Source organism: Oncorhynchus mykiss, chromosome 1 (genome assembly GCF_013265735.2).
Source record: "Oncorhynchus mykiss isolate Arlee chromosome 1, USDA_OmykA_1.1, whole genome shotgun sequence".
NCBI classification, from domain to species: Eukaryota; Metazoa; Chordata; class Actinopteri; order Salmoniformes; family Salmonidae; genus Oncorhynchus; species Oncorhynchus mykiss.
This window is the reverse complement of record NC_048565.1, coordinates 20891405-21035583: the sequence shown is the minus strand read 5'-3', so window position 1 is coordinate 21035583 and position 144179 is coordinate 20891405. Positions and strand designations below refer to the sequence as shown.

Genomic DNA, 144179 nt, shown 5'->3' with positions numbered 1-144179 from the left:
CATCTCCCGACCAGAGAGTGCATGGGACTGGACTGGATAGCGCATCAGTGAGATAGATGGACACTTGTCCATCCAAAACAGGTTGGCATAAATAGGCCCTGCAATCGGGTCATCTCTCACCACCCAGCCAACCATGCAGGCCTTATCTCGCCCTCACAATCGCCTTGGATTCACTCAGCGGTCCACGTTTCGAGTCCGGAGAGCACCCACAGCCTGCCTGTCAATGATATAGTCCTCAGTGTATTTACTGCCGTGCAGGCCTCTCTGTCATTATGATCTTTAATCAGATAAACAGCTGTCAGTGACAGTTACCAGCCTGTTAAGGTATATGGCTAAAGCAAATCACACACAACTCAAAGTACAGTACCCAATGATAAAGGAAGCTTTAGCTTTATACGGCCATATTAACACACATTTATGTGCCGCTCTTTCTCTCCACACCTCCTAGAACATTCTGATTGGACTGCCCTGTGTATGGTGGTTTGAGTAGATCTACTTATGAGTCATCATCATCATCATTGTGTATTATGTATCTGTCTGTAGGCTTTCTTTAGGGCTAGATGCTATGCCTGGGAGCAAGGCACACAGTACACTGACATTTTCTTTTCACCTCTAAAGTCTCTGGCTTGTTCTAATGACAGCGTTATACACAAGACCAAGTTATGATGATACAAATAACTACAATGTCCCATTTGACATAGGCCAACTAACTTGAACAAACCTGCTATATGCACAAAAATATGCTGGTGATGATGGTACTGCTTGGCAATATGTTAGCCTCCCCCAACAGCAGTTCCATCAGCAGTACCACTGCCTCAATAACCTCATTCCTGTTGGTTGAAATTAAAATAAACTATTTTATATGGCTAGACATTCCACTGTGGCCCCCTACTATCAACTTTTAGAGACAAAATAAAAAGCGCATGCAAACACATTTCTCTCTGATCTGGGCGAGGCACAGCAGCTTGCCAACATACTGTAGCTACAGGCCTGCCATATGGGTCTTATGTCTGATTGTTATATTCCATATAGCTTGATAGCAGCCCGCAGTGCACGTGACTCACTAGAACGGACCAATCAGTTGAAACAGTTATGTCGATAAACGTTTCTTCTCACCTCCGGGTCATACATCGAACCCCAATGAGGCCTACATAATTAATGAAATAGCCTAAACATCATGCAAAATGTATATGCCACTGCAAGTCCTTTCAATTAATCCTCATTAGGCAACATTATCCGCATCTATAGATTCCGGGTACCACTGTCACGACCACCCCACATCACTGTGTTTTTGAATGGAGGCTATCTCCATTCTCCGGCTGAAACGATGTTGCGATTCTGACCACTGTCTCCCCATACATTTCCTCGTAATGCCATTTGAGGTTATAAATCCGATTTGAGCCTACATTTATTCCATCTATAGCCCACTGGTTCACCGGAACGTCCACCGCTGCGTTTTACGGTGCTTTCGGCGGGCACAACCTAATCTCAGTTCCAGGGCTCGCTGTCTTTCTCCGACAGACCCTGGTCCAGATTTGCCGCGCTCCATTGGCGGTTCCTGAAGTCTGAAGAATTAGTTTATACATTCGGTTCTCTAGCTTTATGATATCACATAAACTCATTCAGCTAGATAACCAAAGAGAGAAACTAACCCACGTCTCTTAAAGGGACCGCCGCGTGCCGGGTGCTGCTTTAGTGCTTCTGTTGTGGTCACATGGTGCCATTACATTCGCTTGTATGCAGGCTCGAGCTCTTGCTATCAAACACACACAGACACACACACACGCACTTACGCACTTGCAAGCGTGCGTGCGTAATAAGCTATGGGGCACGATTTCAAGAGCGTGCTTATATATACCAGGATGTATTATGTATTTATGACACATTTGAATACATATTGATTATACTTATGATACGACCCTGCAATGCATGCATGTTATACGTCTGATTGTAATGTTAAAATAAAAAGCTTCCCTATATGCACATGCTTTCAAAACTACCACCTCAAGTTCAATCACTTGTTCTTAGTTATATAGGCCCAGTACTGTAGCCTAGCAGCCTACAAGTCCTTCACAAACGAAACTTTTTCCTCACCAATGCCAAGCCATATCAACACCATATCAACAGTGCCAAGTCTGCAACAACAATGTCAGGGATGGGTAACAAAAGTAACACTGCTTCCACAAAATCCCTTTAATATCGTAATGCACCCCAAACAACCACAGTATACTTTTGTTTTAAATGGCAGCTCCCATCGACCCATTCAAACCAGACTAGCTTCAATATTTAGTAAATTAAGAAATAAATGGGTTTAAAGCATGACAAACTATAACAACATGAGCTACAGCCTGCTATAACGACTTTACAAGTAAATGTCAACAACATCGTTGATAGAGAGAACAGATCATCTTGCACTGAACTTCAGTAAAAGCACATAGTGTTAACAATTTGCTCTGGAATGGATACGGAGTAGAATGGAATAAAAGGCCATGCATTATAGGCTATAATCTGGCATTGGCCCTGGATTCAATCAAATTCAATAAAATAGATGGAAAGCTATTGATAATATCTGAAAATATTCAACAACAACTGATACAAATAAACAAAAACTCATATAAATACTTTGTTATATATGCGGAAGGAGCAAACGACTATTGATGATGTTTTAATCAAAAACATAACTCTTGATTTCTACACATAGTCTACAGACTCTATTCAGACTGTTCTTCATTTACAACATTGTCTTGTTGATGATTTGATGAAGAACACAAAGCCACTTCTGACACCCAAAACAACACAGACCAATAGACAAGGCATATAAATGATTCCCCAAAATATGTAATACTCACATTTAAATCATGATAACACAGTCCTTCCGTTGTAGGGATTCAGCTTTTGTAATCAAATGGTACACTAAAGGCTTACATTAAAAAAATCATAACGGCTCAAATAGGCAAACAAGCAAGTCATGAATTCATATTAAACTCCTGATAGAAAGCTATTTGGTCAGTAGAGTGAGAGCCACGGATCCACACAAGCGTCAAAATATGTTCCATACGTTGCCGGTACATTCATCAAACAAAGCCTTTTACTCACACTGTCTCCGGGAGCACTATGCATACCGGTCATAACACATTATCGAGAAATGCACCGAGTGATACCACAAAACGAGGAGAAGAGAAAACGACGCAACTGTCATGGTCAGAGGCACCGGGAGCTTGGCTGGAGCAGGGAGAAACTCGCACAGGCCACGGGGGTCACACGGCCTATAGAAATGTGATGTCACCAGCATTAGGCATGCATTGACACACATGGCTGAGAAACCCTGGGACACTGTGGTGGACACGGCCGTGACCAAGCGCTCTGCAATAGCCTCAGAGTCCATAATAGCATATAACTTCCCTCTCCGGTTCACGGTGCACAGGCATCAGTGAAAAAATAACGATTGTATCTTTGATGCATTGCAGCTCACTGAATAAGCCTAAAGGCTAAATAAAGCTGGCTAAAAATCAATACTATAACAAAAATAATAATTCCCCTCAAATAAATTACTTTTTAAAATAATATCTTAACAAACTAGGCCAGTATGTAGCTCCTGTTGCCATGTAAAAACCTAAATGACTAACGCCAATGCTGAAATATTACTATGTTATTATTGTACAAGGCAGAGAGAATACTTACGCCTATTTGCGAATGAGGTCAACCCACAAGTGTACTTTCATCTGATTATTCGAGGTAGGAACAGCTTTGCAAACAGATACACATGATCATGAATATCCATTGACAACGAGTTGCCATTCAATAACATCATAAGGCCTATGCCACTTTCCGCTATGGAGGTGACCATACTGCTTTGCCACACCCATTCTTGTTGAATATGGATAAGAAAGCCTATATGTCGCTCGAGTTTATAGGCAACGCTCACCAGTATAACGACATAATAGACCTATAGACAGACCTATTGCATCTTGTTACAGAGTTGAAGACATAGGCCGTGCATTTTTTTTGTATACATGTGTAATAAAGACTGAACATGTTATTAATCGTTTCTTAATCATATATAATTTTTCATAATGTACAACATAATTTTACCAACTTTGGAGTATTTGGAGCCAAATAAACATAATTTCTGTTTTTGAATAATAATCTAATACCACGAAATGACTGCCCTTTTAGCCTACTGGTTGCATGCTTTACATAAATCATCACACACAATGTGCACTTAAATCAGTTAAGCTGATAGCTGTCATTGTAGTTAAAATGGTAAGCTATATGAAATAGGGCCTTTATGTCCATTCCTCAATTCATGAATTTAATATTAAGATTGAAATTAATTAGACCTAAAAAATATATATATTGAGCGGTGTGTATTTGCGTTTATGAGAGATGATTACATAGTTGGCCTGCAGAGAGTAGGCCTACTTTATAGGTTTAGTAATCCGTTATGAATTACAACTACGCGAGCACAAACAGCCACATTCACTCTCTCTCTCTCTCTCTCTCTCTCTCTCTCTCTAACACACACACACACACACACACACACACACACGCGCGCACATACACACACACACATACTGCACCCTCCCTCCTCCACACACACACACACACACACACACACACACACACACACACACACACACACACACACAATAATTACATTTATAAAATAAATATAGGTCTATCAATAAAGTGAAAGTGTAATAGTGCAATTGTTACTACTATTATTACTAAGCATTACTCATAAAATAGTATGCTAATAGGCCACCAATGGACGATGTTTGACTCTTCTGCCGAGACATCCCCTATTCATGAGAAAATGGAATTTCCCATATGCGAGATGTAAAACTGAGACCAGACAATGGAATGAACCATTTCACTGGATCAAAATTACAAAACATTATAACGAGTACATGGAACAAGGCTGAAGTTACTGTACAACCTTGTTTCATTCAGATGAATAATAGTGTGTAGGCTATTTAAATAGTAAATATCTATCGATTTTAATATTTTGAGGCGACACCTTAGCCTAAAGACAACCAATTTCCCACTATTGATATTACACATGAAACGTTACTTTAAACCTCGAAGCTCTCTCATGTCTGACGGTAAGGGAAACCAATACCTTATCTAATGACATGACAATGTAAATGTCATGTGAAATTTCATAACGCATGGGCTACAAAGCTTTATGCATTATTAGGCCTACTGTTACCGAAATTAGATTTTTATTCACGCATTCGAAAACCCAAAGTTTTCTGTCAGAGGATACTACCCCTGTCATCAATCTATCCTGAAACATTTCTCTTCGTTTTATAATTGGAAAGTTAAAATATCATTAGAGTAAACTTATCATGTAGCCATTTTTAGGGAACAATTCCTGGATTTTCACAATGATGTGTTGTTAGCCTAAATATTTTCGCATATATATATATATATATATATATATATATATATATATATAATATTAGGCTATATATATATATATATATATATATAGCCTAAAGTCACTTCATATTTCTTAGTCACATGCTATTAATAAATGTGAGCATAGACATTGTTATAGTTAGCAATCTACTATGCAGAAGTTCATGAAAACATTTAATGATTTAAATATTCACAAAAACCTCAGTAAATATATAAAAGACCTTTACGTGTAATGAATGGTGTGAAATGAACTAGTTACTACATTATTACCTATAGTAAACTGAGAAAATACATTAACAGGCTACAACATGAATCTCTCACGGTAGGTAGGAATGTTATCTAACCGACTCGCCTATCTAAATAGATCTGTTGCAGATAATTATCTTTAGTGAATAATTGGCTTAAGTATAAATTATATTAACTCCTATAACTCCTACACCACACACGCACGCACGCACGCACGCACGCACGCACACACACACACACACACACACACACACACACACACACACACACACACACACAAAGAGAGAGAGAGGGGGGGGGGGGGGGGGGGGGGGGACACAGACAGAAACACGGTTCCTAATTCACAGTAGAAATTGGTGCCTATCCGATTGGTGCCTATGCCTATCCTAAAATGTCTATTTGGCTCCATAACCTATAAGCTCATATGCATCAGATGACCTTCCTCGCTAACGTAAATTAGGCCTATACCGGGACAGACCTTACCGCCTCTCCTCATAAAAAGCTAATATTCATGACACCCATTGCATACTCCTCACCTCATGACACAGATGAATATGATGGACAGGCGCTGACTTTAGCCAATAATAGCTCGCGCGCTCGGTTTTTTATTATTTGGGATATTCTGATTAAATCTGTTTTTTGCATGAGTTGTAGTTTCTCAGATATTTTTGTAAATATGTTTAAAAGTCATAGGCCTATTAACCATTGAAACAAAGCAACCCCACTAGATGAGATCGTAGTTTCAGTGGATTTTTTTAAAGACATGAGCAAATAGATCGAAGCCTGTTCACCAGTGAAGATAGGCTTATGAATCGCCTTTCTTAAACAAGACGAGTAATGTGACTAACATGATACCTAAAACTATAGGGGAATTAAGGACAATGGTAAATAGATGACAAATGGTCAAATTTGTTTTCTCGAGTGTGTGTATTATAATTGTCATGTAATCAAACAATGGAATTGTATTCGTCACATGCTTCGTAAACAACAGGTGTAGACTAACAGTTAAATGATTACTGACGGCCCGGCCCCTCCCAGCAAAGAAGAGAGAAAGAAAATGTTGAAATAATAAGGTATAGCACGTAATAATACAAGTAATAATAGATACAGAATAAGTAATGATAACTTGGCTATACACGGGTAAGAGTACTGAGTCGATGTGCAGGGGTACGAGGTAATTGAGGTAGATATGTACATATAACTATGAATAAAGTGACTAGGCAACAAGATAGATACTAAAAAGTGAAAAAAAGGTTGGTGCAAAAGAGGTCAATGCAGATAGTCCCTCCCGGTAGCTATTTGGTTAACAATTTAACTAACTATTTAGCAGTCTTATGGCTTGGTGGCCTTATTTAGGCATTCTAAACATTTAGAAGCAATATTTGCATCTGTAAATGTCAGATAAACCGTTAATGAGCGTTGTGACAATAGTTTCATATCCCATCTTTGTTTTTGTGTTTTGTCTTACCTTCCTAATTCTGTACAGGTGACGAGTAGTATACATATACAGTAGACATATAAGTAAACAGTGTCAAGTGAATTCATTTGGACTATCACAGTACCAGACACGCCCCCTCCCTGCGTCATGTCCTGTTTTATAAGGTTCCATCATAGGCCACTGTCCACATGGCATACCCTACACCCCTCAAACTCAACTCTGGATCTTTTCATTTCCCCCTCTAATCAGAGACTGATTTAGACCTGGGACACAAGGTGTGAGCAATTAATTATCAGGTAGAACAGAAAACCAGCAAGCTCCGGAACTCGTAGGTTAAGAGTTCAGTAACCTAGGCCTATACTGTAGCCTATGACTATGAAGTTCTGGTAGCATATATACCTTTATAAATGAAACTATTTTCTACAGTGCCTTACACGTTCCCTATTATTTTAATAATGTGCATGCCATCCCCATTCAGTAGCCTAACATTAATAGGAGTAAGTCGATTAAGGTTGCATTCATTTTACAACGATTGAAAGTATTTTGCGCCATATTTTCAATCAATAATGTTACGGTAATATCTAGGCTTTAACTTTCAAATGATAATAGTTATAATATTGTGTTCTAGTCTATTGCTCATTCATTGGTCATGATGAAGTAGGAGTTTTTCTAGAGTTTAGCCTATTTCGTCCTATCAGCGAATAACCTGCTGCTCTCACCTATAATTAAATCTATAGTTATAAATATTAATATGGAGAGAAACAGTGCTAAATACCATTTCCCCAGAGGAAATCAGATAAATAGCTAGAATATAAAGTATAAAAAGAGCTGTTAGAATGAACGCGGCTATAGAGGCCCTGTCCTTGGAGCTGAAACGAATCCGCCTCCTTTACTTTGATGCTGCTTTTGCTGATAGCACTTTCAACTTGAAAGTACGAATAGTGCACTATCGTAAACACACCCCATACATCTTTGTCATTGATACAATGATAACATAGGTCTAGGGATAGATTGGGAGTTTTGAGAAGTCAGTATCTCGCTTCACAAGAATGTGTAGCCTAGCATGAAGAGTAGGCTATTATAAATATAGGCGAGTCAATAGGCTATTAAATCGCATAGCCTACAACTCTCTTTATCGCATATAGAGAATAAAATAGCTATTTATTTAACATTGTCCACACCTTTTGACCTTCACACCCTTTAACTTTTCGGTGGAAATATCACATCAATACAATAAGTGCATGGTAGTTGGCTAATGTCATGTTCCCATAGGTGGACAAAATACAAAATGACAGATTTCTTTCCCGACTTCCTTATGAAATGTATAAACCCTAAATATCACAGCTAAAGCAATGTTACTAGTGTAAAGCTGACACACTCATAGCAAAAAAGAGCATGGAAATGATTTACCTTAAGGCAATTGCTTATGGATGAAAGTCTCTCTCTGATTTCAGCACCTGTTGCCTGTTGAAGATATCCATCAAATTCAATGTCAACTATAGAAAACAACAAGTTGGTGTTATACATAAACATATGTAATTATGCAAGGACAAAATATTATTATCAGAAAAGGTGCTCTATTTCAGATGGTGCACAGCACAAAATTCACCGAAGCTGACAAAAGCCTATTTTAGCAGCAAATTTTAAACAAAAATAGCTATTTTTGAAGACGAACTGGCAGCATAACAAGCTTAGTCTACTTAGAAATAGTCTCTGGTTTTTAATATGAAAATTACAGTATCAAGATATAGCCTACTGTACATCACCCAGTGGGTAAAGGGAAAGAGAAGAGCTCGCGCACACACACGCGCGCACACACACACACACACACACACACACACACACACACACACACACACACACACACACACACACACACCTGCTACTACTCAATTGCAAAACTTCTGCCCATTTAGAACGTATTTACTTTTGATCCACCAATAAGGTTCATAATAAAACAAGTCCAGGCCTATAATCACATAACATAAGAAGAATCTGTATTTCAACTGGTCACAAATGTCCTCAAAAAATCTAAACGGAGAGTGTGCAGTTAGTATTTTCCTCAGTGATCTTAAGGCTTGGTAAAATAACGTTTATCTAAAATAATACAAGCATGTTGTGTGTTGCCAAGATTCTCTGGGGTCTATTGTTGTCCTTTGCAAAGGCCTGATTAATTAATTTCACACTGTAGCTCCAGAGAAGATTTTCCCACAAACAACTGACCGAGAAAAATGTAGCCGCAAAGAAAGAAGTCAAAATCAAGTTCAACAACGTGCAGGCGCTCATTAGCATGACAATGATGTCTGGGCGCACAGAGGTCTTCTTAACAAGAGGGTCTGGCGTCAGGACACTCCACCTCCCAGACCCCTGAACATTTTCCCAGGCTCTCCTAACAATCGCACAACTGTTTGCTTTAAACGCCAGCGCTGGGGCCACTCGGTTCACCCCATCATTACTCCACGGACTGCACAATGGACGATTCCGTTAAGACATGACATTACATAGGGTATTAAAGCCGACATACTACTAACGTTTTCTTACTTTTAAGTGGAAGTAAAAATGTATCTATCATTTCAAACTTAGTCTACTTTAATAAGCAACAAAAACAAACAATGTATGATGATGTATATGATTTATAATGCTGTTATTATTAGTAGTAGTATTCTTGTTATTTTTATTATTATTATACTTTTGTAAGAAGTACAAAAAAATGGGTAATACCTACGCAATACCAAAGTTTACAGTTTATTGATCTTATATCCAACTGAAATAAGATTGACAACCCGTTGGAATAAATCTAATGCATACTTACATACCGTGAACTTGGGGTAATCCATTAAAATAGGCCTTACTGATGTCCAAACTGAATTTCAGTTATAGAAAAACTCTAGCTCTGCAGCAGCAGTGTAGAGTTTGCTGCAGCTATACGATATTGAACCAATCCCATAGAGAGAAAAAACCCGGAGCTATCTGGATGCACTTTAGCTATACAATGAGTCAATCCACCCCGGAGCAGTTTATGCCAAACACTGACTTTACTTTTGCTTGAGTGGCCTGAGACAAGCCAACTAGCAGAGACGACTCTCTGATATGTGCAAGTAATCAGTCTGCAAGTCAGTCCCGCACCACATTTTCTCACCGCTTCGGAGGGAAGCTGCACATATCTGTCATTGGTTCCCCTCACAGGCCCGCCTGGTGTGGACGTGTCCAGAAACCCAAACAGTTCTGCTCCTCTATGCATTGTCCATTGTGAGTTGCTGTCTATTGTTCCAACTCAGCGTGAATGGTCCTTTTCCCTTTTTAGTTACGCCCATTATCTTTTTCTGAATCATTCGCTAGACATAAGCAAGAGACAGATAGATGGGTAGGCTATAGTGTGGTTGAGATGGGAGAGACATGGGAGGGATGAAGTAGAGAGACCTATAGAAGGGACCCAACACGACTTGGATGCATGAGCAGAGAAATAGAATGCTTGAAAGCTTTTGCCCATCACTTGGTGTCATATCAAATCAAATTTTATTGGTCACATACACGTGATTAGCAGATGTTATTGCGAGTATAGCGAAATGCTTGTGCAAGACGCAATACACCAGAACACTGTCTGACAGCTACTTCTCATTGAAACCAAACCTTTACCCTTTAGATACGTTTTACATATTTTCACAAAACATAAAAGTACAACTCCATCTTCCAGCTCCAATTTCTTTGAAGTCGACTCTCATTCAATCCTCGTAGAAAGGCGGGATTGCACAGTTCTAATGAGGTGATTAAAATAAATGCCGGCACCCATTTCAGCACCATAGCACCAGCGGAGAGGGAGTGAGTGACCTGTCACTGCAACTACTGGTGCTGCGCCTGTTGCTTGAAGTAGCCTAAACTTGCGTCAACTGCTTGCCTAGTCACGGAGTCACAGCGCGAGAGACAGAGAATACGCACCAAGCCTTCAGTCCCTTCCAGAAAAAAGCACGGAACATGCAAGCGCAATGACAAGAGGTGGATAAGACACCGTTCCTATTCTAACAGCCGAGCACAAGAACGAAGCTCTGCAGCCTCCTCTACCACTAAGAGAAAAGGCTCGGTGACTACGTCTCCATCCTCTGACCGGGCGTAACCGTGCTCTGATCAAGAGTATTTTCACATGCAATAACCGACTTAACGCCTGTAATAAATTAGCAGATACCACATTTCAAAAAACGATGGATGATCTGGTTGCGGATGGATTCAGCGTTGGGTTGAAAGATACGTGCTAAGTCCAAGCTTCTTATATTTTACTACGTGAGTGAATACGTGCTTACGTCAGGCTCAGGGATAGGTTACCCTGCTGAGTCACAATTTAATGCTATTGTGAAAGGGTTTTGGTATGTAAGCTTGATACTGGCAAATAACAATCTATATTTCAAAATAATAATTTATCTCTGTTGAATATCTGAATATAATGGGCATCAAATGTATCAATTAGGCTACCCCCCCAAAAATGACAACCTTTGCAAGGTTTGAAGGCTCCTGACAAAAAATACTCCTGGTGAGATGAATTACTGTGTGTAGACACCTGCATGGCCTATATTTAGCATAATGTAGCATAATGTATTTACTCATTGGAAAGGCATAGGCTACTAGTCAATTAACAGAGATAATATTAATACCCACCAGCGTTTCGTTCGATGTACTATCTTTACAGTCTTTCTCGCAGCTCATCTGACCAGAGACAAAACCATGGAAATAAAAGTGTAAAAAGTAACCCAACAATAATAATAACAGTAATGTAATTTATCTTTCGATGCATCTTAATTAAAAACTTCAATGTCAATTTGAGAAACATGTTTATTTTGATATAACAACCTCAATCTTTAACGTCAAGGGCAGCAGAGCTTTTTTGAATTAGCTGGCCTCTAACTCGGGCCTCTACGTTATAACAGGGCTTTATTCCCAGTGTAAACCTATATCGTATAAGCAGTAAATTGGGCCAAGGGAATAGTTGATTTTATTTTTAAGAATATAGGCAACTTTTATGAACACATGTACATCCACACATTATGTATTTAATTATCAGTAGGCTATAAAATGGAACTCCTGAATCTAACCTATACTTTATCCATTAAGGATATTAAAGACCTTGGTTGTTGTTGTTCTTGCTCAGGGATGCCTACACTTCACATAACCACAACGTCTGGAATATTCTTAATATTACATATAAAACATATTAGGATCTATTATGATTATCATTATTATATTCGCAACTTATTTATATTGCATAATAGGTGCAATATTTCGTATAAATGACATCAACAGCATTTCACCTAGCCTCAATGGCTTCGCGTGGTAGCTAGCCTACTGCAATGGAGTATCTCACTGTAAGGTCTGTAACATACCTGTAACTGCATTGCAGTAGGCTAGCTGATACCATTTAAGCTAGGTGAAATGCTGGAATTTAATTTTCATAAATTAACAGTTCATGTCAGATTTATACAAAATATTGCACCTATTATGCAATATAAATAAGTTGCGAATATAATAATAATCATAACAGATCCTAATATGTTTGATATGTAGTATTAAGATTATTCCAGGCGTTGTGATTATGTGAAATGTAGGCTATGTCTAAGTGGCATACATGAGCGAAACAACTATTTGGTACATAATTTGGCTTTAATAGCTCTTACCAAATAAAATAAAATGTTATTGGTCACATACACATATTTAGCAGATATTTTTGCGGGTGTAGCGAAATGTTTGTGTTTCTAGCTTAAACAGTGCAGTAATATCTAACAATTCACAACAATACACATAAATCTAAAATGAAAATAGAGAGTACTTTTAGACATTGCAAAATTCGTGTGAATATAAGCTGATAAAATGAACCTACATTATAGTTTTGAGATTCACAAATGTCAGCATGTATCTCGAATCTGTGGCAATTTTGTTCAAATCATAAACCACGTCAAGAGAAAGGACTGAAGCCACTGCAGAAAGAGCGACCCCCATTGGACGGAAGTAGCAGTAGTCATAGAATGCACGGCATTTTATGACAAACATTGATGAACAACCTGTTGTACAAAATTAAAAAGCTATTGTTCACACTTTTATTATATTGTAAGGAAATTATAATCATTAGTCGTGGCAATTAAGTAACATGGTTGTAGCAGTTTATAAACCGTTTGAGCCACATCATATTGCATATATTTTAGGTGCTACAGGCCTATCACATTTGGTAATTTTTAAAAATTGCAGTCAATAAACATTTTTCATTAATAATGTGGATGACATAAAAATGGAAATAAGAAAAATCCAAAATTAAAGATAAAAAAGTATGCTCGTAAAAGACTCCATGTGATAGATTAGAGGTTAGGTACTATAAAACTCAGATACTCATCACTCATTAAACGTAGATCCATAATTTGATTGTCCTTGGTATTTTAAATATAAAGAAAACAATTATTGGAGTTATCATGTTGTATTAAATATAAAGAAATCCCCATAACAACACATTCAGTTTAAGTGTCAAATAGCAATTCCAAGAAAATAAAAATAAGAAAATAAAGCCATCACTATCGTGAATTAACACTAGACGCCTAAAACACGTAAATGTATATAGTCTCCCCACTCAACACATGATTCCATGTATTCCACACAATGCATAGATTATGTTAAATCATTAATGGTGTGTCGTTATATATTCATAGGTGTGGATGGGAGAGATGGCTGGAATGACCCATGTGTTGCATACAGTAAGATTAATGAAAACGGTTGAAAAACCTGTACTGATACCGAACACAATGAAATTCTATCGAGATATTTGGTGAGGAAATCTATACATTTACCGAAAGTGAATCAAATGAAGCCAACAACACTGAATTGAATGTCATGCTGATATTTTTTGACGTTAATAAAAAAAAGTATAGCCCAATGTACATTTTGATAAGCTACCTAAAATAACGTAATATGATTCTGGGTTGACTTTTATTTAATATGTTGAAGAATAATTTTTAGTACATTGTATCAATTTCGTGCTAAATTAGATTATTTTTTAAAAATCTGAGATTAACATTCATACAGTATTGTGCAGTGCAATGCTTATACACTGAACGCACATTCTTGTTGTATTCTATTGAATTTTAGTTTCTCATATTTTTTATGTTTCAACCTGGTCTTAAGCCATATTACTTATCGCTGAAAAAGGAGGTGGTAAAACCTATGACAGCCACATAGACACTTGCTGCCCAGCTACAGTAAAAATCGGCTACTGTATCCTAGAAATGTGTTGTATATGTCATCTCTGTGTGGAACACCTGATCATTTTAATTCTATTGGTCAAAGAACACAATCATGTATCCATTTTTCCAATGAAGTGAAACATACAGTATGCTCAATCTAATATAAAATACTGGTTGTTATCATTCTCTGAACAGTCAATATGATGGGACATATAAACTCACAGCAAAAGATCCTTCAAGGGTAGAATCCACTTAAATACTTTGGTGTGAGGATACAATTATTAGGATTGATTTGGATAGAAGAGCAGGAATCGCATGGATCATTTAGAAAAGGATGGAAATAAAACACCCAAATGTCTGAATATAACATGTAACATATTGAAGTGTGTATATATTTGTGACCCAGATAGAATCTAACTGATAGTTTCAGTGTCTTCTTAATGCACAATATCTATTCGTTTTATAAATAAATATGTATTTTGACAAAGTCATATTATCTTTGATACCAAAGAGGTTTTGTAAAACAAGGTAATCACAGTGTTGAAAAGAAAATCATTGGCAACTCTTATGCCATCTTCTTACTGCATCTGGCTGTTGCCATCCTTATCCTTACTGCCTCCATGCACAGCTATTCAATAACCATTGCATGACAGTTTGGAGCTTTGATATATATTAAACTCGTATATATCTGTAATATAACTGTAAATGCAATAATTACCTTGCCATAACTGGATTTCTGCCTGAAGAGGACACTGGTGAAATACCTCTGATACATCTTACCGACTGTAGATAAATGGGATTCATACTAGATGCTATATTGTCCCAAATGTACACTCTGTATATTTCACCATATTCTAATAGAGACGGCTCTCTGAGTCTTCTAATTGGTGATTCATTTCAGAAAACATTCTTTCATCTTTTTCCCTCTGATGTGAGTGTGGGGGGTGAGGAGATAGAGAACAACATACAGCATCAGTCTACTGCCAGACCGCTGCATTAGACTGTAAATTACTATAATCATATTCATTTATTTCCATCATATATGCACATTTTAATTCTCCTGTAATTTACATAGATAAGCAGCATAATGTAAATATTGTAATCTAATGCATAATAGCAGAATCAATGCAATATTGCCCAACCTAACCAAGTGAGTGAGAAGAATCTGAGCCAAATCTAACGTTATAGAGAATCATGCACAAAGATTAGTACATTTGTGTCTGTCACTCACAACAAGCCTGTGATCTGATCAGCCATTGATAGACAAAAATAAAATTCCAAATCAATAGCTTCAGAATTAATCATATTAAATAACAATATATATAGCCCATAAATAATTGATTTGAATATGCATCAGAATTACTACACATACACCCACACAAAATCACAGAATTACCAGCATCAAGTTCAATGGTTTACAAGTGACCAAATAAAGGGTCCCACTTTAGGGAATTGTAATAGCCATACTTCAAAGGGCTTGACCCCACATAAGGGCATGGGGGTCATGCATCAAGCCAAAGAGAGAGCAAATATTTGGGGTAGTGGGATACCTCCCTCAAGCACGCAAGCCCTACACCAATTAGTACTGACCTAACATGCCCATGACCTATTGTGAGCTATGTCATGATAGGACTAATTTAAAATCCAAGTTAGCTTAATTGGAAATGAAGACAATCACGTTTTTATTGGATCTAGATTATCAAAAGATGAACTCAACTGTTTGGTAAAATGAGAATAAAATGGGAAACAGTAGAACCTGTCTAATAGCTAAGTAATGCTCACAAATACTTAGCCCTATCATCAACTCAACTTGTCCCTGCATGCTATTTAGGGTGGAGACATTTTGAAGGTGTCCCCACAGAAAGGCCAAAGTTTAGGGGTGTAGGCTGACATCAGTCAAAAAATCTACAGAGCAGAGGGAATAGCAAGTGCCCCTTCCAGCCACTGGAGATTCATAAGATATAGTTTGATTTACACTGAGTTCATTGAATTTGGTCATCAGTGCTCTCTCAAAACATTAAGTGCATAACCACTCTGATGTTTTGCAATGTCATATAAACCAGAAGAAATACATGCATAGACAGCACCCATCAATACTAATCCTGCCAGGGCCTATGTCTAGTAACCTTTACTATGCAGCCTTCTCTACCATGCAGCTACTACACCAACCTCCACATAAGCTGGTGAGTAAGGAGAACCAGAGGCAAATCTAACACCAACAGTCATTGTCCAAGCAACACAAGTGAGTCAGGAGAGCAGTGTTTGCACTGATGCCATGCCTTATGACCTGAAATGTACAGTATACTGTATATGTGGAAAGTGTCAGCGGAAATGTCCACTGACTCAATGCAGAGGCTCTCATAGGGATAACATCTATCTGTATCATCAATACATATATCTTCTATATCATCGGTGAAGGGAAGATTAGGAGGAAATATGATACTGGAATAAGCACATTCTGGATTCTGTCTACACACATGTTAAAGAAATTCTGACAAGAAATCATGTGTGAATGTGAATACATCAATAACACATCAATAAGGATGTTAAGTGTGAGGTAAAAACAACCTCAACTTGCACTGATCTGAGCTTGAGTAGACCTATCATGTCACAAGAATTCCATGTGATAGATAACATCTATCAAGTTAAGATTATTAGCTAATAATCGTAACTTGATAGGTAAGGTTATTAGCTCTGTCTCTCCACAGCAAAGACACATATAATGAATCCCATATTTTATGCCTAACAACATAAAATGTGAGAAGGAAATATACATTCCAAATAATTACATTCTCTATTATCGTGATGCACGACTCAACTTTATACCCATAGAATTGTATTAACTTAGTGTAATTGTTGAAAAAACAGAAATGATAACCGATAGCCTAATGCACATGCATAACGCATTTTTTTTCTTCCAAATGAAGGGATGCAAAGTAGCCAGCTTTGAGGCCTATATGTGCAACAAGAATAACTAATCAAATAACTATATGAAAGTTTATAAACTTACAGTGTGTTTCCTGGAGAGTTCCTGCAGAGAAAGATGCTTATTCGTTCCCTACCATGAGAAAAAAGACTCGATTCTATCTGCCACCCCTCTTTAATTACAAAACAAGCTGGATTTTATGTTAATGAGCAGTGACATCAGTCTCAACCATTTGCGCAGCAGAAAGGAAGGGGGCAAGGGTCAAATTCTCCTCTCCTTTCCCATGCAATTTCGACGGTCAAGTTCAAGCACAAAGATTTTTGGGACAATTGTCATTCAAAACACGTATGTGTATAGGGACATATGCAAAATTCGTTGAGGGACAGAGACCTCAAATATTTTTACCATTTAGGCATTTTGGTAGGGCCAGCCATTTTGCTATAACTAGGCTACTTGTGGAATGTGGAGATGAAATTAAGGTACCTCGAAAATAATCATTAGTCAAATTTGAATCAATGATGTGAAATTTGGCTCAATTTAATTTTCTAATCATCGGTGAATATTTGAATTCAGAGGGAGGTCTACATTTGGATACAATTTAGATACAATTCTCATCAAATAAAACTGGAATGATATGTAAATGTAGAGTAGGAAATACAATGAAACCTTTCTCAATGTATTATTTCTTCTCCAAACATTCCTCCTTAAAAAACAACCATCATGTTGTAACAAAAATTAGCATTCAGTTTCACTGTCTCAAAATACAGTAGGCCTATTATTATATGGTCAGTAAAGTTAATGGTGGGGTAACAGAAGAGAAATAACAAAGACAAACATGAGAAGATTTAAGATGCAAAGGGTGTATACAGTACCAGTCAAAAGTTTGGACACACCTACTCATTCAAGGGATTTTATTTATTTTTACTATTTTCTACATTGTAGAATATTAATTTAATGAAGACATCACAACTATGAAATAACACATATGGAATCATGTAGTAACCAAAAGAATGTTAAACAAATCAAAATATATTTTATATTTTAGATACTTCAAAGTAGCCACCCTTTGCCTTGATGACAGCTCTGAACACTCTTGGTATTCTCTCAACCAGCTTCATGAGGAATGCTTTTCCAATAGTCTTAAAGGAGTTCCCACATATGCTGAGCACTTGTTGGCTGCTTTTCATTCACTCTGCAGTCCAACTCATCCCAAACCATCTCAATTGGGTTGATGTCGGGTGATTGTGGAGGCCAGGTCATCTGATGTAGCACTCCATCGCTCTCCTTCTTGGTCAAATAGTCCTTACACAGCCTGGAGGTGTGTTTTGGGTCATTGTCCTGTTGAAAAACAAATTATAGCACCACTAAGCGCAAACCAGAAGGGATGGCATATCGCTGCAGAATGCTGTGGTAGCCATGCTGGTTGTTTGCCTTGAATTCTAAATAAATCACTGACAGTGTCACCAGCAAAGCACCCCCACACCAGCTCACCTCCTCCTCCTGCTTCATGGTGGGTACTGTATATATGTATTGACTGGTACTGTATATATTGCAGATGTGCTAGAAAATGGCTTGGAAATGACATTTAAAAAATAAATTATAAATTGTAATTTTGATTTGTTAAGAAAAGCTTGAGAGATGTACAGCTAATCTTTTAAGTCAGATAATTATTTGTACAGCAATTCCAATTACTCCATCACAGAACACAGATGTTTATGCACGCACGCACGCACACACACACACAAACACACACACACACACACACACACACACACACACACACACACACACACACACACACACACACACACACACACACACACACACACACACACGCACACACACACACACACACACACACACACACACATATATACACACACATATACACACACACACTTGTCCATGCTGGCCAAAAGAATACTACGGGATTCTATGAAGACCAAGAGCCACGTAGTGTAATATAATTACCTCTGTACATTTCAGTAATTATGCAAGTACACACGTGCACACATTCATGAAGTCAGAATCCTGAATCAGTATGATGACAAACTGTAGCAAATGTGCTACACACAGAGTCATGCTAATCCAGTTTGGCTTGGTTCAGCTGACTTATCTGCATTTATGTAGCCTAAACCCCTAATCAGGGATACTAAGGGATGATCTAAACAAGTGAATATGATGGTTTCATTGAATTTCATCCTGTTGCAGGTGTGGCATTGGCCCTTTGGACTTCCTTTTTGTCTCATAAAGTAAGGAGAAAGAATGGAGAACTACTCTAGGCCTAGTGCACGCAATGCAGATGTTTGTTCTTGCTTAGAACCAGTCTAAATCAAATGAGGTGGATGGATGGATGGTCATCCAGGATAACCAAAGGTACTGTATATACCTCCATTAGACTATGCATACATGCCTGAACATGCAGAAATGTTATTACTTAACAATTCCAATGTTATTAGGCCTATTTAGACTGAGGGTGGACCACACAAATGATATACAAAATGCTACAGCTATCATAACTGAGACTGTAGCTGGATTTTCTTTCTTCAATCCCATGTTATGCACAATGATCACTTGGTATTTTGTTATTGTCTAAATTACTTAAGACACCAGTCTGCATGAGCAATGACGACACCAACAAGAAAGAGAGAATCCATTATCTGTTAAAGTGTGGTAATACAGGACAGGCTTGACACTTTCATGTGCTGCTTGACACATGTCACTCTAGCAGTGTTAGTCACATGCCAACTGGTTAATCAATCGTCTTTGAAAAGCCTTATATCTTGCCACCACCACATCTGGCATTCGGATAATTTTAATTTGTTCAATTCAGTACAGTACAAACGGTGAATGGCGGTGTTATAGGGAGGGGCTGTGCACTGTGCGCAGTGTCTCCACAGGGGCTCTTTCTCTGCATTGTGTTTCCAGTCCATCCCTGTCCGAGGCTCCCCCATGAGATATGGCGGTGTCTGAAATGTCATAGTCATGAATCTCACTCCTCTTTTACATCCCTCTGACAAATCAGTCCCAATCTCCTTGGTTACCTTACCAATATCCATGCATCAAACAGAGAGGAGGATGCAGCCTGTGAGTGGAGGGAGAGGTGCAGGAGGTGGGAGGGTCCACAGACAGGGCCACCGCTGCCACATTTGCATGTATTCAAATAAGGCATGAATAACATCCACGCTGCAAACAAAGACGGACCAATAGGATGGCCTCTATTCTACCAGCCCACAAGCCCACAGTATTCACAGCAGCACACTGGGACAGAGACAGAGAAGTGGTGTGGGAACAGAGAGGCCCCTCAGCAGTGCAGGGGGGAGACACTTGTGGCCCCCAGAATATTAGCATTTCATTTGTGCCCACTTCCCAGTAATTTCTGGACACAGATGGTTAATGTGGCTGAGGAATTACCATTTGTATCAAAGATGGTAGTGATGGAAGTGTTTTTAAGGTGCTATTTTTCTTTTATACTTGACTGTGTCTTCAATGTGCTATCAGAAAGTTGTTATGGATCCAACCATATGTATCCAGAGATATTTTACATTCTAGTCATTTAGCAGACGCTCTTATCTAGAGCGACTTACAGTCAATGCATTCACCTTAAGATAGCTAGGTGAGACAACCACATATCAGTTGTACTGATACAGCAAAGTCAGTGGCAGTAGGAAAAGACCAGTGCAGGTAATATTATGTGTATTGTGTCACACAAAATCTTTTAAACACACATAGACCTACAGTAGATTTAGATTTGATCTATACAGCACCCAGTGGAGGCTGCTGAAGGGACAGCCGCTTCTAATAATGGCTGGAATGGAGTCAACCACATAGAAATCACATCTGATCTGTTTGATACCATTCCATTGATTCCATTCAATACATTATGAGCCGTCCTCCCCTCAGCAGCCACCGCTGACAGCAGCACACTGTGCCTACCATTATATCTAGGTCTACAGACCAGATAGTCTACCCGCTTTCTCCACCGATTCTACAACACTAGTCAATCAAACACAATTTCGCACTGAATTCTCCAAAGGAAATAGTTTTCATATACAAACAAACTGGACAGCCCTTTCAGGATTTACAGGTGAAGAAGTAGGCTTGGTGGTGCATACTTGCATAAGTGCGATGTTACCATCGTTCACAATGCTTCGTTTAATTTCACTCACCATTCTGATTGAAATCACACGCTCTGTGCACAAATTCTGTGGGCACAACATCTAACACAAATCCAGCTAGAGGGGTGCTGCCAATCAGAAGAATGTGTAAATTGTAGACCCCCACCAAGTGAACGTACATGCTAAATTCAGATTTGAATGCCATTATTGGCTTTTTGGCAAAAGATCTTGGAGGTTTTGCTCTGTGTGCTCCAGTGGCAGAATGGAGGCGACTTCTTTATAGAGGATTATCTGTCATTTCTATGCATGGCCTGGACCTGTGTATGTGTGTATCACGTGCGATCAAGCACACCACACTGGATGTTTAAGAGGCACGTACAAAGGTCCTTGTTGCCAAAATATTACCTCAGCACTGTCTTACACAAGCTCAGACAATATCTTTAAAACCCTACAACTAACATCTAATCAAATCACAGATTCTAAACCGAATGTCTTTGTCTTTTCTACTGCAATTCATATTTACTGTTTATGTTTAAATGGAGTTGCTAACTATCACGTTTGACACTTTTTTTGGTTGTTTATGTGAACTTGGTTAATTAAGTTAAGTCTGCAAGCACTGTATCACTGTATCACTGTAGCACTGTAGTACTGTATCACTGTAGCACTGTAGTACTGTAGCACTGTAGCACTGTATCACTGTAGCATTGTATCACTGTATCACTGTATCACTGTATCACTGGAGCATTGTAGCACTGTAGCACTGTAGCACTGTATCACTGTATCACTGTAGCACTGTAGCACTGTAGCACTGTATACTGTAGCACTGTATCACTGTATCACTGAATCACTGTAGCATTGTATCAGTGTAGCACTGTATCACTGTATCACTGTAACACTAGAGCCATCCTGTGCAAATAGTGTCAGTGTGTTCTACTGCAGCCAGTTTCAAACAAGCAAACCTACATTTTTCTGTTTGTTGTTGATCTGTCTACTGTCTGTTCCCTTTGAGGTTGAATTCAACACACAAAATACATTACTGCAGTGGCATAACTTAACAAAAACATTTTAAATATTGTCAAACTTGAACACTGATACAAATAATCTAAATGTCCTAAGATGGAAAAATGTGACAGGTTCTTTGGATCTGGGTTGAGCAGGCAGAGTGACGTAGAGGCAGACAACAACAAGAACAGTGGACAAACATTTAATGAATTAAGGCATGGTTTCGCAATTTCACCGTGGCCCATCTCTGGCCCTGGAACACATTCACAAACAATCAATTTATAACATACCAAGGAAACAAAAAGCACAGGAGGTGGTGCAGCTCAGGAGGCAGGCATCCATTTTCCTTCACGTACAAGACTCCATTACCATTGTTTCTATTCACCATTTATTTCAATACATCGAGAAATGTTTAACTTAAAAGTAAAACTTCTCCTAAAAGTTACACTGCATTAGTGTGACTCACAGCCAAGAGCAGAGAGTGAGACATGCATATTTAAAGTTTTAATCCTCATGATCTGCAAAATATTTATCTTCGGGCAATCAGATGTAAGACCCGCCGTGTCCAAAGCATGCAACAAGGAGATTATCATTAGGCAGAGCCTATAAGTGAGGCATTCAGGGTCTTCAGAAGGCATGGGGCGGAACTAAGACAGGGATGAAACTAAGCACAGACAAAGAATGTGAAAATTAGCCAAGGACAGACAGATCTAAAGACAATTAGAAGACATGGGCAGAAAGATACTGACAGAACTCAAGAATCAGCCAGTTGCATTATTATGCAACATGATTGACCACCTACAACCAAATGTAAAAATCAAACTACATGTTCTAGGCACATTTTTAGGGAAACAGTCAGGAAGCTAAATAATAATAATAATAGTTAATGAAAATACTATAGCTAAGGTTTCCTTGTAAAGAATCAGTAAACTTGTCACGACTTCCGCCGAAGTCGGCTCCTCTCCTTGTTCGGGCGACGTTCGGCAATCGACGTCGCCGGCTTTCTAGTCATCGCCGCTCCATTTTTCATATATCCATTTGTTTTGTCTTGTTTCATACACACCTGGTTTTCATTCCATAATCACACTGCATGTATTTAGTCCTCTGTTCCCTTCCATGTCTTTGTGTGTAATTGTTTATTATTAATGGTGTATGTTCACGCGCTATACTTAAGATTTCATGTTCCGTGTTTTTTGGGCACTTAGATTTCATGTTGTGCCTAGTTTTTGACCGGAATAAAAGTGCGCCTGTTTACTCTACTCTGCTCTCCTGCACATGCGCCTTAACAGAATTACACACCAACGATGGAGTCAGCAGGAGCAGGTACCCCGGTTAGAGAAGTCGAGGAGCGCGTCCAGGAACATTCAGCTATGTTACAACATCTTGGTGCCATGATGGATCGCGTTGTCCAGACTATGGACCGCTGGGAGAGACAGGAAGTCTCTCCAGTGCCTCGACCAGCGCAACCGGGGTTGCCTCTACCCGTCCTATCTGGAGCCAGTCCCAGTGGGATGCGTCTCTCCCTTCCCAGGGAGTATGATGGGACGGCCACACAGTGCCAGGGATTCCTATTACAACTGGACCTTTACCTGGCCATTGTGCACCCAGCTCCCTCGGGAAGGGAGAGAGTGTCTGCCCTCGTCTCATGCCTCTCAGGGAGAGCTCTGGAGTGGGCAAACGCCGTGTGGGGAGAAGATGACGCGGCGTTGGACCACTTCGAGGAGTTCACCCGTTGCTTCCGGGCCGTCTTCGACCATCCGCCCAAAGAGAGAGTGGCGGGAGAACGGCTCTTCCATTTGAGGCAGGGGACGAGGAGCGCCCAGGAATTCACCCTGTAATTCCGGACCTTGGCCGCCTGGAGCAGGCTGGAACGATAGGACCCTCATCGACCACTATCGGTGCAGCCTGCATGAGGACGTTCGACGTGAGCTGGCCTGCAGGGAGGCCAACATCTCCTTCGACCAACTGGTGGATTTGTCCATCCGGTTGGATAACCTGCTGGTCACCCGCGGACGCCTAGAGGGGGCTCTGTCGGTGCCATCTTCCAGCAGGGAAGTTTGGTTTATTTTCAGCGTGTGTAGTTTATAAAGTATTTAACTCAATCATCAGTGTGACAGTTCTAGGTCGTGGTTGTTATCGTTTGGGACCGCGCAGGTTATGGATCGCATGGATTAGTAGCAACATTGTTGCGAAGCTTTGACATACAAACCAACAAACCATTGGACGGTCAGGCAGTACACCGGCAAGCCTGAAGACCACAGCTAAGATCTCTCTTGTTCTCTTTCTCTTCCCGCTATTGTTCCAGTGCTTTACCCTGCAGCCAGACTTTCTATTTCTCAAATGCACTTCCCATTGAAGTTCATTAGAGCTGGACTATTATTGCCCTGCCAGAAGTATTTGGGTGGGCATTTTAGTTAAAAGTGAGGTTGTTTGTAAGTTGTGTATTGTTATTTGAACTGTATTGAGGTGGGGTGTAATAAAGACATGTGGCCGAGAAGATTGTGGACATTTTTAAGGCCTTTTGTGTCTATGAACACCCCCCACATTCATACCCTCTGCACTCCTCCACTGGAAGATAATACAGGTTATTGCAAATCCTCTGTTGATGACTGGGTTCTTTCTTGTATGAAGTTGCTATTCAATTGCTCTGCCATTATTATTAGTAGTAGTATTATTATTATTGTATGAGGTATTTTTGGTGGTGTTACCCCTGTGCTGTGATGTGGGTTTTATAGGGTGTGTATTCTCTTCTATCTGGTAAACAGGCTACACTCTAGGCCGACGCCCAAACAAAATCTTTCTTAACCCCTCTCTAATAAATACCGCTACAGAATTGCCGCCCAAACAGGGACTTGGAACAGAAGAAGTTCTTGCCTATTGTCACACCCTGGTCGAAGTATTTTGTGTTTATCTTTATTTATTTGGTCAGGCCAGGGTGTGGCATGGGTTTTTGTAGGTGGTGTGTATGTATGGGGATTGTAGCTAGTGGGGTGTTCTAGCTAAGTCTATGGCTGTCTGAAGTGGTTCTCAATCAGAGGCAGGTGTTTATCGTTGTCTCTGATTGGGAACCATATTTAGGCAGCCATATTCTTTGAGTTGGTCGTGGGTGATTGTCCTTAGTGTCCTGATGTCATTGTTCTGTGTTAGGCTACACAAGTATAGGCTGTTTCGGTTTTCGTTAAGTTTATTGTTTTGATAGTGTTTGTGTTTAGTGTGTTACTTCATTAAACATGGATTGCAATAGACACGCCGCATTTTGGTCCGACTCTCCTTCTCATCAAGAAAACCGTTACACCTATGCAAGTCGCACCCTTAATTCAGCCGAGTGGAATAATTCAACGACTGAAAGGAAGTGCCTCGCTGTGGTCTGGGCTTTGGAGAAATGGAGCTACTACTTGGAGGCGAAGATCTTCACCGTTGTCACAGACCACGCTGCTCTGCAGTGGGTTCTGGCATCAGGCAAGACCAACAGCCGTCTTATTCGCTGGTCTATCAGACTGCAGAAGTTTGACTTCATTGAGTATCGCAAAGGAAAACTGAATGTTGTACCAGATGCCCTTTCTCGGATTACAGAGACTGCCAATGTTTGTCCTCCCTTGTGCAGCACTTACACTACCGCTAAGTGTCTGGATGATTCCTTTCCTCTGGATGATGAGAGTGTATGGAGAGCACAGCAGAAGGATGCTGCCATCATGGCGATCCACAAGAGTCTGTCTGAAGAAGACTCGAAGAGTCGCTTCAATGATAAGTATAGCATAATTTAGGATAAAGTGTATCGAAAAACTCCAAGAGGAGATGGAATACACAGCACCCATTATCGCGTCTTCATTCCTTCTACATTGAGTGACCAGATAATCCAAGTTTATCATGCTAATCCCATGAATGGCCATCTTGGAGTTTTTAAGACTTACCGAAGACTGCAAGAGGTGGTTTACTGGCCAGGCATGCGGGTTGATACCCGGAAGTTTGTACAGCAGTGTAAAGTCTGCCAGAAATACAAACCAGACATTGGCAGACCTGCCGGGAAAATGCAGCAGACCGTGGTGAACCATCCAAATGAAATGTTGGGAATTGACCTCATGGATTTTTATTGGTGGTATTGGACTACTACACACAGTGGGTGGAGTTGTTTCCCCTCTGCAAAGCCACTGCATCAGCCATTGCTCTAATTCTGCGACGGGAGGTCTTTACCAGATTCGGAATTCCAGACCAAATCCTCTCTGACCGAGGTCCGCAGTTCATATCAGGAATATACAAAGAGCTCTGTACCTACTGGGGTGTAATTGCCAAGCTGACCACAGCTTACCATCCTCAGACCAACCTGACCGAGAGGGTAAACCGAACCCTGAAGGGGATGATTGCTTCATTAGAGAGGGATCAGCACACAAGGTGGGATCAGCATCTTCCTGAATTTCGCTTTGCACTGAACTCTGCCTTGCAGGAGACTTTTGGGGTCACTCCCGCCAAACTACAACTTCTGGAAAATACAGGGTGTACTCAGTTCTACAGCTTCTGGAGAATATAGGGTGTACTCAGTTCTACAGCTTCTGGAGAATACACAGTGTACTCAGTTCTACAGCTTCTGGAGAAAATAGGGTGTACTCAGTTCTACAGCTTCTGGAGAATACAGGGTGTTCTCATTTCTACAGCTTCTGGAGAATATAGGGTGTTCTCAGTTCTATAGCTTCTGGAGAATACAGGGTGTTCTCATTTCTACAGCTTCTGGAGAATACAGGGTGTTCTCATTTCTACAGCTTCTGGAGAATACAGGGTGTTCTCAGTTCTATAGCTTCTGGACAATACAGGGTGTTCTCAGTTCTATAGGTTCTGGATGGTTCATCACTGCCAATACAACAGTGCCTTCATAGACTTTAGACCAAATCTGACCAAGTCCATACATTCTACAATTGTAAGTCGGAAGGTTACATTCACTTAGGTTGGAGTCATTAAAACCCGTTTTTCAACCACTCCACAAATTTCTTGTTAACAAACTATAGTTTTGGCAAGTCGGTTAGGACATCTACTTTGTGCATTACACAAGTCATTTTTACAACAATTGTTTACAGACAGATCTTTTCACTTATAATTCACTGTATCACAATTCCAGTGGGTCAGAAGTTTACATACACTAAGTTGACTGTGCCTTTAAACAGCTTGGAACATTCCAGAAAATTATGTATGGCTTCACAAGCTTCTGTGAAGGCTAATTGACATAATTTGAGTCAATTGGAGGTGTACCTGTGGATGCATTTCAAGGTCTACCTTCAAACTCAGTGCCTCTTTGCTTGACATCATGGGAAAATTAAAAGAAATCAGCCAAGACCACAGAAACAAAATGTAGACCTCCACAAGTCTGGTTCATCCTTGGGAGCAATTTCCAAATGCCGAGTCCTATATCGACATAACCCGAAAGGCCGCTCAGCAAGGAAGAAGCCACTGCTCCAAAACCGCCATAAAAAAGCCAGACTACGGTTTGCAACTGCACATGGGGACAAAGATTGTACTTCTTGCAGAAATGTCCTCTGTTCTGATGAAACAAAAATAGAACTGTTTGGCCATAATAACCATCATTATGTTTGGAGGAAAAAGGGGGATGCTTGCAAGCCGAGAACACCTTTCCAACCGTGAAGCACAGGGTTGACAGCATCATGTTGTGGGGGTGCTTTGCTGCAGGACGGACTGGTGCATTTCACAAAATAGATGGCATCATGAGGGAAGGAAATTATGTGGATATATTGAAGCAACATCTCAAGACATCAGTCAGGAAGTTAAAGCTTGGTCGCAAATGGGGTCTTCCAAATGGACAATGAATCCAAGCATTTATTTTTTTATTTTACTTTTATTTAATCAGGTAGGCTGTTCCAAATGGACAATGACCCCAAGCATACTTCCAAAGTTGTGGCAAAATCGTTTAAGGACAACAAAGTCAAGGTCTTGGAGTGGCTATCACAAAGCCCTGACCTCAATCCTATAGACAATTTGTGGGCAGAACTGAAAAAGCGTGTGCGAGCAAGGTGACCTACGAACCCGACTCAGTTACACCCAACTTCACCCAACTTATTGTGGGAAGCTTGTGGAAGGCTACCTTAATTAAACATTTTACCCAAGTTAAACAATTTAAAGGCAATGCTACCAAATACTAATTGAGTGTATGTAAACTTCTTACCCACTGGGAATGTGATGAAAGAAATTAAAGCTGAAATAAATCATTCTCTCTGCTATTATTCTGACATTTCACATTCTTAAATAAAGTGGTGATCCTAACTGACCTAAGACAGGGAATACTTACCAGGATTAAATGTCAGGAATTGTGAAAAACCTGATTTTAAATGTATTTGGCTGAGGTGTATGTAAACTTCTGACTTCAACTGTATGTGTAGGACCAAAAACAGTGACAAAACCTCTGAAGAAAAAAAGAGTTTGAGTCAAAACACTCCCTTCTGACACTCTCCAAACTCATGAGATAAACTTTCAATAAAATACATCATTACTGTGGAATAACTTAACACTTTAAATGTCACACTTGAATAAACAAACACATACCTTTGAGTACAATTGACCACACCCCAAACATTGGTGGTCCTCAAATGGCTTTCAAACAAATTACTAGCACAGCAACAACACATCCCTAAACACACAAATAACCCTTAAGTATATTGAACAAAAATATAAACGTAACATGCAAAGATTACAGTTCATACAAGGAAATCAGTCTATTGAAATGAATTAATTTGGCCCTAATCTATTGATTTTACATGACTGGGAATACAGATATGCATCTGTTGGTCACGGATACCTTACAAAAAAGGTAGGGGCGTGGATCGGAAAACCAGTCAGTTTCTGGTATGACCACCATTTGCCTCATGCAGCGTGACACATCACCTTCGCATAGAGTTGATCAGGCTGATGTTGTCCCACTTCTTTTCAATGGCTGTGCGAAGTTGCTGGATTTTGGCGGGAACTGGAACATGCTGTCGTACACGTCAGTCCAGAGCATCCCAAACATGCTCAACGGGTGACATGTCTATTGAGTATTTGTATTTGTATTTCTTATGGATACCCATTAGCTGCTGCCAAAGCAGCTGCTACTCTTCCTGTTGTTCAGCAAAGTTAAGGCAGTTAGCAAAACTAAGGCAGTTAAAAAATTAAGGCAGTATGCAGGCCATGGAAGAACTTGGGACATTTTCAGCTTCCAGGAATTGTGTACAGATCCTTGTGATACGGGGCCATGCATTATCATTCTGAAACATGAGTTGATGGTGGTGGATGAATGGCACTACAATGGGCCTCAGGATCTCATCACAGTATCTCTGTGCATTCAAATGGCCATCGATAATGCAAGTGTTCCTTGTCTGTAGGTTATGCCTGCCTATACCATAACTCCACCGCCACCATGGGGCACTCTGTTCACAACATTGATATCAGCAAACCGCTCACCCACACAACACCATACACGTGGTCTGCGGTTGTGAGGCCGATTAGACGTACGGCCAAATTCTCTAAAACGAATTTGGAGGTGGCTTATGGTAGAAATTAAAAACAGCTCTGGTGGACATTCCTGCAGTCAGCATGCCAACTGCACACTCCCTCAGAAATTGAGACATCTGTGGCATTGTGTTGTGTGACAAAACAGCACATTTTAGAGTGGCCTTTTATTGTCCCCAGCACAAGGTGAAACTGTGTAATGAGCATGCTGTTTAATCAGCTTCTTAATATGCCACACCTACCAGGTGGCTGGATTATTTTAACAAAGGATAAAACCTCACTAACAGGGATGTAAACAAATTTGTGCATACAATTTGAGAGAAATACACTTTTGGTGCTTATGGAAAATTTCTGTGATCGTTTATTTCAGCTCATAAAACATGGGACGCAATTTACATGTTGCATTTATATATTTTTCTGCAGTACTAGCAAATATGGTTTGGTATGGGTACTAGCTGGTCATGTCTAGAAGCGATACAGCTTCGGTCAAATTGATGTCAAAAGTAGATTTTTTTTCTTCTTGCATTTTAGCTAACCCTTTTCTTTTTTTTATTGCTAAGCAGGTTCAACTATTTATTTTCTACATTAGAAAATACATTATTATTGTGATTGAGGTATATTTTTACTAGGCGTCTTCCACCACTTTTGGCATAGTTTGTAACGGGATCCAAAGAAATCGTGAACAGACATCTATTCGAGCCAATGAAACCGCTTGTTTTCTGCGGTTTGTGGAACCCAAATCCAGGCCTGCCTACCTACAGTAGCATAATGTCATCAGCTCAGAGACGGAAAAGGAAGCGTCCCCCCCTAGTTAAATGAAAGTCAATGAACTAAGAAGACCAGACCCATCTGCTATTGCATTGGTGTCAGTTAAGTAGACCTGAACTTACAATTTATGTTCAATGGTAAACAATCTTAATTTATCTGCCATCTTTGATCAGTTGTCAAGACACTTAAACTACACATGTGTGTCGCTAACACTACGAACATATACTTCAGTTCGTTGAAGAGAGATGGTGAGTAGCTAGATGTTTCATCTGTGTCCATTTGCAACCAGCATGTAATGCTTCGCTAGCTAATTCAAATGCTTGTAGCTATAGCGTTTAGCCTCTGCGGCAGGTACTTTTTGGCTACAAAATAGCTAGGTAGCTAGCTTAGAAATGTCAGCTACCGGTAAAATGTCGCTACTGGTCACAGTTACTGCTTCAGGTTATCTTCAAATTGAGAGCTGGCTATATGTCAGTTTGAAGTTAGCATAAATTGCTATTGCATTATATTAGCCATGGACACGTTGCACACCGTTAGCTAGCTTACTTGGGCTGCTAGCATGGATGGTAAACCTTCAAAGCTAGCACTTCCCCATGTCATGGCTATCTTGGGTCATTTCTTTCATTGGCTTATGAGGACTTGGTTCCTTCCTGGAAAAGCTGAATGACTGACAGTTGTAGGAGGGCACCCCCCACTCTCGACACGTGTAGTAGCGACACCTTTGAGACACGCAGCAGTTGTGTCGGTTGAAAAAATTCTCAGGAAACTCCATGTTGGTTGTCTACAAACGTTGGGTTGACCCCTTTTTGTACTGTAGCTACTTTGATTAACAAGGTGTGTGTCTGTCTGTCTGAACAGGCGCTAATTGGAGTGCAGCTGGTGGTCAGCTTGCTGGCTGCTAGCATCATGCAGAGAATGACTCCACACTGTTCTTTTGCCCGCTGGCTTCTATGCAATGGCAGGTAAAGTAATGTACACAAATGTCATGCAGAAGTGGATTTGGAGGTTGGTTGTAGAGACATCCTGATAGTGCTTTGGAGTTATTCCTTATTAGATCATGAGGGTAGGATAAATTGCCTAATCATAGTGAATAGATTTGAGTAAAACAACAGTCGTACTACTAGCCAACTACTTGCAATGTATATATGTTTAAAACAAATATAACTTGATCCTTTCAGTCTATTCCGGTTCAAACACCCCTCTGAAGGAGAGCTGTGCGCCCTGGCAGGCAAACAGATGCCCAGCAAGCCCAGCAGGAGAGACAGGTGTGAGCTGAGGTACTGCATGATGGTACAGTATAACTGGTGTCTTTTCTTTTGTATCACTGTTATGATAGTAGACTGTGCTGTTACAGGGAAGGTTTGCTGACTTCTTCTTTGTAGGAGACAGAATGGGGACAGCAAGCCTCTCACAGTGCCGAAGGACATCGACCTTAACTTAGAAAAAGCTCCAATTGGTGTCCTTGATGCCCTTGGTAAATAAAACAAAAGCATGACCACTACTGCTGACTGAAATGCCCTCCAAGCCCTTGCATTTAGGCCTTATCTTTTCCTTACAATATTTTTGCTTTGTCTCTCCTTTCCCATTCTCAGTACTGCGATTCTTCCTGGAGTACCAGTGGTTGATTGACTTTGCAGTGTATGCGATGGGCATCTACCTTTTCACTGAGGGCTACTTCTATGTAGTTGACCCTGCCATGGAGGTCCACATTGGGGCCTTCTGGTGTGTGCTGACTGTTCTCTGCTGCCTGTATCCTTCAGTTCACCTTCTCTGAGATCCCATAGTTGTATTACAATTTTAACTTGAAAATGGAATTTAACTAATTCTTAAGACTTAAGTTGTACTCACTGTACTTGTCAATGTTATCACCATGTAAAAACTGTTGGTGTCAATTTCTACAAAGTGGGCTCCTTGTATACATCAATAACCCTATGAAAGTCCCGCCTACTTCCTGTTGCAAGTCCCGTACTGTTTTTGAATGGGCTTCAAGCTTATAATCAAATTCATAAACATGGTCATTTTAAGATACAGTATGTGAAATTATATTTGTTTTTTTGAATTAATTAGCTTTTTGATTATGGAAAAATAAAAATTCAGTCAAACCTTCATGAAAGGCATCAGGTAGAAGTAAATTAATCCACAAATATAATTTGACATGTATCTTAAGTGAGCAAGTTTTCATGAATTTGATGATATAAGCTTGACGCCCATTCAAAAACAGTATGAAACTTGCAACAGGAAGTATAGCTTGTCACCCAAACATGCACGGTTGCCAAAAAAACACTCAAATGCACCTGTTGTGCTCCTCCTTGATTGGAGTTGTTTGTTGAGGGACTGCCCGATTGTCCCTGTGTTGCCCTTAACCCTCTCCACAGGAAAACCCTCCACTCCCTGATGGGCCACTATTTCCGGTCTGACGAGGGGGGTGAGCGTTCAGTGTGCTTGGCCTTTGGTTTCCTATCTCTGCTGGTGGCCATGTTGGTGCTAGTGGTCAGAGAAGACTACCTGGAGTTTGGCCTGGAGCCTGGTATGTCCACGACACTAACCCCTACTACAGCAGTCCCATGGGGATATACACTGTGTGTCAAAACATTTAACACTTTAATAACATTGAGTTACACCCCCCTTTCCCCCTCAAAACAGCCTCAATTCGTCAGGGCATGAACTCTACAAGGTGTCGAAAGCGTTCCACAGGGATGCTAGCCCATGTTGACTCCAATGCTTCCCACAGTTGTGAAGTTGGCTGGATGTCCTTTGGGTGGTGGACCATTCTTGATACACAGGAAACTGTTGCGTGTGAAAAACCCATCATCATTGCTGTTCTGGACACACTCAAACTGGTGCACCTACTACCATACCCGGTTCAAAGGCACTTAAATCTTGTCTTTCCCATTCACCCTTTGAATGGCACATGTACAGTTGAAGTTGGAAGTTTACATACACTTAGGTTGGAGTCATTAAAACTCGTTTTTCAACCACTCCACAGATTTCTTGTTAACAAACTATATAGTTTTGGCAAGTCGGTTAGGACATCTACTTTGTGCATGACACAAGTCATTTTTACAACAACTGTTTACAGAAAGATTATTTACTGTATCACAATTCCAGTGGGTCAGAAGTTTAAATGCATACACTAAGTTGACTGCCTTTAAACAGCTTAGAATTTTTCCAGAAATTATGTCATGGCTTTAGAAGCTTCTGATAGGCTAATTGACATCATTTGAGTACCTGTGGATGTATTTCAAGACCTACCTTCAAACTCAGTGCCTCTTTGCTTGACATCATGGGAAAATCAAAAGAAATCAGCCAAGACCTCAGAATTTATTTTAGACCTCCAAGTCTGGTTCATCCTTGGGCGCAATTTCGAAACGCCTGAAAGTACCACGTTCATCTGTACAAACAATAGTACGCAAGTATAAACACCATGGGACCACGCAGCCGTCATACCGCTCAGGAAGGAGACGCGTTCTGTCTCCTAGAGATGAACGTACTTTGGTGTGAAAAGTGCAAATCAATCCCAGAACAACAGCAAAGGACTTCTTGGATATGCTGGAGGAAACGGGTACAAAAGTATCTATCCACAGTAAAATTAGTCCTATATCAACATAACCTGAAAGGCCGCTCAGCAAGGAAGAAGCCATTGCCCCAAAACCGCCATAAAAAAGCCAGACTACAGTTTGCAACTGGGGACTTTTTGGAGAAATGTCCTCTGGTCTGATGAAACAAATAGAACTGTTTTGTCATAATGACCATCGTTATGTTTGGAGGAAAAAGGGGGAAGCTTGCAAGCCGAAGAACACCATCCCAACCGTGATGCACGGGGGTGGCTGCAGCATGTTGTGGGGGTGCTTTGCTGCAGGAGGGACTGGTGCACTTCACAAAATAGATGGCATCATGAGGCAGAAAAATGATGTGGATAAATTGAAGCAACATCTCAATACCTCAGTCAAGAAGTTAAAGCTTGGTCGCAAATGGGTCTTCCAAATGGACAATGACCCCAAGCATACTTCCAAAGTTGTGGCAAAATGGCTTAAGGACAACAAAGTCAAGGTATTGGAGTGGCCATCACAAAGCCCTGACCTCAATCCTATAGGAAATGTGTGGGCAGAACTGAAAAAGCGTGTGTGCAAGGAAGCCTACAAACCTGACTCGGTTACACCAGCTCTTTTAGGAAGAATGGGCAAAAATTCTCCCAACTTATTGTGGGAAACTTGTGGAAGGCTACCTGAAATGTTTGACCAAAGTTAAATAATTTAAAGGCAATGCTACCAAATACTAATTGAGTGAATGTAGACTTCTGACCCACTGGGAATGTGATGAAAGAAGTTAAAGCTGAACTAAATCATTCTCTCTAAAATAAAGTGGTGATCTTAACTGACCGAAGACAAATTTTTACTAGGATTAAATGTCAGGAATTGTGAAAAACCTGAGTTTAAATGCATTTGGCTGAGGTGTATGTAAACTTCTGACTTCAACTGTATACAATCCATGTCTCAAGGCTTAAAATGTATTCTTTAACCTGTCTCCTCCCCTTCGTCTACTCTGATTTTGAAGTGGAATTGTGGCATCAATAAGGGATCATTGACTGACCAGGTGACTCTGTCATGGAAAGAGCAGGTGTATGGGATCATGCCAAATGTATTGTGTATACCGTTCATCGCCCAAATATGGCATTGACTACTTTTGCGGTGAGCTTTACAAACGGGTGTACACTGCAATAGTGTTGCAAATATAGAGTAATCTAGGGTTTCGATTCTTTACATTGTACACATATGGTTAACATTATGGTTACCATACTATAATTTCTGCAGCCTTGAAAGGCAGGCATCAACATGGCCAAACGAGAGGCTGCCAGCAATTTATAGAAATCTCTTTCTACGGGTACAAACCCTTCCCCCCCCCCCCCCCCCCCCCCCCCCCCCATACGACTACAAATCGCTTTTTAAGCTTGATAACTTCTTGTATTTTTCTTGTCAAATCCCTGACAAAATTCAGGTGACCTAAGCTCTTCCAAATATGGAGTTGCAGGTTTGCCGTATCTGTCATGTTTGCGCATATCTCTATGTGCAAATCTTTATGGCAGTCATTTTCCTTAAGGTCCTTGGAAATGACCTGCATATCTGCTGTTCTAAAAAAATTATAATGCAATATATCAATTTACAAATACCAAATCAAAAGGTGTTTGTTTGTGGATAGTGATTTACATTTGTGGGTTGGTACAGATCATGATACACGAATACAAAATGCATGCTGTGTGTTCACAATACATTTGGCATGATATTGATCCCATGCAGGTGTTCCTAATGTTCTGTACAGTGTGTGTTTGTAATAAAAAAACAAATATAACACACAACAGTGATTTGTTTAGTTAATTTTATAATTTTTATGCTTTTGTATTGCAGGTTTTAACAGTCTTTTTGACAACCTTGAAGTTTTCGCAAAACAGCAAGGCTTTGCTGAGTGGTCGTAAGTATCTTTTCATTGAACAGCTTAAATGTATTTAAAATAAATATGTAAATCACAAATTGGGTCCATAGAATAGTCATTCATGGACTGATGATATGCTTTTAGTGATCTGTGTGTTGGCAAATGTTCTCTCTAATGTTTATTATATTTGGACTCCCATCAGAGTCCCGGTGACCAAGCTGACTGTGAAGTTGGGTCTGGCTGCCATCTGTGCTTTTATTGGTGCTTTGCTGGCCTTCCCTGGCCTCCGCCTAGCCCAGACCCACCTGGACGCAGTTCAGATGAACTCAGACCGCCCATTCATCCAGTAAGAACACTAACACAGATTTAGCTGTGAAACCAAATAACCACCTGGCTCCACTAGTGATGTCTTCCTGTTCGGTGTTTTCTGCTTCCTGTAGGATTCTGTTGCACATTAGTTTTCTGGCTCCAGTGGTGGTGATCGTGTTGTGGATCAAACCCATCGCTAGGGACTTCCTGGGGAACGCTCCCATGGGGAAGACCTCGGTCACGCTGTAAGTGTGTGTCTTGGTACTCTATATGTACAAAAGTATGTGGACACCCCTTCAAATTAGTTGATTCGGCTATTTCAGTCGCACTCGTTGCTGACGTGTATAAAATCGAGCACACAGCATGCAATATTCATAGCTAAACAATGGCAGTAGAATGGCCTTACTGAAGAGCTCAGTGACTTAACGTGGCACCGCTAAAGAATGCCACTCTTCCAACAAGTCAGTTCGGTCAACTGTACGTGCTTTTATTGTGAAGTGGAAACGTCTAGGAGCAACAACAGCTCAGCCGCGAAGTGGTAGGCCACACAAGCTCACGGAACAGGACCACCGAGTGCTGAAGCGCTGAATCGTCTGTCCTTGGTTGCAACACTCGCTACCAAGCTCTAAATTGCCTCTGGAAGCAACGTCAGCACGAAAACTTTGTCTGGAGCTTCATGAAATGGGTTTCCATGGCCGAGCAGCTGCACACAAACCTAAGATCACCATGCGTAATGGCAAGCATCAGCAGGAGTAGTGTAAAGCTTGCTGCCATTGGACTCTGGAGCAGTGGAAATGTGTTCTCTGGAGTGATGAGTCACGCTTCACCATCTGACAGTCTGACTGATGAATCTGGGTTTGGTGGATGCCAGGAGAACACTACCTGCCTCAATGCATAGTGCCAACTGTATTGTCTGGGGCTGTTTTTCATAGTTCGGGCTACGCGCCTTAGTTCCAGTGAACGGAAATCATATCGCTGCAGCATACAATGACATTCTAGATGATTCTGTGCTTTTAACTTTGTGGCAACAGTTTGGGAAGGCCCTTTCCTGTTTCAGCATTACAATGTCCCCATGCATAAAGCAATGTCCATAGAGAAATGGTTTGTCGATCGGTGTGGAAGAACTTGACTGGTCTGCACAAAGCCCTGACCTCAACCCCATCGAACACCTTTGGAATTAATTGGAATGCTGACTACAAGCCAGGCCTAATCGCCCAACATCAGTGCCCGACCTCACTAATGGTCTTGTGGCTGAATGGAAGCAAGTCCCCGAAGCAATGTTCTAACATCTAATGGAACGTTCCCAGAAGAGTGGAGGCTGTTTTTGCAGCAAAGGGGGACCAACTCCATGTTCATGCCCATGATTTTGGAATGAGATGTTTGATGAGAAGGTGTCCACATATTTTTGGTCATGTAGTGTATGTATATACTTGCTGTATTCCACTCTTGTGCATCCCCTGATTTCCTATACTTCAATGATGAAATATTACAATTATGACTGTTTGGCACCCTTGTGCTCATTCCTTCTTAGGGCTGTGGCGGTCATGAAACTTAGTCAGCTGGTTATTGTCATGCAATTGACTGCCGGTCTCACGGTAATTGACCGTTAATTAACATCAGCACGTTTAGCGTCTCCACACATACAAGCCGCTGATGCTAGCCTTTGGAACATTACAGTACATTTTTAAAGAAGTTTAACAAATCCATTTAATATACACCATCTCAATAAATCCATGATTTACTTTGGGTAGGTCTAAAGAAACGTATGAAGAGAATGTACAGTATTTCAGAAGAACCGATTTTATGAGTGGGCCTACTGTATGTTATCTGGCCATGCGTAGGTTCTAGGATAGTTAATTTAACAGACAAGATATGCTTTTTAGTCCTGTGCCATTTTATATTATATGATTTAATAGTCAAAATAATAGAAAGGATATTTTTCCCATTCTGGAGCTGAGTGTACAAGTGATCATTTGAAAGGTCCTATATGCTTGATTTAGAGTTAATCTAGTTGTGAATGATACGAATCTTAGAATGTCAAACAATACTAACATTTATGAGCTGCATGATGCGACCTATAGACTTGATGATAGTCTCAATTAACTAGTATGTCAAATTTGTTTAGATTTGGAATGGCCCATTATCAAATGGGCAGAGGAAAAAAGACATCTCCGTATGCACTCGAATAACGAATGAAGGCCACTTTCCCGCGGTCTGTTTTGTAACCAGACCAGCTAGCTACTCTGGTTTAATAGCAGCGCATGTGCTTAATATAAGCAGCTGAGAAATAAATATAGTAGCAGCTTGGATCGTCTTTTTAGTGGCAACCATCTCAACTCTGCTTTCACACAAGATTGCATATAGAGATGTCTGGGCTTATAACACTTATTTCACTCCAAGCAACAGCCACTATTTGAGGAGCATGCAGCCTCTTGCTGCGTGACAGGTGATATTGCGCCAACACTTTGTATGCCATGGGCTCTCCAACCATGTTCTTGCAGCTCTCTAGTGCTTAATTTGATAAGGCAAGTTAAATCTGTTAAGGAATATAGGTAGTAAAATGTTTTTACAATGAAACATATTTAATTAAACTGACAGTCCCGATCTCTGCGCTCTCGAAAGGAATTAAGGAGAGAGCGAGGAGATGGAAACGCACAGTGGTGAGATTGTGTAGCTAAAGGAAGTGTCAGCCTATTCATTATGAAAATATAACAGCCTACAATTTGTGAATTTGTATTTAACTGTAAGCCGCCTTGCACAATCAATGAACCAACAGTTTTGCCTATGTGTACTTTCCCAGACTCGTGGATAGCATAAGGTAACCAGTCCATCCAGTATCCATAAGTGTATATAGTCCACTCTCAAAGGTGACTAGTATGTGTTTAATTTTAGAGTATTGGCTAGACCAATTACCACCTTTTGCCACATTTCAGGCTTCAAACATAAAGATATAAAACTGTATTTTTTTGTGAAGAATCAACAACAAGTGGGACACAATCATGAAGTGGAACGACATTTATTGGATATTTCAAACTTTTTTAACAAATCAAAAACTGAAAAATTGGGCGTGCAAAATTATTCAGCCCCCTTAAGTTAATACTTTGTAGCGCCACCTTTTGCTGCGATTACAGCTGTAAGTCACTTGGGGTATGTCTCTTTCAGTTTTGCACATCGAGAGACTGAAATTTTTTCCCATTCCTCCTTGCAAAACAGCTCAAGCTCAGTGAGGTTGGATGGAGAGCATTTGTGAACAGCAGTTTTCAGTTCTTTCCACAGATTCTCGATTGGATTCAGGTCTGGACTTTGACTTGGCCATTCTAACACCTGGATATGTTTATTTTTGAACCATTCCATTGTAGATTTTGCTTTATGTTTTGGATCATTGTCTTGTTGGAAGACAAATCTCCGTCCCAGTCTCAGGTCTTTTGCAGACTCCATCAGGTTTTCTTCCAGAATGGTCCTGTATTTGGCTCCATCCATCTTCCCATCAATTTTAACCATCTTCTCTGTCCCTGCTGAAGAAAAGCAGGCCCAAACCATGATGCTACCACCACCATGTTTGACAGTGGGGATGGTGTGTTGCTTTTACGCCAAACATAACGTTTTGCATTGTTGCCAAAAAGTTCAATTTTGGTTTCATCTGACCAGAGCACCTTCTTCCACATGTTTGGTGTGTCTCCCATGTGGCTTGTGGCAAACTTTAAACAACACTTTTTATGGATATCTTTAAGAAATGGCTTTCTTCTTGCCACTCTTCCATAAAGGCCAGATTTGTGCAATACACGACTGATTGTTGTCCTATGGACAGAGTCTCCCACCTCAGCTGTAGATTTCTGCAGTTCATCCAGAGTGATCATGGGCCTCTTGGCTGCATCTCTGATCAGTCTTCTCCTTGTATGAGCTGAAAGTTTAGAGGGACGGCCAGGTCTTGGTAGATTTGCAGTGGTCTGATACTCCTTCCATTTCAATATTATCGCTTGCACAGTGCTCCTTGGGATGTTTAAAGCTTGGTAAATCTTTTTGTATCCAAATCCGGCTTTAAACTTCTTCACAACAGTATCTCGGACCTGCCTGGTGTGTTCCTTGTTCTTCATGATGCTCTCTGCGCTTTTAACGGACCTCTGAGACTATCACAGTGCAGGTGCATTTATACGGAGACTTGATTACACACAGGTGGATTGTATTTATCATCATTAGTCATTTAGGTCAACATTGGATCATTCAGAGATCCTCACTGAACTTCTGGAGAGAGTTTGCTGCACTGAAAGTAAAGGGGCTGAATAATTTTGCACGCCCAATTTTTCAGTTTTTGATTTGTTAAAGTTTGAAATATCCAATAAATGTCGTTCCACTTCATGATTGTGTCCCACTTGTTGTTGATTCTTCACAAAAAAATAGTTTTATATCTTTATGTTTGAAGCCTGAAATGTGGTAAAAGGTCGCAAAGTTCAAGGGGGCCGAATACTTTCGCAAGGCACTGTGTATATATATATATATATATATATATATATATATATATATATATATATATATATATATATATATATATATATATATATATATATATATATATATATATATATATATATATATATATATATATATATAAAGAAATCTGCCGTGTGTCGTAAGCGGTAGGCTATTAGCTATGTATTGTATAAGGAAAAATCATTTTCATTCAGGGTTTTTTCGGGCTTGGGCTCAAGCCTATATGTATCCATAAGGTCTAATATGTGTATGGGTGTTTTGAATTGATCATCACCTTAGAAAGCACTGTCCACTTCATTGTTTGGCTTTGAAACAACATCCACAATGACCATGTTTTCCACTCCGTTTCAACCTGTTATTGAATTTTTCTTTAAATTGATGGATCAGTGAGGTGGGTTTTAAAAACTGTTCTGATAAGTGTTTGCTATGATTTGAGATCCAATTTGCATTGATGTCAGTGGTTAGAGGGACTATAGAGATCAGAGTACACTGCCATTAGCAGTTGGGTACTAACAACACATGTCCAGAATGCATAAGAGGAGATTAACGTGACTCAATGGTCATGTGGAATTTGACTGTGGTCATGACTGCCAGTGTGGCGGTATTGCAGTCACCGCAACAGCTCTACTCCTAGTGTTGACGTCTCTGTGTGTCATCCCAGTATGTCAAGCGCGATGTTTGACAGTGTTCGTCTGTGGACGGTGGTGGTGCTGTGCTGCCTGAGGCTGGCCCTGACCCGCTACCACATGCAGGCCTACCTCAACCTGTCCCAGAAGTGGGTGGACCAGATGAAGAAGGAGGCAGGATGCATCGCTGCCATCGACATCCAGAGGAAGGTAAGATGCCTAAACCTCTAAACCAGCCATTTTGTTTTTCGAATTACCGACAATATGATTTTCAATACTGTTTTTAAAAAAAAGTTATACATGCATACATACACTTTTTTGGGGGGCAGAGGGGTTGGGCTGGGGCGTGCTACGTCACTGCTTAAACTATAAGGTAAGCATAACTATAATTCGACACCTTAGATTTCTTATCTCCAGCTCAGGGCTCCAGCTATGCATTTGCTTTGCTAACTTTCTAGCTAATTGGCTAGATTTCTAGCTAAGTGGCAAGATCAAGCTTCTTGCTTACAGCAGAGACATACAATCTCTGTTGGCTCAAGATCCCTGTTGCCTAAATTGTTTTAGAAATAGCACCCCTTGTGTGCACTTCCGGTAATACCGTACACCCTGGTATGGTACAGAAATGGTTTGAAAATATAGGTACTGCCCAACCTTAATTGACAGAGGAAACCTGTATCCATGAGTCTTTGTTGTCCTTCCAGGTGACCCGAGTGTTCTGCTACCTGACCATAGTCACCCTGCAGTACGTGATCCCTGTTCTACTCCTCCTCTTCTCTACCCTGGCTCTGAAGGTCCTGGGTAAGACATGTACAGCACCTAACAACATAAGCAACAACTCTAATCTCAGTGAGGCCTTCAGTGACTGCTGAGAATCTGCATTCTTCAATTAAAAAATGGGGAGTCATGATAATTTACCAACCGCTTCACCATAATGCCTGATGTTACAGGTAACTGCCAAAATAAAGGAAATACGTGTGTAAATGAGGGATGCAAAGTATATTGAAAGCAGGTGCTTCCACACAGGTGTGATTCCTGAGTTAATTAAGCAATTAACATCCTATCATGCTTAGGGTCATGTATAGAGATGGCTAGTTGCCCATTATTTGGGATACCATGGCTAGAAGAAGAGATCTCAGTGACTGAAAGAGGCATCTCAAAGGAGCATAGGTGTTGTTTTTTATAGAATGTGACATTTTGAGGAAGAGAATTATCTTTCCAGACTCACGCTTGTTTATAAAGAGAAAAAGGGACCCGCTGTACCCAAATGAACAAATGGCGGGAATCAACGCAATTGTGCGTTAGATGATACATTCTCAGGATTGGTGAGCCTATTTTGTTGATATTTCTTGGTTACTGTGTTCATTTTGACTAAACAGTATGTTCTGAAGAGGTGTGTGTGTAGTACGATTAGTACACAGTATACGCTACTGGTCAAAAGTTTTAGAACACCTAATTCAAGGGATTTTATTTTTACTATTTTCTACATTGTAGAATAGTAGTGAAGACATCAAAACTATGATATAACACATGGAATCAAGTTGTAACCAAAAAAAGTGTTAAACAAATCAATGTATTTGAGATTCTTCAAATAGCCACCCTTTGCCTTGATGACATCTTTGCACACGCATTCTCTCAACAAGCTTCATGATGTAGTCACCTGGAATGCATTTCATTTAACAGGTGTGCCTTGTTAAAAGGTTAATTTGCGAAACTTCTTTCCTTCTTAGTGTGTTTGAGACAATCGTGTTCTGACAAGGTAGGGGTGGTGTACAGAAGATGGCCTTTTACCAAATAGGGCTAAGTCTATATTATGGCAAGAACAGCTCAAATAAGCAAGGAGAAACTACAGTCCATCGCTACTTTAAGACATGAAGATCTGTCAATACAGAACATTTCAAGAACTTTGAAAGTTTCTTCAAGTGCAGTCGTAACAACCATCAAGCGCTATGGAACTGGCTCTCATGAGGACCGCCACAGGAATGGAAGACGGCGAGTTACCTCTGCTGCAGATATGCGAGTTACTTACCAGCCTCAGAAATTGCAGCCCAAATAAATGTTTGAGTTCAAGTAAGACACATTACAAGATCAACTGTTCAGGAGACTGTGTGAATCAGGCCTTCATGGTCAAATTGCGGCAAAGAAACCATTACTAAAGGACTTAATAATAATAATAATAAGAGACTTGCTTTGGCCAAGAAACAAGAGAAATGGACGTTAGACCTGTGGAAATTTGTCCTTTGGTCTGAACTTCAAATGGGAGATTTTTGGTTCTAACCGCTGGGTCTTTGTGAGATGCGGTGTGGGTGAACGGATGATTTCTGCATGTGTATTTCCCACCGTGAAGCATGGAGTTGGGGGTGCTTTTCTGTTGACACTCTTTGGTTTATTTAGAATTCAAGGCGCACTTAACCAGCATGGCTACCACAGCATTCAGCAGCGATATGCCATCCCATCTGGTTTGTGCTTAGTGCGACAATCATTTGTTTTTCAACAGGACAATGACCCAACACACCTCCAGGCTGTGTAAGGACTATTTGACCAAGAAGGTGAGTGATGGAGTGCTGCATCAGTTGACCTGGCCCCCCACAATCACCTGGCCTCAACACAATTCAGATGGTTTGGGATTAGTTAGACCGCAGAGTGAAGGAAAAGCAGCCAACAAGTGCTCAGCATATGTGGGAACTCCTTCAAGACTGTCGGAAAATCATTCCAGGTGAAGCTGGTTGAGAGAATGCCAAGAGTGTGCAAAGCTGTCATCAAGGCAAAGGGTGGCTATTTGAAGAAATATTTTGTTTAACACTTTTCTTGGCTACTACATGAGTCCATATGTTATTTCATAGTTTTGATGTCTTCACAGTTATTATACAATGTCAAAAATAAAGAAAAACCCTTGAATGAGTAGGTGTTCTAAAACTTTTGACCGTAAGTATATACAGAACAAAAATATAAACACCATGCAAAGTGTTGGTCCCATGTTTCGTGAGCTGAATTAAAAGATCCCCAGCATGATCATTACACAGTTGCATCTTGTGCTAGAAACGATTAAAGGCCACTCTAAAATGTGCAGTTTTGTTACAACACAATGCCACAGATGTCTTGAGGGAGCGTGCATTTGGAAAGCTGTTGCTAGAGAATTGAGTGTTTTAATTTCTCAACCGCAAGCCGCCTCAACATTTGTTTTAGAGAATTTGGCAGTACGTCCAACTGGCTTAACAGCCGCTGACCACGTAAAAATGCCAGCTCAGGACCTCCACGTCCGGCTTCTTCACCAGCAGGATTGTCTGAGACCAGCTTCCCGGACAGCTGATGAAGCTGGGTTTGCACAACCAAATAATTTCTGCTCAAACTGTCTCAGTGAAGTTCTTCTGCGTGCTGATGGTCTTGACCAGGGTCTTGACCTGACTTCAGTGGGCAAATGCTCACCTTCGATGGTCACTGGCACACTGGAGAAGTGTACTCTTCATGGATGAATCACGATTTCAACTGTACCGGGCAAATGCATGGCGTTGTGTAGGCAAGCAGTTTGCTGACGTCAACGTGGTGAATAGAGTGCCCCATGGGGGGGTCATGGTATAAGCAGGCATAAGCTATGGACAACGAACACAATTGCAGTTTATTGATGGCAATTTGAATGCACAGAGATACCGTGAACAAATCCTGGGGAACATCGTCTTGCCATTCATCCACCGCCATCACCTCATGTTTCAGCATGATAATGCATGGCCCCATGTCGCAAGTATCTGTATACATTTCCTGGAAGCTGAAAATTTCCCTGTTGTATATTCACCAGACATGTTACCCATTGATCATGTTTGGGATGCTCTGGATTGACATGTAGGACCGCGTGTTCCAGTTCCTGCCAATATCCAGCAACTTCGCACAGCCATTGAAGAGATATGTTGCGCTGCATGTGGCAATGGTGGTCACACCAGATACTGACTGGTTTTCTTATCCACACCCTTTTCTTTTGAAGGCATCTGACCAACAGATGCAGTCTGTATTACCAGTCTTGAAATCCATAGATTAGGGCCTAACTTATTTCAGTTGATTGATTTCCTTATTTGAGTTGTAACTTTTTTATTTTTTTTTTTTATTTTTTTTATTGTTGTGTGTTTTTTTTAAAATGTTTTTGTTGTGGGCAAATGCTGTTAGAAGTAGGCAAGACATTTCAGACATGGTGTGTGTCAGTAAGCAGGAACTCTACCCAATTGAACACTTTTGTGAGATTCTAGAGCGGTGCCTGACACGTAGTTTTCCACCACTATCAACAAAACACCAAATGGTGGTATTTCTCATGAAAGAATTGTCGCATCCCTCCAAGAGTTCCAGACCCTTGTAGAATCTATGACAAGGTGCATTGAAGCTGTTCTGCCTCATGGTGGCCCAACACCTTATTAAGACACTTTATGTTGGTGTTTCCTATATTTTGTCAGTTCCCTGTATTTGTAGCCTGTAAGGTGTTCATTTAGAATGTCTCATGTGGTAACGGCCTTCGTTCCTGCTGTGTTTTTGTTCTGTATGTCAGGTGACTTCTCATGGAGTGGTGCGGAGCAGGCTCCGGGGGTGACTCCTGCCCTGGTAATGCCAACGGTCACTCCCGTCCTGCCAGGGCTGGAGGAGGACGAGGATGGGGTGGAGTACATGGAGGAGGACATCCAGGCCACGGTGGCTCGTCTGACAGAGGGCTTCTCAGCCCTGCGCTCCGTCCTCACCCCACTCTTCTTCAGAGGCCTCTTTGCCTTCCTTACCTGGTGGGTGGCCGCCTGCCAGGTCATCAGCAGCCTGTTTGGCATCTACTTCCACCAGTACCTCATGCAGAACTGAGGAAGAATACACAGAACTACACTATCCACAATATCTAGCTAACACAAGCCCAGTGTGATGTAGGCAGGTAAAACTCTTTTAACACAACAGAAGGACAGGATGGGTGCTCTTGTCTTACTGTAACTAAGGTGTCACGGATGTAAAAAGAATGAAAAAAATACAAGGCTTTCTTCTGACACACTACTACTTTGTTGTCCTGGGACACAGATCATGTTGCCTGTGACTGCCTGGGGACTATGATGGAGATGCAGTATAATGGGTCAACTCTGTCCCTTGCTACTTAACACATTTATCTTATGCCAGTGTTAACCTTATTCATTTTTCATCACATAATATTGTTAAATGCTGCAAATGAGACTTTACTATTAGGAAAAAGGTACCACTACACTACAGCCTAGTTTGCTATTAGACAGATTCAGAAGCTCTTGATGGTTTTTAAAATTGTCGTCCTATAGTTCTGCTAATACCGTACCGATTGTCATGAACCCATGGAGTTCAGTCTATGTAGCAGTCATCACCACTTGTGTATGGATTGATCAAACTCGGGCCTCGCCTGTTCATTCTCCTTAATCATTTATATCCACTTTTAAAACGAAGCACAGAGGATCAGTTACTGTGTTTATTTAATGAAGGGATTCAAAGAGGAATTCCAAGTGCCTGGAAACTCAGGGATTTTAAGTCAATGATATGATCTTTTTTCATGAAATGTTTTATTCTCTGTAAAATGGTAGACTGGTGATAGACATTTATCTGTATCATTTGATAACACTCCGGCCCAGACTGGATTTGGCCAAATGTACCTGTTATCAACCATCTTTCAGTCTCAGCAAAGTTTGTTAGTTGTTTGAACAAGGTACTTTGTCTTTTATTGCTGCCAAACTATAATTTACAGATGTAGGCTTATAACAAATCTCACTTAACTTAAACCTAGGTCTGAAATGCGTTGCTGATTGTAGTGTCAACGTTTTGTTTTTTAATGTATTTATTTCTACTCTATTGCCCCTGGTCATATTGTGTTGGAAAGGTACAGGTGTCGTGCTGCTGTACGTTTGGGTCATGGTTTATGGCACGTGATTTATTTGATTGAATGTTCGCTAATCATTTCACGGTGTGTGTGGTTTGTATGAAGATGCTGTTTTTACAATTAAGAGACTTCTGAATGCATGGCGGTAACTTTAGTTGTGTACAAGTGTTTTTATTTGGTTGTGTGGCTTAATAAAACAATAATTTAATATTGTTATGATTCTTTTCAATCTTTAGTTTTTAGTATGCCAAAATCACATGTTTTGATTATCCCAGCAAATTGTAAATTTCAGATTTTATTTTCTCCCAATGACACCTTCTCTGTTCTTATAAAGCATAGGAGATAAGGGTGATAAAAGATGGGGGTCCTTCAAAGTTAATCATTTGACAAAAGACCATGCATGACAACGGTGAGTATAGCTGCTGAATTGGGCATTCACCTCTGACCTTAATTATTGATAATTGCCTTGCACTTATTCTGTCTCAACAATCTGATATAGACAAATATTTTTTGTAAGTATATTTAGATTTTTCGATCGTAGTATGTTCAATATCATATAGCTTTGTAGCAATGTGATGCTAACTTATGTCAAATTTCTCAAATGGTATATTTTTGTGGATATCACTTACTGTGAAATAATATTGGTAAAACCAGCTTGTACAGTGCTAAGGAACAGGACCTTCCCTCAGACACAGCCAGAAAGGCCCTTTTTTTAAAAAACATTTTTTTTTTAGCTTTATTCAACTAGGCAAGTCAGTTGAGAACAAATTCTTATTTTCAATGACGGCTTAACTGCCTGTTCAGGGGCAGAACGACAGATTTGTACTTTGTCAGCTTGGGGGTTTGAACTTGCAACCTTCCGGTTACTAGTCCAACGCTCTAACCACTAGGCTACCCTGCCACCCCAATGATTTATTGAAGATTTCGGGAGGGACTGACTTATCTGAGCCTTCACGTGCTGGTGAGGTGGGAATGTTTCATTGGAGGATATCGATAGTGCTCGAGCACAGAACTAGATGGGACCAGATAACACATTGGAACTTTGTTATGGATGGCTGAGATTCTGATCTTGAATGTCTGTTTCACTAACAATCTTTTTCTGTTTGACAACATTTTTTTAATAATTTGAGTGACATTTCTGGAAAAAAATGCTTTTCAGATCACGGAGCATTTTACAATGATGTCAAAACCGCTATTATGAGTACTTTGACATCCTTCTGAGAATTTTCTACCTAACCCTCTATTGCTCCTCCTGGTATAAGGCCTATATAAAATGTATGTGGCGGGGCTTGCTCTGCTCTTAAGGCCAGGCAGATTCAGGCCTTTACTAGCCTCTGACAGGTCTGGGAGAGTGTCTGGCTTAATGAACTGGAAGGTGACAGGGTTGACATATCTATATAATCACATTAATTATGTGCATGTGTTTGGAGGCCCCCAGTCTGCAGCCTGCAGTCACCATGGCTGTTGCTATAGGGACCAGGCAGCGACCAGACAACGGAGGCTTCAGTCATGCCCTGCAGACTGGCCCTATCCTCAGGGGAGCTGCCCAGACACCACCCCTGTGACTCTTTTCATTTGGGGAGTAGAGGCCATGCTGACGGGTGGGAGAGGGATAATTCTAGCCAATTTCATTCTGGTTATTCTAAATTGTAGGGAAATGCTCTAGGGAAGAAGAAGAGGGAAGAACATATTCACTGTATGTGATGTCCAGCTGTTATTGTAAGGCATTTTGTATTGTATGCACACTATATAAAGCTTGTCTGGTTTTAGTGTTCCTTCATTCTTGTTCCCCCCTCAGTTGGAACCTAGTGGTTTGACATGATAGTGAGTGACAAGATGTATTCAGTGGAACAATCTAGATAAATGGACACATGAAAGATACACGTAGTAGATAGCATTTTATCAGTCTTCAGATAAATATACATCAAAGGAAATGCTGTGACTTCTGAATCAACGTTTTTTAAATTAGTCAATTAGATGTACAGCCTTCGGGTCAAAATAACTTACAAATCAAATATTGCTAATTGAAAGGCAGCCACATCATTAAAATAAGTATAAAGCCATGGGTTGTTTTGATAAATACTGCCAGCGCTGACACTACCCACTGGGCACATATGTCATTCCAAAGTATAGTTTTGATATACATTTGGTTGTGTTGTCAACTAATGTAAATTCAACATGAAATCAATAAAAAAATGTCACAATGTCATTGTATTTAGGTTAAAGATGAGATTTCCTCACGTTGATGACTTTCTGCAAATCCAATCAGTTTTCCACGTTAATTCAACGTCATCACATTGTTTTTTGTTGTTGTTGAAATGACATGGAAACAACATTGATTCAACCAGTTTTTGCCCAGTGGTATTGATGTGCTGGAATAACCTGTGTGGTTTTTACTGACAAGTGCTTTAATTCAAAAATATGTCGAAATAACTTGAATGTGTCTGTGAGAATACTGTTTGTAACTGAAGTTACTGTTTTTACCTTTCTACATTTATCCACAGTTGAAATAGTTTGTTAGACACATAAACATTTCTCCTGGCAATAATTCCATGTTGTCAATCAGAACCTGCCCATATACCCTCTATGTATGTCTTCAATACACTAATTATGCAGTTTTATCTGAATAGCATCACATTGCACTGCATTAACTTGTCACTTTTGCCATGGAAAATCAGATAATTAATTGCCAGTAGAAGCACTAATGGCTGATTCTTTCTGCATTGTCTTGCCTTCAGAGTGATAGTGTGAAATATGTTGACCTCTTGTGGACTAAGGAGTTCACTTCAATCTACACACAAACCCACAAGAAACTAAACGGATACAAGATAATTTTACATGAACTATTTTCATGTGACTTTTTAAACATTAAATTGATAAATGAAACAATAACACGCCACAAATGATCTGCATAAAACACAAAAATCATTAAAAAATATATATATAAAAACTCACACGAGCAATAAAATGTGTCTTAATGTTTTTTTTCCATAGACAAAAGTTCATTTATGCAGTTTATTTGATAGGTGTCTGATTGTCAACATACCCTATTCCCATTGACCCACTGAAAATGTGTTTCCTTTTCAGGAATTAATAAATAACTGGAATTTATTTAAACAAAATACAACAGTGCTGAAAGTAGTAAAGCTCAACTTTATAAAATGGTTATAGTGAATATGGACCTTGAGCATCACAAGCAGGAATAGATTGAAGATGTATGATGATGACTAGTAATGATTCTTATACACCATTATATGCTAAATGTTGGCTTGTTTTGGATATTGCTTCACAAATAATTAAATTGAACACAATATCCATTTATAAGAAATAAAGCACATGTTACATTCCCTTTAGTCTTAAATTTGTCATAATTTTGCATTACTAAGGCCAGTGTCCAAAAATAAAGACTTTAACTATGTAGTATATAGTGCAAAAACAAACAGCTTTGCTCAGTAATTTTCTAGCCTTAAAAAGCAACACTAACCCTGTATAATGGAACCAATGATCCAAATCCCTGAGAGACTTATTGATGCACAGATTTTAAATCCCAAATCCATAATTGCAGATTGCATCTTTGTTTTTCTTTAATCAATTCCTATCCAGACTAACTTCCCACTCACTATCACAGAGGGCGTGCCACTATGATAGATGAGTAGAACCTTGGTGCTCCCTAATCGGTCTCCTGTGAGCTGACCACTTCATTGATTTTAGGCTAAAGGCTAAAGCATTAAAGTTATATACAGTGCCTCCGAAAAGTATTCAGACCCCTTGACTTCCACATTTTTGTTACATTACAACCTTATTCTAAAATGTATTAAATAGAAAAAATCCTCAGCAATCTACACACAATACCTCATCATGACAAAACATATATACCTTATTTACAAACCAAGCCATGAGGTCAAAGGAATTGTCGGTAGATCTCCGAGACAGGATTGTGTCGAGGCACAGATCTGGGGAAGGGTACCAAAAAATGTTTGCAGCGTTAAAGGTCCCCAAGAACACATTGGCCTCCATCATTCTTCAGTGGAAGAAGTTTGGAACCACCAAGACTCTTCCTTGAGCTGGCCGCCTGGCCAAACTGAGCAATTGGGGGAGAAGGGCCTTGGTCAGGGAGGTGACCAAGAACCCGATAATCACTCTGATAGAGCTAGAGAGTTCCTTTGGAGATGGGAGAACCTTCAAGGAGGACAACCATCTCTGCAGCACTCCACCATCAGGCCTTTATGGTAGAGTGGCCAGATGGAAGCCACTCCCCAGTAAAATGCACATGACAGTCTGCTTGGAGTTTGCCAAAAGGCACCTAAAGACTCTCAGACCATGAGAAACAAGATTCTCTGGTCTGATGAAAACAAGATTGAACACTTTGGCCTGAACGCCAACAGTCACGTCTGGAGGAAACCTAGCACCATTCCTATGGTGAAGCATAGTGGTGGCAGAATCATGCAGTGGGGATGTTTCTCAGCGGCATTGACTGAGAGACGAGTCAGGATCGAGGCAAAGATGAACGGAGCAAAGTACAGCGATATCCTTGATGAAAACCTGCTCCAGAGCACTCAGGACCTCAGACTGGGGTGAAGATTCACTTTCCAACAGGATAACGATCCAGAGCAGACAGCCAACACAATGCAGGAGTGTTTTTGGACAAGTCTCTGAATGTCCTTGAGTGGCCGAGCCAGAGCCCAAACTTGAACCTGATCTAACATCTTTGGAGAGACCTGAAAATAGCTGTGCAGCAACGCTTCCCATCCAACCTGACAGATATTGAGAGGATCTGTAGAGAAGAATGGGAGAATCTCCCCAAATACAGGTGTGTCAAGCTTGTTGCGTCATACCCAAAAAGACTTGAGGCTGTAATCACTGCCAAAGGTGATTCAACAAAGTACTGAGTAAAGGGTCTGAATTCATGTTAAAAATGGCTAAAAACCTATTTTTGCTTTGTCATTATGGGGTATTGTGTGTAGATTGATGAAAAAAAAACAATTTATTCAATTTTAGAATAAGACTGTAATCTAACAAAATGTGGAAAAAGTCAAGGGGTCTGAATACTTTCCAAAGGCACTGTAACTGGGGACCTGAATGTAAAGTACTACTCTGAAACACAGTGCTCTAAGAACATGGCTAAATGACTGAATCTCCCTTACCCTCTGCTCTGTAGCTCAAACAGGATGAGAGAACCACACTGATATGTGGTTTGACATACCCTCTGACCCCAACACACAGACAAACCAACAAAACCCAACAACACACCCAGCAATATATCAGGATCAGAGAGGCAGTGACACATGTTCATCACCCACAAGGGAGAGTCCAGCCCAGCTCTAAGGGGGGTCTTTCTTTCCTCTGGGATGATGTGAATTAATGAACCTCATCTCCCCATCCTCCTCTCTCTGTGAGTGGGCAACCATGTGGCAAGCTTGCTTTGGCTTGAAGGAGGGTGGGTGATGTGTGGTAGTCACTGCCAACTATCTCTGCCACCCATCGCTAATTTCTAATTGCCTCAGGGGCAGCCCCCCTTTCTCCTCTGCCCCTTGCTGAGCCGGGTAGGGAAAACCTCCTTTGGGGAATTCCTCTCTCTCATTGGCTGGGTAAGGTTCCTGGGGGGTGTGGCGAGCAGAATCGGGGGTGCTCATTGGAGAGTGCTGCCTCAGATGTTGCAGCGGCGGAGAGGTCGCAGAGCAGATGCGCTCCGGGGAGGCTCGCTCTGATTTGATGCTGAGGTTGAGGGAGGGGTGAGGAGGAGTGGTGGGGGTGGAGGCCTGAGAGGGAAAAGAGCACCCTCTGCTGGACATCCTGGTACACAGCAAGCAGACAGAGAAAAGGGAAGAGAATATGCATCACATAGAGCGGGGGTATTCAACTCATACCCTACGAAGTCCGAGGCCTGCTGGTTTTCTGTTCTACCTGATAATGAATTGCACCCAGGTCTAAATTAGTCCCTGATTAGAGGGGAACACTGAAAAAACGCAGTGGAACTGGCTTTGAGGTCAAAAGTTGAGTTTGAGGGACATAGAGCATGAAATAAATCCCCACATGCTATTTTTCCTATAAAGGGCACTAGAAGACTCATCACAACAGTATCATGGTCCATCCTTGTTCAATGTTTAACACTTAGTAATTGAGTAAGGTTTCATATCAGTGGTCTTACGCTGGGCTGAGGTGGGGTACATGTTGCTCCTGCTGTTGTGCCGTCTGCCACGGGTTCACTGTACCACGCTGTAGACTCACAGCATGGGAGAAACCTGGGTGGCTGTAGTCTGGGACAGAGGAGAATGATTATTTTATATCACTAACTAAGAAGCACATACAGATGTCAGAAGAGCAGAGATGCAGTCTTACCAGATGGTCCAGCAGAGAGGCCGTAGCCCCCAAGACTCTGGCCCAGCAGACCTGCCTTCCCCATGGTCAGCATGTGGTTCCCTGGGTGCATGCCCTGGTACAGTATGCCTCTCTTAACATTACATGGAGAGAGAAGCAGTTACTCAGTTCAAAACATTATAAACTGGGTGGTTCCAGCCCTGAATGCTGATTGGCTAAAAGCCGTGGTATATCAGACCGTATATCATGGGTATGACAAAACATTTATTTCTACTTCTCTTATTATGTTGGTAATCAGTTTATAATAGCAATAAGGCACCTCAGGGGTTTGTGATATATGGCCAATATACAGTGCCTTGCGAAAGTATTCGGCCCCCTTGAACTTTGCGACCTTTTGCCACATTTCAGGCTTCAAACATAAAGATATAAAACTGTATTTTTTTGTGAAGAATCAACAACAAGTGGGACACAATCATGAAGTGGAACGACATTTATTGGATATTTCAAACTTTTTTAACAAATCAAAAACTGAAAAATTGGGCGTGCAAAATTATTCAGCCCCTTTACTTTCAGTGCAGCAAACTCTCTCCAGAAGTTCAGTGAGGATCTCTGAATGATCCAATGTTGACCTAAATGACTAATGATGATAAATACAATCCACCTGTGTGTAATCAAGTCTCCGTATAAATGCACCTGCACTGTGATAGTCTCAGAGGTCCGTTAAAAGCGCAGAGAGCATCATGAAGAACAAGGAACACACCAGGCAGGTCCGAGATACTGTTGTGAAGAAGTTTAAAGCCCGGATTTGGATGCAAAAAGATTTCCCAAGCTTTAAACATCCCAAGGAGCACTGTGCAAGCGATAATATTGAAATGGAAGGAGTATCAGACCACTGCAAATCTACCAAGACCTGGCCGTCCCTCTAAACTTTCAGCTCATATAAGGAGAAGACTGATCAGAGTTGCAGCCAAGAGGCCCATGATCACTCTGGATGAACTGCAGAGATCTACAGCTGAGGTGGGAGACTCTGTCCATAGGACAACAATCAGTCGTATATTGCACAAATCTGGCCTTTATGGAAGAGTGGCAAGAAAGCCATTTCTTAAAGATATCCATAAAAAGTGTTGTTTAAAGTTTGCCACAAGCCACCTGGGAGACACACCAAACATGTGGAAGAAGGTGCTCTGGTCAGATTAAACCAAAATTGAACTTTTTGGCAACAATGCAAAACGTTATGTTTGGCGTAAAAGCAACACAGCTAAACACACCATCCCCACTGTCAAACATGGTGGTGGCAGCATCATGGTTGGGCCTGCTTTTCTTCAGCAGGGACAGGGAAGATGGTTAAAATTGATGGGAAGATGGATGGAGCCAAATACAGGACCATTCTGGAAGAAAACCTGATGGAGTCTGTAAAAGACCTGAGACTGGGACGGAGATTTGTCTTCCAACAAGACAATGATCCAAAACATAAAGCAAAATCTACAATGGAATGGTTCAAAAGTAAACATATCCAGGTGTTAGAATGGCCAAGTCAAAGTCCAGACCTGAATCCAATCGAGAATCTGTGGAAAGAACTGAAAACTGCTGTTCACAAATGCTCTCCATCCAACAACTGACAACTGTGAGCGTTCTTCTTATCGAATTCCAAGGCGCATATTTAAGATGTTAGAAGAACTCTACACATTTACTTTTCGTCAGCCAACAAGATGAGTAGGCCTAACGAACAGCAAAAGCATTAGCCTATGTCAATCTACTATCCACCATAGTACAACGGTTGACGTATTCTATTGGTCAACTTGTCCTTCTGTGCGAGAAATAAATATTCCAAACATTTTCTGGGACAGTTGTGGGTGTAAGGACAGACGCTGGAGACAAGAAGCAAGTGCAGGGAGTGAACATTTAATGAAACACGGACAGGAACAGAATATGGACAGCGTCTGGACAGGGAAACAAAAAGAATGCGACACAGGGAAAAAACTGAGGAGCAGACAGATATAGAGGGGCAATCAACAAAGTAAGGAAGTCCAGGTGAGTCCAATGAGTCTTGATGTGCGTAATGATGGTGACAGGTCTGCGTAATGAAGGGCTGCCTGGCGCAAAGCGGGAGCAGGTGTGACAGTACCCTCCTTTTAGGGGTGCCACCCTGCATCCCACCTGGGCGAGCCTGATGGGCTGGCCGAGGCATGGCGCTGGACTAGCCGGCTGAGGCGTAGAAGCCCGACGATCCGGCTGAGGCATGAAAGCCTGACGATCCCGCTGGGGCGTGGGAGCCTGATGGGCCGGCTGAGGCATGATGTGGGACAGGAGCCCGATGAGCCGGCTGACGCGTAGGAGCCCGACGAGCCGGCTGAGGCATGACGTGGGATGTGTGCCTGCCGTTCCAACCGAGGAAAGGAAACCTCTCGAGCTAGCTACGGCATGGAAGCCTGACGAACCAGCTGAGGCACCCCCTGTTTCATCGGTCACCACCAAAAACTAAAAACAAGAACTCCCTGATGCTTCAAATAGTGGTGTCAGCATTCTGTAAGGACAGACGCTGGAGACAAGAATCAAGTACAGGGAGTGAACATTTAATGAAACATGGACAGGAACAGAATACGGACAGCATCTGGACAGGGGAAAACAAAATGACAATAATGCTGATGCGGGTAACAAACTGAGGAGCAGAAAGATGTAGTGGGGCAATCAACAAAGTAAAGGAGTTCAGGTAAGTCCAATGAGTGCTGATGTGCGTAATGATGGTGACAGGTGTACGTAATGAAGGGCAGCCTGGCGCCAGAGAGGGGAAGTGGAGGCAGGCGTGACAGTGGGATGCGATAGATCCCAAATTAATGCAACCACTCACATCAAAAACCTTTTAAAAGAGGCTGATGCAACAGATTAGAACATGTATCTTACAATGCTGATAAAATATTAGGCTATTTCTTCACATTATAAGCGCAGCAACACCAGTTGTGAGCGGATGAATGTGCTTAATTTTAAGAAGTTATATGGCCACTTTAGTTGTGATACAAACCATATCAAAACATATAGGCTCATGGGCTAGGCTACATGTGGTGTGGGACTATGATGTATTGCCTTACTGCACACAAGCTGGGCATTATTCACAAATGATAATATATCATCAACAAGTGATAGGCTAACACTGTCACCCATCAGACTATTCTTGATTTAATCTTGTCTTCACATATACAAAATAATATTTGTGTGGAATTAGTTTTGATTTAGAATGGACCATTATCATGCACCTGTCTCGGAACAGGGGCAGGGGAAAAAGACATGTCACCTATGACCTTACAGTGCATTCGGTATTCAGACCTCTTGACTTTTTCCACATTTTGTTAAGTTTCAGCCTTATTCTAAAATCTAAACACAATACCCCATAATGACAAACCAAAAACAGGTCTTTAGAAATTTTAGCAAATGTATAAAAAAATTAATAATGAAATATAGCATTAACATGAGTATTCAGAACCATGTCCAATCAATTGAATTTACCACAGGTGGACTCCAATCAAGTTGTAGAAACATGCCCCTGGGCTCAATTTCAAGTCTCAGAGCAAAGGGTCTGAATACTTATGTTAATAAGGTATTTCCATTTTTTATTTTTTATTCATTTGCAAAAATGTCTAAAAACCGGTTTTCACTTTGTCATTATGGGGTATTGTTTGCAAATGGAAAAAATGTATTCTATCCATTTTAGAATAAGGCTGTAACGTAACAAAACGTGGAAAAGGAGAAGGGGTCTGAATACTTTCCAAATACACTGTAAATAGCAAATGTAGGACGCTTATTCCATGGTTCCTTTTCATGCCAGCCAGATAAGCTATTCTCCTGCTGTAAAGCAAAGCAATGTGCTTAATATTAGGAGTTGAGAAAGTTGAGAAATAAACTGATGGGATCCTCCTTAAGAGGCCATCAAAACTCTGTTTTCTTACGCAATTGCATAGCCTACAGAAATGTTGCGCAACATGAGCTCATGGGCTCTCATTAAGTGTTTGATTTGATTTTCGAATACATTTGCATTGATGTCAGAGTGACTAGAGGGACAATAGAGTGCTGAGTACCAGGCAGTTATCAAGTTTGGTAGACTACTATTGACCATCAGCAGCATCAGAGCTTGGAGAAGCCTAGTTATCGTGACTAAGTGGTTACATGGAATTTGACTGCTGTCATGCCTCGTGACTGCCGGTGTGGTGGTAATATGGTCACCGTAACATAACCCTGATCTCTGATTGGTCCCTTCATAATGACATCGTCATAACCCTGCTCTCTGATTGGTCCTTCATAATGACAGCAACATAATGATACTGTCATTACCCTGCTCTCTGATTGGTCAATCATAATGACATCGTCATAACCCTACTCTCTGATTGTTCCATCATAATGAAATCACCATAACCCTGCTCTTTAATTGGTCCCGTTGTAATGATATTGTGATAACCCCCAGTAAGACTAGCTGTCGCCATTGGCGTCGGCTAATGGGGATCCTAATAATACAAATAAAAATGTATTTGTTATTGGTCCCTTCATAATAACATCCTCATAACCCTGCTCTCTGATTGGTCCCTTTGTAATGACATTGTCATAACCCTGCTCTCTGATTGGTCCTTGATAAGGACCATGAGGGATAGTGAAACTATATTCTATAGCCTGCAGTACTGCAAAACCTCCTGCTAACCTCTTGTTATGACTGACAAGTAGGATTTAAGAGATCCTTACAGCACTGTTGAGGTTGGCGCGAATGCCACCCATACCAGGGTGGCTCTCTGCCCGCCGGTTGTCATTGCCCAGGTTCAAAGGGGGAGGAGTCTTCATCTCCAAGGCCCGGCTCAGGTTGCCATGGGAGAACATGGAGTAGCCAATACCTTTACAGAGAGAAAAGAAATAGGAAGTGAGAAACAAGATGTGGGTAGAATAATGTTTCACTCACAGACAGTACACTCATTCACTCTCTCTCAATCTCTCTCACTCACTCCACCTGTAAAACAGAAGTTCTTTTTTAGGATTAAACTTTATCTCTTGTAGACATGTGGCACTTCAGATTACCAAAACGTACATTGTTAATGTTAACCTCATGATGAAAAATGTATTCACACCTTGATAATAACTACATTAAGTCAGTAAGCATAAGCATTTTTTTTTTTACATATGTTTTGGTCATATGTATTGATAAAAAGGGAAAATTACAAACATCATAATGTACAGTGTAAAGCATTTCAAAATGCAGCGTTAATTGACTACATAGTTCAGCTGCGATGGCAAACCATTGAGTGGCATCCCTACTACTAACTATAGAGTATGAAAAATGGAGTTGAGCTCAACTGAGATGACCAGCAGGTGCAACACACTCACTGCTCAGAAACCAAAGATCAGCCTCCAGACGCTGTTTCACTCGTGGGGGGGGACTGTTTCACACAGCACGTAAGCATGCACACACACGCACACGCACACACACACACACACACACACACACACACACACACACACACACACACACACACACACACACACACACACACTTCCTGTTTGAACAGCCAGCTGCACAGCACTGAGGTGGCCCCACATTCTGTAGGCAATCAATGACAAGAATGGTACCTCTAACCCTCTAGGAATGTTTGCAAAGAAGAACCCAGGGGGCCAGGTCTTACCTGAGTGTGGAGACATGAAGGCAGCGTGGCTGTGGGGCCCTGCAGGGCTGACTGAGCCTGGTCTGGGGCCCAGTGGCTTGAAGGCAGGGGGTCTGTGGGAGCTCAGGCTGGGGTTGGACGAGTTGGGGTATCCATTCTCACAGCCAGCAGTCACCAGGAACTGGGCCTCGGGTGAGAGCAGGGAGGGGGCCTGAGGAGAAATATGGGAGAGTGTCTGTTTCAGTTGAGATCAGAAAGTTAGGTCTTTTGCAGCTGCATTGTACTGCTAAAGTATCTCTTTAAGTACAAAATGTGCTCACTGAGTCAAATTAATGGTTTGACCGTTCAATAGAATCATTTTCTCAAACTGGCATTCTTCACTGAATACAACAAATCAATGAAACAGCTTTAGTCCATTTACAGCCTTTGGTTCAGACAGCATGTGTCTCATAAGACAAGTGTGAGTAGTTACATAGTAGCGCTGGCGGGCCACGGAGAGGTCCATGCCCTCGCTTAGTGGACCGAACTTCTCTGCTGCAACCTGCATGGGCTCCTCAGTGTCCAGCAGCTCTGTCCCGTCCAGACCCAGGCCTTTTCTCCGCAGAGTCTACAGCAACAGGACAGAGAAAAGAGCAGCACACAGACATTACCTCAAGGATATCACAGCCTGTTTATACTATTGCCTCTTTGGGATGACCTAATGATACAGAAGTGGGCTGTACCAACATTGTTTTTTCAATGCGTTATAGGGTTGCCCAAGTAAGCATTTCATAAGCTTAAGCATTTAAACATCAAAGCTAAGGAATTAATGTAATTGGAACCTTGGACATAACAAATGACTAAACATACATACTGTATAGGAGAACATGTTGAGTAATGTCTGGACCTAGTAATGTCATAGGCTTACCTCCATTATGTCTGCGTTGGTCCTACTCTCGTGAGGCTCGCTGTACTCTGTGTACTTGAGTAGGACCTTGTCCATGTCAGTGCTGGCGTACTGGAACAGACGGTTGGTGCTGTTGAAGATGATGAGGGCAATCTCACAGTCACACAACACACTCAGCTCATACGCCTTCTTCATCAGGCCAAACTTACGCTTGGTGAAAGTAACCTGGGGACAGAAACATATTGGTTCAATGTATTATTTATCATGTGGGACTGTTTAACTAAACCATGGCAAATACAATAATGATGGAAAGTGATAGAAATAATCAAAGAGTTGTACCTGTCTATTTCGCTGGTCCAGGATACGAGAGATTTGTATTTTTTTCCTTCCCATTGTGATCGCAGTCTGACAGGTGGCTTTACACTGTGAAAAAATATCACATTTTCATCAAGACTCAATCATTTTAACTCATCACCTTTTCATCACATAATAGAGAGAACATTTCACCAGGATATCCCATTGCGATAAATAATCTCTTGTAGATCTCATGGCAACATCAACAAACAATTACACAATCAAACCTGACAAACTTTCAAAAAGCAAACCATATGGTTGAGACCACTGCACTTTGGTATTTTATTAGGATCCCCATTAGCTGTTCAAAAACGGCAGCTACTCCTCCTGGGGTCCACACAAAACATGAAACATGACATAATAAAGAACATTAATAGACAAGAACAGCTCAAGGACAGAACTACCTACACATAAAAAAGGCACACGTAGCCTACATTTCAATACATACACACAAACTATCTAGGTCAAATAGGGGAGAGGCGTTGTGCCGTAATTCTTTAAACCAGGTTTGCTGTTTATTTGAGCAATATGAGATGGAACGGAGTTCCATGCAATAATGGCTCTATGTAATACTCTACGCTTTCTTGAATTTGTTCTGGATTTGGGGACTGTGTAAATAGCCCCTCTTGTGGGGTAAGTGTGTGTGTCAGAGCTGTAAATTGACTATGCAAACAATTTGGGATTTTCAACACATTAATGTTTCTTACAAAAAGAAGAAGTGATGCAGTCAGTCTCTCCTCAACTCTTAGCCAAGGGAGACTGGCAGCATAGTATTTATATCAGCCCTCTGATTACAATGAAGAGCAAGACGTGCCGCTCTGTTCTGGGCCAGCTGCAGCTTAACTAGGTCTTTCCTTGCAGCACTCAACCCCAAGACTGGACAATAATCAAGATAAGACAAAACAAGAGCCTGCAGGACTTGCTTTTTGGAGTGTGGTGTCAAATAAGCAGAGCATCTCTTTATTATGGACAGACCTCTCAGGAATACCTGACATGATGACTCCTTGCTGTCCCCAGTCCACCTGACTGTGCTGCTGCTCCAGTTTCAACTATTCTGCCTTATTATTATTCGACCATGCTGGTCATTTATGAACATTTGAACATCTTGACCATGTTTTGTTATAATCTCCACCCGGCACAGCCAGAAGAGGACTGGCCACCCCACATAGCCTGGTTCCTCTCTAGGTTTCTTCCTAGGTTTTGGCCTTTCTAGGGAGTTTTTCCTAGCCACCGTGCTTCTACACCTACATTGCTTGCTGTTTGGGGTTTTAGGCTGGGTTTCTGTACAGCACTTTGAGATATCAGCTGATGTACGAAGGGCTATATAAATAAATCTGATTTGATTTGATTTGACCTCTCCCAATCTTTTCACCCATTTAATCTATATGTTTTGACAATGACCGTTTACAATCTAAGGTAACACCAAGTAATTTAGTCTCCTCAACTTGTTCAACAGCCACATCATTCATTACCAGATTCAACTGAGGTCTAGAACTTAGGGAATGATTTGTACCAAATACAATGCTTAGTTTTAGAAATGTTCAGGAGCAGTTTATTACTGGCCACCCATTTGAAAACAGACTGCATCTCTTTGTTAACTTCTTATGGCTGGGGGGCAGTATTGAGTAGCTTGGATGAATAAGGTGCCCAGAGTAAACGGCATGCTACTCAGGCCCAGAAGCTAAGATATGCATAGTATTAGTAGATTTGAATAGAAAACACTCTGAAGTTTCTAAAACTGTTTGAATGATGTCTGTGAGTATAACAGAACTCATTTGTCAGGCAAAAACCTGAGAAATCTGAGGTTTGTAGGTTTTCAAGTCTTTGCCTATCCAAGATACAGTGTACATTTGATCCGATTGCACTTCCTAAGGCTTCCACTAGATGCCAATAGTCTTTAGAACCTTGTTTCAGGCTTCTACTATGAAGGGGGAGCGAATAAGAGCTGTTTGAACCAGGGTTCTGGCAGAATGCCATGAGCTAAGTCTCGAGTGGTCGTGAGAGCTAGCTCTGTTCCTTTTCATTTCTAAAGACAAAGGAATTGTCCGGTTGAAACATTATTGAAGATTTATGATAAAAACATCCTAAAGATTGATTCTATACATCGTTTGACATGTTTCTACGAACTGTAATAGAACTTTTTAGATTTTTCGTCTGGACTTTGTGCTCGCGTTGTGCATTTGGAGTACTGAACTAAATGCGCGGACGAAAAGGAGGTATTTGGACATAAATTATGGACTTTATCGAACAAAACAAACATTTATTGTGGAACTGAGATTCATGGGAGTGCATTCCGATGAAGATAATCAAAGGTAAGTGAATATTTATAATGCTATTTCTGACTTTTGTTGACTCCACAACATGACGGGTATCTGTATGGTGGCTGAGCGCTGTACTCAGATTATCGCATGGTGTGCTTTTGCCAATAAGCTTTTTTGAAATCTGACACAGCGGTTGCATTAAAGAGAAGTATATCTATAATTCTATGCATAACACTTGTATATTTTACCAACGTTTATGATGAGTATTCCTGTAAATTGATGTGGCTCTCTGCAAAATCATCAGATGTTTTAGAGGCAAAACATTACTGAACATAACGTGCCAATGTAAACTGAGATTTTTGGATATAAATATGAACTTTATCGAACAAAACATACATGTATTGTGTAACATGAAATCCTATGAGTGCCATCTGATGAAGATCATCAAAGGTTAGTGATAAATGTTTTCTCTATTTCTGCTTTTTGTGACTCCTGTCTTTGGCTGGAAAATGATTTTCTGTGACTAGAATGTTTTTTTGTGACTAGGCGCTAACCTAGCATAATCAGATGGTGTGCTTTCGCCTTTTTGAAATCGGACACTGTGGTGGGATTAACAACACGTTTATCTTTAAAATGGTGTATAATACTTGTATGTTTGAGGAATTTTAAATATGAGATTTCTGTTGTTTGAATTTGGCGCCTTGCACTTTCACTGGCTGTTGTCAAATCAATCCAGTTTACGGGATTTCAGCCGTAAGAAGTTAAGGGTTTCAGTGACTTCATTAGCTGTGGTTGCTGATGTGTATATGGTTGAATCATCAGGGTACATGGACACACATGCCAGTGGCAGGTCATTGTTAAAATTGAAAATAGTAGAGGGCCTAGAGAGCTGCCCTGTGGTACAACACACATTACATTTGACATTAGAGAAGCTTTCATTAAAGAAAACCCTTTGAGTTCTATTAGATAGATAGCTCTGCATCCAAGATATGGCATAGGTTGAAAAGCCATAACACAAGGTTTTCAACAACAGGTTATGGTCAATAATATCAAAGACTACACTTAAATCTAACATTACAGCTCCCACAATCTTCTTATTATCAATTTCTTTCAACCAATCCTCAGTAATTTGCGTCAGTGCAGTACATGTTGAGTGCCCTTTTCTATAAGCATGCTGAAAGTCTGTTGTTAATTTGTTTACAGAGAAATAGCATTGTATTTGGTCAAACACCATTTTTTCCAACAGTTTGCTAAGAGCTGGCAGCAAGAACCTGCAAAGGCCGCTTTACCACTCTTGGGCAGTGGAATTAATTTTGCCTCCCTCCAGGCCTGAGGACAAAGACATTCCTCTAGGATCAGATTAAAGATATGACAGAGATGAGTGGCTATAGAGTCAGCTACTATCCTCACTAGATTTCCATCTAAGTTGTCAATGCCAGGAGGTTTGTCATTATTGATTGATAACAATCCTTTTTCCACCTCTCCCACACTAACTTTACAAAATTCAAACTTGTAATGCTTTTCTTTCATTATTAGTTTCTTTATGTATGAATACCATGGCTCACTGTTCGTTGATTGCATTTCCTGCCGAAGTTTGCCCACTTTGCCAATAAAATAATAATTAAATGGTTTTGTGATGAATAAGCCATCTGATTTTATTTATTATTTATTTAACTTTGTTTTACCTTTATTTAACCAGGTAGGCAAGTTGAGAACAAGTTCTCATTTACAATTGCGACCTGGCCAAGATAAAGCAAAGCAGTTCGACAGATACAACGACACAGAGTTACACATGGAGTAAAACAAACATACAGTCAATAATACAGTATAAACAAGTCTATATACAATGTGAGCAAATGAGGTGAGAAGGGAGGTAAAGGCAAAAAAGGCCATGGTGGCAAGGTAAATACAATATAGCAAGTAAAACACTGGAATGGTAGTTTTGCAATGGAAGAATGTGCAAAGTAGAAATAAAAATAATGGGGTGCAAAGGAGCAAAATAAATAAATAAATTAAATACAGTTGGGAAAGAGGTAGTTGTTTGGGCTAAATTATAGGTGGGCTATGTACAGGTGCAGTAATCTGTGAGCTGCTCTGACAGTTGGTGCTTAAAGCTAGTGAGGGAGATAAGTGTTTCCAGTTTCAGAGATTTTTGTAGTTCGTTCCAGTCATTGGCAGCAGAGAACTGGAAAGAGAGGCGGCCAAAGAAAGAATTGGTTTTGGGGGTGACTAGAGAGATATACCTGCTGGAGCGTGTGCTACAGGTGGGAGATGCTATGGTGACCAGCGAGCTGAGATAAGGGGGGACTTTACCTAGCAGGGTCTTGTAGATGACATGGAGCCAGTGGGTTTGGCGACGAGTATGAAGCGAGGGCCAGCCAACGAGAGCGTACAGGTCGCAATGGTGGGTAGTATATGGGGCTTTGGTGACAAAACGGATTGCACTGTGATAGACTGCATCCAATTTGTTGAGTAGGGTATTGGAGGCTATTTTGTAAATGACATCGCCAAAGTCGAGGATTGGTAGGATGGTCAGTTTTACAAGGGTATGTTTGGCAGCATGAGTGAAGGATGCTTTGTTGCGAAATAGGAAGCCAATTCTAGATTTAACTTTGGATTGGAGATGTTTGATATGGGTCTGGAAGGAGAGTTTACAGTCTAACCAGACACCTAAGTATTTGTAGTTGTCCACGTATTCTAAGTCAGAGCCGTCCAGAGTAGTGATGTTGGACAGGCGGGTAGGTGCAGGTAGCGATCGGTTGAAGAGCATGCATTTAGTTTTACTTGTATTTAAGAGCAATTGGAGGCCACGGAAGGAGAGTTGTATGGCATTGAAGCTTGCCTGGAGGGTTGTTAACACAGTGTCCAAAGAAGGGCCGGAAGTATACAGAATGGTGTCGTCTGCGTAGAGGTGGATCAGAGACTCACCAGCAGCAAGAGCGACCTCATTGATGTATACAGAGAAGAGAGTCGGTCCAAGAATTGAACCCTGTGGCACCCCCATAGAGACTGCCAGAGGTCCGGACAACAGACCCTCCGATTTGACACACTGAACTCTATCAGAGAAGTAGTTGGTGAACCAGGCGAGGCAATCATTTGAGAAACCAAGGCTGTTGAGTCTGCCGATGAGGATGTGGTGATTGACAGAGTCGAAAGCCTTGGCCAGATCAATGAATACGGCTGCACAGTAATGTTTCTTATCGATGGCGGTTAAGATATCGTTTAGGACCTTGAGCATGGCTGAGGTGCACCCATGACCAGTTCTGAAACCAGATTGCATAGCAGAGAAGGTATGGTGAGATTCGAAATGGTCGGTAATCTGTTTGTTGACTTGGCTTTCGAAGACCTTAGAAAGGCATGGTAGGATAGATATAGGTCTGTAGCAGTTTGGGTCAAGAGTGTCCCCCCCCCTTTGAAGAGGGGGATGACCGCAGCTGCTTTCCAATCTTTGGGAATCTCAGACGACACGAAAGAGAGGTTGAACAGGCTAGTAATAGGGGTGGCAACAATTTCGGCAGATCATTTTAGAAAGAAAGGGTCCAGATTGTCTAGCCCGGCTGATTTGTAGGGGTCCAGATTTTGCAGCTCTTTCAGAACATCAGCTGAATGGATTTGGGAGAAGGAGAAATGGGGAAGGCTTGGGCGAGTTGCTGTTGGGGGTAGGAGTTGTGTAGTTGTGTAGGTGCTGTTGTCAGGGGTAGGAGTAGCCAGGTGGAAAGCATGGCCAGCAGTAGAAAAATGCTTATTGAAATTCTCAATTATGGTGGATTTATCAGTGGTGACAGTGTTTCCTATCTTCAGTGCAGTGGGCAGCTGGGAGGAGGTGTTCTTATTCTCCATGGACTTTACAGTGTCCCAGAACTTTTTTGAGTTAGTGTTGCAAGAAGCAAATTTTTGCTTGAAAAAGCTAGCCTTGGCTTTTCTAACTGCCTGTGTATAATGGTTTCTAGCTTCCCTGAACAGCTGCATATCACGGGGGCTGTTCGATGCTAATGCAGAACGCCATAGGATGTTTTTGTGTTGGTTAAGGGCAGTCAGGTCTGGGGAGAACCAAGGGCTATATCTGTTCCTGGTTCTAAATTTATTGAATGGGGCATGTTTATTTAAGATGGTTAGGAAGGCATTTTTAAAAAATATCCAGGCATCCTCTACTGACGGGATGAGGTCAATATCCTTCCAGGATACCCCGGCCAGGTCGATTAGAAAGGCCTGCTCGCTGAAGTGTTTCAGGGAGCGTTTTACAGTGATGAGAGGAGGTCGTTTGACCGCTGACCCATTACGGATGCAGGCAATGAGGCAGTGATCGCTGAGATCTTGGTTGAAGACAGCAGAGGTGTATTTAGAGGGGAAGTTGGTTAGGATGATATCTATGAGGGTGCCCGTGTTTAAGGCTTTGGGGAGGTACCTGGTAGGTTCATTGATAATTTGTGTGAGATTGAGGGCATCAAGTTTAGATTGTAGGATGGCTGGGGTGTGAAGCATGTTCCAGTTTAGGTTGCCTAGCAGCACGAGCTCTGAAGATAGATGTGGGGCAATCAGTTCACATATGGTGTACAGAGCACAGCTGGGGGCAGAGGGTGGTCTATAGCAGGCGGCAACGGTGAGAGACTTGTTTTTAGAGAGGTGGATTTTTAAAAGTAGAGGTTCAAATTGTTTGGGTACAGACCTGGATAGTAGGACAGAACTCTGCAGGCTATCTTTGCAGTAGATTGCAACACCGCCCCCTTTGGCAGTTCTATCTTGTCTGAAAATGTTGTAGTTTGGAATTAAAATGTCTGAATTTTTGGTGGTCTTCCTAAGCCAGGATTCAGACATAGCTAGAACATCCGGGTTGGCAGAGTGTGCTAAAGCAGTGAATAGAACAAACTTAGGGAGGAGGCTTCTAATGTTAACATGCATGAAACCAAGGCTATTACGGTTACAGAAGTCGTCAAAAGAGAGCGCCTGGGGAATAGGAGTGGAGCTAGGCACTGCAGGGCCTGGATTCACCTCTACATCGCCAGAGGAACATAGGAGGAGTAGAATAAGGGTGCGGCTAAAAGCAATAAGAATTGGTCGTCTAGAACGTCTGGAACAGAGAGTAAAAGGAGGTTTCTGGGGGCGATAAAATAGCATCAAGGTATAATGTACAGACAAAGGTAAGGTAGGATGTGAATACAGTGGAGGTAAACCTAGGTATTGAGTGATGAAGAGAGAGATATTGTCTCTAGAAACATCATTGAAACCAGGAGATGTCATTGCATGTGTGGGTGGTGGAACCAATAGGTTGGATAAGGTATAGTGAGCAGGACTAGGGGCTCTACAGTGAAATAAGCCAATAAACACTAACCAGAACAGCAATGGACAAGACATATTGACATTAAGGAGAGGCATGCTTAGTCGAGTGATCAAAAGGGTCCAGTGAGTGGAGAGGTTGGTTGAGGGTCACGGCGATTTAGACAGCTAGCCAGGCCATCGGTAGCAAGCTAGCATAGGATGGAGGTCTGTTGTTAGCCACCTCTTGCGTTTGGTCAGTAGATTAGTGGGGTTCCGTGTGGTAGAGGGGATTAATCCAAATCACACAACAACAACAAAAATAAGAACAATAGATATAGTTATAGAGGCCTGAGAAGAAAACATAATAATAATACAAATAAATAAATTGTCCGATTGTCTATTCAGATAGCAGCCGGTAAGACAGCTAACGGTTAGCAGGCCGCAGATGGGCGTTCAGGTAACGTCGCGACGGAGGAGCCAGCCGGATCTCCTTCAGGTAGATAACGTCGGCAGTCCAGTTGTGAAGGCCCGGTGTGGCTCCGCGTAGGCAGTAAAACGGGTCCGGATAGGTGACTGCAGCCCAGGAGTGAATGATGGAACTCAGGAGTGATTGACGGAGCTGGCTAGCACCGGAATAATTGATGTTTGCTCCGGAATCGACGAAAGCCGATTGTCACACGGATAGCAGCTAGCTAGCTGTGAGATCCGGGTATGAATGTCCAGAGAGCAGTTGAAATCCAGGGACATGGAGAGAAAAATTGGTCCGGTATGTTCCGTTCCGAGCCGCGCTGCGCCGTACAAAACTGGCGATAGATTTTCGATAGATTTTCGAGCTAAAGGATAGCTGATGACCACAAACCGTGGTTAGCTGAATACTAACAATTTGCCAGTAAAGAAGCTAACTAGCTTCTGATTAGCTTCTGGATTAGCTTCTGGGCTAGCTCCTGACTAGCTTCTGGCTAGTTTCTGGCTAGCTTCTGGCTAGTTTCTGGCTAGCTTCTTGGAGTTTCTGGCTAGCTTCTTGGAGGATTACAGATCTGAGGTAAATAATACTTTTTTATAAATATAAATTGGTGAGGCGGGTTGCAGGAGAGTGTTTTGAAGATGAGTTGATGGAAAATAAAAATAAAATGTATGTGAAAAAAGTTGTAAATATATATATATACAGGACACGACAAGACGAGGACAAAAGACGTCTGAACTGCTATGCGATCTTGGAGTGATGAAAGATGGAGTTGAACTTGTCTTTCTGCCCATAATTTTATTTAAAGTACAATGTTTTTTTCCATAATTTTTTACATCATTGATCTTGGCTTCATAATACAGTTTCTTATTTTTGTTGAGTTTAGTCACATAATTTCTCAATTTGCAGTAAGTCAACCAGTCAGGTGTGCAGCCAGTCTTATTAGCCACTCCTTTTGCCCAATTTTTTTTAACCATACAGTTTTTCAATTCCTCATCAATCCATGGAGCCTTAACAGTTCTAACAGTCAGTTTCTTAACAGGTCCATGTTTATCATCAATTGGAAGAAGCAATTTCATAAATTCATCAAGTGCAGGATCTGGATACTCCTTATCAGACCAACAAATATTTTTAACATCATCCACATAAGTCACAGCAAAATCTTTTGTATGATCTCTATACTCTATTTTAGGCCCAGCTTTTGGAACTTTGGCTTTCCTGGATATAGCCACTATATTGTGATCACTGCATCCAATGGGTATGGATACAGCTTTAGAACAAAGTTCTACAGAATTAGTAAGAATGTGATCGATACATGTGGATAATCTCGTTCCTGTAGTGTTTGTAAACACCTTGGTAGGTTGATTAATAACCTGAACAAGATTACAGGCACTGGTTACAATGAGAAGCTTCCTGTTGAGCTGACAACTTGACGAAAACCAGTCAATATTCAGGTCCCAAGAAAGTAGACCTCTCTGTTTACATCACATACACTATCAAGTATTTCACACAAATTATTTAGATACTGACTGTTAGCACTTAGTGGCCTATAGCAACACTCCAAAAGAAAAGGCTTTAGATATGCCGAGAGTCCTGCAACCACAACACTTCAATAACACTTGACATTAGATCCTCTCTAAGCATTACAGGGACATGGCTCTGAATATATACAGCAACACCTCCCCCATAAGCATTTCTGTGTCTTCTATAGATGTTATATCCTTATATTGCTACTGCTGTATCATCCAATTAATTATCTAACTGAGTCTCAGAAATGGCTAATATATTCATATTATCTGATGTCAGCAAGTTATTGATTTCATGAACCTGTATTTTCTATGGTAGAGTAGGTCAGGGCGTGATTAGGGTTTTTTGTTCTAGTTTATATTTTCTATGTGGGGTTCTAGGTTTGATTTTCTATGTTGATGATTTGTATGATTCCCAATTAGAGGCAGCTGGTTATCGTTGTCTCTGATTGGGGATTATGCTTAAGTAGCATTTTTTCCACCTGTGGGTTATGGGATATTGTTCATGTTAGTTGCCTATTAGCAGTGCATTGTCATCATGGTTCGTTTATTCTTTATTTGTTTTGTATTTTCTTAAGTTTCACTTGTTTCATTAAAAGTATGTGGAACTCTACGCACGCTGCGCCTTGGTGCGACCATCATTATTACGAACAATGTAACAGAACCTTATTTCTAAGGCTAAATATATTATTTTCAGCCCTTTCATGGGTAGCTTATTAGAGATAGACATAATATGTAAAAGAGCAAAGAAAGCAAGAGAACAGTCTCTGTGCAGGGTAGGCCCATACACAGTGCTGTCACTCAACCGTATCAAAATAAGAGCACCAACCACCATACAGTATGGGAAAATGTCATCTGTTTTCTTTAACCCTTCCCACTCGTCATGGCAGCCTATTTATTTATACCCTGATGAGGCGATAGGGGCTAAAGTTAGAGCAGGCCCATGCAGGGCTGGCACTCCCCTAGTCTGGGTTACCCCGGGACCAGTGTACACCAGCCAGCTCCCTGTAAGGTTGAATACAGCAAAGGAAAATAAAGTGTGTTTTAGACCAGGAAAAGTTGCAAACCACCCCCTCTTCTCCCATGTTCAGGCAGATGTCACAGAGAAACATTTTTTAAGACCTTTTTTCCCCGTTTTAACCACAGATCATAGAAACACGCCGTTTTCACATACAGCGGTACTAGAGCGCCAAGTCTAGGACCAAAAGGCTCCTTAACAACTTCTACCCCCAAGCCATAAGACTGCTTAACAATTAATCAAATGGCCACCAGACTATTTACATTGACATCACCCGCTCCCCTCCATTTGTTTTGTACACTGCTGCTACTCTCTGTTTATCTATGCATAGTCACTTCACCCCTACCTACATCTGCACTGTTGGTTAAGGGCTTGTAAGTAAGCATTTCACAGTAAGGGCTACACTTGTTGTATTCGGCGCATGTGACAAATAAAGTTTGATTCGATTTTTTTCCTTCGACCGCATGGTTTTGTTTTTGCTCTGACATGCACTTTCAACTGTGGAACCTTAGACAGTTGTGTGCCTTTCCAAATCATGTCCAATCAATTGAATTTACCACAGGTTGACTCCAACCAAGTTGTATGAACATCTCAAGGATGCTCAATGGAAACAGGATGCACCTGAGCTCAATTTCGAGTCTCATAGGAAAGGGTCAGAATACTTATGTAAATAAGGTATTTCTGTTATTTAGTTTTAATACATTTGCAAAAACTGTATAAAAACCTGTTTTCGCTTTGTCATTATGGGGTATTGTGTGCAGATTGATGAGGAAAATTATATATTTCATCCATTTTAAAATAAGGCTGTAATGTAACAAAATGTGGAAAAATGGAAGGGGTCTGACTACTTTCCTAATGCACTGTATTATAGACACTGGTATGGTGCTGAAGATAATGAGTTTGAGGTTGAAAAGTTGCGGAGTTGCCCTTTAAGGTACAGTATATGCTTGTATTGTTAGCACACCAATAAGTTACAGATCAAGATCAAGAAATCACATTCAGCACCTTACTGCAAAGTAAGTGATAACAATACCGGTCGTATATCACACAAAATGTTTGTGTTTTATTGATTGAGATAAGTTGATTGTTGAGATCAGAAAGTGAGGCCTATTGCAGCTCTCTGCATCCCTATCCTCAGCTGGATTGGCCGTAGCTGCAGGCTGTCTAAGCAGCTGACTGAACTGTACTGTCTCTACTGATACAAAGCCCAGAGGAGTATTCCCCTCGTTTTCCTCTCAAATTGGGCATGTATGACCTTCTTTATATTTAGAGGTCACATCCAAATTGTGAGTGAACGAATATGGTGCCGGTGTTCCCACGACCCCCAGAGTCCCCCAGAGTGCCCGCTGCCCCCTCGCCCATGCTTGGCACACAGGCACTATGGGCATTTCTGAGGAATCCACCCCTGTGCACCTATCATTCATTACCTTATAAAGTATCCACTGGAGTCAGCCTCTAAGACAAGACACTCTCACCTATCAAACTGTAAAACACAACAGAATCAATGTTTTCATTCATACATCGTTGGCACTCACAAAATGTTCTATGAATGAAAACTCTTTACGAATAATACCGCTTTATTAAGACTGACAGAATTAGAAAGAAGACAAGTCTCATAAATCTATAGTGCAGCGTACTAGTAACAGATACTGGGCCAAATTAGTAGTAACTGCTCTGATATTGGATTGCATAAAAACAAGACGTCCACCAAGAACACACCAAATGACTGCACCATTTATGATTGCATCACCTTGCATTGTACTGAATGAAAATAACTGTGGCGCCATTACACTATACAACCAACTGTAGTGACATACCTCCCACCCTGTCTGCTGGGATGCGTTTTGCAGGAGCCCAGTGGGCAGAGCTGGGAGGATTGTCAGTTGATGTGGCGCACCTGGGAAGGCTTGGCCTACAGGCTATTAAGGGTGAGCACATCAGCCAACACTCTCTCTTCCCTGACTGGCAGGTTGGCTTCCACCACCTTCTGGGTTTTTAGTTTGTTTTCACCATACAACACCCTGCATTCACTACTGATCCTACATTGTTTATGTTATATTTTTGTATTTAGCATTATTTAGTTTAATACATGTATTACTTTTAACATTTAAGTCAGGCGTGGTTTATTTTTGTTGTTACGAACTATGAGCCAGGCCATAACACTGTACATGAATACACTCTATAAAAATGATGGGCTAAAAACAACCCAATTTGAGTTATTTGGTAATCCAGCACTGGTTAAATAGTGGACAGGACACAGCTCATTTTGACATAGCTAGTTGGGTTGTGTGAATAACCCAACATGTTGGGATGTTGGGATTACCCAAACATGGGTTAATTTAAGCATCATTTAGATATTTTTTACTCTCATGCTGGGTTGACCTAGCAGCTGTTTCTTTTTTAATGCAATCTTTAATGTATTTTCATGAGATGTGGCTTGTAGTGGCGTGGCTTTCAGCAAGCTCTTATTGGCAACCAATAAGAATAAATGTAGGTTAAGTTTGCATAATGCAAAGTCAATTTTTCCTTTTTTAAATTTTTTTACACATTCTTCTTTAATATTTTGATTATTTATTACGTATTAAGATATACCACCTTATTGCATCCCAACAATGGGATTTACATAGACTTTCAGGAAGCTCATACACTTCTATAAGCATCATTGAAACTACAAAATGTTTAATATCCAACCTTCACATGTGACAAGATTTCCCAAGAGAGGATGGCTTTCACTTCAGCAGTAATAAATTCATGAACTTCTTTGAGGAAAAAAATCATGATTATTAGAAAGCAAATTACGGACTCCTCTTTAAATCTGCTTATTCCTTTAAAGCTCAGTTGTCCTGAGTCTGCACAACTCTGCCAGGACCTAGGATCAAGAGAGACGCTCAAGTGTTTTAGTACTATATCTCTTGACACAATGATGAAAATAATCATGGCCTCTAAACCTTCAAGCTGCATACTGGACCCTATTCCAACTAAACTACTGAAAGAGCTGCTTCCTGTGCTTTGCCCTCCTATGTTGAACATAATAAACGGCTCTCTATCCACCGGATGTGTACCAAACTCACTAAAAGTGGCAGTAATAAAGCCTCTCTTGAAAAAGCCAACTATCGGCCTATAAAAAAAACTATCGGCCTATATCGAATCTTCCATTCCTCTCAATTTTTTTTGAAAAGGCTGACAAAGGCTGACAAATCAACTGTAAATGTCGGTGTTCCTCAAGGTTCCGTTTTAGGACCACTATTGTTTTCACTATATATTTTACCTCTTGGGGATGTCATTCGAAAACATAATGTTAACTTTCACTGCTATGCGGATGACACACAGCTGTACATATCAATGAAACATGAAATATGAAAATTGCCCTCGCTAGAAGCCTGTTTTTCAGACATAAGGAAGTGGATGGCTGCAAACTTTCTACTTTTAAACTCGGACAAAACAGAGATGCTTGTTCTAGGTCCCAAGAAACAAAGAGATATTCTGTTGAATCTGACAATTAATCTTAATGGTTGTACAGTCGTCTCAAATAAAACTGTGAAGGACCTCGGCGTTACTCTGGACCCTGATCTCTCTTTTGACGAACATATCAAGACTGTTTCAAGGACAGCTTTTTTTCATCTACGTAACATTGCAAAAATCAGAAACTTTCTGTCCAAAAATGATGCAGAAAAATTAATCCATGCTTTTGTTACTTCTAGGTTAGACTTCTGCAATATTCTACTTTCCGGCTACCCGGGTAAAGCACTAAATAAACTTCAGTTAGTGCTAAATACGGCTGCTAGAATCCTGACTAGAACCAAAATATTTGACCATATTACTCCAGTGCTAGCCTCCCTACACTGGCTTCCTGTCAAGGCAAGGGCTGATTTCAAGGTTTTACTTCTAACCTACAAAGCATTACATGGGCTTGCTCCTACCTATCTCTCTGATTTGGTCCTGCCGTACATACCTACACGTACGCTACGGTCACAAGACGCAGGCCTCCTAATTGTCCCTAGAATTTCTAAGCAAACAGCTGGAGGCAGGGCTTTCTCCTATAGAGCTCCATTTTTATGGAATGGTCTGCCTACCCATGTGAGAGACGCAAACTCGGTCTCAACCTTTAAGTCTTTACTGAAGACTCATCTCTTCAGTGGGTCATATGATTGAGTGTAGTCTGGCCCAGGAGTGTGAAGGTGAACGGAAAGGCTCTGGAGCAACGAACCGCCCTTGCTGTCTCTGCCTGGCCGGTTCCCCTCTTTCCACTGGGATTCTCTGCCTCTAACCCAATTACAGGGGCTGAGTCACTGGCTTACTGGTGCTCTTGCATGCCGTCCCTAGGAGGGGTGCGTCACTTGAGTGGGTTGAGTCACTGACGTGATCTTCCTGTCTGGGTTGGCGCCCCCCCTTGAGAGATCTTTGTGGGCTATACTCGGCCTTGTCTGAGGATGGTAAGTTGGTGGTTGAAGATATCCCTCTAGTGGTGTGGGGGCTGTGCTTTGGCAAAGTGGGTGGGGTTATATCCTTCCTGTTTGGCCCTGTCCGGGGGTATCATCGGATGGGGCCACAGTGTCTCCTGACCCCTCCTGTCTCAGCCTCGAGTATTTATGCTGCAGTAGTTTATGTGTCAGGGGGCTAGGGTCAGTTTGTTAAATCTGGAGTACTTCTTCTGTCCTATCCGGTGTCCTGTGTGAATTTAAGTATGCTGTCTCTAATTATCTCTTCCTCTCTTTCTTTCTCTCTCTCGGAGGACCTGAGCCCTAGGACCATGCCTCAGGACTACCTGGAATGATGACTCCTTGCTGTCCCCAGTCCACCTGGCCGTGCTGCTGCTCCAGTTTCAACTGTTCTGCCTGTGATTATTATTATTTGACCATGCTGGTCATTTATGAACATTTGAACATCTTGGCCATGTTCTGTTATAATCTCCACCCGGCACAGCCAGAAGAGCACTGGCCACCCCACATAGCCTGGTTCCTCTCTAAGTTTCTTCCTAGGTTTTGGCCTTTCTAGGGAGTTTTTCCTAGCCACCGTGCTTCTACACCTGCATTGCTTGCTGTTTGTGGTTTTAGGCTGGGTTTCTGTACAGCACTTTGAGATATCAGCTGATGTACGAAGGGTTATATAAATACATTTGATTTGATTTGACAACTATGCAACAGAACAGATGAACAGGAATGACATTTACCCTCATGGGTGGTTAAAAAGAACTGTCTGAATGCCACGCCCCTACTAAACTACGCCTCGAGCCTACTGATCTGACCCGCTGGGTCATATCTCAATAACCCAGCACTAATAACCAAGCAGTTTTTATAGAAAAGAACCCAACTAAGAGAACCAACGCCTGCAACCCAGCAGTTGGGTCAACCAAACAAACCAGCAGTTGGGTCAACCAAACAAACCAGCGTTTTTTTGGAACGTAGCAGGCCTACATTTTCTTCTGCAGAAGATAGTATCTCACCTCAGATGTAAATTAAGAGAATAGAGGGAAGTGGGTGATCTGAGCTAAAGAGAAGCCAGAGATCTTTATCACATAGGGGTTTACAAAAAGTTCCTTTCTCTCAGATATAACTTCTCACCACAGACAACCTCCCCTCTCACACAGCCAGGCAAATATAGAATTTACCTCCCCTAACGGTGAGGACTTGGCCTTCTCAGAGTGGTTTTGAATGTTTCTCAAACCACTACTGCCAGCAAATCCGCACACGCCTAATGTCACCTAATTCTGGATAATGCAGTCTGTATGACAACTGCTGCTCAAGGTCTCAAAAAGGCTAAAAACAGCCAAGTAAGACAGCAATGTAGCTGTCAGCAATAGTTTCACTGTCTGTAAAATCATTGGAGTGTTGATGAGAATATACATTTGGCTGCCTTGGGAGCTAATGACCACATTTTATGGTCTTAATTTCCGATGACCCTATACATACACTTTTTTACACTCCAGAGATCCTGGTATCTACGACCAGGACCAGCTATGATCCTTTATTGAATTCAATCCACTTCAATCAGTGTAGATGAAGGGGAGGAGACAGGTTAATGAAGGATTTGTAAGCCTTGAGACAATTCAGACATGGATTGTGTATATGTGCCATTCAGAGGGTGAATGGGCAAGACAAAAGATGTAAGTATCCTTGAACAGGTTATGGTAGTGGGTGCCAGACGCACCGGTTTGTGTCAAGAACTGCAACGCAGCTGGATTTTTCATACTCAACAGTTTCCTGTGTGTATCAAGAATGGTCCACCACCCAAAGGACATCCAGCCAACTTCACACAACTATAGGAAGCATTGGAGTCAACATGGGCCAGCATCCCCGTGGAACAGTTTCGACACCTTGTAGAGTCCATGCCCCGATGAATTGAGGCTGTTCTGAGGGAATAGTGCAATAATTGCACACATACAGGGTCTACAGCTCCTAGGGACCGTGAGCAGCTTCCTCTGACATCTTCCCGGAGGCCAGACAGTGGAAACGAGACCATTACACACTAACAGAGCAGGCCTCTAACACAGTCAGGCTCTCTCTCCCAAAGACACCCTGCAGTCCCTGGAGACAGGTAAAGACTAATTGCTGAGTGTCTCACTGAGACAACACGGGGTGAACACCAACAACACACTGTTGTGTCATTACCAGTCAAAGCTGTAGCACTACTTCATGAGTGGGGGACTTGATACAGAGGCGTTACTTCTCACTAACACACTGAATGTTAATTCCACTGAATGTTAAATGGGAACTTACTCATGAACACTGATACTTACTGTATCTTTACGCGACGATAATAACTGTGTCATGCACATTCCATTAAAAATAAATATGTTTTGTGCTAATGTTTACTCTTTGCAATAACTATATATTTACCCGTTTAGGCTTATAACTTTGAATAGAGAAGCATAGGTTTAGGTTACAGTATGATCCATACAATATTAGCTGGAAATAAGCATACAAGCAGAGCATATGGCACCTGACCAGGCCAAAGCCCAACACATTTTTTCGGTATTAGTTGTTGATGCTTCTGTCAGTCATTTCAGCTCAATGTCAAGATGAGAAACCAGGTCTCAAAATAGAAGGGAGGAATCCTATTTGCATAACACAATACATAAAGCCCCTAAGCCAAGGCAACCATGCCGACGCAAACATTTATTGACTTTACACAATTATCATCAACAAACCTCAATTATAAAAATGTGAAATGTAAAAAAATACTTGTGAGGCATGAAGATAACACTTAATTTATTGCTGAATGTATCACACATTAAGGTTTGCATGAAATCTGGGATAAAGACAGAAATATATTTTTTTTATACAGTATAAATTTGTGAGACTGATTTATGGTTGAAAAATCGACATTTTACCCCATGTGTATTTAAAATCTAGTGATATAGCAGGGTCAGAAAGTTCATACGCTTTGTCATATTCAATCACTCCCTGGCTGGACCTTTGCAAAACTGAGGTGTGAAAATATTTGGCTAATTTTAACAGGAGATAATTAAATTTCCTGGATATTTTGGATTGAGACAGAATAGAAACACACTATGGGTAGGACAACTAATTTTTCTGGACTGGCTTTGGGATTTTTGATGACCACAGTAGTGTCATGTCAAGACTATACTGTCATGTCTCAGCTTAGAAAACTTCAGAGAGAGACAGTGAGGTACTCATGATGACTGCACAAGGGGCAACAGGTTCAATACTGAGTGACCAAGTTTTGTGGTTTTATTATGAAACGAAGAGGTCAAAAATGCTCTCTTTCAGAACAAACATATTGCTGTCCATGGAAAAGCAATTTGACCACAAGAATAACAAACACAGAGGTTGTCAAGTCATGCAAATAATTTGAACTGTTCAGTATGCAATAAACACATATTTGTTGCAATTGAGCATAGGAAATATTTCAGTATTTTACAGAAAACTGTTGATTCTTAAACATTCTACTTTGAATACATGTTTTTCTTTATGGATCCTAACCACATAATGTGTGCCTTTCTATTGTTGTTTGCACACTCTCTGTTGGCAATGCTTGGATGCAAGTTAAGATTTTTGCAAAACGGAATGAGATTAAAGTGTAAGGATTAAGAAAATGCATTTAAACAGCCACTGTGTTATGTTGTCTTGTCTCTGTCCTTTCCCTTCACCCTGTCTCCCTCTGCTGGTCGTGTTAGGTTACCTTTTCTCCCCCGCTTTCCCCCAGCTGTCCCTTGTCTCCTCTAACTACCCATTCACCCCGTTCCCCACCTGTTCCCTTTTGTCCCTCTGATTAGGTCCCTATATCTCTCTCTGTTTCTGCTCCTGTCCTTGTCGGATTCTTGTTTGTTTGTGTCATTCATGCCTGAACCAGACTGTCGTCATGTTTGCTGTAACCTTGTCCTGTCCTGTCGGAATCTGCCGGTCCATCTGAGCCTACCTATGTTTGGTAATTAAAGAAGCTCTGTTTAAGTTGATTCGCTTTTGGGTCCTCATTCACGCACCGTAACAGAAGAATCCGACCAAGAATGGACCCAGCGACTTCGGATCCTCTCCACTCAGCCGTCGAGATCCAGGGAGCGATGCTAGGCAGACACAAGCAGGAATTGTCTGCTGCTCGACATGCCGTTGAGACCCTGGCCACCCAAGTCTCCAACCTCACAGAACAGGTTCACCATCTCCGCCTCGATCCACCGGCCACTTCCAGGGCTTTCGAATCTCCGGAGCCCAGAATCAATAACCCGCCGTGTTACTCTGGGGAGCCCACTGAATGCCGCTCGTTCCTCACCCAGTGTGATATTGTGTTTTCTCTCCAGCCCAACACTTACTCCAGGAGCACTGCTCGTGTCGCCTACGTCATATCTCTCCTTATTGGACGGGCTCGTGAGTGGGGCACGGCAATCTGGGAGGCAAGGGCTGAGTGTACTAACCAGTATCAAGACTTTAAGGAGGAGATGATACGGGTTTTTGATCGATCTGTTTTTGGGGAGGAGGCTTCCAGGGCCCTGTCTTCCCTATGTCAAGGCAATCGATCCATAACAGACTACTCTATTGAGTTTCGCACTCTTGCTGTCTCCAGTGGCTGGAACGAGCCGGCCTTGCTCGCTCGTCTTCTGGAGGGTTTCCGCGCAGAGGTAAAGGATGAGATTCTCTCCCGGGAGGTTCCTTCCAGCGTGGATTCCTTGATTGAACTCGCTATTCGCATTGAGCGACGGGTTGATCTTCGTCACCGAGCTCGTGGAAAGGAGCTCGCGCTCTCCGTCGCCTCCCTCTCCGCATCACTACCATCTTCCTCTGCCGGCTCGGGTGCTGAGCCCATGCAGCTGGGAGGTATCCGCATCTCGACTGAGGAGAGGGAACGGAGAATCACCAACCGCCTCTGTCTCTATTGCGGTTCCGCTGGTCATTTTGTCACTTCATGTCCAGTAAAAGGCCAGAGCTCGTCAGTAAGCGGAGGGCTACTGGTGAGCGCTACTACTCCTGTCTCTCCTTCAAGATCCTGCACTACCTTGTCGGTCCATCTACGCTGGACCGGTTCGTCAGCTTCCTGCAGTGCCTTAATAGACTCTGGGGCGGAGGGCTGTTTTATGGACGAGACCTGGGCTCGGGAACATGACATTCCTCTCAGACAGTTAAAGGAGCCCACGGCCTTGTTCGCCCTGGATGGTAGTCCTCTCCCCAGGATTCAGCGTGAGACGCTACCTTTAACCCTCACTGTTTCTGGTAATCATAGTGAAGCCATTTCTTTTTTAATTTTTCGTTCACCTTTTACACCTGTTGTTTTGGGCCATCCCTGGCTAGTTTGTCATAATCCTTCCATTAATTGGTCTAGTAATTCTATCCTCTCCTGGAACGTCTCTTGTCATGTGAAATGTTTAATGTCTGCTATCCCTCCTGTTTCCTCTGTCTCTTCTTCACAGGAGGAGCCTGGTGATTTGACAGGGGTGCCGGAGGAATATCACGATCTGCGCACGGTGTTCAGTCGGTCCAGGGCCACCTCTCTTCCTCCACACCGGTCGTATGATTGTAGTATTGATCTCCTTCCGGGAACCACCCCCCCCCGGGGTAGACTATACTCTCTGTCGGCTCCCGAACGTAAGGCTCTCGAAGATTATTTGTCTGTAGCTCTTGACGCCGGTACCGTAGTCCCCTCCTCCTCTCCCGCCGGAGCGGGGTTTTTTTTTGTCAAGAAGAAGGACGGGTCTCTGCGCCCCTGCATAGATTATCGAGGGCTGAATGACATAACAGTGAAGAATCGTTATCCGCTTCCTCTTATGTCTTCAGCCTTCGAGATCCTGCAGGGAGCCAGGTTTTTCACTAAGTTGGACCTTCGTAACGCTTACCATCTCGTGCGCATCAGGGAGGGGGACGAGTGGAAGACGGCGTTTAACACTCCGTTAGGGCACTTTGAATACCGGGTTCTTCCTTTCGGCCTCGCTAACGCTCCAGCTGTCTTTCAGGCATTAGTCAATGATGTCCTGAGAGACATGCTGAACATCTTTGTTTTCGTTTACCTTGACGATATCCTGATTTTTTCACCGTCACTCCAGATTCATGTTCAGCACGTTCGACGTGTCCTCCAGCGCCTTTTAGAGAATTGTCTTTTTGTGAAGGCTGAGAAGTGCACTTTTCATGCCTCCTCCGTCACATTTCTCGGTTCTGTTATTTCCGCTGAAGGCATTAAGATGGATCCCGCTAAGGTCCAAGCTGTCATTGATTGGCCCGTCCCTAAGTCACGCGTCGAGCTGCAGCGCTTTCTCGGCTTCGCGAACTTCTATCGTCGTTTCATCCGTAATTTCGGTCAGGTGGCAGCTCCTCTCACAGCCCTTACTTCTGTCAAGACGTGCTTTAAGTGGTCCGTTTCCGCCCAGGGAGCTTTTGATCTCCTCAAGAATCGTTTTACATCCGCTCCTATCCTTGTTACACCTGACGTCTCTAGACAGTTCGTTGTCGAGGTTGACGCGTCAGAGGTGGGAGTGGGAGCCATCCTTTCTCAGCGCTCCCTCTCTGACGACAAGGTCCACCCATGCGCGTATTTTTCTCATCGCCTGTCGCCGTCGGAACGTAACTATGATGTGGGTAACCGCGAACTGCTCGCCATCCGGTTAGCCCTAGGCGAATGGCGACAGTGGTTGGAGGGGGCGACCGTTCCTTTTGTCGTTTGGACTGACCATAGGAACCTTGAGTACATCCGTTCTGCCAAACGACTTAATGCGCGTCAGGCGCGTTGGGCGCTGTTTTTCGCTCGTTTCGAGTTCGTGATTTCTTATCGTCCGGGCTCTAAGAACACCAAGCCTGATGCTTTGTCTCGTCTCTTCAGTTCTTCAGTAGCCTCCACTGACCCCGAGGGGATTCTCCCTGAGGGGCGTGTTGTCGGGTTGACTGTCTGGGGAATTGAGAGGCAGGTAAAGCAAGCACTCACTCAAACTCCGTCGCCGCGCGCTTGTCCTAGGAACCTTCTTTTCGTTCCCGTTCCTACTCGTCTGGCCGTTCTTCAGTGGGCTCACTCTGCCAAGTTAGCCGGCCACCCTGGCGTTCGGGGTACGCTTGCTTCCATTCGCCAGCGTTTCTGGTGGCCCACCCGGGAGCATGACACGCGTCGTTTCGTGGCTGCTTGTTCGGTCTGCGCGCAGACTAAGTCCGGTAACTCTCCTCCTGCCGGCCGTCTCAGGCCGCTTCCTATTCCCTCTCGACCGTGGTCTCACATCGCCTTAGATTTTGTCACCGGACTGCCTTCGTCAGCGGGGAAGACTGTTATTCTTACGGTTGTCGATAGGTTCTCTAAGGCGGCTCATTTCATTCCCCTTGCTAAGCTTCCTTCTGCTAAAGAGACGGCACAAATCATCATCGAGAATGTTTTCAGAATTCATGGCCTTCCGTCAGACGTCGTTTCGGACAGAGGTCCGCAATTCACGTCTCAATTTTGGAGGGAGTTTTGCCGTTTGATTGGGGCTTCCGTCAGTCTCTCTTCCGGCTTTCACCCCCAGTCTAACGGTCAAGCAGAACGGGCCAATCAGACTATTGGTCGCATCTTACGCAGTCTTTCTTTTCGCAACCCTGCGTCTTGGTCAGAACAGCTCCCCTGGGCAGAATACGCCCACAACTCGCTTCCTTCGTCTGCGACCGGGCTATCTCCTTTTCAGAGTAGCCTCGGGTACCAGCCTCCGTTGTTCTCATCTCAGTTCGCCGAGTCCAGTGTCCCCTCCGCTCAGGCTTTTGTCCAACGTTGCGAGCGCACCTGGAAGAGGGTCAGGTCTGCACTTTGCCGTTATAGGGCGCAGACTGTGAGAGCTGCTAATAAGCGTAGAACTAAGAGCCCTAGGTATTGTCGCGGTCAGAGAGTTTGGCTCTCCACTCAGAACCTTCCCCTTAAGACGGCTTCTCGCAAGTTGACCCCGCGGTTCATTGGTCCATTCCGTATCTCTCAGGTCATTAATCCTGTCGCAGTGCGACTTCTTCTTCCGCGATATCTTCGTCGCGTCCACCCTGTCTTCCATGTCTCCTGTGTTAAGCCCGTTCTTCGCGCCCCCGCTCGTCTTCCCCCCCCCCCCCCCCCATCCTTGTCGAGGGCGCACCTATCTACAGGGTCCGTAAGATCTTGGACATGCGTCCTCGGGGCCGTGGTCATCAGTACCTAGTTGACTGGGAGGGGTACGGTCCTGAGGAGAGGAGTTGGGTTCCCTCTCGGGACGTGCTGGACCGTGCGCTGATTGATGATTTCCTCCGTGGCCGCCAGGTTTCCTCCTCGAGTGCGCCAGGAGGCGCTCGGTGAGTGGGGGGGTACTGTTATGTTGTCTTGTCTCTGTCCTTTCCCTTCACCCTGTCTCCCTCTGCTGGTCGTGTTAGGTTACCTTTTCTCCCCCGCTTTCCCCCAGCTGTCCCTTGTCTCCTCTAACTACCCATTCACCCCGTTCCCCACCTGTTCCCTTTTGTCCCTCTGATTAGGTCCCTATATCTCTCTCTGTTTCTGCTCCTGTCCTTGTCGGATTCTTGTTTGTTTGTGTCATTCATGCCTGAACCAGACTGTCGTCATGTTTGCTGTAACCTTGTCCTGTCCTGTCGGAATCTGCCGGTCCATCTGAGCCTACCTATGTTTGGTAATTAAAGAAGCTCTGTTTAAGTTGATTCGCTTTTGGGTCCTCATTCACGCACCGTAACACACTGGACAAGATTCCACTTAACATATTTGCAGCACAGAGAATCTTTCCATCAGGATAGAAAAGCTTGCCTCCCTATTGTGACAGTATCATTTACACCCACTAAGCCACTGGCATCATCTACAATAGATGTAGTGCTTACAAAAAACAGTGTATAAATGTTCTCTAGCATTTAAAAATGCACCATAACATATGCATTACTTAACAAAATGTTGTACATGCAATGGGAATTAAATAACAACACACACAATACACCCCTCACCCCAAATATCAATTATTTATGCACACTATAAATGTTATATTTGTCAGTCATTATTATGATGTGTAGATAAATTAGCTGAAAGTGTCATGTCTTGTTGGGTATACTTGGGGCATTACTCTTGCTATCCCTTTCCTTTCATCTTCAATTCTAACACAAATATGATCTGACTGAGGTATGACTCAGTGGGATACAGCTATAGAATGAACATGTATTACTATTTATCATGCAAGCATTAGCCTAGGCCTACTTTTCCCATTACTTTTACTTCATTGGATGACATCTCACTTTTCAACTGCTCGAACACTACTATTAGCTTCTTGCTAACATTTTGAAAAATCATATATTTGATCCTATCAGGGGATTATAACTATCTATCTCTTTCCACCAAAATGAAACCATCAATAAAAACAGACCTACTGGTGATTGCCCATTAAATGTATCAAGTGAAATACTGTGTCAAGCACAGCATACGCAGGCACATGACAGTCTTACGTAATTATACAACTGGGCAACAGCACTATAAATACAGCTGTGAGGCCTGCGTGTGTTGTTGCTAATAATAAATAAGACTGCCAAATAATGACTGAATTGCTGACGTCATTCAAAAATACTCGGTTAATAATAGCCCTGTCCCAGAGTTAGGCATTCCTAAGTATCTATCTAAGTTACTTACATAGTAATAGCATGTGACTATGCAACAACTTACAGTACCCTCAGAATATAACATGTATTTTAGGCAACTCGGAGAGTAACTGTGTTAAATGTTGTTTTGACAGAGGAAAACAACAAAGGTATGCGCTCAGCTCACCTATTCTTTGATGTTTCTCCAGTGTCACGTTTTTCCCTTTTTCTTTACTGTAGGCTCTGCGTTTGACCCGGTATTTACTGAGAAATACGACAGCAGAGTATATTACTAGTTTGTTTCCTGTCTCAAAATGATTCAAGAGCTCTTCGTCCTCGTTGAAGTGAATAGAATACGCAGTTCCGTGGCTAGAGGTGTCCACTTGATGCTCGAGGATGATGATTCTGGAGCGCTCCTTCCAACATCGCGCACATCTCCGGCAGCAACAGCTGGCTGCAGCCCATTTGTAAATTACCATATATACCGCCCCCTCGGCTGTGCCCATTGGCTTAGCGCTGATACACTCATCCGCCTCCGCTAGCCAACATTTCAGTTGACGAGAGACTACAGAAGAAGGCTATAATTCAATGAAGGCTGTCACAACTGATGCCCCAAATAGTGTGTCAATATGACATGCTTGCTTCTTAGTTTTTATGTTATTGTTAGATGTGATATTTTCATCATACACATTACTGTACATGACAAGACATGGACATGTTATATTATAACACATGGGAATAAATTAGGAAAATGTATTATGAGATTAAAGAGCAACTGGCACTAAAACCCAACTAATCATTTTGAAAACAGCCCAATTGGCATCAAAATGAGTCAGAAACATGTATTCTAGTGTCAAAATGTACTAAAAAGTGTAAATAGGATAATTTTGGTCATTCAGTCTCGTCTAAAACGGAGTTTGGAACCTCAGTGCGTCACAAGTAGGCCTAAATTAAGGTTGGGTTTGGATTACAATTATGTCATCAAATAATGCCCCCCTTTGCCAAACTCCTCCTGCAAATCGCATCTCAGACCACTATGCTTCCCTTGAATGGGGCTCCATTGTTTCATCACCTGCAATGTGTTCAAAGGATCATGACCGTTTTAGACTGAAAGCCCTATACGGATTGACCATGCATGCATGCTTCCAGCAGGAAGCACAGCTAACTGGTTTGCATGCCCTGCCAAAGGACCAGTGGTGGAAAAAGTACCCAATTGTCATACTTGAGGAAAAGTAAAGATACCTTAATGGAAAATTAAAAGTGAAAGTCACCCAGTAAAAAACGACTTGAGTAAAAGTCTAAAAGTATTTGGTTTTACAGTGGGGCAAAAAAGTATTTAGTCAGTCACCAATTGTGCAAGTTCTCCCACTTAAAAAGATGAGAGAGGCCTGTAATTTTCATCATAGGTACACTTCAACTATGACAGACAAAATTATGAATTTACACAAGAACAGTGAGCAAAAATCCCAGAACCACACAGAACCACACCTAGTGAATGACCTGCAGAGAGCTGGGACCAAAGTAACAAAGCCTACCATCAGCAAGGACATGGAAGATGAAACGTGGCTGGGTCTTTCAGCATGACAATGATCCCAAACACACCTCCCGGGCAACGAAGGAGTGGCTTCGTAAGAAGCATTTCAAGGTCCTAGAGTTGCCTAGCCAGTCTCCAGATCTCAACCCCTTAGAAACTCTTTGGAGGGAGTTGAAAGTCCGTGTTGCCCAGCAACACCCCCAAAACATCACTGCTTTAGAGGAGATCTGCATGGAGGAATGGGCCAAAATACCAGCAACAGTGTGTGAAAACCTTGTGAAGACTTACAGAAAACGTTTGACCTCTGTCATTGCCAACAAAGGGTATATAACAAAGTATTGAGATAAACTTTTGTTATTGACCAAATACTTATTTTCCACCATAATTTGCAAATAAATTCATTAAAAATCCTACAATGTGATTTTCTGGATTTTTTTTTCTCTCATTTTGTCTGTCATAGTTGAAGTGTACCTATGCTGAAAATTACAGGCCTCTCTCATCTTTTTAAGTGGGAGAGCTTGCACAATTGGTGGCTGACTAAATACTTTTTTGCCCCACTGTAAATATACAAAGGTGGGTATCATAACATGTCCAGCAATATGATTGCAATGGTTTAGACCTCCAAAAATAATTTCACTCACTGTTCACTTGCTATTTTCACAGTTTGTCAGGCAAGACCTCAGAATGAAAGTAGTTTATGCGACACAAGTACCCTTGTTACACCTCCTATGTTGTTGCCAGTCCCCCTCGACTACTATGAAAAGGATACGCCATCATGAGGCCTCTGATAGTGACCCGAGTTACTGCCCTAATGACACAGTGGCTTCATCAACAATGACAGGTAATGTGCATTATGTGAAAAGTTGTATTCAAAAGTTGCATTAAAAAATACCTTGCTTGATAAACTAGTTGGCTAATTCCCCAGCCAAGCAGATACAACCAGTAGAGTAATTTTGGTTGTGAAGTGCATTAGCAAAAAGCTTTGTCCTTTCTTTAGAACAAAATGCAATTTACCACTTGGCTGTCTATTATATAATCCTGTCACAGGCCCTTCCATTCAACACCACCTCATAAGATTGCCTGCTGCAGTTGTTCAAGAGGATTCCAGTTTGCAGCCGAACACGCAGCATAAAGAAGGCCAGCAAGGGGGCCCTTATCAGCATCATGCGGACATGCCTTCGCTGTGAGCACTCCTATGAATGAAACAGTCAGCCACATGTTGGCTGTATCTGGCCAGCAGCCTTCACCAGTCAGCAGCAACAGCTTTCACAGGCTCATTATTTGTACAAATACAGAAGTTAACCCACTTCATTACTTTGATAACCCAATTGTGAAACATAATTTATGTACACTGACATCATTTGTTGCTTATTTTCTACTTCTTAGATGCATATAACGTCCAGTGCATAACCTGGTCTGATGGAACCAGCCTGATCACTGTGTTCACCATTATATTTCACTTCCAATTTATGATATCTGAAGTGAAATAGAGAAGGTGAACGCAGCAATTAGGTTGATGAGGAAGTCCAGACTGACAGACGGGCTTGATACTGATGTCTCTGAATGGAGAGAGACTTGGCACTCTACAGTCGTGGCCAAAAGTTTTGAGAATGACACAAATATTAATTTTCGCAAAGTCTGCTGCCTCAGTTTGAATGATGGCAATTAGCATATACTCCAGAATGTTATGAAGAGTGATCAGATGAATTGCAATTAATTGCAAATTCCCTCTTTGCCATGCAAATTAACTGAATCCCCAAAAAACATTTCCACTGCATTTCAGCCCTGCCACAAAAGGACCAGCTGACATCATGTCAGTGATTCTCTCGTTAACACAGGTGTGAGTGTTGACGAGGACAAGACTGGAGATCACTCTGTCATGCTGATTGAGTTTGAATAACAGACTGGAAGCTTCAAAAGGAGGGTGGTGCTTGGAATCATTGTTCTTCTTCTGTCAACCATGGTTACCTGCCAGGAAACACGTGCCGTCATCATTGCTTTGCACAAAAAGGGCTTCACAGACAAGGATATTGCTTCCAGTAAGATTGCACCTAAATCAACCATTTATCATCAAGAACTTCAAGGAGAGCGGTTCAATTGTTGTGAAGAAGGCTTCAGGGCACCTAAGAAAGTTTAGCAAGCACCAGGAACGTCTCCTAAAGTTGATTCAGCTGCGAGATCAGGGCACCACCAGTACAGAGCTTGCTCAGGAATGGCAGCAGGCAGGTGTGAGTGCATCTGCACGCACAGTGAGACGAAGACTTTTGGAGGATGGCCTGGTGTCAAGAAGGGCAGCAAAGAAGCCACTTCTCTCCAGAAAAAAACATCAGGGACAGACTGATATTCTGCAAAAGGTACAGGGATTGGACTGCTGAGGACTGGGGTAAAGTCATTTTCTCTGATGAATCCCCTTTAGATTGTTTGGGGCATCCAGAAAAAAGGAGATTACAAGGTGAGCGCTACCATCAGTCCTGTGTCATGCCAACAGTAAAGCATCCTGAGACCTTTCATGTGTGGGGTTGCTTCTCAGCTCACTCACAATTTTGCCTAAGAACACAGCCATGAATAAAGAATGGTACCAACACATCCTCTGAGAGCAACTTCTCCCATCCAGGAACCATCCAGGAACAGTTTGGTGACGAACAAGGCCTTTTACAGTATGATGGAGCACCTCGCCATAAGGCAAAAGTGATAACTAAGTGGTTCGGGGAACAAAACATAGATATTTTGGGTCCATGGCCAGGAAACTCCCCAGACCTTAATCCCATTGAGAACTTGTGGTCAATCCTCAAGAGGCGGGTGAACAAACAAAAACCCACAAATTCTGACAAACTCCAAGCATTGATTATGCAAGAATGGGCTGCCATCAGTCAGAATGTGGCCCAGAAGTTAATTGACAGCATGCCAGGGCGGATTGCAGAGGTCTTGAAAAAGAAGGGTCAACACTTCAAATATTGACTCTTTGCATCAACTTCATGTAATTGTCAATAAAAGCCTTTGACACTTATGAAATGCTTGTAATTATACTTCAGTATTCCATAGTAACATCTGACAAAAATATCTAAAGACACTGAGGCAGCAAACTTGGTGGAAATTAATATTTGTGTCATTCTCAAAACTTTTGGCCACGACTGTACATTAAAATGATACTAGACACAACTTTTACTTGTGTTGTCTTTTTTAAATTATTGAATTGAATAGTATCAGTTAATATGAGGTGGGAGAAACCCTGTATATTCTGTACGAGGATCAGGGAACTCCTGTTGTTGTCACGCCCTGATCATGGAGAGCTTTTTATTCTCTATGTTGGTTAGGTCGGGGTGTGACTAGGGTGTGTCATCTAGGTGATTTATATTTCTAAGTTGGCCTGGTATGGTTTTCAATCAAAGGCAGCTGTTTATCGTTGTCTCTGATTGGGGATCATATTTAGGCAGCCATTTCCTTCTTGGTGTTTGGTGGGATCTTGACTATGGATACTTGAATGTTAGCGGCACGTTTCGGTTGAGGTTATTGTTTTGTTGTGAGTTTCACTTAGTAATAAAAAGATGTGGAACCCAGATCACGCTGCGCTTTGGTCCACTTATTATGATGATCGTGACAGTTGTATACAGGACACCACACAGGAAGATGTTTACCAAGGTTTGCCAACTTTGACATGTTTGCCAAGTTATCCTGATTACCGCCAGACAAAATGCAGATAGGCACAGTATCTCTATCGGCTGGAAAACAGCCGCGGGCAAGGTTCTGACAGATGGGCTTGGCAGTGGCAAGGACACACCCAAGAAACACTGACATACCCCCAAGCCAACTCACGTATTGATTCTGTCATGTCTTGAGGAGCAAGCCAAAAAACGAGGCAAAATCAGCAGGTGTAACTCCCCTTTAAAATTGTTGGACACTTATTCCATTTTACTCAAGCTATTGGTGGCCATACCAAATGATGCAATGGTATAAAGCAATTTCTCTGACAAAAATGTGGTGATGTGAGTGTGACAGAGAGATGCTAGACCTGGACTGTTACGGTGCGTGAATGAGGACCCAAAAGCGAATCAACTTAAACAGAGCTTCTTTAATTACCAAACATAGGTAGGCTCAGATGGACCGGCAGATTCCGACAGGACAGGACAAGGTTACAGCAAACATGACGGCAGTCTGGTTCAGGCATGAATGACACAAACAAACAAGAATCCGACAAGGACAGGAGCAGAAACAGAGAGAGATATAGGGACCTAATCAGAGGGAAAAAGGGAACAGGTGGGAAAAGGGGTGACGAGGTGGTTAGGAGGAGACAAGGCACAGCTGGGGGAAAGAGGGGGAGAAAAGGTAACCTAACAACGACCAGCAGAGGGAGACAGGGTGAAGGGAAAGGACAGAGACAAGACACAACATGACAGTACATGACAGTACCCCCCCACTCACCGAGCGCCTCCTGGCGCACTCGAGGAGGAAACCTGGCGGCAACGGAGGAAATCATCAATCAGCGCACGGTCCAGCACGTCCCGAGAGGGAACCCAACTCCTCTCCTCAGGACCGTACCCCTCCCAGTCAACTAGGTACTGATGACCACGGCCCCGAGGACGCATGTCCAAGATTTTACGGACCCTGTAGATAGGTGCGCCCTCGACAAGGATGGGGGGGGGGGGGGGGAAGACGAGCGGGGGCGCGAAGAACGGGCTTAACACAGGAGACATGGAAGACCGGGTGGACGCGACGAAGATATCGCGGAAGAAGAAGTCGCACTGCGACAGGATTAATGACCTGAGAGATACGGAATGGACCAATGAACCGCGGGGTCAACTTGCGAGAAGCCGTCTTAAGGGGAAGGTTCTGAGTGGAGAGCCAAACTCTCTGACCGCGACAATATCTAGGGCTCTTCGTTCTACGCTTATTAGCAGCTCTCACAGTCTGCGCCCTAACGGCAAAGTGCAGACCTGACCCTCTTCCAGGTGCGCTCGCAACGTTGGACAAAAGCCTGAGCGGAGGGGACGCTGGACTCGGCGAACTGAGATGAGAACAACGGAGGCTGGTACCCGAGGCTACTCTGAAAAGGAGATAGCCCGGTCGCAGACGAAGGAAGCGAGTTGTGGGCGTATTCTGCCCAGGGGAGCTGTTCTGACCAAGACGCAGGGTTGCGAAAAGAAAGACTGCGTAAGATGCGACCAATAGTCTGATTGGCCCGTTCTGCTTGACCGTTAGACTGGGGGTGAAAGCCGGAAGAGAGACTGACGGAAGCCCCAATCAAACGGCAAAACTCCCTCCAAAATTGAGACGTGAATTGCGGACCTCTGTCCGAAACGACGTCTGACGGAAGGCCATGAATTCTGAAAACATTCTCGATGATGATTTGTGCCGTCTCTTTAGCAGAAGGAAGCTTAGCAAGGGGAATGAAATGAGCCGCCTTAGAGAACCTATCGACAACCGTAAGAATAACAGTCTTCCCCGCTGACGAAGGCAGTCCGGTGACAAAATCTAAGGCGATGTGAGACCACGGTCGAGAGGGAATAGGAAGCGGCCTGAGACGGCCGGCAGGAGGAGAGTTACCGGACTTAGTCTGCGCGCAGACCGAACAAGCAGCCACGAAACGACGCGTGTCATGCTCCCGGGTGGGCCACCAGAAACGCTGGCGAATGGAAGCAAGCGTACCCCGAACGCCAGGGTGGCCGGCTAACTTGGCAGAGTGAGCCCACTGAAGAACGGCCAGACGAGTAGGAACGGGAACGAAAAGAAGGTTCCTAGGACAAGCGCGCGGCGACGGAGTTTGAGTGAGTGCTTGCTTTACCTGCCTCTCAATTCCCCAGACAGTCAACCCGACAACACGCCCCTCAGGGAGAATCCCCTCGGGGTCAGTGGAGGCTACTGAAGAACTGAAGAGACGAGACAAAGCATCAGCCTTGGTGTTCTTAGAGCCCGGACGATAAGAAATCACGAACTCGAAACGAGCGAAAAACAGCGCCCAACGCGCCTGACGCGCATTAAGTCGTTTGGCAGAACGGATGTACTCAAGGTTCCTATGGTCAGTCCAAACGACAAAAGGAACGGTCGCCCCCTCCAACCACTGTCGCCATTCGCCTAGGGCTAACCGGATGGCGAGCAGTTCGCGGTTACCCACATCATAGTTACGTTCCGACGGCGACAGGCGATGAGAAAAATACGCGCATGGGTGGACCTTGTCGTCAGAGAGGGAGCGCTGAGAAAGGATGGCTCCCACTCCCACCTCTGACGCGTCAACCTCGACAACGAACTGTCTAGAGACGTCAGGTGTAACAAGGATAGGAGCGGATGTAAAACGATTCTTGAGGAGATCAAAAGCTCCCTGGGCGGAAACGGACCACTTAAAGCACGTCTTGACAGAAGTAAGGGCTGTGAGAGGAGCTGCCACCTGACCGAAATTACGGATGAAACGACGATAGAAGTTCGCGAAGCCGAGAAAGCGCTGCAGCTCGACGCGTGACTTAGGGACGGGCCAATCAATGACAGCTTGGACCTTAGCGGGATCCATCTTAATGCCTTCAGCGGAAATAACAGAACCGAGAAATGTGACGGAGGAGGCATGAAAAGTGCACTTCTCAGCCTTCACAAAAAGACAATTCTCTAAAAGGCGCTGGAGGACACGTCGAACGTGCTGAACATGAATCTGGAGTGACGGTGAAAAAATCAGGATATCGTCAAGGTAAACGAAAACAAAGATGTTCAGCATGTCTCTCAGGACATCATTGACTAATGCCTGAAAGACAGCTGGAGCGTTAGCGAGGCCGAAAGGAAGAACCCGGTATTCAAAGTGCCCTAACGGAGTGTTAAACGCCGTCTTCCACTCGTCCCCCTCCCTGATGCGCACGAGATGGTAAGCGTTACGAAGGTCCAACTTAGTGAAAAACCTGGCTCCCTGCAGGATCTCGAAGGCTGAAGACATAAGAGGAAGCGGATAACGATTCTTCACTGTTATGTCATTCAGCCCTCGATAATCTATGCAGGGGCGCAGAGACCCGTCCTTCTTCTTGACAAAAAAAAAACCCCGCTCCGGCGGGAGAGGAGGAGGGGACTATGGTACCGGCGTCAAGAGCTACAGACAAATAATCTTCGAGAGCCTTACGTTCGGGAGCCGACAGAGAGTATAGTCTACCCCGGGGGGGGGGTGGTTCCCGGAAGGAGATCAATACTACAATCATACGACCGGTGTGGAGGAAGAGAGGTGGCCCTGGACCGACTGAACACCGTGCGCAGATCGTGATATTCCTCCGGCACCCCTGTCAAATCACCAGGCTCCTCCTGTGAAGAAGAGACAGAGGAAACAGGAGGGATAGCAGACATTAAACATTTCACATGACAAGAGACGTTCCAGGAGAGGATAGAATTACTAGACCAATTAATGGAAGGATTATGACAAACTAGCCAGGGATGGCCCAAAACAACAGGTGTAAAAGGTGAACGAAAAATTAAAAAAGAAATGGTTTCACTATGATTACCAGAAACAGTGAGGGTTAAAGGTAGCGTCTCACGCTGAATCCTGGGGAGAGGACTACCATCCAGGGCGAACAAGGCCGTGGGCTCCTTTAACTGTCTGAGAGGAATGTCATGTTCCCGAGCCCAGGTCTCGTCCATAAAACAGCCCTCCGCCCCAGAGTCTATTAAGGCACTGCAGGAAGCTGACGAACCGGTCCAGCGTAGATGGACCGACAAGGTAGTGCAGGATCTTGAAGGAGAGACAGGAGTAGTAGCGCTCACCAGTAGCCCTCCGCTTACTGACGAGCTCTGGCCTTTTACTGGACATGAAGTGACAAAATGACCAGCGGAACCGCAATAGAGACAGAGGCGGTTGGTGATTCTCCGTTCCCTCTCCTTAGTCGAGATGCGGATACCTCCCAGCTGCATGGGCTCAGCACCCGAGCCGGCAGAGGAAGATGGTAGTGATGCGGAGAGGGAGGCGACGGAGAGCGCGAGCTCCTTTCCACGAGCTCGGTGACGAAGATCAACCCGTCGCTCAATGCGAATAGCGAGTTCAATCAAGGAATCCACGCTGGAAGGAACCTCCCGGGAGAGAATCTCATCCTTTACCTCTGCGCGGAAACCCTCCAGAAGACGAGCGAGCAAGGCCGGCTCGTTCCAGCCACTGGAGACAGCAAGAGTGCGAAACTCAATAGAGTAGTCTGTTATGGATCGATTGCCTTGACATAGGGAAGACAGGGCCCTGGAAGCCTCCTCCCCAAAAACAGATCGATCAAAAACCCGTATCATCTCCTCCTTAAAGTCTTGATACTGGTTAGTACACTCAGCCCTTGCCTCCCAGATTGCCGTGCCCCACTCACGAGCCCGTCCAATAAGGAGAGATATGACGTAGGCGACACGAGCAGTGCTCCTGGAGTAAGTGTTGGGCTGGAGAGAAAACACAATATCACACTGGGTGAGGAACGAGCGGCATTCAGTGGGCTCCCCAGAGTAACACGGCGGGTTATTGATTCTGGGCTCCGGAGATTCGAAAGCCCTGGAAGTGGCCGGTGGATCGAGGCGGAGATGGTGAACCTGTTCTGTGAGGTTGGAGACTTGGGTGGCCAGGGTCTCAACGGCATGTCGAGCAGCAGACAATTCCTGCTTGTGTCTGCCTAGCATCGCTCCCTGGATCTCGACGGCTGAGTGGAGAGGATCCGAAGTCGCTGGGTCCATTCTTGGTCGGATTCTTCTGTTACGGTGCGTGAATGAGGACCCAAAAGCGAATCAACTTAAACAGAGCTTCTTTAGTTACCAAACATAGGTAGGCTCAGATGGACCGGCAGATTCCGACAGGACAGGACAAGGTTACAGCAAACATGACGGCAGTCTGGTTCAGGCATGAATGACACAAACAAACAAGAATCCGACAAGGACAGGAGCAGAAACAGAGAGAGATATAGGGACCTAATCAGAGGGAAAAAGGGAACAGGTGGGAAAAGGGGTGACGAGGTGGTTAGGAGGAGACAAGGCACAGCTGGGGGAAAGAGGGGGAGAAAAGGTAACCTAACAACGACCAGCAGAGGGAGACAGGGTGAAGGGAAAGGACAGAGACAAGACACAACATGACAGTACATGACATGGACACTGTAATTGATTAAGAATATATTGTGCAATATATACCTAACTTGGCAAACACTTATCACACAGGATTTAACTGTAGGCCTTTGATGCTGTAATATACAGTTACGTTTCAACTTCACAACATTTTTGTATTGTAAATAATATTAATGAGTTCAACGCCTTATTTAAGTTGCATATTAACAACTTAGGCTGGTGTTGCACCAAGTAACATTTCACACACTCCATATTTTCAAGCATTGTGGTGGTGGCTGCATCATGTTATGGGTATGCTTGGAATCGTTAAGGACTGGAGAGTTTTTCCCAGAAAGACAGCTGTAATCGCTGCCAAAGATGATCCTAACATGTATCGACTCAGAGGGTTGAATACTTATCTAATCAAGATTTCTTAGTTTTACTTTTCATATTTTTTTTTTAAATACAAATGTTCCCCAAAAAATTCCACTTTGACATTTGAGTATTTTGTGTAGATCGTTGACAAAAAAAGACAATTAAATACATTTTACTACCACTTTGTAACACAAGAAAATGCGGAAAACGTCAAGGGGTGTGAATACTTCTGAAGGCACTGTATGTACTATACATACAGTGCCTTGCGAAAGTATTCGGCCCCCTTGAACTTTGCGACCTTTTGCCACATTTCAGGCTTCAAACATAAAGATATAAAACTGTATTTTTTTGTGAAGAATCAACAACAAGTGGGACACAATCATGAAGTGGAACAATATTTATTGGATATTTCAAACCTTTTTAACAAATCAAAAACTGAAAAATTGGGCGTGCAAAATTATTCAGCCCCTTTACTTTCAGTGCAGCAAACTCTCTCCAGAAGTTCAGTGAGGATCTCTGAATGATCCAATGTTGACCTAAATGACTAATGATGATAAATACAATCCACCTGTGTGTAATCAAGTCTCCGTATAAATGCACCTGCACTGTGATAGTCTCAGAGGTCCGTTAAAAGCGCAGAGAGCATCATGAAGAACAAGGAACACACCAGGCAGGTCCGAGATACTGTTGTGAAGAAGTTTAAAGCCGGATTTGGATACAAAAATATTTCCCAAGCTTTAAACATCCCAAGGAGCACTGTGCAAGCGATAATATTGAAATGGAAGGAGTATCAGACCACTGCAAATCTACCAAGACCTGGCCGTCCCTCTAAACTTTCAGCTCATACAAGGAGAAGACTGATCAGAGATGAAGCCAAGAGGCCCATGATCACTCTGGATGAACTGCAGAGATCTACAGCTGAGGTGGGAGACTCTGTCCATAGGACAACAATTGCACAAATCTGGCCTTTATGGAAGAGTGGCAAGAAGAAAGCCATTTTTTAAAGATATCCATAAAAAGTGTCGTTTAAAGTTTGCCACAAGCCACCTGGGAGACACACCAAACATGTGGAAGAAGGTGCTCTGGTCAGATGAAACCAAAATTGAACTTTTTGGCAACAATGCAAAACGTTATGTTTGGCGTAAAAGCAACACAGCTCATCACCCTGAACACCATCCCCACTGTCAAACATGGTGGTGGCAGCATCATGGTTTGGGCCTGCTTTTCTTCAGCAGGGACAGAGAAGATGGTTAAAATTGATGGGAAGATGGATGGAGCCAAATACAGGACCATTCTGGAAGAAAACCTGATGGAGTCTGCAAAAGACCTGAGACTGGGACGGAGATTTGTCTTCCAACAAGACAATGATCCAAAACATAAAGCAAAATCTACAATGGAATGGTTCAAAAATAAACATATCCAGGTGTTAGAATGGCCAAGTCAAAGTCCAGACCTGAATCCAATCGAGAATCTGTGGAAAGAACTGAAAACTGTTGTTCACAAATGCTCTCCATCCAACCTCACTGAGCTCGAGCTGTTTTGCAAGGAGGAATGGGAAAAAATGTCAGTCTCTCGATGTGCAAAACTGATAGAGACATACCCCAAGCGACTTACAGCTGTAATCGCAGCAAAAGGTGGCGCTACAAAGTATTAACTTAAGGGGGCTGAATAATTTTGCATGCCCAATTTTTCAGTTTTTGATTTGTTAAAAAAGTTTGAAATATCCAATAAATGTCGTTCCACTTCATGATTGTGTCCCACTTGTTGTTGATTCTTCACAAAAAAATACAGTTTTATATCTTTATGTTTGAAGCCTGAAATGTGGCAAAAGGTCGCAAAGTTCAAGGGGGCCGAATACTTTCGCAAGGCACTGTATAGGTAGGGGTAAAGTGACTAGCAGCAGTGTATGTGGTGAGTGTGAAATTGTGTTTGTGTGTGTGTGGCGTCCGTGTGCATGTTATGCGTGTGTCGGCATGTGTAGTGTGTGTACAGTATGTGTGTGTCAGTGTATCAGTGTAAGTATGTGTGAGTATGTGGGTAGAGTCCAGTGTTTGTATAGTCAGTGCAAGAGAGTTAGTGCAAAAAAGGGTCAATGCAGGTTGTCCGGGTAGCCATTTGATTAGCTATTTATCAGTCTTGTTTAAAAGTCTTATGGCTTCGGGGTAGAAGCTGTTCAGGGTCCTGTTTGCTTCCAGACTTGGTGCATTGGTACCGCTTGCCGTGCAGTAGCAGAGAGAATAGTCTGTGTCTTGGGTGGCTGGGGTCTTTGACAGTTTTTTGGACCTTTCTCTGACGCCACCAGGCATAGAGGTCTTGGATAGCAGGGCCTCAGTGATGGACTGTCTGGGCCGTATGCACTACCCTCTGTAGTACCTTGCGGTCGAATGCCAAGCAGTTACCATTCCAAGCGGTGATGCAGCCAGTCAAGATGCTCTCAATGGTGCAACTATAGAACTTTTTGAAGATCTGAGGACCCATGCCAATCCTAAACAACACTGTAGTCCCGGTCTTGGTCTGTGTTGTTCATAGATATGTTACTAGTATACTTTTTGTGCCTTGTTCTGAAGAAAACATAGATAAACCACAGAGAAGACATCTATTTCTGTTCACTGTATTGGGTTTTCAAAAAATGTTATTGGTCGGAAATGTTCTAATGAAGGCCTACCATTGGTATGACAAGAGTTCAACTCAAGTTGGATTGTGGATAAAAATGACCCATTTTCTTTCCATGATGAAAAGTGAAATAATCCTTTCATTTTGGTTCAGAGCAAATTCTAGGAGCTCCCTATTTGCTGACTTGCTTGCTAACTCACGTACATTGGCTGTGTGTCAGTAAAAAGGTAATTCAAGATGAATGATGTCAATAATACAGCCTAAGAACAGAAGGGGATAGTGGTGGATAAAATTACAAAAAAATACAATAAAATGCTCCAAAGAGAGGTACACTACTGTACATAAAACAATTTGATAGGTAACTCAATTGGTGAGTGTATAGATTGGCACTAAGAGCATCAAATATCCAATACCTCTGTCCTTAATGTCTCACTTTCTCACAATCTGCATTGAATCTCACTGCATACTTTTCCAGCTAGTATTACTTACATTGGTTGTGCTTGCTTTTGCTAGATCTACAATACATTTTTCACCGTTTTACTGAACTCACACAGCTAATCAAGGCTTATTACTCTTCAATAATCTAGCCACATCCCTTAGGCCAAACATAGTACTGTCATGGTTTATTATATATAGCATGCATTTGTCAGTTCAAAGATGTCAAAAGTTAGTCCACATACTATCTTAATAGATACGGTATATTTAGAGGTAATTACTCAATCATTTATGTGAGCTACACTATTCTTGACTATTTTGGGAGGTGGCACATTGCTTTGGACACTCCTAAAAAGTATTTAAGGACAAGTGTTATTAACATCGAACAATCACAGAAACACACACCCACACTGATCTCCAAGGAGGCCTTTCATGATGCAAGAGTTAGCAACATCCCAGAAGGCCGCTTCCACCCTGGCGATAGGCTACATCCCTGTGTGCAGCTGGATTCACCAAATCAGTGGAGAAAACACACAACACCATCACCTTTAAATAAAAGAGTAAACCACCTGCTAAGAATCATAGAAGCTGTGTTGACCTTTTGTCTAAAAGTTATTCATTATGGAGGTTTAGGTTCAAAGACAGGGCAGAGGAGATCTGTTATGTTACATTCAGTTACATTATAAATGGAATAGTGGTCGACATTATCATGTGAATTAATGCATGTATAGTATCATACATCTTACACGGTTGTCCAATAGCATCCAATAGCATACAACTTGGATGACGTATAGTATTGCACGTCTTTATCTGAGACCAGGTTGCTTCTTGCGCTGTAACAACATAAGATAATTAGGGGGAGAATTTACATTGACGGTTAGGGAACCTAAAGACAAAGGTTAGGAGAACTAAAAAGAAAATGGTTAGATTAATTTACGTAGCAGGTTAGTGAATTGGGTTAGGTTTAGTATCAGGGTTAGCTAAAATACTACAGTTGTCCCTGACACCCCTCAAACATGCAACCTTTGGATTGCAAGACTGTTGCGGATTTCACCCACCCATCCTCACTGACAAACCTCCCTAAAGTAGACCATTAGTAGGTATCATACATCTTGGAGGTGTTCAGAAATAAGTAAAATATATTTTGCATGGCTCTGAGGCCAGACATACCAAAGTATGTTTCCCCAAAAGCCTTATGAATCACATGAAGAGAGTATATTCTAAGTCAGATGAAGGAGCCTTTGGAAAGTGTTCACATTTAGACTTCTTTTTTGTTTTCCTGAAACTGCTCACTTCTGCTTTCGACAACATCAGATGCTGCCATTTTAGTATGTGTGGTGAGGCTGTCAAATTCAGAAATAGACTCCATGGTCAGTGTGCATATGTGAGAGCAATTCTTCATGTGTGTACTTTTATAGCTGCAAGCTTATCTCCATCAGAACAGCTTTAGCTGCACTACAGGTGTCCTGCTGTCTTCAAGACAATCACATGCAGATAACATTTCCCTTACCCCTTATTACTAGAGATCAGCATCAGTACATACACATATATAGAATTATACCTAATTAAGCTTTGGTTTTCTTTGAACTTTTGTTGTTGTAGGGTTTTAACATGTGCTATACACTTCAGAATGGATAAAATACAACCATGCTTGTTTGCATGAAATCAAAAAGGTATTCTATTTGCATACTAGGGAGGTATCCATGTAATTAAAGTAACTTCAGAAAATGGAGACATAGCCATAGTCTAAATATGGATGATGGAAATAAATAGTAGGAATATTAATTAATCAAACTGTAGGCATTGTTTTTTTGTTAAGTGGTGCAATCCATAGATGTCACAATGATCACCAATAGGACACATTTACTGTCAATCAAGTATTTTCTGAAATTCAATATACTGTAAACTGAACAAAAGTATTAACGCAACATGCAACAATTACAGTTCATATATAGAAATCAGTCAATTTAAACAAATCCATTAGGCCCTAATCTATGGATTTCACATGACAGGGAATACAGATATGTATCTGTTGGGCACATATAGCTTAAAAAAAAGGTAGGGGCGTGGATCAGAAAACCAATCAGTACCATTTCCCTCATGCAGCGTGACATATCTCCTTCGCATAGAGTTGACCAGGCTGTTGATTGTGGCTTGTGGTCCCACTCCTCTTCAATGGCTGTGCGAAGTTGCTGGATATTGGCTGGAACTGGAACACGCGTAAATTCAGAGCATCCCAAACATGCTCAAATCACTCGCTCACATCTACCCGGTACAGTTGAAACCTGGGATTCATCCTTTTTTAATTTGTTTTATTTTTACCCCTTTTTCTCCCCAATTTCGTGGTATCCAATTGTTGTAGTAGCTACTATCTTGTCTCATCGCTACAACTCCCGTACGGGCTCGGGAGAGACGAAGGTTGAAAGTCCTGCGTCCTCCGATACACAACCCAACCAGCCGCACTGCTTCTTAACACAGCGCGCATCCAACCCGGAAGCCAGCCGCACCAATGTGTCGGAGGATACACCGTGCACCTGGCAACCTTGGTTAGCACGCACTGTGCCCGGCCCGCCACAGGAGTTGCTGGTGCGCGATGAGACAAGGACATCCCTACCGACCAAGCCCTCCCTAACCCGGACGACGCTAGGCCAATTGTGCGTCGCCCCACGGACCTCCTGGTCGCGGCCGGTTACAACAGAGCCTGGGCGCGAACCCAGCTGGCGCTGCAGTACAGCGCCCTTAACCACTGCGCCACCCGGGAGGCCCAGGATTCATCCTTGAAGAGCACACTTCTCCAGCGTGCCAGTGGCCATTGAAGGTGAGCATTTGCCCACTGAGGTCGTTAAGACGCCAAACTGCAGTCAGGTCAAGACCCTGGTGAGGACGACGACTTCGCAGATGAGCTACCCTGAGACGGCTTCTGACAGTTTGTGCAGAAATTCTTTGTTTGTGAAAACCCACAGTTTCATCAACTGTCCGGGTGGCTGGTCTCAAGATGCTCTCGCAGATGAAAAAGCTGGATGTGGAGGTCCTGGGCTGGCTGGCATGTGGTCTGTGGTTGTGAGGCCGGTTGTGCATTCTGCCAAATTCTCTTAAACGACATTTGAGGCGGCTTATGGTATAGAAATTAACATTAAATTATCTGCCAATAGCTCTGGTGGACATTCCTGCAGTAAGTTAGCTACCTCAAAACGTAAGACATCTGTGGCATTGTGTTGTAACAAAAGTGAAAAAGGTACACCTGTGTAATGATCATGCTGTTTATCAGCTTCTTGATATGCCACACCTGTCAGGTGGATTAGTTATCTTGGCAAAGGAGTAATGCTCACTAACAGGGATGTAAACAAATTTGTGCACAACATTTGAGAGAAATAATATTTTTGTGCAGTATAGAACATTTCTAGGATAGTTTAATTCAGCTCATGAAATCAACACTTTACATGTTGCATTGATATTTTGATTAAGTGTACAATAACAGGTCAATGGTGAAATGAATTACGTTTCCTAAAGAAGCCAAACATGAAAGGTGGGTGAGTGAATGCACAGGGCAGTAGCCTCAAATCAACAGAGCAACAGCAGTGCGCTCTCTGGGTAAACAGTGTGTGTTTCCAAGGCAACCACTGAAAAGTTAATTGGATTCAAAGAGGGAGATTTCGGGGAGAATGAATGAGAGGGCAGGACACCCCATTTCAAATTCCCAGGACCTCTTGGGGCGTTGCACAATCGCGAGCTGATGGCATTGCGTCATCTTTTGGCAATTACAGACGCTCGTGCATGATAAGCGAAACAATAACTAATGTAGACACTTTTAGTTTGATTATTTTCAGGAGGCTACTATTGATTAATTAAACAAACAATGCTTAATTAAAGAGCTATTGAGAACTAAAGAATGTATCTTGATGGATCCTTATTCATTTTAATAGCATGTCTGCACCACAAATATGACTGTGGCCTAGTCAACCCAACATAAATAAAAACCAAGTCATAATATACAAATAAAAATATTTGTTTTCTGGAGCATGGTTTCTTCATATGTAAAATGTATTTGAGGTTTAAATTCAATGCGCACTACTGCAATTGTGTTAACGTTCCCAAAATGCCTTCATGCCGGTGTAATTCATGTTTTGCAAGGGAAAGTGAATAGTTTCTAACTTGTATAAATTTGTATAGTTTCCCCCCGGCTGTGGACTGCTTCGGACGAGCACATCAACGCATTGTTCCGGAGAATCCAAGTGAAAAGTCCATTGTTGTTGCGAAGTTTTTAATCTGGGGATTTAAAGAACATCACATGCTCGGCTGGGGGAGTGGGTGCTCGCGCACAATACGCAAATAACACTCTAATTCCATGATCGGACTCTAAATCACAGGTTTCTTACCTTTTCCTATTCAAAACATTTTTCTACACTTAAAACTACATTTTATGTTAGTTTGAAGCCTTTGGAAAAGAGGACCGCAAGAAGGATCCGGAGGATAAAGTGGATTCCCACCGCGATAACTTTTTCCAAGGAAGACAAGTGCGTCGACGTCAGTCCGTGATTTATTACCCAAATATGACGGTTTACAGCCAGCGGTCTTTGATGGTCCTTGCTTTATTAGGGATCCTATCAGGGATTATGTCTCTGCTATCGGTCAATCTGATTTTCCATTTACAAACACAACAGATTGCTGTGAAGGAATCTCCCCCCACCATCTCCATCGTGCCAACTAATGTTTGGGCAGTGCTGATGCCAGTGTCTACAGTGCTTTCTGCTCTGTCTCTCACGCTCAATTTGAGCTCTGTCGTGGTCTGCCTTCTGCACAGCTACTTTACAACCGAGATATGCAGAGGAGAAGATGATACTGAAAGGTAAATCCATCAACACACCTATACTTAGGATGCTATTTGTTGTAGGCTAACATCAGTGATACACCAGTAGTTTATTTGGTTGAATAATGTGCTTTAATTAGCCTATATTAATGTTTGACATTGATAGAAATTAAAGAATACTACATTCTTATACATTCATAACTTTCAGTGTGCAGAGGCTGCTTAAATGACCGACCCCTATCTCTAAACTTGGTATGAATCCTGGACAAACAATAGCATTTCCTCATTATGCACCCAGTGCACGGCCCCTGGCCTCAGTGGCCCTGCTCTTTCCCACTTTGGCTTATAAATGTACTTTAATTTAGCTTCTGTGCACTCCAGTGCAAGTAATGACAAAGCATTCTGTTTAAAACGATCGATTTTGAGCAGAAAAGTATCCCACATGATAGAACAATTATGGACAGAAGGCCTAATTGCAACCTTGAATTGATTTATTTTGGTCTAAATACATAATTTAGCACTTTCCACAAATAGTATGGTCATGTAGCTGATTGCATTTGCTTCATTTCCTCCCACAGAGCAGACTGGTTCCTATTGGATAGCCGAGCTGTCCGACATGTGGCCATCGGACTATTTTGCCTTGGGGTTTCAGTATACTTAGCAGGTAAGACCAACAAATAACGGTAAGGCCTAGTTAATGACCAGAACATATTGTGGAACAAAGCAATCTGCATCCAGCTGGTCTTAACACGTGTCACCCAAAACTCATTGGCAAAATCAAAAGTAACAAACTGCTACATATTTGGTAGCATTATGTACACAGTAGTCAGCCCACATAACTCTATTCCACATCAAGTAACTCCCAAAAGCAATAAAATCAGATTTAAAAAAGACAAATACACCTTATGGAACAGTGAGGACTGAAGCGTCACACACACATGGGTACATATGTACACACACAGGTACCCGACACACATATATGCGCACACACACACACACACACACACCTGGATAGTGTGTTGCATTAGAGTAGTGGCCTGCAGAGAGACAGTTAATATGTTGTAACATTTATTTTAATGTTTAAAATTATATTCTAATATATATTACTGCATTTATTTTTTGCTGGATCCCAAGAAGTGTAGCTGTTGCTTTGGCAGCAGCTAATGGGGTTCCATAATAAATACAAATGAACCTCACGTGCAAGCTTTTAAATTAATCTGCTTTAGCTAAATTATCAGACATTACATACGTTTAGACCAACGGCTAAACAATTAACAGCTTCTACCAAATAGTTGTGATCCTAGAAAGGAAAACTTAATTTAGATTCCTACAGATATTTTCCAGTTAATTTGCAGCAGAGGCAAAAGTCACTACTTTCAGAGTCCCTCCAATTGATTGATACACAAGGCCCAAAATAATGACTTTGACATGTTAATGCATGTCCTGGCAAAGCAAAGCTGCTGGCTTTCCATTCCATTGAGTCTCTTGTTGAGGTGGTGGGGGCAGGGCACCATTGTGATGGTAGGGTGAATGACCTCCTGACCCCACATCTCCCTTTCAGAGGGAACTTAGCCAGAGCCTCACTGCAATGCCACAATGTCGTCATCATCATCATGTCCCAGAGCTGTGTTTCTCTCCTCCTTCCTTCAGCACTCTTGGGTCTGTGGTTCTTCTCCTGCTGAGAGATGTCCAATATAGTAAAATAGGTCAAAAACACAACCGTGGCAATGCACTACATTAGTTATCCACCCCAGGGAGAAAAAGGGATCTGAAAAGTGATCTTTCTTACAGTGTATAGACTCATCTTTCTGTACCGGTCACTGTGTCCATCTCCCCCTCTTACTCTGTTTATCTTTCTCTCTCTATCCCTCTCTCTCTGCTGCAGCTATGTCCATCTACATGCTGCTGGTGTTTGAGGTAGAGACAGGCATAGCGAGCGCATGCGTACTGGCCTCGGGCATCCTGATTCTGCTGATGATCGTGATTCACTCCCTGGTCAAAGCCGCCCGTACCGCCCAACACTACCGCGGTGGGGAACACACTGACACCTTGTACCAGAACCAGCACGGTGGGAGCACCCCTGCCGCCCGGCAAGGCAAGCTCCAAGACGGGGAAAAACCCAGGAGGCACCGCAACAACTCCCAACTCCACCGGCATTTGTCCTACCCCCCTCCCTGCACCGACCCTAAGCAGCATCACCAGCATCAGTACTCCCCATCCCACAGCCCTCAGAGCCACAGCAGTGACAAGGAGGGCTACAGTAGCGGTGGAAGTGGTTCTAGAATGCACAGGACCCTGTCAACAGAGTCAGGGCTGCTGCAGTCTCCATCTAAGCCCTGGAATGGCATTAACAATGAGATGCGGAGCGTGCTGGCCCGCAAGTCAGGAGCCTCCAGTAAAGACTCTACTCTGGTGTAACCTGACCTACAAAGTCTTAGCAGTTAGTACATTCCTAACCAACCATCAAACGTTCCGAAGAATACAGTATGGATAGAAAATATCTGAAGCTATTTAAAAGCTCTGAGCTATCCCTTCATGATCCAAGCACCACTAATACTATTACTGTACATTTCAATACAGACATACAGTGAAACTGTCATTTTAATACACCTTTCCTAACATCTCGTTCCCTTATTGCCTTTGTATTGACTTTTTACACAGAAACCATCACTATTAAACCCTCTAGAATGTTTACGTACTGGTATTCCAATGGAAAATGTTAGTAACTTATAGCTACAGCTAATGCTATAGTTGCTACGTGATTATACAATTTAACAAGTGGCAGAGAAATGCTTTATATTTTCAAAGTTGTTTGGTAAAGACCAAAAGGTGGTCTTTGAAATATATTGCCAAAACTGTATATTACACAATGTGTAGATAAATTTGGTAGTGTTTAGTCTGCATACTGTGAAACAAACATAAGTCATAACTTTGAATAAAGGTTGTGAGTATGTTGATACAAAACACTGTGTAAAAAATAAAGTGGAGCATTTTAAGTAAACCAGTATTAGCACATTCAGCTTCATTCTAGTGCACTTACTTGAAAGTCAAGAGAGTGCCTAGAAGTCCTTGAGTCCAAGTATAGCTTTGAGTGATGCCTGAGGAACGACTAACCTTGGACAGCGTCTTCCAGAGGTCAGGAGGAAGTGGATGGGGGATGTGGTGGAGTGGCAGGGGGAATGGGAGAGGGGGTCGCTTCATGTGCGCTGCATGCATGTGCCAATGGAGGGAAATAATAAAGTAAACAGAACTGAGACACAAAAATGGCAAATAAAATAATGCAAAGAAAGGATGATTGCACAGGAAAATAACTACAAACAATAAATGGTGGCCCACGTCTATGAAAAAGTTACCTTGGCTTTCACTCAAAAGGAGTTCATAAGCCTCATCAACTCCACCCTTGAGCAGGGAGATTGTGTTTTTTCTCCTCAGCAGTGATGAGTGGGTTGTGGGCAATCAGACAAATGAAGGATACAGTGTTGTTACTGTGTAAAGGACACAGTGTTATTATGGTTTCCCAGAGCCAAAGTGAGTGGTTGTTTACTGCCTCTTACCTGCGCCCCTGGGAGGTGCTGATCTGTTCCTTCATGCTGATGGCTTGACGAAGGAGGCCATCGATGCTTTTGAAGTACAGGCTGCTGTTTGTCATGCTTTTCACTGCACTGGAAATGAAAATATGAATGTGTGTTAACAAATACAACATTGAATTGCCGATCAATGTTTTCAATATAATTAAAATCCTAAACAGTAGACTTTAGACCATGACTCCAATTCCATCGCATAACTTTGGGTCATTGGACACCCCCTTTAGCCTTGTGGGAAATGCCCTGGCACTGCCCGATGCACCTGGCTGTGTTGAGTAACACTTGCCTAATAAATCTGACTTTTATACCAATTCTTGGTATACAGTCTGAAACAAAGCACTGCAAAATCGTAGAGTTTAATGACAAGCCAGAATGTTGAATAAATTACATTTGAACTTTACCAGTTGTCTGTGTGGTTGGTCCTTCAGCTGCTCGAAATTTTAAACAAAATATCCACAGAAAAGTATTGTTTCCCCAACTTTTTAGAGCACCGGTACAACACAATTTATATCACCTGGGGCGGCAGGGTAGCCTAGTGGTTAGAGCGTTGGACTAGTAACCGGAAAGTTGCGAGTTCAAACCCCCGAGCTGACAAGGTACAAATCTGTCGTTCTGCCCCTGAACAGGCAGTTAACCCACTGTTCCCAGGCCGTCATTGAAAATAAGAATTTGTTCTTAACTGACTTGCCTGGTTAAATAAAGGTAAAATAAAAATAAATAAAATAAAAACATGCGCAAGTCCATGTACAGTTGAAGTCAGAAGTTTACATACACTTAGATTGGAGTTTTTCAACCACTCCACAAATTTATTGTTAACAAACTATAGTTTTGGCAAGTCAGGGAGGACATCTACTTTGTGCATGACAACTAATTTTTCCATTTTTTATTTTTTTTTTACAGACAGATTATTTCACTTATAAATCACTGTATCACAATTCCAGTGGGTCAAAAGTTTACATACACTAAGTTGACTGTGCCTTTAGCTTGGAAAATTCCAGAAAATGATGTCATGGCTTTAGAATCTTCTGATTGACTGAAATGATGTCAATTAGCCTATTGGAGGTGTACCTGTGGATGTTTTTCAAGGCCTACCTTCAAACTCAGTGCCTCTTTGCTTGACATCATGGGAAAGATCAAAAGAAATCAGCCAAGACCTCATAAAAAAATTGTAGACCTCCACAAGTCTGGTTCATCCTTGGGAGCAATTTCCAAATGGCTGAAGGTACCAAGTATGCATATGCAAGTATGAACAGCATGCAACCACGCAGCCATCATACCGCTCAGGAAGGAGACACGTTCTGTCTCCTAGAGATTAATATACTTTGGTGCGAAAAAGTGCAAATCAATCCCAGAACAACAGCAAAGGACCTTCTGAATATGCTGGAGGAAATAGGTACAAAGGTATCTATATCCACATGAAAAACGAGTCCTATAAAGACATAACCTGAAAGGCCGCTCAGCAAGGAAGAAGCCACTGCTCCAAAACCCCCATTAAAAAGCCAGACTACGGTTTGCAACTGCACATGGGGACAAAGATCGTACTTTTTGGAGAAATGTCCTCTGGTCTGATGATACAAAAATATAACTGTTTGGCCATAATGACCATTGTTATGTTTGGAGGAAAAAGGGGGGGGGGGCTTGCAAGTCGACGAACACCATCCCAACCGTGAAGCACGGGAGTGGCAGCATCATGTTGTGGGGGTGCTTTGCTGCAGGAGAGACTGGTGCACTTCACAAAATAGATGGAATCATGAGGCAGGAAAATTATGTGGATATATTGAAGCAACATCTCAAGACATCAGTCAGGAAGTTAAAGCTTGGTCGCAAATGGGTCTTCCAAATGATCAATGGGGCGGCAGCGTAGCCTAGTGGTTAGAGCGTTGGACTAGTAACCGGAAGGTTGCGAGTTCAAACCCCCGAGCTGACAAGGTACAAATCTGTCGTTCTGCCCCTGAACAGGCAGTTAACCCACTGTTCCCAGGCCGTCATTGAAAATAAGAATTTGTTCTTAACTGACTTGCCTGGTTAAATAAAGGTAAAATAAAAAAAATAAAAAAAAAATAAAAAAAAATGACCCCAAGCATTCTTCCAAAGATTTGGCAAAATGGCTTAAGGACAACAAAGTCAAGGTATTGGAGTGCCATCACAAAGCTTTGACCTCAATCCTATAGAAAATTTGTGGGCAGAACTGAGAAAGCGTGTGCGAGCAAGGAGGCCTACAAACCTGACTCAGTTACACCAGCTCTGTCAGGAGGAATGGGCCAAAATTCACCCAATTTATTGTGGGAAGTTTGTGGAAGGCTACCCGAAACACTTGACCAAAGTGAAACAATTTAAAGGCAATGCTACCAAATACTAATTGAATGTATGTAAACTTCTGACCCACTGGATATGTGATGAAATAAATAAAAGCTGAAATAAATAATTCTCTCTACTATTATTCTGACATTTCACATTCTATAAATAAAGTGGTGATCCTAACCAATTTTTACTAGGATTAAATGTCAGGAATTGTGAAAAACTGAGTTTAAATGTTTTTGGCTAAGGTGTATGTAAACTTCCGACTTTGTAAACACCTGTTAGTATGCATGCATCGCGTGCATGTACTTCCGTCTTGTGCACCTGCCTTCGTTCATGAGCAAACATCCGGATTGCAACACATCGACCTGCGTTTAGGCCCTCTAACTCTTTTCTATTTTTACCAGTGACCTGCCACTGGCATTAAACATAGCATGTGTGCCCATGTATGCTGATGATTCAACCACATACACATCAGCAACCATAGCTAATGAAGTCACTGAAAACCTTTAAAAGTTGCAGTCTGTTTTGGAATGGGTGGCCAGTAATATACTGGTCCTGAACATCAAAACTAAAAGCACTGTATTTGGTACAAATCATTCCCTAAGTTCTAGACCTCAGCTGAATCTGGTAATGAATGGTGTAGCTGTTGAACAAGTTGAGACTAAATTACTTAGTGTTATTTTAGATTGTAAACTGTCAAGGTCAAAACATAGATTAAATGGTTGTAAAGATGGGGAGAGGTCTGTCCGTAATAAAGAGATGCTCTGCTTTTTTGACACCACACTCCAAAAAGTCCTGCGGGCTCTAGTTTGATCTAATCTTGATTATTGTCCAGTTATATGGTGAAGTCCTGCAAAGAAAGACCTAGTTAAGCTGCAGCTGGCCCAGAACAGAGTGGCATGTCTTGCCCCTCTTTGTAATCAGAGGTCTAATATTAATACTATTCATGCTCTCTTGGCTAAGAGTTAAGGAAAGAACACGTCACTACTTTTTTTTTGTTGTTATAACAAACATTAATGTGTTGGTAATTCCAAATGGTTTGCATAGTCAACTTACACACAGGTCTGGTACACACAATTTCCCCCACCAGACATGCCACCAGGGGTCTTTTCACAGTCCCCAGGACCAAAACAATTTAAAGGAAATGTACAGTATTATACAGAGCCACAAGTGCATGGAATTCCCTTCCATTTTATATAGCACAACTGAACAGCAAACCTGGTATCACGGCACAACAACTCTCCCCATGTGACCTACTTGTGTGTATGTACTGATATGTATGTGTAACTAAGATTGACGCACACACACACACACTACATGTTGTTTTTAAATGCATGTCAATTGTAAAGTCTTTTGTCTGTAATGTCTTTTTTGTTATGTGTCGGACCCAAGTAAGACCTGAACTGCTTTATTACAGCCAGGCGCAACTTTGTTAAAATGCGTATTTGAAATATTCTCTCTCATTGGTATATTCTCTCTCATTGTTTCTAAAACCGTATCACAAGCGAGGATTATTAACATTTCTATTCGTTAAAACAAAGTGTCAGAATTGTAGTTCACATGGAGCCAGCTGTGGTCCATACCTTCAGCTGAGAACCCAAAAGGGGGTTGACTCGCAGTTCTATTAAAATTACACAGAAGTCACTGGACGAAGGCGTTTTCTGTACAAGAGAGTTTTGTTAAGACACCTGACGCTTGGTCTGAACATTAACACACATCACTTGCGGTACAGGTTTGGAAGCATAAGGACCTTATCTTTCATATCAGCGAGAAATACTTAAATTGATACACACCTTTAAATGGTTCCCACACGGCCATATCTCCATGTTACTGCGCATGTTTACGACAGACAGAGGGTCCACCTGTGCTAATTAGCTATCTAGCATGCTCCAAACACCAGTTTGTAACAGAAGAAGGCCACCAAAAACATGTTGTCACTGAAAAATACTGTTGGCTGCAACTGTGATTAAGCCAGTTAAAACAGTGTAGAGTAAGTGTATTTGTGATGCGAAATGAAAGTAAAGGACTTTATGTTTCTAGAACCGTATCGCAATTGAGGCTCCTTAAGAGTACATCTTGGGCTAGATTACCTGCATGCATATTCCACAGTGTAGATTGCTCCTTGGCTTTGCTCCTCCCAGCTCTGCATATCTGTCTGGAAGAGATGATCAGAGAATAATATTATGAATTACGTTACTGCAAAAGTAGCTACCGGTATACATTTAGTTTTTAGACAGCCCATTATAGCTACTGTAAAGTAACAAAACTACATTTATTCTCCTTAGCAAGTTAATATGTAGCTAAACTGCTTTGGATTCACTAACGTTACTTACTTTGTGTTGTACTAGCTCTGGGAGGGACCTTCTAACGTGTTCTTGCAGTCGATAAAGAGCCACTGATGGCTCGTTAGCCAACACGTACATGTTTTCCGTGAATTTGTCAGTCACTGCAGAGATAAACATATAATAATATATACTGTTACGAGAAATAGTTACGTTAGCTGTTTAGCTAATGCAGCTACTAGCTAAGGTTAGCTAGTTGGTGATGACAGTTGACTTTAGCAAACAATTGTACTATAAAGTATTCGCTAATTACCTCTTTTAACTTTCAGTTGCATCTCCTGGTCCTCCATCTTATACACAGTAAACGATCTACAATTAAATATTTGCAAGGGTTTAATTCGTGTTAAAGCGTTATCAAAAATAAACATGCAGTTTCCGTGTTACTGTCATGCGCATCACAAATCATGTTCGGAATGCAACACGAATAAAAAATGAGCTCCTAGATATTTATTCTCTCGACATATCTCGCGTTTACTGGTGAATTGAACAATTATCGTAGATAAAATCAGTCAAACAATTTCATACATTACACATGCACACATTCAAAAACACTTAATTGGATAAAGTTATTTATAAGCAATGTAATGAATGGATGGACAGTTCGGGCGGCTTACCATTATCAATTGCATCATGGGATTTTGTAAATAAACTCACTTTCAGTTTTGATATCAGGAAGTTGGAGTGAAGAATAAAACATTGATGTTGCTATTTTATCCGATATTGTGAGCTGGACATATAAACCATTGCTTGCGACATAAAGGTAAAAATGAATCTATTTATAATGTTCCATTGAGACTTTCCTATTTTGCAAGAGCTGATGTGGAATGGTATTCCATCATTTCAGCTTTGAAAAGTAAGAGATAGTGAGATAATCATAGACATTTGTTCCATATTTGTTCTATTGACTTCTGTTGGCTAAAGCTAATCTATATAGTAATATATATCTCTACTTTGATTCAAGAGACCATGGATGGCACAGATGGTGTTGAGATACCAGATCTTGCAGCCAGTTTACACATATTCTCAGATGACCTAGCATTGGAATCCACTACATGTCTATCAGGGGAGGCCAGAGGAGAGTGGTTAAATGGTATGACTGTCAGTCCTACAACTCTTTGCTGGTTTTGCATGGTCTATAGGCTTTCTCATACAGTAATCACACTTGTCCATTTGTCTGCAGTGAATGTGTCAACACCATTTTCAGTTTGCATAAAGTCTCAAATGATTATAGGCATTGGGGTATGCAAATGTGATGAAATATCTGTATTGCTCCTTGCTACCAGGTGTGATGGTGCCTACAGAGAACATGGGTGTGGATGAGGAGGAGAGCCTGTTGAAATACTCCACCACCCTCACGAATAGGCAGCGTGGGAACGAGGTCACAGTCAGACCAGCTACTTTAGACAGTAAGTATGTCTGTCTGAACTCAGAAAACACAATCAACTCTTTGTTTATGGCAAATTACCTTAAACACTACTGTGTATGCACTCTCATTCATAATCTATTAGATAATGCACAGGAATGTTACAGGAATGACCCTAAAATATCTCTGTGGTTTTATGTACACTGTATATGTATATTCCTGTGTATTTGTATATAACTGAGGGAGGTATATTATGCATATCATTTAGTATATGGACAATGAAATGTACAAAACACTGACCCTTTGATGTCTCATCAGTTCTGTCCATCCACCAGCTAGCTGCCCAGGGGGAGGTCTTACAGGTGTCCACACACCTGAGCAAAGGTGAGAAATGTCCATATCCACTTACCAATAGTGCAAAGAGTAGAACTTGCCTGACTTGTGTAGTATTGTGGAACCAGCATGATGACTTGTAGGCAGTGTCCTGTGTAAAATTAAAATGTTTGTTGACCTTGCAGACAGTTCATTATTAAACCGGCAGGATGAACGGGGCTTAACTCCTCTCATGTGGGCAGCAGCGTTTGGAGAGAAAGCCATGGTGGATTTCCTCCTGGAAAACGTTTGTGATATTTCTAGACCCTTGTTAATTTAATTCAATGTTTAGTCATAAACAGGGTGGTGGTTGATTATAACCTGTGTGGCTGCTATGACCTTGTGTCTTAGGGGGCAGATCCTAGTACGATAGCATGGGAACGGGAGAGTGCCTTGACCCTGGCGAGCTCAGGAGGCTATGCAGTCATAGTGAAACGTCTTCTTGAACATGGAGTAGATATCAATGCTTATGACTGGGTAAGGGTGTAAATTAGGATTCTTGATTTCTTCAGAAATATCACACATCAGTCTTCAATATGTTTTTGGGTGATTTAATTAATGGGATGTTGTATGTTTAAGAATGGTGGTACTCCTCTCCTTTACGCTGTTAGAGGGAACCATGTAAGGTGTGCTGAGGCCCTCTTAGGTACGTTGCCTCATACCCCTGCACACAGGTCATTTTAATTAATGATCTCCAAAACCAAAATACTGTAGTCATCTCAAAGTGGCACAAATACATATGATGGTCTTATGATTGTAATTCAGATAAAGGGGCAGACATGAACATTGAGGCAGATTCTGGGTATAGTCCAATGGCCTTAGCTGTTGCCCTCGGACACAAACAAGGTAAGCACCCTCTCTAATCTGTCATCTTCAACAACAAAAAAGTTGTACTTTTTTTTTTACACTTCCCTGGCAAAAGTAAATCATGTAATCAAGTAAAAAAAGTTTTGTAAATCATGTGTTGTTTCAGTCCAAAAGGTGTTAGAGGACCATATTCTGAAACTCCTGAAGAAAAAAGCATGACACCAGCTAAGGGCACCAGGATGTGGTTAGAGAGGACGTTGTGCTGAACAGAGGATCACCTGCTGGCATCAGTGGTGAGGTGGTTGACCAAAACACTGAAGCCACAAAAGGCGGTTGGTTGGTAGTGAAGACACTTGGAACGGAAGCTCCAACGTTAAGGGACACTGTGGTTCTTATCTTGTACATTTATTCAACATGTTTTTTATATTATGGAAATGCTTATATTTCTTTTTTTTTGGGGGGGGGGGGCAAACTATCTTTAAATATCTATTTAAAAAAACTGGAGGTTTTGCACCAATGGATAGTAAACAAATGTTCAAAAACAAAATGCATACACATTTTACGATGTTCATTTGGAATGGGAAATCAAATGCACAGCACAAGCATTTGAATATGCAGGTGGTTGCATGACCTTAAAGCCTGGAAAGCTGCAATAAAATCCAGATTCTTTGTCTGAGCCAAATCCTCCCTTTTCCCTTGTTGTTTGTGTGCGCAAGCAGGTAACCAACTTAAAATGTCCTCACCAAAAGCAGTCAGATATGGTTCCCATTCAAAACAATTGATTTGGGGTGGTAGTCTTCCAGCAGTCATGTTATTCAATGGCACTATACCCTCTCGTTCCCTATATGTCTCTCCCTCTCTCACACAGAAACAGAAATGTCACAAAGCTCTTTCCCCCAGGATGTCCAAGGAGTAAACAATTATTCTGCCAAAGAAGTCGGCACTGTTCTCAAACACTATTTGTAGCTTGTGCACCGTGGGGACCTCCTGGATGGGAAATCTGGGGGTGTGGAGTTAAGAACCAGATAAGCAGAGGAGTAATGAAAGAGAACGGCACAGAACAATGTTAATTGAAAGCTGCTCTGTAGCTACTATGCATTAAAATCAACATTTCTGTATTACAGTATTTAGGTCCAGGCATAACTTTTCTGTACTATTACAACTCATTTAAGCAATTATTACAACTAAGACTAGTGTCCTGTCCAGGCGGTGCAGTTCTACATCAAGCTCCCTCACATTTGAATTACAAGGCCATTCTGTCTCGAACAAGACTTACTACAACTAATTTGAACTGGTATGATTTTAGAGACATTTAATAATACATTGAAGAATATTTGTAGTGAGCTGCTGTCTTCTGGGTAAAAATCTATGATTTTAGCCAAGTCTCCATCTTTTGGGCATCTTGACGGGAACACAAGTGAAAGCCTTTTCAGGATCATTGACAGTCTGTCTCTTTTTATTTTTATTTTACATATGACGTGTTATAGCATAGTATGACAATGAATCATTGAAAATAATACCTTAATAATAAATAATTTGGTGAGAACTTATTTGTCCTTGTCACGTTCTGACCTTTATTTCCTTTGTTTTGTATTTATTTAGTATGGTCAGGGCGTGAGTTGGGTGGGCAGTCTATGTTTGATTTTCTATGATTTGGGGATTTCTATGTTTCGGCCTAGTATGGTTCTCAATCAGAGGCAGGTGTCATTAGTTGTCTCTGATTGAGAATCATACTTAGGTAGCCGGGGTTTCACTGTGTGTTTGTGGGTGATTGTTCCTGTCTCTGTGTTATCACCAGATAGGACTGTTTTGGGTTTTCACGTTTCTTGTTTTTGTATTCAGTTGTTCATGTGTACATTTACGTATTAAAAGAACCATGGACACTTACCACGCCGCATTTTGGTCCTCTGATCCTTTTTGCCTCTCCTCTTCGGAAGAAGAGGAGGAAATCCCTTACGGTCCTATTTCACATGTGAATTGTTCTTCATGGTGGTACACTGACCAAAGGAGTTATGGGTGTGTGTGTGTGTATATATATTTAACACCTTCCAATCCACGTTTTACCTGAAAAGCCACCTTGGAACTGCACCTTTAATTCTGAAACTCTGAAGGACTGTGGGAATTCCAGAGTAACTCACTGAGAATCGCCCTGTAAAAAGTTAACATAAAGTGGGTTAGTCTGCTGCAGGCTTTCACCTCACCTTTTGTGTGGTGTGGTGTAGTGTGCACACACACAGTATTCGGAAAGTATTCAGACCCCTTAACTTTTTCCACATTTTGTTACAGGCTTAAAAATAGATTAAAATAGATTTTTTTTAAGACTAAATGTTCCTCATCAATCTAAACACAATAGCCCATAATGACAAAGCAAAAACTGTTTAGACATTTTTACTTTGTTGAAGCACCTTTGAGTTTCTCCTATTCTTCTTTGCAGATCCTCTTAAGCGCTGTCAGGTTGGATGGGGAGCATCACTGCACAGCTATTTTCAGGTCTCTCCATAGATGTTCGATCGGGTTCAAGTCCGGACATTCTGAGACTTGTCCCAAAGCCACTACTGCGCTGTCTTAGCAGTGTGCTTAGGGTCATTGTCCTGTTGGAAGGTGAACCTTCGCCCCAATCTGAGGTCCTGGGTGCTCTGGAGCAGGTTGTCATCAAGGATCTCTCTGTACTTTGCTCCGTTCATCTTTCCCTCGAATTAGTCTAGTCTCCCAGTCCCTGCAGCTGAAAAACGTCCCCACAGCATGATACCGTCACCATGCTTCACCAAATCAAATCAAATCAAATTTTATTTGTCACATACACATGGTTAGCAGATGTTAATGCGAGTGTAGCGAAATGCTTGTGCTTCTAGTTCCGACAATGCAGTAATAACAAGTAATCTAACTAACAATTCCAAAACTACTGTCTTGTACACAGTGTAAGAGGATAAAGAATATGTACATAAGGATATATGAATGAGTGATGGTACAGAGCAGCATAGGCAAGATACAGTAGATGGTATCGAGTACAGTATGTACAAATGAGATGAGTATGTAAACAAAGTGGCATAGTTTAAAGTGGCTAGTGATACATGTATTACATAAGGATACAGTCGATGATATAGAGTACAGTATATACGTATGCATATGAGATGAATAATGTAGGGTAAATAACATTATATAAGGTAGCATTGTTTAAAGTGGCTAGTGATATATTTACATAATTTCCCATCAATTCCCATTATTAAAGTGGCTGGAGTTGAGTCAGTGTCAGTGTGTTGGCAGCAGCCACTCAGTGTTAGTGGTGGCTGTTTAACAGTCTGATGGCCTTGAGATAGAAGCTGTTTTTCAGTCTCTCGGTCCCAGCTTTGATGCACCTGTACTGACCTCGCCTTCTGGATGATAGCGGGGTGAACAGGCAGTGGCTCGGGTGGTTGATGTCCTTGATGATCTTTATGGCCTTCCTGTGACATCGGGTGGTGTAGGTGTCCTGGAGGGCAGGTAGTTTGCCCCCGGTGATGCGTTGTGCAGACCTCACTACCCTCTGGAGAGCCTTACGGTTGAGGGCGGTGCAGTTGCCATACCAGGCGGTGATACAGCCCGCCAGGATGCTCTCGATTGTGCATCTGTAGAAGTTTGTGAGTGCTTTTGGTGACAAGCCGAATTTCTTCAGCCTCCTGAGGTTGAAGAGGCGCTGCTGCGCCTTCTTCACGATGCTGTCTGTGTGAGTGGACCAATTCAGTTTGTCTGTGATGTGTATGCCGAGGAACTTCAAACTTGCTACCCTCTCCACTACTGTTCCATCGATGTGGATAGGGGGGTGTTCCCTCTGCTGTTTCCTGAAGTCCACAATCATCTCCTTAGTTTTGTTGACGTTGAGTGTGAGGTTATTTTCCTGACACCACACTCTGAGGGCCCTCACCTCCTCCCTGTAGGCCGTCTCGTCGTTGTTGGTAATCAAGCCTACCACTGTTGTGTCGTCCGCAAACTTGATGATTGAGTTGGAGGCGTGCGTGGCCACGCAGTCGTGGGTGAACAGGGAGTACAGGAGAGGGCTCAGAACGCACCCTTGTGGGGCCCCAGTGTTGAGGATCAGCGGGGAGGAGATGTTGTTGCCTACCCTCACCACCTGGGGGCGGCCCGTCAGGAAGTCCCGTACCCAGTTGCACAGGGCGGGGTCGAGACCCAGGGTCTCGAGCTTGATGACGAGCATGGAGGGTACTATGGTGTTGAATGCCGAGCTGTAGTCGATGAACAGCATTCTCACATAGGTATTCCTCTTGTCCAGATGGGTTAGGGCAGTGTGCAGTGTGGTTGAGATTGCATCGTCTGTGGACCTATTTGGGCGGTAAGCAAATTGGAGTGGGTCTAGGGTGTCAGGTAGGGTGGAGGTGATATGGTCCTTGACTAGTCTCTCAAAGCACTTCATGATGACGGATGTGAGTGCTACGGGGCGGTAGTCGTTTAGCTCAGTTACCTTAGCTTTCTTGGGAACAGGAACAACGGTGGCCCTCTTGAAGCATGTGGGAACAGCAGACTGGTATAGGGATTGATTGAATATGTCCGTAAACACACCGGCCAGCTGGTCTGCGCATGCTCTGATGGCGCGGCTGGGGATGCCGTCTGGGCCTGCAGCCTTGCGAGGGTTAACACGTTTAAATGTCTTACTCACCTCGGCTGCAGTGAAGGAGAGACCGCATGTTTTCGTTGCAGGCCGTGTCAGTGGCACTGTATTGTCCTCAAAAGCGGGCAAAAAAGTTATTTAGTTTGCCTGGGAGCAAGACATCCTGGTCCGTGACTGGGCTGGATTTCTTCCTGTAGTCCGTGATTGACTGTAGACCCTGCCACATGCCTCTTGTGTCTGAGCCGTCGAATTAAGATTCTACTTTGTCTCTGTACTGGCGCTTAGCTTGTTTGATAGCCTTGCAGAGGGAATAGCTGCACTGTTTGTATTCGGTCATGTTACCAGACACCTTGCCCTGATTAAAAGCAGTGGTTCGCGCTTTCAGTTTCACACGAATGCTGCCATAGGGATGGTGCCAGGTTTCCTCCAGACGTGACGCTTGGCATCCACGCCAAAGAGTTCAATCTTGGTTTCAAAGGATCGAGAAGGGCAAGAAGTTAGAGACAACAATACATCACACAAAGCAGCCACAACTGTCAGTAAGAGTGTCCACGATTGAGTGTTTTAATGAAGAGATTGAGAAAACTGTCCAGTTTGATTGTTTGTTGCAGCTCGTTCCAGTCGCTAGCTGCAGCGAACTGAAAAGACGAGCAACCCATGGATGTGTGTGCTTTGGGGACCTTTAACAGAATGTGACTGGCAGAACGAGTGTTGTATGTGGAGGATGAGGGCTGCAGTAGATATCTCATATAGGGGGGAGTGAGGCCCAAGGGTCTAAACAATCTGACCCAGATGTTTTTGGGGGGTCGAGTTTAAGGAGCTCCTTTAGCACCTCAGACTCAGTTACCGCCAGCAGGGAGAAACTTTGTAGTGGGGCAAGCGAAAAAGAGGGAGAAGCATCAGGGATAGTCACATTAGAATGGGTGGGAGATGAGGAAATGTTGGACTGGCAAGGAGGCATGGCTGAGTCAAATTGGAATCCTTACTTAATGAAGTGGTGATTAAAGAGCTCAGCCATGTGCTTCTTGTCAGTAACAACCCCATCATCAACATTAAGGAACATGGGCAGCTGTAAAGAGGAGGGTTTATTCTCCAGGTCTTTAACCATTTCAAAACTTCTTGGGGTTAGACCCACAGAGAGAACTGCTCCTTAAAAGTAACCAACTTCGGCCTTCCAGATAGCCTGAGTGCACTTATTTCTCATTTTCCTGAGCCAGTCAACCTGAGTACGCGTGTTCCGAGCCTTTCACCAGATGCATTTCTTGAGGTAGAGTAACCCTGCAAGATCACGGTTGAACCAGGGGCTGAAACTGTTTTTTATTCCCATTTTCATTATGGGGCCGTGTTTGTTAACAATACCACTGAAAATATCAAAAAGAAGGTCCAAGCGTCTTCGACAGAGGGGTTGAAGCTGACTCTATACCATTTTACAGGCCAGTTCATGAAGGAATGCTTGCTCATTCAAGTTGTTTAGCAAGCGTCTATGACAAATCAGGACAGGTCGTTTCACTGAGCAGCCATTACGAACACAGGCTGTAAAACAGTGATCACTAAGGTCACTAAGGGTAATTTGATGTTTGTAGTTTTTCAACTCTTTGCCATTCCAATATACTGCTTAGTTATCTTTGTTTTCTTTATTATTTTGGTTAGGCGAGGGTGTGACATGGGTTTTTGTCTCATCTAGGGTGTTTGTACTGTCTTGGGGTTTTTGTAGATTTATGGGGTTGTGTTCATTCTAGGTGTTTATGTAGGTTGTGTAGGTTGCCTAGATTGGTTCTCAATCAGAGACAGGTAGGTGTTTATCATTGTCTCTGATTGGGAACCATATTTAGGCAGCCATGTTCTTTGGGTGTTTCCTGTCTTTGTGTTCTCTGCACCTGTTTCGGTTTTGCCACGGTTGTTATTTTGTAAAGTGTGTTCAGTTTTTTTCCCTATTAAAAACATGGACACCTACCACGCTGTGTATTGGTCCGCTCTTCAGAGGAAGAGGAGGAAATCTGCCGTGACATATACAGTGTAAATGGGTCATGTTGCACTTCCTAGGGCTTCATGTTAACAGTCTTTAGAACTTTTTTTACATGTATTTTTTTTTTACCCCTTTTTGTGGTATCCAATTGTTGGTAGCTACTATCTTGTCTCATTGCTACAACTCCCGTATGGGAGACAAAGGTTGAAAGTCATGCGTCCTCTGATACACAACCCAACCAAGCCACACTGCTTCTTAACAGCCAGCCGCACCAATTTGTCAGAGGAAACACCGTGCACCTGGCAACCTTGGTTAGCGTGCACTGCGCCCGGCCCAAGGTTATCCCTACCGGCCAAACCCTCCTTAACCCGGATGACGCTAGGCCAATTGTGCGTCGCCCCACGGACCTCCCGGTCGCGGCCGGTTTCGACAGAACCTGGGCGCGAACCCAGAGTCTCTGGTGGCACAGCTGGCGCTGCAGTACAGCGCCCTTAACCACTGCGCCACCCGGGAGGCCCATAGTCTTTAGAACTTTGTTTGAGGCTTCTACTATGAAGGGGGAGAGAATGAGAGGTGATTGAGCCAGGTGTCTGGCAGAGTGCCACAGGCTCCTGATGCGCGGTCACGAGAGATTTAGCTCTCGTTCCATAGATTTTCTACAGACATAGGAATTCTCCGGTTGGGACATTATTGAAGATTTATGATAACATCCTAAAGATTGATTCTGTACTTCGTTTGACATGTTTCTACGACCTGTAATAACTTTTTGAACTTTTCGTCCGACGTTCGGCTGGACCTGAACGCGCGTTTGGATTTGTTTACCAAACGCCCTAACAAAAGAAGCTATTTGGACATAAATTATGAACTTTATCGAACAAATCAAACATTTAATGTGGAACTGGGATTCCTGGGAGTGCATTCTGATGAATATCATCAAAGGTAAGTGAATATTTATAATGCTATTTCTGACTAATGTTGACTACACAATATGGCAGATATCTTTTTAGCTGCTTTGTTGTCTGAACGCTGTACTCAGATTATTGCATGGTTTGCTTTTTCCGTAAAGTTTTTAAAAATCTGACACAGCGGTTGCATTAAGGAGAAGTGTATCTCTAATTCCATGTATAACACTTGTATTTTCATCAACATTTATGATGAGTATTTCTGTACATTGATGTGGCTCTCTACAAAATCACTGCATGTTTTAGAACTACTGAACGTAACGCGCCAATGTAAAATGAGATTTTTTTAGATAAATATGGACTTTAGCGAACAAAACATACATGTATTGTGTAACATGAAGTCCTATGAGTGTCATCTTATGAAGATCATCAAAGGTTAGTGATTCATTTTATCTCTATTTGTGCTTTTTGTGACTCCTCTCTTTGGCTGGAAAAATGGCTGTGTTTTTCTGTGACTTGGTGGTGACCTAACATAATCATTTGTAGTGCTTTCGCTGTAAAGCCTTTTTTAAATCACACTGTGGCTGGACTAACGAGAATTTTATCTTTAAAATGGTGTAAAATACTTGTAAATGCTTGAGGAATTTTAATTACGAGATTTTTGTTGTTTTGAATTTGGCGTCCTGCACTTTCACTGGCTGTTGGCGAGGTGGGACGCTATCGTCCCACATATCCCAGAGAGGTTAACCCTTTCACACGTACCATCACACGGGCCACACAGTGGTTACTGAAGCGCACGATCACACCCATGTGATTAGAACGCTTATTTAGAACGGCCAGTTTCGAATGACGCAACAATCAGTATTTGAGCTGGCCACACTTTTTTCAGAAACTATTTACAAAAACATAGTCCCTACAAAGTTATATCCATAGTGTGAGCAGTTTATTTTTGGATGCAATGTTCAGATATTCACAGATATTCCTTAGCATAACACAATCATCCAAATCGGAAAACTGTAGGCTACATTTGTCCTAACGCTAACTGAGGAAAGATTGACGCAACGCAACACAAGCTGTCATATTTTATAACTCTCGGCTGACAAACTACAATATGAATTGGCTTATAGCAATTACTATTTATAATTAATCACATCACGGATGAGCTCACCATTGATCGAAATGAATGAGTAAAACACTTTCTAGAAATTAAAAGTAATCTGACGATGATTCGTTTCAGCGCGTTGCCATGCTTTTTTTCCTCACAGAAACTAAAGATAATAAGAGAAGACGAGTTTGGTCTGTTTATAGTATGCAAGTTGAAGGCTTGTGTTGTCTACCATCATTCACATCCCACCATTCACTTCATGAAGTTCTCAAAAAATGAGTAAACCTTTACTCACCTCATTTTGTTATAGCATCTTTGGTCCGACAATTACGTGAAACCCCAGATGCATTGTATGTCAACAAACATGACTCCACACATAGCTGGAATTAGCTTAGCTCATCATAATCAGTACAACCTTCAAATAAATATTTTACACACATCATTTGTACCCATTACAATCTACGCAAGAATTGGAATGCATGATTTGTCAATAGTACTTGAACATGTGAATAAAACAGTAAGTATATAAATTATTACCACACAAAACATTTTCTGATAGTGATTTATTGATACAAGTGGCTCGTGCCAGCAGTCAATCACGTAACCTCTCACTCCCACTCTGAACCATTCAGTGTTGTTGTTTATGTATGTGTATGTACGTAGCTAGTGAGATAAGCTGTAGCATTAGCAATGTCTTCCAAAAGGAGACAACTCACAAATGCGGAAATTCTAGAGATATTTTAAAATTCTGACAATGGGTCAGTCAGGAATCAGATTGTCACAATGACAGTGAGAAGCTTCCCACCAGCCATTGAGAACCCTGAATCTGAGGACCACTTGTCCACTGACAAAGTCCCAGTTCCCTTTGAAGATGCTGGTGGTGGTGGAGGCAGACCGACTGGATGAAGTACAGGAGTTCTGTGGTAGCTGGAAGGCCGCCAGCCATTTCACCCCTCCTGGCCCTGCTGTTTGCTTTGATGAGTCCCAGTCTGGAGTGCAACGCCCCTTACCATTTCCAACTGAGGCAGAGTGCTTCAAGTTGTTTCTGACAGAGGAGCTGGTGGGAGACATGGTAGAGGAGACCAATCGCTATGCCTTGGAGCCACAGCAGAAGAGAGAGCCAAGAGTTAGGGGGAAACTCTCTAAATGGGTGACAACCACAATTAGTGAAATGTATACCGTCCTGGTGACAGTCCTTCTCATGGGATAGTAAATAAGAACTCCCTAAGAGAAGACTGGAGCACAGATCCAATGTTTGCAACTCCCTTCTTTTCCACCCTCTTTTCCCAAGACCGCTTCCTAGTTCTACTGCAATGACTGCATTTCATCAACAATGCTACTGCCACCATAAATTACCCATTATACAAAATAAGAAATGTCAACAGCTGGCAGTAAAGTGGCATAACAAATGAGACATCCATGTCCTCTCCACTGTCCATACAGCAACAATGTAGGACACGGGGAAGGTGGACCACCAGACGGGAGAAAGAAAATCAAACCAGGCTGTGTGCTTGACTATAACCTCAAAATGGGGGCAGTGGATAAGGCGAACATGATAAATATATTTGTGGAATGCACTCGGAAAACGACCAAGTATAAGAAGATATTTTTCCATCTGATCAACACTGCCCTCAATGGCCACATAGTTCACATAGTGAACCAGGGTGTCTGTAGTGACACCTCTAGCACTGCGATGTTGTGCCTTAGACAGCTGCGAGTCATAAGGCCAGGGCAAAATACAACAAGCCAATACATCTCTGACGCAATTAGCATTGTTTTACAGAGCTAATAGAAGACTGTAGTTAGCTACCTAAGCATTGAATATAACACCATAAAGGTTGTGAAATGAGTAACGTTACCTCGCGTGTCAGCGGTTATAAGGAATATACACAAAAACATTATGCTACAGTAGAAATGACAACACGACATGCAGAAACTATTATAGCGTAATAAGGCACTTTGATAGAAATGCACACATTTCCAAAGTTATTATTGGTAACAAAAACAACTATGACTGCGATGCAGGCAACAGACGGAGAGTGTGAACACGTGTGTGCAGGATGGGAGATGAGCAAATGTCTGCAGACTTGAACTGCACAAATAATTGGGAAGTGTTTGGGGAATTTTCTCCGGGACAGAAATGTCTATAAAATGTGTTGGTCTGCAGAAGTAAAAATGACTACTTTTATGTGAATGAATGAGGCGGAACACACCTCAATTCAAACTGTTCTTAGAAAATAAAAAACTTTTTAGAAAATAATTTGAAATTGACAACAGCCTATAAATAAAAACAGGCTTGGTACGAGGGCTGCGCAGATTACATGTACTGTTGCGTAACAATCACATTCTGGAATGGAGAGAACATTATAACGTCACGTGCATAAAAAACTCTGGGGACGACCGTTAGAGATATTTGGGGGGGGGGGGGGGGGGGGGTACCTGTACCTGACAGGGGGAGACAGGCCAGGGCAGACAGTGAACAGATTGCCAGGTGGAATCCATGCAGCGGTGCAGCAGGCAACGGGAGTAAGTGTCACTACTGGTCTTTGAACAGCAGTAGGGGGCTTCAAAGACTCCTGCCACTTGTTGGGCCCAAAGGCCTCGACACATCTCACGTAGTCACACCTTAGTGCTAATTGAAGTTGTATCTGGTCTGTCCTAGCAAGCCTGGCAGCCTTAACTCAGCATTCAGTCCCCATAAAGTCAAATATATCATTGTAATGTACTTCATTTAAAAAAAAAAATGTAATCTTGGCTTTCAAAATAGCATCAGACCAAACACTACTCGCTCTGTTCCAGGTTGAATGGTGTCTTCAGGTCTCTGCTGTTTGTTTGCTAGAGCACCCTCCGTATAACTTGGGAAAAGGACACCTTGGTAGCTATAATCCCTTCAGTTAATTGTGGCCAAAATTGTAGAAGGAAGCATCCGGCATATGTCCCTGCCGAAAAATCCAAGTTGATCTAACTCCAAATCTATCCTTTTGTAAAAAACATGTTGAAAAATGAGAGCTCACATGCAGCTGTCTCTCTCTCTCAAATAGAGGTGTGCCAAGCTTGTACCGTCATACCCAAGAAGACTTGAGGCTGTAATCGCTGCCAAAGGTGCTTCAACAAAGTACTGAGTAAAGGGTCTGAATACTTATGTAAATATTATATTTCAGTTTATTTTAATTTTATACATTTGTAAAAAAAGACAAAAAACAGTTTTTGCTTTCTCATTATGGGGTATTGTGTGTAGCTTGATGAGGGGAAAAAAATCAATGTAATACATTTTAGAATAAGGCAGTAACATAACAAAATGTGGAAAAAGTCTAGGGGTCTGAATACTTTCCAAATGCACTGTATATGGTGTAGCCTTATAATAGTAGTAATATCATGTACCCACAGGGTGCCTCCCAATTTATATTTTAGTAATTTAGCTCAGATTCAAAGCAACTTACACTGAGTGTACAAAACATTAAGGACCTGCTCTTTCAATGACATACACTGACCAGGTGAAAGCTATGATCCCTATGATCTCAGACTCAGACAGATTTGCATTGCCCCCTCTCTTCTACACTGCTGCTATTCTCTGTTATTATCTATACATACACTTTAATAACTCTACCTACATGTTCATATTACCTCAATTACCTCAACACCGCTGCCCCCACACATTGATTCTGTACCGGTACCCCCTGTATATAGCCCCGCAAATTTTTATTTACTGCTGCTCTTTAATTATTTATTTTTCTTATCTCTTACCTAAAAAAAAGTATTTTCTTAACTGCATATTTGGTTAAGGTCTTGTAAGTAATCATTTCACTGTAAGGTCTACCTATACCTGTTGTATTCGGCGCATGTGACAAATAACATTTGATTTGATGTCACCTGTTATATCCACTTCAATCAGTGTAGATGAAGGGGAGGAGACAGCTTAAAGAATGATTTTTAAGTCTTGATGCAACTGAGACATGGATTGTGTGTGTGCCATTCAGAGACAAAAGATGTACAGTGGGGCAAAAAAGTATTTAGTCAGCCACCAATTGTGCAAGTTCTCCCACTTAAAAAGATGAGAGAGGCCTGTAATTTTCATCATAGGTACACTTCAACTATGACAGACAAAATGAGAAAAAAAATCCAGAAAATCACATTGTAGGATTTTTAATGAAATTATTTGCAAATTATGGTGAAAAATAATTATTTGCTCTTCTTTAAGAGGCTCCTCTGTCCTCCGCTTGTTACCTGTATTAATGGCACCTGTTTGAACTTGTTATCAGTATAAAAGACACCTGTCCACAACCTCAAACAGTCACACTCCAAACTCCACTATGGCCAAGACCAAAGAGCTGTCAAAGGACACCAGAAACAAAATTGTAAACCTGCACCAGGCTGGGAAGACTGAATCTGCAATAGGTAAGCAGCTTGGTTTGAAGAAATCAACTGTGGGAGCAATTATTAGGAAATGGAAGATCTCCAAGACCACTGATAATCTCCCTCGATCTGGGGCACCACGCAAGATCTCACCCCGTGTGGTCAAAATGATCACAAGAACGGTGAGCAAAAATCCCAGAACCACACGGGGGGACCTAGTGAATGACCAGCAGAGAGCTGGGACCAAAGTAACAAAGCCTACCATCAGTAACACACTACGCCGCCAGGGACTCAAATCTTGCAGTGCCAGACGTGTCCCCTGCTTAAGCCAGTACATGTCCAGGCCCGTCTGAAGTTTGCTAGAGAGCATTTGGATGATCCAGAAGAAGACTGGGAGAATGTCAGATGAAACCAAAATATAACTTTTTGGTAAAAACTCAACTCGTCGTGTTTGGAGGACAAAGAATGCTGAGTTGCATCCAAATAACACCATACCTACTGTGAAGCATGGGGGTGGAAACATTTTTCCTCAAAAAAGTAGATATTGTGAGAGGGGAAAAAAGTCAAGTGCAAGTTCACAAAAGGCTGGTCATTTTATTTTTAACACTTTTCACTACTTCCCACAAATGTAAAATAATTGGATTGGTCTTGGCATGGGCTAAAGGGAGTTTCCATATACCAGTAATTTCCTTTCAAATCCATGAAGAGCAGTGGTGCATACTTCAGAAGAAAGGAGAGATGATTGGGTACCCTGGTCCCAGATCTGTTTGTACTTTTGCATACTCCATTGTTATTGTCGAGCAAAACATTGGCATTAAAAATTCCATAAGGAGTTGGCAAGAGAGCAGAAACAGACTGGCACCCAGTCTAATAATTGCGACCCACGTTTTCATCATTGTTGTTGCCACACATACGCCAATACTGTCCCTCTTGAGGGCATGCGCACCTGTCATGTAATTATAGTTACCTGGTCAGAGTTCCAGCACGCTTCTTCATATGAGTCATGTACTTCTTCCCGAATTGCTTAACATCTCTGTTCAGAACAGAGCTTACTCTGTAAGATACATTGTGGCAATTTTACAGTCATTACTTCATCCTGCTACAGAAGGACTATGTATATTTTCCAATTATTTATATACTGTATACACTAGCTGACTGACAGGGGCTGCTGTGTTGAAGCCACCATGCCTCTCCATCTTGGCTCTCCCTCACCAGTGTAAAAAAGATTTTGAAAGCTATAGAAATGCATTTACTAATGTCTACATTTGTTTTTGCCACATTTATTCTAGTACAGACACCTTAATGCATACTTTAAATTATATTATGTATGCTAAGCATCATTTTAAATAAATAAAACATCTAGAAAACATTGTCCTGAAAGTATAATTTTCAAATCAAAGTTTTTTGGTTGTGTACATAGTTTAGCAGATGTTCTAGCTAGCGGATGTAGTGAAATGATTAAACTAGAAACAGGGGCTGCAGTACAAACACATACATGTTACCCCCTCAGCCCTCGTGCTAGCCATTTTACCCCCTCAGCCCTCGTGCTAGACATTTTACCCCCTCAGCCCTCGTGCTAGCCATTTTACCCCCTCAGCCCTCGTGCTAGCCATTTTACCCCCTCAGCCCTCGTGCTAGACATTTTACCCCCTCAGCTCTCGTGCTAGACATTTTACCCCCTCAGCCCTCGTGCTAGCCATTTTACCCCCTCAGCCCTCGTGCTAGACATTTTACCCCCTCAGCCCTCGTGCTAGCCATTTTACCCCCTCAGCCCTCGTGCTAGACATTTTACCCCCTCAGCCCTCGTGCTAGACATTTTACCCCCTCAGCCCTCGTGCTAGACATTTTACCCCCTCAGCCCTCGTGCTAGCCATTTTACCCCCTCAGCCCTCGTGCTAGACATTTTACCCCCTCAGCCCTCGTGCTAGCCATTTTACCCCCTCAGCCCTCGTGCTAGACATTTTACCCCCTCAGCCCTCGTGCTAGCCATTTTATCCCCCCAGCCCTCGTGCTAGCCATTTTACCCCCTCAGCCCTCGTGCTAGCCATTTTACCCCCTCAGCCCTCGTGCTAGCCATTTTACCCCCTCAGCCCTCGTGCTAGACATTTTACCCCCTCAGCCCGCGTGCTAGCCATTTTACCCCCTCAGCCCTCGTGCTAGACATTTTACCCCCTCAGCCCTCGTGCTAGCCATTTTAACCCCTCTGCCCTCGTGCTAGACATTTTACCCCCTCAGCCCTCGTGCTAGCCATTTACCCTCGTCAAAACCGGATGCAGTTTGATTGCCATCTTTAGTGGATGAAAAATTCACAAACGTTACCCCTTCGGCCCGAAAATTAGCTTGAGGGAGCGAGTGAAGAGCTATGTTCTTATACCCATACTAACATACTGTACACAATCAGTTCATTTGAGTATACTGTAAATGAACGGTAGCTGTGTTCGAATACCCACACTAAAAATACTGTGTACTCCATACTTAATGAGTATATACACTACATAAGTTAATTTTAGTATACTGTAAACGAACAGTATCCTTTCAGTTAAGCATACTAGAACTACACCTGTCTACCGGAAGTTGATTCTGTTGCTATGTAAATCGCCAAAGTTAGGTGACCTAAGCGCTTCCAAATCTGTCATGTTTGCGCATATATCTCTATAGAAAGGCCCATGGAGTTGGTGGAATCGTCCTTTAATTCATGGCCACATGCTCAGCTGGGCCAGGGGCGCTTTAATTAGGCGAGGTGAAAATGTCTGACAGATCTCAACTCATTAAAAAGGAGGAAATCGCCATCGCCCGACCTCGCTGCTTTCTCTTCCTCAACTCTTTTTAATCCAGACATTCTGTGCGTCTGTGAATCAACGTAAATCCCCCGAATCAGTTCAGATGAAAGGTAACAAACTGTTACGATTGGGAGAGCCGGCCATCAGTTATTGTTTATAGTTATTACCGCGGAGAGCAGCTTGGAGCGCACGCTTCAAACATATTGTGTTATGTAAATGGCAAATGATCACAGCCCTACAGATCATCACAGGCCAATTATGCCATTGAAATATGGTTAAAATGTAATGAAATTACATGTACATATAAAGACTAAGCTGGAAGGATGAAATATGAAATGTAATTGTTTGCTGAACTGATAAATTCTGATATCAACTGGAGATTATAGATTGAATAACTGATAACAGATAGATTTATAAGCATTATCCTTCTCATTATTATAATGAATGGATATGATCCTAAATTACTCCATTCTTCTTCATATTGAATTCCTATGGAACCTTATTTCTGAATTATCTCATTTGGTTAATAATGAGAATGATTCTGATTTGACTTTATGATTTGAATTTGATTGTATACATGTTATTCTGTTTCCTTTGTTATGCAGCAAACTGCCTAGTAAATATACCACTTTGTGGTTAAAGGAATTCCTGCCTCAGTCTCATCCATTCCTCTGTCACATGACCTGTTCACCTTGACTATTGTCAGTCATCCTACCTGTCCAGCTACCCACAATAATCTTTCACTCTCCTATATGCAAATCTCAATGGCAGTGATTTTTCTTAAGGCCCTTGGAAATGACCTGTATATCTGCAGCTATATAAAATTTAAAAAAATCTGCTTGTTTGTGGCTAGTAAATTGCATTTGTGGATAGTGATTTACATTTGTGGATAGTGATTTACATTTGTGCAAAGTGATTTACATTTTGTGGGTTGGTGATTTACATGTGTGGGTTAGTACACACATACATTCATATCTTTAGGTTGGTTGTTTTTAAGATCAATTTCAAGATTTCCACCAAAGACGTTGACTCTCCGATCACTTTCCCTGGCTTGGACAAGATACATTTAAGGTACACTCAAGATGTGACGATGTATAACGTCATTCAAGGGCTGAGGGTTTAAGCCCGACATCCCGTCTACTTTGTGTTTGGACTGCAATTTGGCATGCAATTTTGTCCTTGAAACATTTAATCTAAGTACTGTAGACTTGCCTTCATTCCTATAGACTGTTCCTTCTGGGGAGTGCCAATATGGCCGATCGGTGGCTTCAAAGCCACTCGATGGCCATAACGTCAGCAATTCCGGGTTTATATACATCGTTGGTCTGTTGTGGAACGTTCAAGGGGGATTTCAGCGTTGCATGCCAGACGCCTTTTTATTTTTTACATCTACAACACACGTTTATTTTGAACTGTTTAGCAAATGTGGTGATATATAAAAGTAAAAACATCTAACTCGCACCTACATCTGTTAAAATGTCGAACTATAACACGCTTTCTGCCCTGCTCTGTGTTTCGCTGCAAATCACTGAGGAAGCCATGTCTGATTTCCTAAATGAAGGCAAGTTGCCGTATTACAACAGAGATGAAGCACTTCGATGTACGACAGTACTGGCATAGGAATTCAACACGATTACCTCTGTCTCCGCTAGATGGCAATCGTGTTCCTTGGCTTTTTTCTTATTCCATTCATGACATTATTTGCCGTTTTGCCAAAGATTAGGTTCATATGGGGTTTTGCTCTTCCATGCAGTGCAGAAGATGGACGAGGTCAGCGCTAAAGGGCATCCTCCTTATTAAAGAAAGCGCAAGATTTGTTATATTTTTAATCCTATGTTGTTACACTAGTACTTCAGTTTGCCACTGCATCTATTCCTCCTTTTAAGGCCAAGGTTTAAACTCAGAATCAATGTGTGTAGGCGATCCACATAGGCCTACTGTAGGCAGATATGAATCCCAATTTTATGTGACCATGGTTTATAGGCTATCTGTAATTGAGGTAAAATGGTTTAAAATGGCATTTAAAAATAGTGTGTTCTTCAGACCATTTCATCAATACATTGGTGCCAAGAGATATTGAGGTAATGGATGAAAGGTCATCTAAATTACAATTGATCAAAGGGGATTGGAGCTGAAGCCAAACAACCACAAACAAGGTGCATTGATCAACAAAATTGCAATCTTCAATCATCCATTTTAATAGATAACACAGTTCCATCATATTATGAAAGGTTTAGATGTGGGACAAACTGCTATGGCAGACCTAAGGTTTAGATGTGGGACAAACTGCTATGGCAGACCTAAGGTTTAGACATTTCACATTTCACATTCAATGGAGATGTCTTTAAAGCCATTTCGAATAATTAAATACACCCTTTGGAGGCCAGCTTTGTAGTTTTTAAAGCTAAATGAAGTAGATTTGAGGGCTTGCTATATCCTTTACATAGGTCTCTTGGTTAATAACACCTAGAAGGAGAAGAGGTGATAGAGGATGTTGTGTTTTCATAGGAGCTCATTATCACCCCAGATGAACCTCCTGCTGAGATTTTGGCATGGTGCTCCCTGCTCTGCAGATAATCAATAAGTCTGAATTGCAAAACCTGATGGAGTTAAGCCTGTATGACAATTGCCATCAATGGGGGGTGGAGGTTATAGGGGTTGGACTAGCAAAACTGTAGGGACTGTCCTCCTCACATCTTCCCTTGTACCTCACCACAGTGATTCAACAACACAGTGAGTGGCCAGATTGGGGTTGGGTGATTGATGATATGCCAGTCTGGCTCAAGCCAAGATGTCCTGGGGCTGTGTGAAAGAGGGAGTGAGAACGAGATAGAGAATGAGAGATCTAAATCTATTATATTAAATGCTATTCCCTGCAACCTGTGTATTGGACTAAACAAACAGTTGTTGGGGGATAGAGAGAGAGGTTGAGAGAGATGGAGAATAGAGAGAATGGTTGAGAGATGGTCTTGTAGATAGAGAGAAAAGAGTAAGGAGTGTGGGTCTGTTTACCGGTCACTGGGGAGATAAATAAGTCTTACAGGGCGGATTGAGGTTTGATCTATCCCAGCCAGGGTTTACGAGCTGTGGGCACTTGTGCAGATTGTCCTGATGAGGAGGATCATTAATCCCAGTTGCTTACTGAGGGACAGAGGACCCTGCCTGGCAGTAGGAAGCAGATTTAGGTCTGCGGCGCCTGGGTAAATGATAAATGAACTCACTAGCTGACAGGTTGAATGAACTAACCCTGTTTGCAGTTCTGCTAGTTAAAAGTCAGCCAGGAGGGAAAACCTGAATGCTTATGAGGGAGTGGGCGTATTAGTGAAGGCTGGACTAACGAGGATTGAAAACACTGTGAAACAAAAAGAAAAGGTAATGCACCTCCCCTCATGTATTTATTTTAGTTTGGCAGTTGTGTTAGTTTTTAGTTAATTCAACTAAAACACAGTTTCTGAGAGGCTCAGAGGCCCAGACGCAGGCCTTTGTTGAATTGGGGAAGGACATGAGAGTGACACGACGATGTTATGCATTTGTAAATAATTTGCTTTAGACAACATTTGCCGTGCTCTGAGGCTCCCCTCTTTTTAATAAAGCAGAAAATGGGCAACACTGCACGTCACATCTGCTTGTGGTGGAGTCTGTGCTGCTGTATCTGGAAGAGCCACTCGCTCATCTCAACACTAGAATTTTCTTCTTCTTCAATTTAGTGAGGTTCTTAATTAAACCATTAAGAAGCAAAGCATTTGCACAATATGCTCTGCTGCCTTCATTATAAATCGCAATCACTTGTAATGTATTCGCTTACAACTTCAAGCAATCTATTTTCATGCGTTGTCTGCCTTATTGTGTGGAAGCTTTTCCTGCTTTTCAGAGGAGTAGCAGGCTTTCATTATTGGCCAAGGGTAAAGGAGACAGGCATGCCTACACTATTCTAAATGACAAAGAAGACTGATAGACAGCAGAAGAACCTCCTAGTGTTCCGTAATTGCCTTTTGTTGTTTACAAAGATGATTTTTTTAGGACTACAATACAAGAGAGTACAATGCCAAAACATGGCTAAATCAAGAATGATACATGAAACTGGAAGTGTATTCATGGATGAGATGTTTCTTAATGTTTAGAGGACCTTGAACAACTGAATACTGTGGTGCTGCTGTACACACTTATTAATTCATATCTCATAGTGTATGATACTGAGTCAGACAAAATATTATTTTGAAATTGACAGTGGTGCTTGTACCTCAGTTCACCTTAGGTGAAAAGCAAAATGCTCATTTCAGGCCATTATGGTTGCTGGAGAGCAAGTGGAGTGTGCAATGTTGAGTTACCTCATGTTCTCTCTGAACCATGCAATAAATCAGGGTTCCCCAACTGGCGGCCCACCACTGATTTCATTTGGCCCCCCAAGTTTCTTAAAAAATCTATAAATGTGGACAGAAGAATGTATAAACATCAGCAAATCAGCTGCAAGTGATTTTAATTTTGGAAATCTGTTCCAAAGTTTTCCCACTCATAATATAGAGATACAGTATATGTGATCGTATACAAGTGCAAGCAAGGTTTGAAATGATCATTTTTTTGTCAAATATATCTATTTAGGCTTCTTGCAGTCAGATTGCAGTTCCGGCCTCCTGATCATCCGCTCAAGAAAAAATTGTTGTCATGGCTGGCTGAAGGACTGGACCAAGGTGCAGCATGGTAAGCGTACATTTGACCTTTATTTAAAAATGACACCGACAGAACAAAAAACCAACCGTGACGCTTTGGGCTCTGTGCCCTGAACAACTACAACGTTAACTTTCTACAAAACAGGTGGGGGAAAAGGGTACCTAAGTATGGTTCTCAATCAGACAACAATGGACAGCTGTCCCTGATTGAGAACCATACCAGGCCAAGACATAGAAATACAAAACATAGAAAGAAGGACATAGAATGCCCACCCTAGTCACACCCTGGTCTAACCAAAATAGAGAATAAAAAGCCTCTCTATGGCCAGGGCGTGACAATTGTCCCACGGCTGAATCTAGTTGATGATCCCTGCAATAGATTATAGGAGTAGAGACTGAACTGAGATTCTTTGTGTTTTGTATATGTACATTCATGAACTCGGTAAGGTCAATCCCAAGTCACTGCCTAGTGCCTCCCTCACATAAACATTAGAATATATAAGTATTAAGTGGAAGTATTAATCACTGACCTTGTACCAAGCTATGCTTTACACTGGAAAGCCTAAGGCTTAATAATACAATGTTTTAAAACTCTGTAGTATGACAAAGGTTCATCTTGTGTGAAAAAGTAACTTTTATTCCTTGTGCTATTCCTGAATAAAGCAATGCATGTGCAGAATGTATGGCTGTTCTTAATCTAACTTCATGCTCCAGCAGCCAAGAATCCCCACTTGTTCATGATGTGGTTGGATGCCCACAGGACATGCCTTAGCCTCAGCTGATGTCTGTGGGAGGAATAGGGTCAGTCGTAATGACAGGAGCTCTACAGGGGCTCTCACTTGGGGATATAGCTGAAATATACCTTGTACACCTACATCTGCTGCATGGCACATCATGGTTAGGGCATAAAGGTGGTCATGGGGATGTAATATTGATCTCTTGCTTGGTGAATTGCACCTGGGTTTATTGGCGATATCAATCCATTCGGAACTAACCGGATGAGTTATTATGGTATAAGCCTAATTTAACATGATGATCACTGCTTGATCCTGCAATTTTTAGCATTGGAAATCAGTTCTTTGAAGTCAATTGAAAAGCGACCTCTGTCATAGGCACTCTAGAATGACACAGAGGCTAAGAACTAACCCTTTCCTCTGTGTTATTATTACAGACAGGGACAACCTCTGTAGCATGGTTTATCCTCTCCTTATTCACCATGATCTCTTTATATATCTCTTTATTCACAGGCACACTGTCTTTATACGATCAGCCATAGATACCACCAGACACCCAAAGTCCATTTCTCAGTTCCTATGACCTCTTGTAAGGTAAGACAACAAAACCCTAGGCTTGTTTCTTTGCTGTGCCGTGGTAGTTAGAGCATCTAACATTGATAATTGAGGGAGGAGCTGAGCCCCTTCCTGAGATACAAGACATTAGACCCTTAGACAGTAAAGCTCTCATTGACTGTGACCTTCAGATATCTTCTGCAGGTATTAGTTACATCCTCTCCTCCTCTAATTTCTTCATTCTCTTCTTTTCTACTCTCTCCTCCTCCTCTCCTCTGTGCAACTCCCAGCGCCGTTGATGTCTTGATAGCATTTGATCAACATGTCCTTGAGAAGTGTAACCCTGCTTGGAAAGAAGGTGAGTCGTAATCATGCCCACACACACCAGGCACAGCTAGGTGCAAGAAACACCTGAGGCATGAAATTCTCTAACACCTATGGATTTATGTGGGCAAATCTGTACAATTCAGGGGGAAATGCCGTGGGTCAGGATTGGAAAAATGCATGGAAGATTTTGCAAACCTACCCAAATAGGAGGGGGAAGGTGTACTATAATAGGGATAGAAGTAGAGTCATGGATACATGGAGGTTATGTACTCTGTGTTATTATGTTATCATGCAAGGCAACACTGTATCACTCTACTATTGTACTCTGTATCTTTGTTAAAATTGAAAGATGTATGATTGTGATTAAATACTGACTGTAGAGCAGAATTTCAGTTATACAACCATAAACCCATTGATATTACAAAGGATATTTATGCAATATCTGTATATTTCACTTTATATTCTTTAGTCCAGGGTCAAAAGCAGTTCATCATTATTCTGTAGTACACAAGGGTATTGAAAGGTGATGTGTAAATATGAACATTATTATCTGCTTTGTCTGTTTTTGGAACCATCGCCATATATCATTTTTTGTTTTGTACCATGTTTTGTGCTGCTACCATGTTCTTGTCATGTTGCGTTGCTGCCATGCTGTGTCGTCAGGTGTTGCTGCCATGCTATGTGGTTGTCCTAGGTCTCTCTTTATGTAGTGTAGTGTTGTCTCTCTTGTCGTGATGTGTGTTTTGTCCTATATTTTTATTTAATTTATTACAATTTTTAATTACAGCCCCCGACACCGCAGGAGGCCTTTTGGTAGGCCGTTATTGTAAATAAGAATTTGTTCTTAACTGACTTGCCTAGTTACATTTGTTTTATTTTTATAACTCACCTCTGCCTGTGTCTAGACATCTGAATCCAACTCTACCTGTGTCTAGACACCTGAATACAACTCTGCCTGCATCTATACACCCGAACAGGGCAGCTTAGTTTAACTCCGCCAAATAATATTTGCCGCAATTATCACCAAATTGCAAATTCATTCTCATTAGTGCTGACTCTTGCAGATGGTGTAACAGACAGGAGCACCAGACACCTGCCTTTCTCTCTCTCCCACTATTTTTCTCTCTACACTGTGTGCAGGCAGAGAGGAGGAGGTGGAGGTTATGGGGTTGCGGAGAGGAGGGGGGAGTTAGGACGGCAGGGGGGTATTTGGCTTGTTCTTCAGCATAGGCAGGCAACGCTGTAATTGGGAGACTGTGGAGAGGAGAGCCAGGCCAGCAGGTGATACTACAACTACGGTGGGAGGAGGGGGATTTGGGGGCTGAGGACTGGAGTCCTGGGTGAAGGGGGGTTCCTGGAGCTGCCTCCATCACCCACTACGTCATTGTCTGGGTCGATTCCTTCTCAGGTCCCCCCACCTTTATTCAGCTGCTCAGTCTGGTCAAATCCAATTGAGATCCGTCTCAATGGATTCTAAGCCCAGGCCATAAGTGCTGCTCCCTCCCTATTTCCATTTGAATGCAATTCAAACAGTTTCACTTTCAATCTAATCCCGGTGCCTTAGCCTCCCATAATGTGGACCTATTCTCCTCTCCCCCTGCAGCCCCTTGCCAATGTAAAGATGAACCCTCCAGACAGGTGCCATGGCTCTGAATGTAAATTTGTGTTTTAGAAATCAAGACATTGTCCTCTGAAATTGAGTTAGCACAGCAGCAGAGACCCTCAGATCTGTTTCTTAGAGGTCTTACAGTAGGCTAAGCTTCTGTACTTGAGCCATTTTCACAACCAAACAAGAAAGAAGGTTGGGTTGAGTGGTTGAATATGATGACTATGAGAGAGTTTGTGGTGTATTCGTACTCTGGTGAAATAGCTTGTACTGTACGCATCCATAAGTATGTTGTGACTGTCACTTTATTCACATTTCTGTCACAAATCAAGAAGGAATAGCATATCATATCCCCACGGACTAAATTTGATGGAATGGTTATCTGTAACTACCGGAGAGGCTGTGATATTAAGTGGTCTACTGTGGGGACATAGTCATGCGTGCATCCATCCATATAAGTGTGTGTAATGATATAACTGTCACCTTATACACAAAATACCATTGCTCAAGCACCCTGGTGAAGGCTTTTAGAAATACGCATGTTCTATTCAACTTCCATTGTCCTCAATGAGTGGCTTGCACATCCTGTTGCTTATAGACATTACTGCTCTCAATGCTCAGGGTTATCTGAATTCCTCATGTCTACACTCTTGGTATAGTAGAAGGGAAATTACCTCATATATATATCACAAACCTGCAGCATTAAAAGAACAAAATGAGAATCATTCAACTCATACCTAAAATAATACTCTAACCCCATCCCCTGTTTTCTTCAATCATCCTCCTATTCTTCTGATGAGCTGAAAATGTGAGCGATTATTCCTGAATGGGTTACAGGGTGGAGGGTTCCCCGTGACAGAGGACCCTTCGGCCGTCCCAGTTAACAACCGCATCAAAAAGCACATGAGCAATCCATCAGGAGAAGGTGTTCCAAGTGATCCATCTATCTCAGGGCCTCTCCTCCCATGCAGCCCAATCAGCGCTTATCACCACATACAAGTCCCTGACCGCAGAGCTTGTTACTGTAACTTGTGGCGAAGGAAAGAAGGCATCAACTGGGTAGTGCTGTGCAGTACAGTTAGTTGCATGGCACATTGGAAAAACTGGGCTGTAAGCTACCGGCAGCCAGTCGCATTATGAAACAATGCATCTTGTGACCATGTGTACAGTACAGTGACTTGTGTAAAACATTGAAGCTATTGTACAGATATTGCCAGTCAGTCACATAACACTTTTCAATTATTGAACTGAACATTGACTGAATTTAAATGATATTGCCCCTAACCCTGACTGACATGAATGACTTTGGCAGAGGATGATGTTGTCTTGAAGTGGTCTGTAATAGGTTGTCTGTAGAGGTGGTGTGCTCAGCCCAGGCCATTTAGTTTGACCTGCTCATGTTGGGCTTGGATGAGGATTCCTGTACAGTATACAGAACAGTGGTCTGGAATGGTCACAGAGTGGAAAACTGCGATGTGGAAGAAGGAGTGAAATGATTGGAAAGTCCTCTCCTTAATCTGAACTGTTAATGCATGGATGAGTGTGCACACCTCCCCTTCCCCCTTGTGTGTGTGTATGTGTGTGTGTGTAATCTTGTGAAACCTCTCTGCTGAACGTGTATAAATCCTGGGTTCTGCTTGTGTTTCTGATCTAAAGAATCCTTTGATCTCTATAGCTTACATCATGTTCCCAATTATTAGATTCTGTGTTACAGTCATGTGGACAAATCAGTCTGGATTTACATACTGCATTAAGATTGGATTTCTACTTAACAGACATTGCGTTTCCTTCCAGGATAAGTGTTCAAATGTTTGCAAGTCTTGTGAATATATACTGTCATGCTGTTTCTTAGAGTCAAAGGCAGTGTAGAGATGAGCTATAATGGGAACATAATCAGATGGATTAATGTGGTCCGTTTGTCGCATGTACAAAAATAGGCCTACATCTTGACACACAATGTGAGAAGTAAAATCTAAGATTGATTTCGTACAAAACCAAGAAATCGGATTGATGAGGATTTCACTTTGGCAACATCAGATGGTAGTGAATGAGATTGCCAGGAGAAAGTGGATTTCTACCACTTATTTCATTGCTTCTGTGACTGAGGTTCACAATCCGATTTCTATGAAACAGGTTTATTGAAAGGATTTTAAATGTGAATTAGAGATTTAGAGTAAAACCAATTTAGTGAGTGGTAGTCACCAACCCTTCTGAAGTCAGTCTCAAGCTGTGAATCATTGTACTGAAATGAAATGGAAGTGGGGATGTAAGTGGACAGGAGAAGAATCTTTCGATACTGGTATCGTCACAACTCGGAACCAAAAGCATCTACAGAGAAATCAACAAATACAAAATCAACATTTAAAATAGACACCTAAACAGAGGTGAAGATGCAGCATACAGTAAAAACAATAAATAAAAGACAACAAAAACAAACATGAAAAACATACTTCATTTTCTAGAGAATGTGATCAGCAAGGATCCTGTTTTGTTGTAATGATTTACTTTCCCTAATCAACTACAGCAGGTCAGCCACCAGGGGAGACTTGTCGAGGCCTGGTGACAGATGGAGTATACATCACGAGAAGATGGCTCCATCTGCTGGATGTGCCAGGTCTCGACGGGCAGGTCTCTCCGGCCAGGACTAATTGGGGCTGATTGGGGATTTGTGAGTCATCAAGGGCTGATTGCTCACCAGCTATACAAGTCCCATAAAGCTGCCAGAAGGGCAGCACACAGGGGAGAGACTGGGGGAGGAAAGGACTCCCGTATAGTTGGGGATGGTACCAGAGGTAACAGGAGGGAGTTCAGTTTTTGATCCCCACAGGATACAGCAGGACCCGGAGCACAGAAGACGGTATCCCGGAGATGGTCTCATGGGGGAGACCATGAGAACTATTATTTTAATAAACACCTTTGAAACTGAGCTAATCATACTCTGTCCGTGCCTGATCTGTGTAAATGTTTTGACCCAACCCCCTGGTCTGCCACAAGTGGTGTAGAATGCGGGCATCCTGACAACGTGGTCAGATCAGTGTTGACGTTTACGCAGCATCAGCATGGATGAGTTGATCTGGTTCTGAGGAGCTCAGTTCATCCGGGCCTAACAAGCCCAACAGACGGTTCAAGAACGAACACCGGAGGAACAGCGGCTACAAAACGTCCACCTCATTGAGGAAATCAGGAAGCTACAAGGAGTGTCTACTGAATCACATCCAAACCAGTTTTTAATCAAGCTAACAGAAGATGATGACATCGAAACCTACCTCTGTACATTTGAACAGACAGCACTACGGGAAGGGTGGCCAAGACAGAAGTGAACGATGAACAGGTGGCTAACTACAACGGACTCAAACGGGAGATACTCAGCCGCTACGGGTACAGCCTGGCCCAACGGTCTCAGCTATTCCATAACTGAAGGTTCATAGCGATACATCCCTCCGAGCCCAGATGAGCGACCTACTGCGCATCACCAGGGGATGGCTCCTAACCAACTTACCCACCCTCTCCATCCTAGACAAAGTGGACCTGGATCGCTTCCTATGGGCACTACCCCACGACATGAAGAGGGCAGCGAGTCTATGCATACCCCAGACATTGGCGTGTCTCCTGGAAGCAGTGGAGACGCATCAGAACACTCAGGCCCTGCTGAGTGGGAGCCGGGCCGAGTCGGCAACCCATTCAAGGAGTCGGAGGACAGCCCCACTGCTGGGTACACCGAACCGACAGTCGGCAGGGCCAAAGGACCGCAAACCCGTGGAGAGACGGATGGGGTAGGGCTGACCCGCTACCGACAACCCCAGGTAGATGGAGACCAAAGGAGGTGTTTTGAGTGTGGCGCCCGGGGGCACATTACCTGAAATTGCCCGGCTCGAGAGAAGTCGATGCCATCAGCAATCCCCAGAAGCGAGGTGGGTCACGCAGTGAACTAATTCACCTCCTGTTGGGCACACCACAAATCAACTGCACCCATGGTCCCGGTGAAGGTTGACGAACACGTCACGGAAGCTCTATTAGACTCCGGAAGTATGGTTACCCTCGTAACCACGAGCCTGCTGAACCAGGAGATGTCCATTTTCTATGTTCACGGGGACGCAAAGCGGTATCCAACCATATGGGCCAACATCGTGATGCCACAAGTTTGAGTTGCCTTTACCTCTCCTAGTGGGACGAGATTGTCCACTGTTTGCAGCCCTTTGGGGACACAAGCTGAGGAAGGAGTTACGAGCCATCCAAAGACAAGAGCGAGGATGACCCATCACCTGTGTGTCCCGGAAGCAAACAGTTGATCAACCTGTATCTATGGGTCCGGAGTCAGAGTCGGAGGGGGTGCTGGAACCCGACCCCCCTGGGGTACCACGGGAGGATGAGCCCAGCCTGTTAAAAACAGCACGAGGACACCGGTACATCCTGGTAATCGTAGACTATGCCACCCGGTATCCCGAGGCCATTCCCCTACGGGCGGCGGGATCCAAAGGAATCGCCCGGGAGCTGTTCCACCTCTTTAGCCGGGTGGGCATCCCGAACGACATCCTCAAGCCGAGGGTGGACGAGCTCATCAACCGATTGGGAAAGGCCCGGTACATCAGCACCCTTGACCTGACCAAAGGATATTGGCAGGTACCATTGGCAGCCCAGGAGAAGACAGCGTTTTTGACACCAGATGGATTGTATCAGTACCGGGTGCTCCCGTTTGGTCTCCATGGAGCCCCGCCCACATTCCAGCAACTGATGTACAAAGTACTTCGATCACACCAGCAGTATGCAGCGGCATATTTGGATGATATCATCATCCATAGCCAAGGTTCGAAAGAGCACCTGACGCGCCTCCAGGCAGTGCTGGACACGCTCAGACAAGCCGGGTTGACTGTGAACCCCAAGAAATGCAAACTAGGGTTCGAGGAGGTGGAGTATCTGAGGTATTTGATCGGACGGGGGAACGTCAAGCCCCACGAGAGGAAGGTTCACGCGGTACGTGACTGGCCCCTTCCACGCATCAAGACACAGGTCAAGTCCTTCCTGGGACTGGCAGGATACTCTAGCCGGTTTATCCTCAACTTTGCGGCTATAGCTTCTCCCCTCACTGATCTAACCAGGGTCCGCCTCCCGAAAACAGTGAAATGGACGGACGAGACAGAAGCGGCATTCAGCCAGACGAATGCATGTGAATGCCAGACGAATGCAGGTGCCGTTCTGTCCCAGATACACGATGGGGAGGAGCACCCCATCATGTACTTCAGCCGAAAGCTGTTACCCAGAGAGAAAAATGACTCTATTGTTGAGAAGGAGTGTCTAGCGGTGAAGTGGGCGCTAGACACTCTCAAATATTACCTGTTAGGTACCCACTTCACCCTGGTCACGGACCATGCTCCCCTGGTCTGGATGACCAGGGGAAGAGACACAAACGATCGGGTCACCAGGTGGTTTTTGTCCCTTCAACGTGGCAGGCACCACCAGTTACCATGACTGTTACCTCTGCCTATAAGACACCACCAGTTACCATGACTGTTACCTCTGCCTCGAAGACACCACCAGTTACCATGACCCCTCATCCTCCTCTCAATACCATCTCTTCTTCCTCATTATTCTCTTCCTCGTCCACTTCCTCATCTTCATAATCTTCTTCAGAATAATAATAATCTTCATCATAATAGTAATCTCCATAATAATCTTCTTCATCAGAATCATCATGCTCTTCAAGCCACTCTTCAACCAACTGTAACCAATCTTCATAATCCACCTATTTTTCCTAATTCTTTTCTCTTTTATTAAATTTCACCTTTATTTAACCATGTAGGCCAGTTGAGAACAAGTTCTCATTTACAACTGCGACCTGGCCAAGATAAAGCAAAGCAGTGCGACAAAAACAACAACACAAAGTTACACATGGGATAAACAAACGTACAGTCAATAACACAATAGAAAATCTGTATAAAGTGTGTGCAAACGAAGGAGGTAAGGCAATAAATAGGCCATAGTGTCAAAATAATTACAATTTAGCAATTAACACTGGAGTGATA

General features: G+C 42.3%; 5 protein-coding genes and 2 long non-coding RNA genes across 20 annotated transcripts in view; 4 read left to right on the top strand and 3 right to left on the bottom strand.

Moving 5' to 3' along the window:
- Positions 1 to 17377, bottom strand: part of LOC118945307 — a 68003-nt gene extending 50626 nt beyond the window's left edge. Inside the window, exons 1-2 of one of the 6 annotated variants that reach the window (XR_005040444.1) lie at positions 17330 to 17373; positions 8519 to 8572 (exon numbers count right to left, since the gene is read on the bottom strand). This is a non-coding gene — a long non-coding RNA (uncharacterized LOC118945307). Of the gene's footprint in view, positions 1 to 2849; positions 3432 to 3681; positions 4456 to 8518; positions 8573 to 9920; positions 11348 to 17329 lie in introns of those variants that run through there. The other 5 variants (XR_005040433.1, XR_005040441.1, XR_005040456.1 and 2 more) reach the window with 5 other exon arrangements.
- A 12997-nt stretch (positions 17378 to 30374) lies between these two features.
- Positions 30375 to 47528, top strand: LOC110532071 (transmembrane protein 161A). 2 transcript variants are annotated; one of them, XM_036967785.1, is made up of 12 exons: positions 30375 to 30866; positions 31477 to 31580; positions 31797 to 31883; positions 32001 to 32092; positions 32211 to 32367; positions 32994 to 33145; positions 36021 to 36084; positions 36248 to 36391; positions 36486 to 36599; positions 41504 to 41678; positions 42170 to 42266; positions 45994 to 47528. In XM_036967785.1, exons 1-12 carry the CDS (start codon positions 30864 to 30866, stop codon positions 46290 to 46292), a joined length of 1488 nt encoding a protein of 495 aa, XP_036823680.1. In that variant the 5' UTR covers positions 30375 to 30863; the 3' UTR covers positions 46293 to 47528. The 2 variants fall into 2 exon arrangements, with proteins under 2 accessions (XP_036823680.1, XP_036823630.1); XM_036967735.1 differs by having other exon boundaries at positions 31797 to 31895.
- A 4742-nt stretch (positions 47529 to 52270) lies between these two features.
- On the bottom strand, positions 52271 to 85477 carry mef2b (myocyte enhancer factor 2b). Its single transcript, XM_021586891.2, has 9 exons — positions 85198 to 85477; positions 60493 to 60576; positions 60175 to 60378; positions 59740 to 59874; positions 59289 to 59478; positions 58360 to 58505; positions 53656 to 53767; positions 53465 to 53573; positions 52271 to 53109 (listed from the first exon to the last, which is right to left on the bottom strand). The coding sequence occupies exons 2-9, from the start codon at positions 60544 to 60546 to the stop codon at positions 52782 to 52784; spliced, it is 1278 nt and encodes a 425-aa protein (XP_021442566.2). The 5' UTR covers positions 60547 to 60576; positions 85198 to 85477; the 3' UTR covers positions 52271 to 52781.
- Positions 85478 to 103131: 17654 nt separating this feature from the next.
- On the top strand, positions 103132 to 107775 carry tmem221 (transmembrane protein 221). Its single transcript, XM_021586079.2, has 3 exons — positions 103132 to 103831; positions 104371 to 104456; positions 105678 to 107775. Exons 1-3 carry the CDS (start codon positions 103536 to 103538, stop codon positions 106208 to 106210), a joined length of 915 nt encoding a protein of 304 aa, XP_021441754.2. The 5' UTR covers positions 103132 to 103535; the 3' UTR covers positions 106211 to 107775.
- borcs8 (BLOC-1 related complex subunit 8) lies at positions 104247 to 112604 on the bottom strand. Of its 7 annotated transcripts, none has more exons than XR_002471004.2 (6): positions 112273 to 112604; positions 112011 to 112123; positions 111768 to 111832; positions 107347 to 107454; positions 106833 to 106998; positions 104247 to 105470 (listed from the first exon to the last, which is right to left on the bottom strand). XR_002471004.2 is itself a non-coding variant. In XM_021586643.2 (6 exons), exons 1-5 carry the CDS (start codon positions 112385 to 112387, stop codon positions 106929 to 106931), a joined length of 471 nt encoding a protein of 156 aa, XP_021442318.2. In that variant the 5' UTR covers positions 112388 to 112555; the 3' UTR covers positions 104247 to 105470; positions 106907 to 106928. The 7 variants fall into 7 exon arrangements, 5 of the variants coding, with proteins under 5 accessions (XP_021442318.2, XP_021442378.2, XP_021442077.1 ...); XR_002471008.2 differs by having other exon boundaries at positions 104247 to 105467; XM_021586643.2 differs by having other exon boundaries at positions 106907 to 106998; positions 112273 to 112555.
- Positions 112605 to 112650: 46 nt separating this feature from the next.
- On the top strand, positions 112651 to 115958 carry rfxank (regulatory factor X-associated ankyrin-containing protein). 2 transcript variants are annotated; one of them, XM_021586194.2, is made up of 9 exons: positions 112651 to 112779; positions 112981 to 113109; positions 113303 to 113425; positions 113701 to 113766; positions 113901 to 114001; positions 114106 to 114231; positions 114334 to 114400; positions 114520 to 114600; positions 114728 to 115958. In XM_021586194.2, the coding sequence occupies exons 2-9, from the start codon at positions 112986 to 112988 to the stop codon at positions 114778 to 114780; spliced, it is 741 nt and encodes a 246-aa protein (XP_021441869.2). In that variant the 5' UTR covers positions 112651 to 112779; positions 112981 to 112985; the 3' UTR covers positions 114781 to 115958. The 2 variants fall into 2 exon arrangements, with proteins under 2 accessions (XP_021441869.2, XP_036823141.1); XM_036967246.1 differs by lacking the exon at positions 112981 to 113109 and having other exon boundaries at positions 112682 to 112779.
- A 17586-nt stretch (positions 115959 to 133544) lies between these two features.
- Positions 133545 to 144179, top strand: part of LOC110506380 — a 16503-nt gene continuing 5868 nt past the window's right edge. The window contains exons 1-4 of the long non-coding RNA XR_002470964.2: positions 133545 to 133642; positions 134870 to 134968; positions 136185 to 136265; positions 136517 to 136584. This is a non-coding gene — a long non-coding RNA (uncharacterized LOC110506380). The remainder of the gene's footprint in view (positions 133643 to 134869; positions 134969 to 136184; positions 136266 to 136516; positions 136585 to 144179) is intronic.

What these genes read in the sequence shown, in the direction of transcription:
- LOC110532071 (XM_036967735.1), top strand. An exon ending in AGAGACAGGTGTGAGCTGAG is followed by an intron (nt 31,896 to 32,000) that starts GTACTGCATGAT and finishes TCTTCTTTGTAG; the next exon opens with GAGACAGAATGGGGACAGCA. An exon ending in CTGACTGTTCTCTGCTGCCT is followed by an intron (nt 32,368 to 32,993) that starts GTATCCTTCAGT and finishes CCCTCTCCACAG; the next exon opens with GAAAACCCTCCACTCCCTGA.
- borcs8 (XM_021586643.2), bottom strand. Translation starts at nt 112,387, where the DNA reads ATGTTTATTTTTGATAACGCTTTAACACGAATTAAACCCTTGCAAATA. An exon ending in CAGAGCTAGTACAACACAAA is followed by an intron (nt 111,833 to 112,010) that starts GTAAGTAACGTT and finishes CATCTCTTCCAG; the next exon opens with ACAGATATGCAGAGCTGGGA. An exon ending in ACTGTGGAATATGCATGCAG is followed by an intron (nt 107,455 to 111,767) that starts GTAATCTAGCCC and finishes TTTCATTTCCAG; the next exon opens with TGCAGTGAAAAGCATGACAA.
- mef2b (XM_021586891.2), bottom strand. Translation starts at nt 60,546, where the DNA reads ATGGGAAGGAAAAAAATACAAATCTCTCGTATCCTGGACCAGCGAAAT. An exon ending in CCAACGCAGACATAATGGAG is followed by an intron (nt 59,875 to 60,174) that starts GTAAGCCTATGA and finishes CTGTTGCTGTAG; the next exon opens with ACTCTGCGGAGAAAAGGCCT. An exon ending in CTTCATGTCTCCACACTCAG is followed by an intron (nt 58,506 to 59,288) that starts GTAAGACCTGGC and finishes CTCTCTGTAAAG; the next exon opens with GTATTGGCTACTCCATGTTC.
- rfxank (XM_021586194.2), top strand. Translation starts at nt 112,986, where the DNA reads ATGGATGGCACAGATGGTGTTGAGATACCAGATCTTGCAGCCAGTTTA. An exon ending in TGGATTTCCTCCTGGAAAAC is followed by an intron (nt 114,002 to 114,105) that starts GTTTGTGATATT and finishes CTTGTGTCTTAG; the next exon opens with GGGGCAGATCCTAGTACGAT. An exon ending in ATATCAATGCTTATGACTGG is followed by an intron (nt 114,232 to 114,333) that starts GTAAGGGTGTAA and finishes TGTATGTTTAAG; the next exon opens with AATGGTGGTACTCCTCTCCT.
- tmem221 (XM_021586079.2), top strand. Translation starts at nt 103,536, where the DNA reads ATGACGGTTTACAGCCAGCGGTCTTTGATGGTCCTTGCTTTATTAGGG. An exon ending in GGAGAAGATGATACTGAAAG is followed by an intron (nt 103,832 to 104,370) that starts GTAAATCCATCA and finishes TTCCTCCCACAG; the next exon opens with AGCAGACTGGTTCCTATTGG. An exon ending in GGTTTCAGTATACTTAGCAG is followed by an intron (nt 104,457 to 105,677) that starts GTAAGACCAACA and finishes TCTCTGCTGCAG; the next exon opens with CTATGTCCATCTACATGCTG.